Source organism: Engystomops pustulosus, chromosome 1 (genome assembly GCF_040894005.1).
Source record: "Engystomops pustulosus chromosome 1, aEngPut4.maternal, whole genome shotgun sequence".
NCBI lineage: Eukaryota > Metazoa > Chordata > Amphibia > Anura > Leptodactylidae > Engystomops > Engystomops pustulosus.
Genome location: NC_092411.1, coordinates 233,563,618 through 233,670,006, shown reverse-complemented (window position 1 = coordinate 233,670,006; position 106,389 = coordinate 233,563,618). Strand labels below are relative to the sequence as shown.

Here is a 106,389-nt window from a genome sequence, read left to right as displayed (position 1 = left end):
CATCAATACATAGTTATTAGGCCTCCATAGCCATCTTTTTTTGAAGTAACCCTCATTTTTGTAGTCATTCTATGCCTTGTTGTCCATCCTTTCGTAGCTTGTCTCTGAACCCATTAACAACCAAACTATGCAACAATCACAGCAAAGCTTTTGATCAAAACCTCTTTTATTGTGCATTAATGTACACTCTGCATCTCAGCTTCACAGAAAAAAACCCAGAAATGTAGATTTAAAAAAAATTAATAATTAAAACCAGAAAAACTGAAATATCACATGGTCATAAGTATTCAGCCCCTTTGCTCAGTATTTAGTACAAGCTCCTTTTGAGCTAGTACAACCATGAGTCTTCTGGGGAATGATGTGCAACACCCCTGCCGACGTATAGGCAAGGGAGTGCTTGCGAATAAGGCCCTCTACCTGTAGGATCCCTGTAAAGGCGTCTGATCAACTCACTTTTAGGGTAATACAGTCATTGTAAGGTAATTAGCAGTGGTAGACCCTGTCTGTACAAGGGTTAACAGGGTATGTCTTTTGATTTACTGTCATCCAATTGCATACCAATCTGTAAACTGGAGTGTGATTGGAGAGTGAGCCACCACCTGACCAGGATTTGACAAAACCCCTGGACAGGAAGGGGCAAGGTTTCTTGAGTTCCAGAAACCTCTTAGAGCACAGGCTCTTGGAACCTAGGTCTCTTACTAGAGACACCTCTTGAGGCCCAGCTCTCACCACATAAGGAGCTCCTAGGCCTCAGCTAGAACCCAGACTGCCAGTGACCAGAGAGATAGTGTGACACACCTCCAGTGCCACACACAGAACACCTAGGACAAAGCTAAAGCTTCCATACCTGGATACAGCTACCTCCCAGCCTGCACCTACTACTAGGCTGGTGAATCTACTCCTGAGGATCACTCTCCATGACCACTCCAGTAATCCGGAATCTCCAACAATCCGGCATCTGTAACGAGATCGTTTGGCTCGTTGCCTGCAGCTGTTCGAATAAAGAACCGTGAGTTATTTTTGCACGTTGCCTCCGTCTGCTCCCTAAATATGGCTGTAACACCAAGGGTGCCCCATTACCCAAGGACTCATACTATAGACATTAAAGGGAGATTCAAGTATATCAGCCGCTCCCTCTACATTTTCTTGCACACACCACCTGCTGGAGACCTGCAAGGCTGTAGTACAGACCTCCGGTCCCCATACCAAGCATTGTGACATCAGCGTGCCTAGGCCGCAACCGCCAGCCACTCCAGTATTCTGGACCCTGGCTGCCTCCAGGCCCGAAGAAAAGGCTAGGCCCCGATGGGGGATGTTGCAAGTGGCATCACGAACAGGATATAGACTTCTGTGCCTTATACTGGCACTATAGACTGCCCTTTATTAAAAAAAACTGTGCTGGCTAACCCTGCTGCCATCCGCATTTAGGCCCAAGTGATTTGGGGCTATTTAACATTGACTGTGTTTCTGCATTGCCCTGTGCAGTCGAGCCCTGCTCCAGCACTCAGGTTAATCCCTGAAAACGAACTTTGTCAGCTCTGCCACATCAGGTGCTACAGTGCCCAAAGAGTTAACTTCAGTAAGCTTGTGGTGCAGCTCACTGGAGGGAAATCCAGGTGACTCACCAAGTCCGCCCCCTGCGCGTGTGGCGCGAAGTACCGTGGAGGTGGAGCCGGCGCAATCGCAGCCCGACAATGAAGAGGGTTAATCTGCCATCTTGGATTTTGGAACACCCCGCGCTTGAACCTGCCGACCGTGTGCGCATCATTCGGAGTGCTGACCCACGTGTCCTGCCACCGGGAGAGAGCACCGCTGGTTATCGCCGAGCCCCTGCTGCCTGCTGGACATCGGCAAGGGAGTTCATCGTGCACCGGAGCTGTCCTGTCACCGCAGCTCATCCTGAGTGAGTACCGCTGGGGAAGTTAAAGGGGGGTAGAGATTGTTTCTGAAGCTAGGTTAATTGGCTCACCTCCCAGGGAATAGTGACTGTGCCTTAAATTGCCCACGTCCCCATTACAAGCCATCGCCCATAGCAATGGACATTGTTAACCCCCTCAACTCCGCAAAACCATCCCAATCATGTCAGCCCAAGATGAAGACACTGAACTGGAGCAACTCCTGTCTCCCGGGCCCTCCTCAGGGTATCGGGGCATGCTAAACCCTCCAGAGAGCCCGTCCAGCCCTATTGCTGCCAGTGCCACCACCATTATGCTCCTGACTATGCACTACTATCTTGGGGGTTCCCTGGTTACCCCACTATAAAGGACTATTTCTCCAGTGGGCGAGTGCCTGAAAGAATTTGTCGGAGAAGAGCTGACAGGGAATTGTCCCAATTGTGGCGCCAGAGGAAGACTCTGAGAATGCATCAGGGCCTGCTGAAAAGGAGAACTGTGGATCGATCCTATTACCTATGACCGGCTGTACCAAATTGTGATCCCCCGGAGGGACGCCAAGATAGTGCTGGATATGTAGGCCGCAACCGCCAGCGACTCCGGTATTCTGAGCCCCGGCTGCCTCTAGGCCCCAAGAAAAGGCTAGACCCCGATGGGGGATGTTGCAGATGCAAGTTTGCCATTCTTCCTTGCATATCCTCTCCATTTCCCTCAGGTTGAATGATGAACATTGGTATTTTCAAGTCTCTCCAGAGATGCTCTAATGAGCTTAGGTCAGGGTTCAGAGACGGAATGGTCAGGAATGTTCAGAGACATACTTTGTTATTTTAGCTGTGTACTTAGAGACATTTGGGGAGATTTGTGGGAGAATGGGGGTGGCCTGAGAACAGACCTCATCTGGTTGCCCATGGCAACCAATCAGAGCTCAGCTTTTATCTCCCCACAGATGTTTATAAAATTAAAGCTGAGCTTTGATTGGTTTCCATGGGCAACTAGAACAGTTTTACCTCATACACTTCTAATATACCTCGCCCTGTCTTGATGGAAAGTGAACCTTGGGCTCAGTTTGTGTCCAGAGCGCTCTGGAAGAGGTTTTCATCCAGGATATCTCTGGTCTTGGCAGCATTCATCTTTCCTTGCGTTCAATTGTCATCCTGTCCCTGCCACCACGTTTCACTCTTGTGATTGTATATGGCAGGTGATGGGCAGTATTAAAGTTCAGAAAACCAGCCCACCTACACTCTGCAATTCTGGGTCTTCTTTGTGGCACGGATTGCCCCACTTTTGTGGACGAACATAATCCCAAAAGAATAAATTCTTCAGCTGCCTGTTTACAAGGGAATATACTAGCACTATCAGTTATTGGGGGGTATTTTGTGGTTACCATTTTTAAAGGAATACACTAGTACTATTAATTATTGGGGGTATACTAGTACCATTAGTTTTTAAGGATACACTTTCACTATTAGTTATTGGGGGTAATCGCCTAGCTCTGTGTATGAGGGGATATACTATCACAATTAGTTATTGGGGTACTATCCTGACCCTGTGTATATTAGCACTATTAATTATTAGGGATACATAAGCACCATTAGTTATTGGGAGTACTCTTCTCACCCTGTGTATAAGAGGAGACACTAGCACTATTAGATATTGGGGGTAATTGTCTGGCTCTGTGTATACGGGATTACAGTAGCAATATTAGTTATTAGGGATATACAAATACGTATTAGGGGTACAGTACACCTATTAGTTATTGGGCTTAATCGTCTGGCTCTGTGTATAAGGGGATTGACCCTGTGTATAAGGGGGATACACTAGCACTATTAGTTATTAGGAATACACTACCACTATTAGGTATTGGGGTACTCTGTTGACCCTGTGTATAAGGGGATACACTATCATTATTGGGGCACTCTGTTGACCCTGTGTATAAGGGGGATACACTAGCACTGTTGGTTATTAGGAATACACTACCACTATTAGGTATTGGGGATACACTAGCACTATTTGGTATTGGGGTACTCTGTTGACCCTGTGTATAATTTGGATACACTAGCACTATTAGTTATTGGGGATACACTAGCACTATTATGTATTGGGGTACTCTGTTGACCCTGTGTATAAGGAGATACACCACACCTATTAGTTATTGGGCTTAATCGTCTGGCTCTGTGTATAAGGGATTACACCAGCAATCTTAGTTAATGGGGATACACTATCACTTTTGGGGTACTCTCTTGAGCCTATGTATAAGGGGGTACACTATCACTATTAGTAATTGGGGATACACTATCACCATTGGGTATTGGGGTACTCTGTTGACCCTGTGTATAAGGGGGGTACACTAGCACTATTAAGTATTGGGGGGTAATGGCCCGGCTGTGTGTGTGAGGGGGTACTCCCTGGGTATGAGAGGCCATCATTAGCAGGCACTGAGTGGCCTGTAGTCGGTGACATGTGTATAAGGGGGATACACTAGCACTATCAGGTATTGGGGGTAATGGCCCGGCTGTGTGTGTGAGGGAGTACTCCCTGGATATGAGAGGCCATTATTAGCAGGCACTCTGAGGCCTGTAGTCAGTGACATGTGTATAAGGGGGATACACTAGCACTATTAGGTATTGGGGGTAATGGCCCGGCTGTGTGTGTGAGGGGGTACTCCCCGGGTATGAGAGGCCATTATTAGAAGGCACTCTGAGGCCTGTAGTCGGTGACATGTGTATAAGAGGGGTACACCAGCACTATTAGGTATTGGGGATACACTAGCACTATTAGGTATTGGGGGTAATGGCCCGGCTGTGTGTATGAGGGGGTACTCCCCGGGTATGAGAGGCCATCATTAGCAGGCACTGTGTGGCCTGTAGTCGGTGACATGTGTATAAGGGGGGTACACTATTACTATTAGGTATTGGGGGTAATGGCCTGGCTGTGTGTGTGAGGGGGTACTCCCTGGCTATGAGAGGCCATTATTAGCAGGCACTCTGAGGCCTGTAGTCGGTGACATGTGTAAAAGGGGGGTACACTATTACTATTAGGTATTGGGGGTAATGGCCTGGCTGTGTGTGTGAGGGGGTACTCCCCGGGTATGAGAGGCCATCATTAGCAGGCACTGTGTGGCCTGTAGTCGGTGACATGTGTACACAGCTAGCGGGCGGTGCTCGGTGTGTAACACGCGGCGGGCGGAGGTGCGGGCTGTCATTGTTGTGGCCGGGTACAGCTGCCTCTTTGTCTGGGAGGGCCGGGCCCGCCTCCCCGCGGTGCACGCAAGCAGTGACAGCAGCGCCGGAGCTGTGTGTCCCCTCCCCGGGCCGCGCTCACACCTCGCCCCACGTGTGCACGGCGGGCCCGCCCGCTCCGCGGCTGCTGACACCCGAGCGAGCACTGAAGCCCAAGCAAGAGCAGCAGCATGGCGGGGCTGCTGGTCCCTATCCGGGGCGGCCGCTGCTGCAGCAGCGCCACAGCCGTCAATGTGATCCTGGGGCTGCTGCACGTCCTGCTGCCCTGCTTTCGGCAAGGAGGGGGACAAGGTGAGGGGCGGCTGCATATTGGGGAATGTGGGTGCCCGCTCCCGGCAGGGCCTGGGGTGCAGGAGGAGGATGGCGGGGGAGCAGAGGATAAGGGCCTGTCCCTGGCCGCACACTCCCCCTGCCCAGGAGTTTGGCTTTGTTCAGGGGCAATGTGCATGATGCCAGGGGCTGCTGCAGTGTCACCCTGGATATTCATGGTCTGCTCACAGGTCTCCTGGCATCACCACTTGTATTGTAGTCCTGGTGCCAGGTGTAGGCAGCCTCCTTGGCACATGCCCGTCATGTTATAGACAATGACTCTTCTTATGAGATGGTACCTGCTTTTTGTTTACCTTCTGCGGAGGATGGAAACGACTTGGAAATAAGGAAAACATAAATAATCGTATACATTCTACAACTTCTCATGTGGCACATCCCTCTAAGAGCTGGTGTGCTGCCCGGGATTGCCCTCGCCATCCACGGATAAGTGGCTGCATGTAGACCCCGCTGTGTACGGTGGTCTCCTTAGAGAAGTCTTTGTCTCCTCGATGTATGGCCAGCTTGGAGCTGTCACTGTGTGCACCGGATCAGGCCTTTTATCATTCCCATTTCCCCCTGATATTGCCAGTAATGTGGGCTCTTTTGTCTTTTCTGCCACTTTTAGTAATCGAACCTGTCCCCAGCATGGTGGAGCTGTGGCAAGCGGAAGACGCTGAACTTGTGCTACCTGCTCAGGTGAGATAAAGGACAATGTACTCCACAAACTTGTCATAGCCATCAATTGTGTGTCCATCAGTGGAGACTAGTGATGTCTTTGACAGATGCAGTTTTATGGCTATTATTGTGTTTCCTTTGTGTATTGGATGAGATAATGAACTTCCAGGATGCTGCCGCTGTAAACAAATGAGGTGCGGACCTTGGACAACAATGAGGTCTACGTGTGTGGAGCCTCCTGTATGGGAATGTGTGGCGCTGGTTCTGCACCTAGGATCACCATGCCAGCCTGCGGTTGTTACATTGTGTTTGCTGTTTTCTTATACATGTGTTTACTGAGTTGCTATGTTTAGTTCATATTTGTAGATTGCATTGTGTACTTAGGTTGTAATGCATTGGCAAGCGGTTTGTTAAAATGAGTGCGTTTGGTTGGCACATTTACTTAAAACTGATTCTCCTGCCACCTCATGGGCTGAAGAATAACAAAATCACTTATACTGTGTTGTTATAATATCCTGTGTAATATACAGAGTGCAGTGTTGTCAAATATCCGGTCCAGGTGAAACACACCATCTCTATATTTTTATTGTTTTCATTGTTTACATTATTTACTATGTTTCCTAGTGACTTTAAGCTTAGTGATAATATTTGTTCAGACCTATTATAAGAGTGATGGTAGTGGTTCTCCACTTATCCTTTATATAGGCTGGATCTGGTATCATCCCATGAACGCTGGTGAATATGTAATAAATCAAATGGGAATAGGAACCTGCTCAGACTTTTATGACCAGATTGATTTGTGGACCAGAAGTGTTGAGAATAACACAAAATATGCTCCAAAGGTTGTTATTTTATGGGCTGGGGCTGAAGGGGATGAAATGAACTTTTAAATCTATATTTGGGAGAGGAAAAACCAAAACACTGCATTGTCTTCTTTTTTTTTGTGTGTGTAACAATATTGTATGCCTGTGTATATGTTGTGGTTCTGTTGTGGTCCCTAACCCCCGCTCACTTTGGGGTTTAGTTGCAGTTAGAGTTCGTAAATTGTATGAAATTCATCCACAATGCTGCTACTGTACATTGTAGCAGGTAAGGCATAGGTAAGTTGGTGTTGGCCAACCCATTGCAATCCCACAATTTGTCCATAACTAAGAATATAGGAAAAAAACCTGATTTAACGAGTAAAACCACACATGCAAATCCCAAGGAAATCTTATGTTAGTTTAAGACCAATGCAAAGACCCCAACCTCTGTGCCTTGTGAAATCGGCAGGGACTGGGGGAAGGACTTCCTGTGAAGACTTGGATGCGGCTCTGGAAGTTAGTATGGTCCGTGTCTGGTTTGAGAGAAGCCCTGGATCTGTTGTTTGTCTATCATCAGTCACATGACATGTAGCGTTGCTTACGCTTTCAGTTCTGAAAGTTTTCTCCCTGTGACTGTTTGTTATATTGTTATAAGCAATAATGTTTAATGATTTAGACAAATATATCGATATTTGTATACTCGCAAATGAGTTACCAACACACACAGTATATTCACAGCATATACACACATACAGTACCATATACACTCATACACCATATACACAGACATAAGCAAATACACATATCATATGCACATAAACTTGCACCAAATAAACATCAGATACATACTCAGATGCATACTCAGCACATATACATACCATACCATATACACACCTAATACTTCTGATGTTGGGGGCCCCCACTCACTGTGGGCCCCATAATAGTTGCTATGGCTGCTACCCCTGTAGTTACGCCTCTGCCTTTGATAATGGATAATATGATGACGAGGTCACGTATAGAAGTGTGTGTAGACTTGTTAGTAGTCAGCATCTCTGGACTTGTATACTAGTGTAATACTTAGTATATACTATACTTTTACTAACAGATAAATTTCTACTTTCATGCTGCTGAGTGCATTTCATATATATTAATTTATTCTTACGTTGGAGTCCTATATGTAATCATAACTAACATGGGATAATAGAACATGGCCACTAAAGTCACTAGCCTCCCAGCGCTATCAGTGTAATACAGTCACATAGAGTCACAACCTGTAGTGTGTGAATACTGTCTATTGTCTCCATTCCCATAAAGTGCCTGTTTTCTAATGGGGCCACAAGCAGAAATGTATATTTCCCAGGAATTCTCCCGGTAGTATGTGCTAGGATGGCTTTCTGGATGACCTCCGAGATATTCAGCTTTTGGGACACTCGTGAATATTCTGCTGAGTTCTCATTTTAATAGAATTTCTTGTGAGTAAGACTAAAACCCTGTAGGCAGGAAATGCAGCCCAACAGGTTGGAACTACTCACAAGATTTGGTATGTGTGGATGCATTACACCTTTGTAGGCAGACGCCATAGCGTATGATGGCTGCTCTCGGTTGTTACCTGTGCTGGGAGGGGAGTGATGTGACGGCAGCCCAGCCCTGGCTTCAGCAGCCACACTGTCAGATAAGATTATAGCAGGGTGTGGAAGTGACTAGCTATCTGTTTGCCAAGTACACACATGTGAGGCATCGGGATATGTACTATTGGCTTTATGCTGACTCGTGGTTTCTGAGCAATGTTTCAGGTAGCAGAATCCTGGCCCGTAGTTTTTTTAGCAGAGCAGATGTCCTTTTGTGCAATTACTTTTATTGTGTATAGCACCATTCAGCGCGTGCGTGGGGAAAGAAAGAACTCGCTCCCTTGTAGTGCCAATGAAAGAACTCTGATTCTTCACTGCGTTTTTTAATGCCTTGGCGACTTTTGTCTAATGCGAGATAGGAGGAGCCCTGGAACCTAATGGACACTTTCTAAGCTAAAGGTTCTGTCAACGCTTTGTAAAAGGTGTCTGACGTAATATCGGATCACAGACTCGCCATAGCCCAAAGTACACGAGCAGGAGAAGCTTAGCCTTGGCAGTTCTTATGCTTTATGGCTGCTAATCCTGGATTTATGTTTTAGGTTCGTTAGCTAATTGCTAATACACTTTTAATTGCTGTAAGCTGTAATAATACCGTTTTTTTTTCCAACTACTATACAGTCTCCCTGAGAGTGCAGGAGAAAGTAATACATAGACCTTCATGCCTCGCTATAGAGTGAGTGAAGATGCTTTCTTTGTCAAGTCCCTGACCATGTTTTTATCATTATTTGCAAAATTGCATTTAGTCATGTAGGTGTTTGTGTCTTTTCCACATTTTTGTGCATTCTGGTTACGGGAGAGACAATAGCGCGGTCACGGTGCCTGGAGTAACGCCATCATCATTAGTGTGTGTGTGTAATTGTACACGAGCTGTCACACAAAGGGAGAAGCACGCTGACTATTCCCCTTCCCATCGCAAGTAGAGGGAGGAGCAGATGTGAAGTCCTTGATGTACTCCCTAAATACCAGCACAAGGAGTTAAGCCTGCGTTCATTGTCATTCTGCATGGCTGCAAGGGAGGGGGGGGGGGACAAAAGGCTCGCAGCTCAACATGAATATGTTAGATATGGCGTTTACTAATCTTTTGTAAAATTTCCTCAGCACAACAAGCCAGACTCCTATAGTCATATTATAGTCATATTAATTACATTAAGATTATCCTGCTGCCGATGTAATCATTAAGAATGGGGAACGATTTGACAAGTTCCCTTTGTTTCGAGGTGAATGATGCTCCATTGTTACTTGCGAGTGAAATATTTCATGTTATGTTATATAATTTAACAGTTCTGAAATGATTAGGTTATTTTATTTAGTACCTTTTATTATGCTATTGTTTTCTTATTGCAGACACTGGGGAAATGTAGTTAAAAGCCATATAACACCTCCCCCCCCCCCCCCCCCCCAAACCCAGAAACGGGGAAATCTATATATTGAAGGAGAGTGTATTCGAGGGACACAACATTCGATGGTGAATTCAACCTTATGGACATGGGTGTATTAGATTATCTCAATAAAACAATCTAACTCCATCCATAATTCTTTCTCTTTGTTCTTCTAGCTCTACCACACACTGAAGCATGGTACTTGTATAGTAACCACACTTACCAGTTTTTTGCCACCTAAATTGGACTCCCAATCCTAAAGGGCTTGTCCACTTTAAAATAATGGATTATGTTTGTGTCATGAAAAGTTATAACATTTTCCAATACACATTTTTTATAAATTTCCAAGGATCTCTGCTTGCCGTCATGCAACAGGAAGTTGCATTCTTTTCTTCCTGTTGATAAACATCAGTCCATGGTCATGTGATGTCACATAGGTGCACGGCTCGTTATAACACACACAGTAATCAGAGCTGTGTGATGCTTACAAGTAATCAGAGCTGTGTGACATCACATGACCATGGACAAGTGATTATCTACAGGAAGTAAAGAATGCAACTTCCTATTGCATGACGGCAAGCAGAGATCTAGAAAATCGTGAGGAATTGATATAGAAAGTATATAAATTTTTCACTACACAAATATTAATTTCCGTATTTGCCTTGAATTTCTTTACTTTGTGCTCTGATGGCCAGAGTCGGTGCTTATAGGGAATTTTTTCATCACCTTTGTGAGGGTAGTTTTTGAGAGCTTTCATCGTCCTGGGCATCCTTTGTTTTTATGTTATACAGACTTTTTCCCATTGCACTCCACACATGATATACTGTTTTCTCCCTATAGCTGTGCATGAGGAATAATCGGTCAATCAGTGACTGCAGGGTTGAGGAGGAGCAGTCTGTTTATCATGAATATTGATGGCTATGATCTGTAAGAATTTATATATGCTTTCTGAAAAGGTATATCAACTCCCACTGTATGCTGCGTCTCTCTCTTAAAGGGAATCTACCATCAGAATCAAGCATAGTATAGATACACATGGAACCATGCACTGCAATAATCTTGTATTGGTTATCCATGGCTTCCTTATAAAATAAACGCTTAAAATTATGGGTGTTAACAGAACCCCTCTGTGCTGCTGCTTCACAGGCTGTTATGCTGTGCAGGAGCACCCCCCTCTGCCCTCCTCTCTATGTGCTGATGCTTCCTCTACTGCCAAGAGACTACATCAGGCCAAAAGAAGGGGGAAGTGCTAAGGGACCAAGGGGGAGGCTCTTTTACCGCCCCTCCCCCAGATCCCTTCTGGCTCACTAGCATAATTTTAAAAGTTGATTTTGAAAGAAAGGTGGCAGTGGTTAACATAATAAGAGTACCACAGTCACAGTGACTGGATCTATAAGTAAATGCCCCTGGTTTATTGATCTTGATGGTAGATTTCCTTTATAGCACAAGCAAGTTCAGTCTGTGAAACTCGCTGCATGTGCTTTTTGGATTTCCTGGACTGCACCTAGAACCAATGAACTAAACTTGCAATGTTCAGTTCAGTGGTTTTAACTGGCATGTTCTTCTTGGCTATGCCCTTCCACCTACTCCTCCCCATGCCTTATACCTACTCGCTATTCAGCACTTCATGGCATGTGACCAAGGGGATATCATCCAAGGTCTATTACGCATTTACATTTGCAACGTCTACCCCATGAATTTATCTGATCACTTGAAATCACAGCATGCCTCCATAGACTTCTACACCTGATTTTATGGAATACATACATAGGATAGACCTTAGACAAAATGCTAAATATGGGTGCATAGGAGTGGAGACCCATGGGTGTGCACCAGTTTTGCCACAGGAAGGAAGGGAGACAAAAAGCGCAAGAGATTCAAGCGTATTTCTTTTGAAAGAAGAGCTGTATCAAGAAGAATGATTCTCACCTTGTCTAGATGAAAATCAAGCATATAGCAGGTAGGTGTAGAAGAAAGAACCTGCTGCCGGTGGGATTCCTAGTCCTAACATCTAGCAAATGACGGTCTTGGCAAACAATGCGGGGATCCACGGGGTACTTGAGGTGCTGTCCCGCTCCTGGAGGCGCTGCTGCTTGTGGTAAATGAGTGTGTATACTCTAGTAAATGTAAAACTATTTTATTTGAGATAGTTCATGTAACTATCTCACCTGACGAAGGCTCCAGCCTGGAGCCGAAACGCGCAGTGTTTCCAAATAAAATAGTTTTACATCTACTAGAGTGTACACACTCATTTACCACAAGCAGCAGCGCCTCCAGGAGCGGGACAGCACCTCAAGTACCTCGTGGATCCCCGCATAGGATAGACCTTGCAAATGTAACCGGGTGAAGGACCTTAGATGACATCCCCTTGGTCAAGTGAACTGAAGTGCTCACTGATGTAACCTAGTGGTATTTAAACAGAGCTGTATCTTTCTGTAGTTGAATATAGGCAGATGGTCCCTAAGTACTAGTCCCATACAGCAGCATTTTCTAGCAGTGAGACCTGTCAATCAGGAACAAGGAGGCAGAGCAGTGCAAGTTAAATATGTACAGGACTCCAATTATACCATTGGACTCACCTCAGCCGAGTTGCATATAATTTTAGAAACTGATTTTGTAACATTACAGCCATGGAAAGGAACCATTTGGGGGTAAGGGCAATGTGTTTTAATCAAAGTTTTTAATTAAGTTTTTATATTGGGTGGGCTAATTTGAATGGCAAGTTCCCATGTTTTGTCTGGAAGTTAACCTTTTAAATAACACACACCAAACTTTAAATTTGCCATAAAATGCTATGCTCAATTTTCTCTCAATACTCGTTTAAAATGTGTTGCCACTTCCTGTGAATGTAGGAACTCTCATCATTCTTGGTTTCCTATTAACATTTTGTTGGTAACCTACTTCACCTTTCTTCCCACAATGTGTATTCTGTAATAGAACTATTATCTTTAGTTGATGTAATAGAATATAACTAGATGCTTATACTGTGCTTTTCTATACAGCTTCAATGGCCAGGGGACTGAAAACCTTCATATAACTGAATTGCTGTTGCTAAGTATTCAGTCACCAACTAAGAATACAACCAGTTCCACCAGAGTTTTATGCTACATGTATGTGTAAGCTGCATCTACATAGAAGTATTGTTTCGCCTTCATGGCTGTAAGAACCACTTCACATCTCAGTTATTTCAGCAGTTTTCCCCCAGTTTGTGTGAACCAGGAGTCGGATACATACAGAATAGTATAGTTAAAGCGGTTGTCTGACCATTATATATCAGCCAGTCTGGGGAGAGCTTTAATAAAAAAAAGTAAGCTGTACTCATCTGCTCTGGTGCAGATACAGGGGCTTGGAAGCTCCGACAATTACCAGATGTCCTGATGCGCCCACCATGGCACAGGACATCGGGAGCGATGGAGCAGGTGAGTACAGCTTTAAAATCCTCCCCAGCCCAGCTAATAAATTTTTATAACAGTCAGACAACTCCCTTAAGTATTTGCATTATACTGTTTTCTTTGTGGTCTCTAATTCTGATTTGGACTAACTATAACGGATCATTGGTTTCCACCATATTTCAGCATTGTAGGCTCGTCAGTGCAAAGACTCTACAGCTAACAAGTTTATGTGAAATGCCTTTACTTCTGTCAGTAGGAATAAAATGTCACACCTGTATCGGGACTATCCTTTAGGATGCATTCACAGGTTCACTTTTTTCATATGCAGTTTTTGATGTTCAAATCAGGAGTGGAGTGAAAATAGAGAAGGAGAAACTCTTCTCAATGATGATCCTCACTCATTGTTACCCACACCGGTTTTTGGCTTCAAAATCTGCATCTGAAAAACTGAACGTGTGGATGCACCCTCACACTCTAAATTTAGGAGAAATGGTGAAAAATGTTCACCTCCCACTACCCTGACACTACTGAGATTCCTGCGCATATTGCAAGCATTTCTGAGAGGTGATTTGAAGGTGAAGACTGCTTCGGGGGAATGTTATCGATGATTCAACCGCCCCCTTCCACCCACGGTTGTGCCAGATATAATAAGAGGCTCCGTGCAGCCATGTTCCCTAGCGTAAAATTTGTGCTCTGTTAGGAACTGGTGCACCCAATAGCTAACGCAATTGCTGACTCTGGGGCCGGGAACAGCCACCACCACTTTTGTGCCCTCCTGTCCATATGGTGTATGTCAGGAATCCAGACCTCTACAAGGCTTGTACACCGGTATCCGCTCCAGTATCCCTCTTGTGTCTAAACCAGCAACATATTGAAATGGTATTGAAAAAGGTATGATAATATGTGGAGGTGAAGGACTTTGTATCCTGTTGCAATGTGCAATACCGAAGGCTATCATCTCTTGGATCCTCTTATTCATTATTATTCTTATTATTTAAACTTTTTCAGGAATCCAAATCTTTTCTGGAGCCCTGACTTTAGGCTGGCCACACGGGCATGCTTGAATTGACCAAGTGTGCATGTATTTTCCGGGAGAGGGGTTAAGCCTGTTAGTCTAAGTTTACTTCATATGTTTACAAAAAGGGGAGCTTGTTGAAATCTTTGGCCGATTTCTAGGGAAAGTCGGGAAGCCCCCAATTACCGAACATATAAGAGGGTGATCTCATCCCACAACACTTGGCAGCCTCGGCTGCTATCAGTATACAGTATATTGCTAACTTTACATGATTGGTGTTTTCTGAGAACTTGAGCAGTTTTATAAGAAACCTGTACAAAAGAGAAGTAGGACTTGTAGACTTCAGATTGTGGTTAACTCTAACTATGACTCATGCAGCTTTATTATCCTTTTTGTCACAACTTGATCCTTTAAAGAAAATGTAAGAATGTGGAGACAGAGACGTTGTGTAGAGATGAAAAAACTCTTCTACGTTTTAATGCTGTTGGATCTACACCTTCTGTTTTCTTGTTTACCAGATTCACTATTGTTTTGTCTTACAATTACTGATGCAGAATACTGCTTTTTTAACATACCCTGAGTATCTACCTTCACAAGTTGTCCACATTACCTGTGGATTTTCTGCAATTCATTTCCACATGGTAAATCCGTAGTACAATAAATTTATGACCTTCCCATACACACACGGCTGAAATAATCTGCAGTGGAAACGGATTTACAATCGGCCAGAATTATGACATCCCAGCTGCGGATTGTGGTGCAGAAATCAACTTGTGCAATGCAATTGTTTTGTTTATGTAGAATATTGGCTAACTTTTTAAAATTTTCTTTTTTACTAGACTGATTCAGATCAGCATACGGGGGAAAATTTGCAAGAACAGAAGTAAGTACATTTTTGTTCTGTTTTCTTTTATAATTGTTTTGCAGTCCTTTGGTGGTCTCATAAGTGGAAAGCAATAAAAATTGTAATCTAGTGATCCTTGTCTCCTGTAACAATCCTTTCTTGTTATGATCATAATCTGTAATCTCATCCTAGAAGTTAAGCTCTGCAGAATATGAAAGGACTACATAAAAAATGTATTATTGGATTTAGTGAATTATAGGTGTACAATATATACAGGTCCATCATTTTCTCAAATGTTCCACCAGATCTTGTATTTCATCTTGTAAGTTAAAGTGTAATTAATTTAAAGCCTTTTTATTTCAGAAATCTGTAGTGCAGGTGATAATAGTAAATGCTATAGTTATTGTTGCGTCACTGACCAATAATGGTGGCAGTATTGCATTGCATCTTAAGCATGTTTGTAGAAGCCATGAGGTTTGGTGGCCTAACGCGTTGGGCAGCCAGGCCCCTCCTCTGTCCTCTGGGTGATACCTTTTTATACCTATTGAAATGCATTGATATTTGACCTATGGTATTGCTGTGACATTTTGTGCACTCTAGGTATTGGGATAACTAAGACCCATGATATCCTTTTATATTAACACATAGTCAATAATGCATTCTATTTGATCTGTGTACTGCGGCTAGACCAGCAAGAGTGGAGTGGGATAGTTCAGAGTCAGAACTACACTGCTCTCTGACTGAACTCACATTGTGTGTTTTTATCTAGTCTGTGTTGAATGATAAAGCTTGTAGGACATGGCTGTTAACAACTGTAAAATGAAACGTATAAGATACTGACGACACTGGCAAGGCAATATTTGGTAATGGGCTGATTTTACAAATTTTTCCAAAATGATATGCTTTAATGAGGTCTATTATTGTTAGTGACTCAACTGCTTTAATGATTTTAACTAAAAGTTTCCATTTCCACTACAGACCTTGTTTGCCACATTTGTTAAGGTGTATTAGCCACTATAAAAAATCTGACGTGCAAAAGACGTCTAAATAGGATGCCAAAGCTTTATCCTTTTCATAAATATGTAAATAGCTTTCTATTAACTGCATTAATTTCTAAGAAAACAATCGGACAAAACATCTAGTTACTTAGAATATCACACATAAGTTTGCATTGGAGCCTGCCAACCTGGCTGTCATTAACTGTGCTGTTTCGTCAGACTTTCATCAATGTGAAGCAATCCACATTACCCAACATCAGAGGCACAACATTTAAAAATAATAATTAGTGTGGAATCTTGTTATTGTCCTCTATAGATATGTTTCATAACATCACTTTAATATTGGCAGGAGTTTGGCTTTTGGTCGCCCCAATGTTTATGGGAGACCTACATAAATGAAGGAAATCAATCACACGGATGCACTGCTTCTAAACCAAGTACACTTGCATGCCTCCTGAAATGGGATCAGTTCTTGTTTTTGCTTCTAGTTTAGTTTTTGAGAAACCTGTCTTTTGAAAATATGCAAATGAGCCTCAGGGGCTCCTGAATGTGTTAAAGAAGCCCAATTGTCCATATAGGAGTTTCTAATTGCCTCCTCCCTCCCTGAATGGAGGCGCGAATAATTGGCAGATGATGGAGCCACAGTGGGCTTCTCTGATGTAGCCAGCAGCTCCTAAGGCCTATTTTTGTATTATTTTAAAAGACATTAAAAACAAAAAAACAAAGCTATTAGAAGCAAAAGGAAGAACACATCCTGTTTCAAGAGACTCACACCAATGTGTAAGTGTTCTTGGTTTAGAAGCACTGTATCCATGTGGTAGGTTTTTGACTAGATAGACAATGATTGTCCAAGTGGGTGCCTGAATTTCCACGAATCCCAAGATTAGGGGTGCCTGGTCCTTCACTATTCATTGGCTTTTTTGGTTAGTCTATGAATGTGTTAAGTGCTATTGTTTCAGTTCAATACCCACGAAGCTGCTTCTCGTACATTGGCACAGCACAATAATGTTCAGTACAAATTAAGTGAATTTTTGGTAAAGTATGTCTTTCTACAACAAATATAAACATGGCTTACCTCTTTATATTAGGGGAAAGTCCTAGTTTGAGCTTGGTGGGTACATGTCATTGTGGATTTGTTTCTCTTGTTATTGTTTTGAAAGTCTGTCTCATTCTATGAATCTGGCACACTGTTTATTACATAATAGGACTGCTATTTATATCATATACTTTTGATTAGTGTTAAACAGAGCTGGGTGCAGCTGCTTGTCCTAGATAGAAATGATATTTGGGTCTGTGCCTTGGCACCAGGGTTGTTACTTTCCGAGTGTTGCAATACGATTACCTGGTAAATGTACATAGATTATTGTAAAGTGCTTTTTATTAAATTCTTATTTAATTGTTCTTCATAATTGGTGATTTTGAAGACTAAGAAATGATATACAAGTGTTACTGAACGACTTTCCCACCCGAAGACCAGAAAATCATCCAGTAAAACAATACTTTCAGCATGAAACATTTATTAAAAAAATATCCAGGCTTACGGAGTTAACTTTTTTTTAATTGACTGTTGGCTCCCTCTGCTGGTAGGTCTGCTCGTCCTGTGATCCTTCTGCCCTGGTCAAGTTTGTGCAGAAGGATTCAGTTTCTGCTTGTCAGTTTACTTCTCTGAGCAGGTGAGAGAGGAGGAGGGGCAAAGGGGTTAGCTTCGTAGCCGAAGTTGTGATCTGAACTGCAAGTGACTGTGCTAATACCAGGCTTCACCACTGCTAACAAGGGTACATTAAAGGTAAACACACCCAAAAATTAAGATGGTCCATGCAGTCTTCCCCCTAACAAGGTGGTAGCTCAATGATATTCCAGTATAGCAGTCCTTTCCCCTCCCATCATGTATCCAAGGTTAGTCAGGTCAGCAAAAAAAAAAAGCAAAGGAGACTTGCTCTGACGTCTCTTCATCTCACACATGTCCTGCAGTCCTCCTCTGAACAGGCCTATCCAATCTGATACCCAAATTCTTATTGCGGACTATTACTTGGGCAAATGGATTCTAACAAAGTGGAATTTGTTTAGAATTTCAGGAAAACTTTGGTTTGGCACGAAGTCCAGGGTGTCAGTTGCTGAGGGATCGTTATACCCCAAATTTCAATTCTTTTTTTGTTGCTGTAGTAGATATCAAGACATCCGTGTCAAATCCACATAGTTTATTAACCAATATGTCAGACAGAGAGGTGGCAGGTGGATCAGGCACAGGTCGCAGCACAGTAAGGGGACGTCGCAGTAGGGGTGACTCTAAGGATAGAACTGACTGTGTCATCTAGCGGCAGTGTGTTGATGAACAACTTAAAGGTTCTCGATTGGTTGACTAGGTCATCCACTTCCTCCCAAGTGACATCTGACAACCCCAGTCAAGAGTCCGTGTGTTCGTCAGATACAACCCTTATTAGGCATGGCCCAGGAGCAGGTCAGCGGCCCTTGCCTGTCCTCAACCAGCCTCTGTCCTGTTCATTTTCCTCAGCCAGAGATCTACTAGGTGGTCTGGGCTCAGCGCCACTATACAGCGAGGACAAACTCTTTGAGGAAAGTCAGCAGCTGCTTGGCAGTAAAGAGGTGGGGCAGACATCCGCTGCTTCGTGCAGTAGGAGGGAAAGTACAGATGTGGAGAGTGGCATAGGCTGTGCATACTGGAACCGTTGAGGAGAATAGCACTGTCAAGGAAACACAAATCGATGATGATGTAGCCGATCACACTTGCAGGGGCTTCATCATCGTCGGGAGAAGAGGGTGTCAGCTTGCGGATCAGGCAACGAAGCAGACAGCAAGTCGCTACTATGGCAGTGAGTCAGCAGGGTGGCAGCAGTGCGAGGACTGGAGCCAAACGGCGACGGGGTACAAAACCCGCTTTGCAGGTGCAAGTAACAAGTGGCACAGGGGCTCAGCGAGGCAGCGGCATTAGTAGTTGCATCAGTAGCAGTGCAGAGTGTAGGCGGTAAAATCTCCAATTCAGCAGTGTGGCATTTTTTTTGTTAAGACACCAGTGGAGCCGGAGTGTGTATATGTAGAATATTCAGGCAGAAAGTGAAGCGTGGACAGGGAGCGAACGTTGGCACCACGGCCCTGCATCAACACATGCAGCGTCACCATCCAGTGGCCTGGGAGAAACGTGTCTTATATGTGGTGGTCCCATCCTGCCGCCACAGAACAGCATCAGCACCTAGTGGCACACATGCCACTTCAGCTAGTCAAGGCTCCAGCACCTCTGCTGAAGGGAGCTGTTTGTCTTTGACATCATCTCCCGGTCCAGATGCTCCTGCTCCTCACTATGCATGGCGCCAGCAGTCGTTGAATGAGGCGATTACAAAGAGATAACTGTATGCGTCCATCCATCCTAAGGTGCAGAAGCTGACCGTTCTCCTGTCCAAGTTGTTGGTACTGCAGTCCCTCCCTTTCCAAGTTGTGGACTCTGCACCCTTCAGAGAACAAATGGCTTGTGCCATTGATGATTTTTTGATGCAATTGGACAGGAGTACTCCCCTGTGTAACTTTGATGTCAGCCCCTGGCAGCTCATGCGTGCCACCTGCCATTTGCTCAGGTGTCAACATCTGGCATAGGGATGCCTTTTGCCTCTCCACCCTCTTGGACCCTTGCTACCGGTCCAAAATGTGTGACACTTTTCCAGCTGCCAAGAGGGAGGAACAACTGGCGTACTATACAGAAATACTGTGCATACAGTTGGCCACTGCCTATGTGCGCCATTGTCCATCCTCTGTGAGGTCTGACCAGGGGATTCCTGGCAGTCATCGCTCACGTACTACTGCCACGGCTGCTGTGGGGAGATGGGGGCGTGGGGGGTGGGAGCAGTAGCAGCTCCATCAGCAGCAGCTTAAGTCTGGAGTCCTTAATGAGCAGCTTCCTTCACCCACCTAGTGAAGAGGGTAACTGCCACCAGCAGCAGGATATGGAGCATACTTGGACAGTACTCTACCACCCCAGGTAGTGGATCCCCTGGACTACTGGACAGCCAAACTTGAGGAGTTTGCAGTAGAAGCTGTCCTGCCCAGCCAGTAGTGTGGCATCAGAGCGGGTGTTCAGTGCGACGGGGGCCATTTTTACCCCAAAGAGAACCCGCTTGTCCACCCCGTAATGTGGAGAGAATGACCTTTGTCAAGATGAATCAGGCGTGATTCAGCCAGGATTTGAACACACCAATGTCTTATGCATCAGATTTGATCAGCCATGACGCCTCCCCCAAATGTAGAGAAATGAGCCTGGATTCTAACTACCTGCCTCAGCCACTATTCTGATGCTGCCACCCGCCTGATGCCACACATCTGCTGCCAGTTGCTGCATCTGCCTCCCACCATTTTTACAGGGACTGGAATTGTCACCCACCTCCTCATGTGTAATTGTGCCACTTTCTGACCTCCTGCTGCTGCACCTCCACACTCTCATTGTGCCACACTGTGGCTTGCCATGTTGCTGCTACCACCAGAATTTGTCTTTGTGCCACTTGCTGGCCTCATGCTGCTGCTGCCACCCACCTACACACGCTGTGATTGTTCCACTCTCTGACCTCCTCTTGCTACCGCCTCCTCCACACTGTCATTGTGCCACACTATGGCCTTCCATGTTGCTGCCAGCTTCATAAATTGTCATTGTGCAGCTTTGCGGCCTACTCGTACTGCTGCCAACTGACCGTTGTCTCCCTGGAACACCCTGTGATTTCCACAATGCCGTTTTCACCCTCCACCACTCTATGATGTTTCCAATATGTTTGGTTTTCATCTTCATTTAATCTGTCAGAAGGAATGAAAAGCTTAAAGATTGATATAGAATAGGAGTGGATACAGAACACAGAGGACATGCAAATATCCCATCTACTGGTCATCTCTGTTTTGGATCCACTCCTGTTTGATTTTGGCTTTAGCAAGACTGATGATGGATTATTGAACAATTGAAAGCGGAAACTGACGGATGAAAAGAAGGGCAAAATGATCAGTGACGTCAATGCAAAATTACTGCCGATGCCCATTCCACTCTTTTTGGGGGGTTTCTACATGTATGGGCGTTTAACAGAACAGGTTCTGTTATAATCTATGGAATCATCTGATGCCAAGCGGGATCTTGGCCCTCAGTCCTTTCGAGCTGGCACAGGCGTTACCTTGTCAGGCTATGTTCCCACTTCACTTATTTGGTCAAGTTGGCCTCTATAAGTGCACATGGAAGTGAAGTGAAGCGATTCTAAGAGCAGTGGCTGTCATGTGCGTGTCATACTAAAACACAGCATTGTTTGAAGACCAAACCACGCTCCCTGTGCATATTTGAGCATGGCACAACATTCTACAACATGATTCTACAACAATGTGATTCGAATCGAAATTTTTGAAAAATTTGCCCATCTCTAATTATTACCCAAGAGTCTATTACCCAACCCGTGCTCTTCGATCTGCCTATGATCTTGTAATATCTACCTTAATTTGGACCTCTCCCTCACATGTCCAGAGCTGCACTCATTCTGTAGAATGCCCTTCCCTGGAAAACCCATCTGTTTCGGCAGGCCCATCACACTCGCTAACTGCGTTAAATTTCAACCCTCTTTACTTGCCCATCCTGTCTCCTCCTCCTGTCTGTTATCCAGCAAACACCAGATACCAAGCTCCAGGGTTCTCTGCAGTCACATTCTCCATGGACCTTGTATGTAAGATGGCGGCTGATGACTGGTTCAAGCAGCAGAATTTTTATTTATTAAATTAGTTTATTCTGTTCCTTTATAAATAATGACTGGAACATTTTATACAAGCTTTTATATCTCTTGTGACCCCCCCCCTTCAGATTATTATTAGTATTAGTATTATTAGTATTAGTATTATTATTAGTATTATACATGTGAACCCAGCTTTATTAATATCAAACAGTAGGAAATGCAGTGATTTCTGTAACGGCATCCAGCAGAAACTTGCAAAGGTTTATATACCTATTCTCTGCAGCTAACAAATACTGCCCCCCCCCCCCCTCTGTCCCCCCTCGGGGTGGATCTTAAGATTGTTGGAGATGTTCACAAAGGGCTGATTATATGCAATGTCAAAATAATTGATTCCTTCACTTTATACTAGAAGATTAACTGCCCAACTGTACAATGCAGCAAGAGTAAAATGCAAGTGAAGCACCGAGCTGTAACCCCATCACATCCATCAGTTTTTCTTGGAGAAAACATTAAGAAACCTCTCAAACCTGAACACATAAGTAAGGAGGATGGTTGTAAAAGCCTGTAAACCACTGAAGTGTGTCTACATGTCAGAGCAAGCCTGTCCCACCCCTGTGCAGTGTATTTTTTATTTTTTTTTTAAACCTTGCCATGAATCCAAAATTTGTAATGAGCTGGGAGTAAAGCATAAAATGTCTTGACTACAGAGCGTAAACCCAATACAAAGCCCTCATACAGTAATAAGTACATATAGCTCAGTCACAGTTGTTTTCATAGCTGTTTGTTGAAGCGTGGGGTGTACATATAAAGTAAAACACTTAGAATACATAGGCCGTCAGACAAATATTGATGGATAGATGAGTTAATTTTGCAACACTAAAGTTACAACAGCACAATTTAAAGGGAACCTACCACCCCGATTCTACCTATAAAGGTAGAAGGGGTGGTAGGTGGATGGATGGGACGTGAGGATAGCCCTTTTTGGGCTAATCCTCATGTCCCGGGTGTCTTTTAGAAAACTTTATTGCATGTATATGCAAATTTTTTTTATGCGGCTACTGGGGCGTGGAGTAGCCGGACATGAGGCTACTAGTCGCGGCTACTCCACGCCCCAGTAGCCACGTAACTCCGCCTACCAGGTAATCTTCAGCCCTTGTCCGGGTCCCCTGCATTCTGCGCATGCGCAGAACGCAGGCCTTCGGCTGCGAGGCCGCGGCACCGGGGCCGGAGCTACTGCGCATGCGCAGAAGGCCAAAGATGCCGAGGGCATCGGACAAGGGCGCACAGCTACCAGGAGCTGCGCGCTGAAGATTACCTGGTAGGCGGAGTAGCGTGGCTACTGGGGCGTGGAGTAGCCGCGACTAGTAGCCTCATGTCTGGCTACTCCACACCCCAGTAGCCGCATAAAAACATTTGCATATACATGCAATAAAGTATTCTAAAAGACACCCGGGATGTGAGGATTTGCCCAAAAAAGGGCTATCCTCACGTCCCATTCATCCACCTACCACCCCTTCTACCTATATAGGTAGAATCGGGGTGGTAGGTGCCCTTTAAGTCTTAGCACGGGTATAGTGTATTTTGTAACACTGAAATTTGTTAGTATTGGAAAGAAAATATTACATTTACGTAAATATTTCCTATGTGTGTGTACATTATTTGAATAGATATGAATAGAGATTTGTATGCATTTGGTGATGTTGTGTGCTTTTTAGTTATACTTGGATAAAATTCTTTTTAATAAATAAAATAAAAATGCCCTCTCAACAGTGTATGTCCTACTACATCTACTGGTTCTCTTTCTCATGGACAAGAAGTCATAGGGGGACATACACTCTAGAGGGGAGTGTTTTCCTTACAACATACGGCAAATAATGTGATGTGAACCCAGCCTTATTACAACTAGTACAGTGTAGTACAATAAACAATCCTGTTTTTGGTTATCTACTGGTTCTCTTTCTGTTGCCCATGATGTCATCCAAAACAAATTGTTTATTGTATAAATTGTACTTGTCGTAATAAGGCTGGGTTCACATCACATTATTTGCCATGCGTTGGGGGGAGGAGATTTTGATATGTCCTTACAGCTTATGGCACAGATGTATTGTAAAACAGTGGGATACATCTCTTGTCCGGAGGAGGGGCGCACCGCGGCAGTAGCCGGAGATTGGCTGCTGCCGATATACGGGATGGTTTCTCCAGTGATGTCAATGTCCTTAAATGAACAGTGGCATCCCTGTGTCCCGCCACTCCTGCTATGCGACCTATGCGCTCTTTGCGGGATAGGATAGGCTTCTATTGCTTCGTATACTGCTCAGACAAAGGCAAAAAACTATGCCTCTGCTGCCAGATTTTGTCAATGTATATACTTGGCGTATATGCCGGGATTACACAAAAACGTCAGCACCCTATTTACTAATTGGGCCTTCTATTGTAGGGTGCACAGACTCTGGCTGCTTCAGCCCGGGAGTATCCTTGTGGCAGTGAAGAACCCAGTAATCATATTGGTGCAGTAACTAAAGTATCATATTGCTTGAGAATGGTGGGAGCTAGGAAAAAAATGTTTACTGGAGTGGAGCCTATTAAAGGATTTAAAGGAAACCTACCATTTCAAAATGGTCATTTTGACCAAAACATACCTTTACCTCGGGGTATGTAAGCTGATGCTGGAGGTGGTCTTGTTAGGGCAGATAATTCCCAGTTTCGCCAAAAAATCTATTTTTACACTATTCAAATGACCCCACTCGGCGCACCAGGACGTCACCATTCCATACCCCACTTAACTACCAGTACCATTAAGAAGGGTATTAAATATAATTTAGAATAGTCCCTCTTTTATGTTAAAACTCTCCAGTTTGAGATGAGTCACTTTTAGAGCCTGAGGAGGAGTGCCAAATAAGATCCTAATCTTGTGCTCTACAACAGCCTTGTGTATCTTTGAGCTTTGACCAGAGTTTCAAACCATTAAAGACCTTCTGTGTTTGCTCCTAAAGAAACTCTAGATATTTTTGTCAGGGAATCTTTCCATGAACAAAAAAATATTAATCTATTAATAAAGTTTAGTCATACCATCGCATATATCAGCATAACCATCTAAATTCCATTAAGAAAGCCGTGTGGCTCTATTTCCTGGTACAATGATCTATGGTACATTTACTGATGTAGGCCTGGATACTTCACGCCCCAGTAGCCTCTGCAGTTAGTTTTCTTATTACGGAAATAAAGTTTTAAACTAGTTAGGTTAGGTTCCATGATTATTAAAGGGGTATTCCCACGAAGACAAGTTTCTTATATGTACTCGGGATAACAAAATGAGACATTCTCTAATTCACTGTTATCAACAAAAATACAGCATTTCACATATATAAGTCCAACCTGTTTCTATCTGTCCTGGTGTACATAATTTGTTTCCCCTAGACACGACCCTGTAACTTATCTTAGGGTTGGGCAACCATCTTGGATGAGATTGTGGAGCAGAGATTACGGTCTATCTATGCTGTGTGGCAGTAGCCACGCCCCCTGCATGGAGCTCAGAGACTCTCAATGATCACATCCTATCAGCACATGAAGAGCAGAGAGAGGCTGCAAACTACAAGCTACATGGAGATAAGGGATCCGGGGGTAGAGGAATGCAGGCACATATCTGTGAGATGCAGCAGAGCCCAGAGTGTAACAGTGTAATGGTCTATCAGGCTCTGTGTAATCATCTCATATATCGCTGATCTATCTCATCACTCTGTCTATGCGTTAGTGTGTTCGTACAATCTCGGAAGCCAAATGAGTCCATATACACCTTGTATCCTGATAATCTAACCATATTGTTGCCCCACAGAACTAGATGCATAATAATGTGTGTACTCAGAAAGGCCACGCCCACACCCTGGGATTTTGCACTGGGCAGCCAGAAGAGTAAAACAGCAATAAAATTGTAAAGTAAAGGGTTAAAATGATCTTTATGGTATTAACATCACTAGGGGATTGAAATGTGGGAAAACCCCTTTAAGTTACTGTTTAGGAGGCAGCTAGGACGAATCTACCATCCTGTCTACTTCTGATGGTAGACTCCTCATGGTAGGTTTCCTTTAAAGACCATCAGGTCAACAATTTCTATAACCTCCTTATAACCCTACAAACCCTGAATTTCATCAAAAATGTATGAACAAAACCATTTATTCCGTTATAGCCTCATATACAGTGATCTGTAACTACTAATGTATGGCTTGGGGGGGGGGGGGCTTGTTTTCAGGGAAAAAGGGTGGATGTTGATGTGAGCTGCAGATAAAGATCCAATTTCTGACTTTGTATTGATCTGCTTGTGTTTATGGGGTTCTCTTGGGCCTGTTCCCCTTGCAACCTTTAAAAGTAATGCTATAAAGCAGTGATGGCAAACCTTTGGGCACACGGTGTGTAAAACTACAGCCAAAACCCACATATTTTTCGCAAAGTGCCGATGTGACAATTTAAGCAGTAACTAATTACTCCCTGCGCTGTCACATGTTTAAATTGTATAGGCACCTGAGGACACCAATACAGTAGAAGGAAGGAGAAGAAGTTTGGATTATCATTGTAGCTTCCGTCTAGTGTCCTGGGCTGCCTGGGACTGCAAGAGGCCTTGAGTCCTGTCTGGCGAACTCTGCATTGGAGTGATGGTGCCGGTGCCCATAGAGAGGGCTCTGAGTGCCATAGGTTTGCCACCACTGCTATAAAGGATATTACATTCCTAATATGAGGGGGCTGCTAGTTCAGTGGTGTAAAAGCTGCTGATAGTGTCCCTTATAAGCAGCCTGGCATATGAGTTGGACAGCCATGTTTACTGTATATCTTAGTATTATGGAAAGAAACTACCCTGGTACATCATTTTGTAAGCAAAAGAAACAAACCAAGAGTAATGCATCTATATCAAAGGTTAAATGAATTCCTTTCTGTCACCAGAGTCCTTGTTTTTAGATTTTGGACTCACGTGGACTCCAGAGAGGCCTGCTGTATGGGTGCAGATGATAAACACAGAGGAGGGGTGGAAATAATTTTGTTACAATAGTATTTTCAGCCTGTGTCTTATGAAATGTTTATGTCATCTTGTTTGTGCTGGATATGTTTCAGGAGACTTTTGGCTTTATTGAAGTCAAGTGTTTAGGAAAGTTTTTGACTTTCCCTGTCTCTTCAACTCCAATGTTTTTTCCTTGCAGTTTGGGATGGGGGGGGGCGCTAAAGTGACAAGAGTTTTGGAGCCTCTCCTGTGGGTTTTTTCATTTATTTCCCCTTTTTCTGTAACCGCAGCTGAAGGAGAAAATATTCACCTTTGTAACCTTATAGTATATTACTCTGAAACTTCCTGTTTGGAGTTAATAAGACAGAAAAGTTTAGTCTTACATTTTCTTAAATGGCACGAAAAGTGTCCTAGAGTTCAGGGTTCCTTTCCTATTTTGAATATTGCTGCATTCTCTATCTAGCTTGAAGGAAATCTACCATTAAAATAAAGCATAATAATCCAGGGACACTTACTCATAGATCCAGGCTCTGTGACTGTGGTAACCTACTTATAGTTGTTATTCATGGCCTCCTTTCTTCTAAAAGTAGAAGTTCTAAATGCAGTTGATTTTAGAAGGAACAAAGTCATGGATAACAAAAAAAAGAAGATGGTCACAGTCACTGAGTCTGGATCTGAGTAAGGCTGCATTCACACACATGCATGGGGGACGTATATACGGCGATATCTGTCCCCCATACACTTCTATGGGCTCACAGCCCTGTACGGGAGCGGTACGGTGCAGCACACGTGCAGCACCGTACCAATCCGTAGCCCGGGAAAAGATAGGACATGTCCTATCTTTTCCCGTCATACGGCGCCGTGCGCTGTATCTTCCTATGGAGAGGGGCGGGGGTGAGCAGCGCTCTTCCCCTGCTCCTCTCCGCAGCGCCGATGTGAATGTAGCCTAAGTGTCCCTGGTTTATAATGCTTTATTTTGATGGTAGATTTCCTAAAGTACTGTATAGCTTACTTACCTATTTTTGTCTTTCAAGAGGCAATCTGCATGTATAGCTTTTGTACAGTTAAGGGTGCAGTCACATGTGCCATTACCACCTTGGCCTTGGCCTGATCATGTGTGTTTCAAGTGAAACGCATATGATTGTTTGCAGATCACATGCGTTTCATTGGAAACACACATGTGATCGGGCCAAGGTCTGCCCCTGTGCGCTAGCATTGCTGTTGTACATGCAACGTTAGTGGCACATGTGACTGCACCTTCGGGGATGAGCTATGCTACAGGGGAATCACTTGGAGTCTAAGGGGGATGCCACACATGGTGTTTTTGATCCGTTTTTAGCATGCGTTTTCAGTCTGTTTAAAAACGCATTTGTTTTTTACCGTTTACCATACGTTTTGCTGCTTTGTACCTGTTTATCTATTAAGATGCACTGGTTCAAAGCAGACAAACGCATGATAAACTGTAAAAAAATAATGCCCTTCTAAAACGCATGATTAGAAACGGACCAAAAACGCCATGTATGGCATCACCCTAATGGACCACATTGATCACTGTGCGTCCTGTTACACAATCCCCTTATAGATTCGCTTTTTAAGGAAAGAACATGATAGTTAGTAGCAAGTGTGTAAAGGGGCAATTATTGCCCCTCTCTGAGGCTTTATCAAATGTTTAACAGGGATTGAGAGCGGTTGTGTACCCCTAGTAAATATAGCAGACTCGTATGGCTCGCAGCAGCCTGCATTGTTTGACTGCTCCTATTAACCAGACTACTAATAGCTACGGGAGCCTGTCGTTGTATTATTCAGGGGACAGATATATTGCATCTATATTCCTGAGTGATCTGATCATCCATAAACTTGCTGCTTTTTTAACTTTGTAGACAAATTATCTCTCAAAATGCACATGTCGCCAAGTTCATTTGGGAATTGACTTGTAGAAGACAAGGGGTGGGAACTTTTTATTTTCTTTGGGCGGTGTGCCTCAGAAAATGAAAGGCTAGGTACCCCCTTGGCTAGTGTGAGCTCACTTACGAATAAAACTCCTGAGGACTTTGCAATACGAGGCATGGAAATCGATCACGGGCACGGTGGTCAAATATGGTGTGTCGTTCAGCATTTTGGTGATTGGTCTTCAAATTCTAATAAATATACATGTAGGAAAGCCTTGTGGCCCTTGGCACTGGGTCTATGTGTTAATGATTGAATATAGTGTATCGAGGACAACTGTTCATGATCTACATGATTTTGTATCTGTATAGCGCTACATTCACCTGCTGTCTGTTCCTTTTATAACATTTGTTCTTGTCTAGCTCCTCGGTGGGAGTGTGCAATCTCAGAAAAGAAAAGCACTGGAAAGTGATAAGTGTATGGTATTAGTCTTTTATTAACCTGGTGACAGACTTTATTTGTCAGGAATGTTGGTTGAGGTTAATAATGGTGCCGATCTAAGATCCCCCATTGACTAGAGAGATAATGTAACTTTTATATTCAAAAGAACGAAGAAAAGAAAAACAGGCGCTCCCTGGTGATAAACGTGGGTTTCTTGAATTGTAGGAATATTCTGCTCACCTTTGTTGGTTTTGCATCCAGGCACAATGGTGTCAATTCGTGTTTCGGGTTCTGCCTCGTTCCTGCCGGTGGAAGGTCCCCCACGGTGTAAAATTGCCAGAGAAATCCGGGCTATTCAGAGAAAGGCTTCTCAGTAGATCCCAGGAGGAAAAAAAACTTACAAGGCGCAAAACCGAGTGGTCAAAAAAAGCTATAATAGCTATGAAGGTTAATCCATTTTAATGTCAAACTTCAAAGGTACATGTAGAATAATTAAAATCTGGACAACGTGTTTCGCGCCCATAACTGGGCGCTTCGCCCCTTGAATACCATGATTGATACAAGCCCTATCTGGTGCTATCCTTTTCCTTCTTGTCATCCCTTTGTGATGTATCTCTGGCTGCTGTTGGTGTTTCTTAAGGGGGAATAAGTGGCCGGGGTGCAGAATGTGCTGCTCCCAGTTGGCAGGACCAGGCTGTTAGTTTTGCCATGGTGCCATGCTATTGATGGACTGGCATTGAGGACATCTCCTTCTGACATGTAGGGCAAAGGGAAATCAGTTGTTACAAAGCTCATGAGAGAGTATTGAGTGTATTATTGCAGTAGGGACATGTAGAAGGTCTACAGCACTGAGGCTACATACACATGAATGTGGTTTTCATCTGTGTGGTATCAGTGGATGGCACCCTGACATATGGATGGCATGCTGCACCGTGCATTGGTACATGGTGGCGTGTAGGCCAGCCAGCCAGAAGTAGTCGAAGCGGAGCTTCCGAGCCCCAGTAATTGCATTTATTGTAATTGTAATTATTTTTTAATAAGCCTTCCCGGGTCCGGATCCTAGATTTTTTATTTTTTTTTTTTCTTGACAAACACTTTCATTTTCTATGGACACGTTCTACAGATCCATCAGGAGGATATAGAAAACTTGAGTCAGGTTGTGCTTAGCGCCGCTTCCCCACAAGAGAGTGCAGCCCGGGAAAGGTCTGTGTTCTAAAGGGATTTAGACTGAATCTTGCATCACTGGACATGTAAGTTCATGATACAGGGTGATACAAGGTTCGGTCCTGGAAATCCCTCTAGCGCACGGAGAGTGTCTTAGTCTGCACTCCAACTTGGGCATGGTTATTTATACAGACTGTCAGTGAGTCACTGGACTACCCCCTTTATGATGCAGAAGACCCTTCCTGGATACTTCCAGAACTTCTAGCCTTATAAAATGCCATTGTGCTATGATTTGAGGTCAGACAAGCCTTGGTTGGGTCAGAGAATGTGGCCAATACATGGACCAGGTTTCCTTGTATGAAGATGGCTGGCTTAATTGTTCCCTAATATTTTTACATCCATAAAGGGATTTCTTTTTCTATTCCTGCAAATATTGACATTCCCACTTATTTTTAGGTTGTCTAGGGAAATGTGTTTTAATGTATTTTGGCAGAGTCTCCGAAGATGAATCTCTCTTAGACTCTGTCTTTGCAGCTTTGCTACATGATACTTCTGAATAGTATTGCTTCAATGGACTCCTTTGGGCATTATACTGGTGGTCTCAAAGGGGAAACGCGATTTCATCTAATAAAGCTCATTCATTAACCAAAAACTTATAATACTTCTTTAAAAAAAATGACTGCTGCCGTTTGAGGAGCCTTTATTGTGTTAGGGATTTTTATGCAGGGCCCCAACAGCCCTCTTGACTTTTGTAAGGTGAGTCCTAATTAACCCTTTCATGATTGAACATAGAGACCAAGACATGTCAATCTCTTAGTCAAGATCTTCTCCCCCTTTAATAATGAAAATGCATAATATATAACAAACAGAAGAATCATCAAAGGGGCGTGAATAGTATACTGCAAAGCTATTGGTCATCAGCAAATTCTGGGAAAAGAAAGTGAATTAATTGTGCTCAGTTCTCAGAGACCTTGTACACAGATATTGTTTATACTAATGCTGAGTAGGAAATGATAAGTGGCTCCAGAATCACAATATAATGCAGCTTCGAGGACAGACTGGCTTCTCATTACATGTCACAGGGTATTAGCTGACAGGCGAGCAAACATGTTACATAAAATGAAGTTTGAATCATGACATTAACTTGACAATGGTCAGGGAACATGGCCGCTGTATCTAAGATGGCGGACAGTAGTCAAGATGGCGTCCGAAACCAGTGCGACCTCCTTAACAATTCCCCCCTTTGAGCTTTGCTGGCCTGTAACTCCATCCTGAGCGACCTCCTCAAGCTCCAGGTACCCACAGGTAGGCTAAGCCCGTACCTGCTGGACTTGTTAACTCTTCACCAGATCCCCTGGAGGCTGGTCACTCAGGGGTTACAGGCCCGCACACTCAAATCACATCACTGAGTCCCCATAGTCCATAGGTTTGTAAACAGGCAGCATCATCCTCCGCTCCGGGCACTTCTCCTGTCGTGGTTCTTACCGCTTGGACGGCCATCTGGGACATGGTGGACTTGATGAGGGGGACCACACAGCACGCAATAAGTGACAAGAGCAAAATCACAATCCCCAATATCACCCCCACTTAAAGGAAACCCTTCCAATCCCCCAACCACAAAGTGAAGGGCAAAGTGTCCACCCCAGAGTTTCTCTTGAGTTCCCTGGACAGTCCTTCAATCTTTTCACGAGCATGGGTAATGGATCCATAGGGGGCGATGTCATCTGGGATGTATATGCGACAAGCCACTCCCACCATCTTACAGACTCCTCCCTTCTCAGCAAGGATCATGTCCAAAGCCATGCGGTTCTGGGAAGCATCTCGGATATAATTCACAAATCTCTGTTGATTACAATAAAAAAAACAGTTACCCAACCAACATCTTTGCTCATAGCTCTCTGGGGAATAATGGACTCTAGACCTGCCCATATCTGATTGTGGGCCTTGTACTCATCTGGAACCCCCCCTTGGTGCTCCCACTGTATCTATATAAACGTTGTCATCTAGGTGCTTCTCTCTCAGACCTCCAGAATCCTTTGGGATTCTCTACCTTTTCTTATGTGTCTGATCAACCTTATCCCTGGGGATCACGAGGAAGGAATACACAAGTGTTATCACAGTGCACTCACCTTCCCAGCCTCTAGGCCTGACCTGACTCTCTTATCCCCACAAATCCAGTACACATCAGACACTGCTAATACAGGGTTACCCGTGCAGCAAACATGTTACATAAAATGAAGTTTGAATCATGACATTAACTTGACAATGGTCAGGGAACATGGCCGCTGTATCTAAGATGGCGGACAGTAGTCAAGATGGCGTCCGAAACCAGTGCGACCTCCTTAACAATTGTTTACTTCAATGAATAAACATTTGACTTTGCCATGTGACTGATATACAGCGTCTTATATGATATTGTATCTGGCTTGGGGACCTGCAGTATCTCTGTATATAACGTGTATAATGTTATTGGGATTATGGATCAGGTCTGGCATAGTAAAAACCCACTTTTGTTGGCAGCCTATAAAGTTTCCTGTAGTGCTAAGCGGCTCTGATGACTTCTCACAGAGTGGGTGCTACTGTGCTGTATATCCTTTGTTTTCTTGCGCTTGTTGACAAGCCTGTCATCTCTTGTACACACCTTTAAAATATTGGCAGATGATAGTGATCAAATAACACCAAAAACTTTTATAGAATATATATTTTAGATATTGTCTTAAGATGAAACGTTGCTTCAAGTTCTTTAGTGATTGTACTGCTTGGTTATACAAAGTTTTTGCCTTGTGTGGTACTGCTCCCTGCCTTTATGTAAATGCAATTCAAAAGCTGTGTGTGAATGCAGCCTTTGGTTGCAGTCGCACGTACCACTTTCACTCAGTTTTTAAACTGTTTCTTGTATTGTTTAAATGCAAGACACTGGGTGCTGGTTGCCGGTTGCATGTGTTTCCATAGAATTGCATATGCGATCGGGACGTGGCGACCAGCCGTGCAATTTGATTCCATTTCAGAAACCGAGTCAAAGAAGTACGTGTGATTGCGCCCCCTTAGACCTGTTACCTATGAGTGAATTTGATCCAAGAAACTTGATCCATGCAGTGAAGGAATGATCCAGAACTGAACAGAAGCTGTGTTCTGTTCAGTGAATCCAAGTTTGATCCGTTTCTCTGATTGAACTCCTTTGTTGGCAACCAGCCTTGGGGTTCCGTTTAGAAACGATATCAAAGCGCATAGGGGCGAGCCACAACCTGATCGCATATGTATTTCTATGGAAACTCGTACACTTGGTAACCAGCACCCAGTGTCTTGTATTGTTTAAATGCAAGACACCGATCACATGCGTTTACATCCCTGTGCGCTTTGATTCCGTTTCTAAACGGAGTTAAGGTGTCACGTGTGACAGCACCCACATGGGCACCTATTCCCAAAAAAATGATGATGATCTGCACCTAGTCCAGGCTGCCTGTGCCGCCAGAGCCCAGCTCATTAGAATATTCTTAAAACCTGATTTTTAGGAATCATAAACCATTAAAAACTATTACAAGAGCCAGATCCCATGGGAGCATTCACACGTGGTGTTTAATGCATGTGTTTCAGAACGCAATAGATCAGATTTGCCTAGTTAAATGGCTATTAACTTTTTCCTTTACAAAACAAAACTGTTAACATTGTGTTAACACAATGTGAATGTGTGTTAATACCATGTTAGCATTGGCGTTTTGTAAACTCAGATGTTGGCATCAATTTAATTAGGCAAATCTCTCTTCAGCTCACACATTGCGTTTTTGAAACCTATGAATAAAACGCCACGTGTCAAGGTGCAAAAAGGATTGTCGTGATTCCGCTTAAGAAGCTATGATTCGGGCCTTTGCACACAGAAGAGGGAAAACTGAGTTTCACTAATACGATTTTTAGTCAGTCTAGCGCTGCCTGACTGTTTTTGGCACCCATGTGTCACCTGAGTTATGTTACATTTTCACTGCTCCGCACTACCTCCTGGAAAATAAATGGACCACCCTTGGATGGCATCAGGGAGAAATTTGACTATTGCACACGCTCATTGACATTTGTGGGGATAGTGTTGTAAAAACATTGGTCATTTACATTCTGTGCTTTATATCAACATGAACAGCAGATCTGTGCAGAAAGTCGGACATGATCAGTTAATGTTTCGCTGTGTGGAGATTATTGTGATCCTGAGTCGGTGGTTGTCTCATAGAACTAATATTCAGTTTCTTATGAGATTGTATAATCAAAGACTTCTCAGTCTCTTGATCAAGTAAATATTGTAAGTATAGGTAATTGGAATAATATTTCCACTCATGTTCAAAGAGATGGTGGTTTTATGCAAATGTTCATTGATTTTTATAATTTGTAAAGCGCTGTGGAGTTTTGGTGGCGCTATATAAAAAAGATTATGATTATCATTATTATTTATTATTACTATTATTTTATTTTACCACTATTGAAAACTGGGTTTAAGAAATATTAAGAAATAGGATAAAAATAAACAATGAACTGTCAAACTGTATCTAAACAGATGATATTTCACACAGATCATTCTTTCCACTTTATATGCATGAACTTAGTTACACATCAAAAGCAAAGTAATATCTTTTATTTTTCTTTCAGTATGGGAAGGCCTAGTGGGAGGGTCTTACATCTCCAGCCATCTGTTCTGGATTTTGGAGCCCAGTGAGTATGCCTTTAGCACGCTAGTACTCTTATAGTCTGTAATGCAACTTAATAAATAGCTTGCCACTAACAAATGCTAAAATCTTAGGAAATATTTTTCTAATATTTTTACAAACTCCTTTCTATATTATGAACAATATTAAAGGGAACGTGTCGCCAGGGACCTCATTTTCAAAAGACAGGTTACAGAAGTCCATTACAGCTGCATTGCAAATATGCCTTTCTGGTTTCTCTGAGCTATTGCATTACAATACAATTGTGTGTTTCGACTTGCCTTGCACCCTGACAGAATCTTCTGTGTAGTCCCAGGGGTTGGGAGTTGATTTGGATGCATTTAAAAAAAAAAAACATGTGACTTGTGTGTGCTGCAGACTGCTCAGCTCCTCCTCCTGCTTCTTTACAGAGCTCACAGCCTGGTGAGCTGATGTCAGTGGGAGAGGGAGGGGCTCTACAGGAGCACAAAGGTGGGGGGCCAAGAACTGAGCAGTCTGCAGCACAGACAAGTCCCATGTTTTTTGAAATGCATCCAAACCAAAGCCCAACCCCTGGGACTACACAGAGAATTTGGTCAGGGTGCAAGCTAAGTTAGGACACACAATTATATAGTAATGCAGATGTTTAGAGAAAGCAGGAAGGCAAATTTGCAATGCAGTTGTAATGGGCCTTTGCAATCTGTCTTTAATGAAAATGAGGTCCATGATGATAGGTTCCCTTTAAGTAGCCTGGTGCAGAAAGGGTCAATGACCTATATGTATATCTTTTGGTTGCAGTCAGTAACTGTCTTAATATTTTCATTTTTTGACTCAACCATCATGTAACACAGATTGCAGAAATATATAGATCCTTTTAGGATGCTTTCTTAGCATTAGTTTGACTATAGTGTAAATATAGTAGTATCAAATGCTTGAGTTTTTGTAGATCTTGTAGACTATGTCATATTAGACTCTGCCCCCCTGTGGGGAGTCTATCACAGTTCTTGATAATGATCATACAGTCCCCTGTCATATAGTTATAAATAAGGAGCTCACAGCTAAGGTTCAATTCACATCTGTCATTAGGTCTTCAGTTATTTATTGCCTTCATTTATTGTGATGAAAAACCAGGAGTTGTTGAACACACAAAACAGGCATGAGTCTTTCCGGTGACTGTACAGAGGTAAGGAATAATAGAAAGACTTACACCGGTTCTGTGTGTTCTACCACTTCTGGTTTTGGCTTATAATAATAAAAGACCTAATGGAGATGTGAAAATGAATACAATATAATTAATTACAAATTTCTTTTAATATAACCAAGGAAAAGCTGCACTGAAAATGATTAAGCAGTATCTGAAGTCAAGTGTAAGGGTTGAAGTGTTCTATACCATAAGGTGAAGAGCGGCAGGGAGGAAGAATTGCGTTCCCAAAGGAAGTTTTCCTAAATAGTTACAATCTGTTGTAATTGTTTATGGGACATTGCTCCATGTCACGAGAACGGGGGGTCTGAAGGGGTCCCAGGTACCTCCGTCGCACCCCTTGTTACTCCTGGAGATCAAAGGAGCAGACGGCGTGGCGCTCGGCAATCTCTGTCAGCTCCATAGGAGCAGAACGGTCACGTGCGGCCATCTGGTCCACTCATTTCCGGGAGCGACAAGGGCTCCGACGGAGGTACCCGGGACCCCGTCTGGGCCCCCCTTTCTCTTGATCTGTGGGGTGTCTCACTGAGACCCCCACTGAATAGCAAGTTAGGCCCTATCCACAGGATTTGGTAGGAAGACACCTTTAATAACTACTACACAACTCATTTGCAACAATGTACCAGGGTCACAATTTAGGCTGAATACAGTAGTATCCACTTCATAGCAGGATGTAAACAAGATTTTCTTTTATTATTACTCAGATTGAACATGCGGAAAGGGACTCCAGTAATAGAAGTCTATATACTAATCCAGGGCACTAGACTGTTCCCTTTCTTGATGGCTTCTGGCAGTGTTTTTATTGTATCCAGGTCTGGAAAGTTTGACAAATACACCAGCTATGCGGAACATTGAAATATTAATTGTACTAAAATGGTTCTTCTACTTTGTTTTTCAGATCAGTGGGTCTCCCTAAAGTGCAGACATTCTGTGCTTTCAACCCTAGCAGGGACACAGATATTGAAGTGAACTCTGTGTTTACAAGTGGTAGATATTTCCATGTGTCTCCGGTACATAGCATGGTGAGTGTCGATGTGCTTTTGGAAACTATGTCCTGGATGAGAGTCAAAACATTTAGCTTTTCTTGGCATGTCTCTCCTATGTGGTAGCTCATAGGACGACCCCTTTCCCAACATACACTTGCACATTTCTCTGCTAGAAAATGATTTTTTTTTTTTTTTAAAGAGTACATCCAAGTAGGTCAGACTTTCTGAATAGCTGATATTTTTAATGTCGCTGCCCCTTGATAAAGCACAGCACTACTATCCAAGTAGATGTTATCCCTGTGAAGAAGCACAGAAAATAAGCATCATCTTCATGGCAGGGACTGGCACAGTCACCTTTTTATGTTATGGCATCCCTTTTCCAACAAGGGGCTTCCTTGTAGAACATTTAATGCTTTCAGGAAATCGTGCTCCTAAAGCTTTCTGATCACAGCTCTCTGGAAAACATACGTCGGACTTCACAGCCCGGCACACTTGATTCATTCATCTTTGTTTAAGGGCTCTTCTAGGATAACAGTGTGGCGGTGCTGGTCCACAGGGATCGGCACCCTGCAGGATCTATGGTTCATAGGCCAAGCACGATATCTGCATATTATTTTCTGTAATGGAAATTTTTTTTTTTTTTTGCTCGTTTATGCATAGTACAAGGTATAACAGCAGAAAGTCTAACATTGTGCCTTAGCTGTAAATTGTCTTTGAATGCTAATGGGGTTTTTACGCTGAACAATGTTATTGTGCTGTTCTCAGTATAGTTATTAGAGAAATACACGTCACTCCACTAGGAATTATCTGGGTGCTCACATAAGGATACCAGTAAATAAATAACCTGGCCCTCATTGGTGTTGCAAAATAAAAGCTCGTTTTATTGGATATAGTATATGACAATACAAATGGTGTAATATTTCAGTCCATATAAGTCCTTAAACAGACATTGCTGATGTTGGGTAGGAAAAGAGAATAACAGTGACACATTGCTAGCAGGCACATAGGATTGCATTGCCAGGGAAAAATATTCATCATCAAGGAGTGCTGATGTGGTATATTATGAATGTACAGTAGGTATATGACACATTTTTTTTTTTTTTTAAATCTAGAGATACCATTCCCTTAGAACAGTGGTGGTGAACCTATGGCACGCGTGCCAGACAGGGCACGCAGAGCCCTCTCTGCTGGCACGCACGCCATTGTCCTCCACTGTCTGTGTTTTATTAATGGAGCTCCTGCCAGGCCACAAGCTGCTGCTACATGCTGGAGCTCCAGTGATTCTCTAGGCATCGGAGTGGCAGTGCAGAGAGCACTCTCTGCTCTGCTACTCACAGCAGCCCTCCGAAGACCAGCTTCCCTGTGCAGGCTGCAGCTGACCTGTTCTGATGGGTCACAGAGTCCCTCTTTGCTCCCTTCTCCTGAATTACCTTTAGCCCAGGACGAAGAGACTGAGCAGACAAGCCAGGAGTGCACAGCACGCAGCTGCCTGCCTAATGAAGATAAGAGGATGCAGTCCCTCATTACGGGGAGGGGAAGTCCGGTTCTCTATTATAGGCAGCAACTAAAGTATTAAACAGTTGCCTTTAGTGTTTTAGTGTGCCCTCTAGCCCACAACACCCACTTTGCCCCAGAGAGATCTTGCCAAACAGGATTCCCCAATTCCCTCAGTGCCCTGCTAGTTTGTTTTATTTTACCAGATTTGACTTAGACCTCATTAAGTCACCTTTCTGGTCGCATTTAGTCCCTGCCCCTGTTTCACTCTCCCACTGCTCCCCTGCAGTGCTGCTTTAACCTTCTATATCTCCCAAATTAAACCTAAATTCTTGTTATGGAGAATAATCACCACGTGTTTGACATATAAACAATGGAAAACATGTGGTGTTCATTCATAGATGGTAGTGTTGAGGGTGTGTTCACACGAAGCAGTAACGCATGTGTTTGTTAATGCTGCGTTAACACATGCATTACTGCATGCGTTTTGTAAATGCATTGTTAACAGCTATGCTAATCTCCACTTCTCAACTTTTCTAATGCGTTTGAAAACGCATGTGTTATTGCCACAATTGAACACACTCTGAGATCTAATGGTGCAGTCTCTTGTACAGCTTTGATTTAGTTTAGAAACAGAATTAAAGTGCCTGGGGAGTGCCACGGCTCTATTGTATATGAGCAGCAGCAGAATTAGTATCTCTTACATAATGCCATATCTTCACTGTATGGCACAAATATTTATACCTATATGGCGATAATGTTCAATATTAGCAATAAAATCAATTACTGTATGGTGGTAATATTAAGCATGATGCTATTTATGTTGTTGTAATAGTGGTGGTAAACATGTGGCAGTATTATTTGGCCCTTATGTAGGTGATATTGGTCTAAATTACCATGTTGGCACTTTGCGGTAGGTTTTGGCTTGCAGTTTGGGCACTCGATCTCTAAAAGGTTCTCCATCACTGCCATAGAAGTTTGTGAAATGCCAAATTGGGTCAGGCCCATCAATTATAGAAGTTCTAGAAAAGCTGGGTGATTGGAGTGGTGCTGTTGTGGTATTAAAAGTTTGTTCTTTTAATATCATCTACTGAGAGCCTTCACAACCTTCTACAAGTCCTACTCTAGAATAACCTGCGACATTTTCTTATTTGCGGACTGCACACTCCATGCTTTTCAGTCCAGCTTGTTTCACATGGCAGTCCTATATTAAAGGAGTTGTCCAGTTATAAAAATAAGTGCATTTTTATTTGTGTGTGTAAAGGAAGTTATACCAATTTCCAATATACTTCCTTTATCATTTCCGCACAGTTTTCTAGATCTCTGCTTGCTGTCATTGAACAGGATGCTTCATTGTTTGCTTCCTGTGGGTAGAAATCTGTCCCTGGTCATGTGATGTCACACAGGTGCACTGCTAATTGAGAGTAAGCAGAGCCGAGTGCTATAAGGAGCCGTGCACCTGTGTAAATCACATGACCAAGGACAGTTGCCTACCCACATGAAGTAATGAAACTTTGAAGCTTCCTATTGAATGACCGTAAGCAGAGATCTACAAAACTGTGAGGAATTGATACAGCAAGTATAGTGGAAAGTGATCTAACTTTTCATTTTACAAATCATAACCTTTTACTTACTGAAAATGGACAACCCCTTTAACTCTTGCTGTGGGTCTTGTCTAAATTTGGCATTCAACTGAAATAAGGTACTTGAAAGAATTATAATTACTAAAGAAAACTGTCTAATATATAATAGTTGAGTTGGCATGATGTAATTGTATTTATTTGTTTTATAATGCCACTAGGCAGACAAAAAACAAATAAGGTCCCAGCAGTGAATGTCCTGAATTTCTGGGAAACGACTGTATTTTCTCTTTCATCACAGGACTCTGTTGTTATCAGCTCTTGTGTTCAGCATCTTCCATGGCATGTGAGGTCACTTAGCAGCACACATACGCCATATGGCTGCAATCCGCAGCTAGGACATTGCTCTCCTTGTTTTGCAGTCCATAATGCACTGCAGATGTGGTTATATAGCCATATGACGAATGAGAGGGTTAAACCCAAGACCTGTGCATATTTCCTTAATAAGTCATTCCATAGCTGTCAGAATGCTGAACCCAGCATGGAAACGGAGCAGGGAAATGTGTGTCATGGTAAATGCCCGCTGAGAGCTAATATATAGCAGGACAGAGCTGCCAGTGTTTGCTGATCCGGGGTGTAGTGTGCCCACCCTTACTGTAACTGTGCGCTGTACTTAGAGGGTGCTTTGTTTTTCCTCGTATGTACTATTAGATTTCTATAGCTATCTTATGAACCCCTACGAATGAAAAGACTTGTTTTTCTATTCTAGTCTGATCTGTGTTCTCTAAAACAACCTCCCCTTCTCTTTTTCTCTGTGTTGCGGTGAATAGAAAGCTAACGTGGTAATTTCATAAAGTTATGGAACGTTGTGTACAGGAATCTTGGAACGATTAGCTATTGCTGAGTTACATAATAGGGAGCCCCTGACTTGGAACAATGGTGCTCCATTCCCCGGCTTCATCTAATGCAAATGTATGAATTTACTTGCAGCGTTTATCTGACTCACAAACCTCTTTTGTTCTCATTTTGTTCTGTAATAATAATAATAATAATACAAATGAGACTTAAAAATTATGTCAATTTAAAGCGTACCCATTTGCACAGGAGTTTGTGCATGGATACTTCTTACGTATATTGTATAGAGAAGCCAAACATTTAGACCTTTGATTTACACTGGGGTAAAACCTCATAAGAATCCATGTCAGAAATCTGAACGTCCACTTTTGATTCCTGTTTTGGATCATCTTGAAGGTTGGGTTTGCCATAGACAAATCTTTCATCTTGAGTCTTATACCTTACACAAGGTTAGCATGTTATGGACAATGCACAGGATGCAATGGAGCCTTGGTCAGGAGAGGCAGGGCCCCATAGCAGACTACTGAATGGGGGCCCCTACCCCCTCAGATAATATGCATATTTGTTTACAGTTACTTATTTATACACATGCGGACATTTTTATAGATATGACGTCGTACAATGTACAGCATAATATGTATATAAGTTGGATGCCCGGGACCACTAACACTGTGGGCCCCATATCAGCTGCTATGGCTGCTACCCCTCTAGTTACACCCCTAGACTTTGTTATATGCAATTTTGTTGTTTGTAGAACTGATGCGGTGGTTGTGATATTACAGGCTTGTAAGTAAAATCCCTTCTGCTTGAGTAAGTCCTGTAATAACATCATAGTAGCAGCTGATTCTTGTTATATTCACTCAGCCACGTCAGAGTAAGTTGACAAAACTCTCTGTATATGAATATTCCCTGAGGGTTTAGCACAGGTTAGACTAAATGTAGTGAGAGGAACTTTATACCTCAGTCAGATGGATAAAAATGATATTCTCACGTCTGCTGTGAAGCCAACCTATTCCTCTGCTTAAAGTCTCCCAGCTGATGGATCTGATCAGTTTAATACAGTATAACGGTTTTTTCTAGTGAAAAATATTTGTTTTGTTGTTAGAACAGATCCTCACTATCCTACTGGTAGATGTCCAACACCCAGTAAGCCCAAAGATCGGCTGTTCTCACTAGCTGATTAGCAGAGAATGGAATAGGAAGCAGATAGCTCTGATTTCTATGTTGTGGTCAGACCAGGTAACTGCAGGTCAGCTCCCATTAATACCCAGTTCTGCCACTACATAGAGAATGGAGCTGTTGTATCTCCACTTATCTGGTATCAGTGACCTATTCTTAGGAATTAATTGATATTTTAAGACCAGAGCCATTTACAAAGTGTGTGATTGATTTGAATAATAAAACATTACATAATTATAATAACCAAAACGCTTAATATAACACAATCATATTCCAGAGCGCTTTACAGATCGTAGGGGGTTGGCTACAAATAAAATAAGACATTACAGTGCAGAAATATTGTCTGGCCAAACAATAAGAATGAATACCCTGCTCTTAAGAGCTTACAATCTATGATCTTTTATTATTGCACAAATAAATTATTGTTGCCACCCCAGCCTTCAGTAACATGGCAGGCTAGGCATTATTCCTGTGTCATGAATCTATAACACAATACTGGACAACAACATAATCCAGAGGTGAACTATGTTGTATGAGTCACGACAAAAGAATATTGATCCAGCACGTCATGATCCACAGTATAAAACTTCTTTTTTATTAATCCATATAAAAGGAGGACAATACACCAAAAATAAACAGCCAAGCGTCTCCGACCAATGTGTTTCAACAATCAAGACCTTGATTAAGACACGGAGTGTCAAAAAGTGTCGGTCTGTGACGCTTTGGTGTTTTATTTTTCGTGTATTGTCCTCCTTTTATAGGGATTAATAAAGAATTTTTATATGGATCATGACGTGCTGGATCAATGTTCTTTTTTCGTGACCCAAAGTACAGTCAGGCTGCAAAGCAGTTCCCGTGCCCCGTGAAAAGCGGTAAAAGTGAGTTTTATACAGTTGAGAGCTGGGGGATTGCTTGTACCCTGGTGTTTTTCTTTTTTGTGACTATGTTGTATGCGCCCAACCCTTTGAGCTTTACCTAAATCTTCAAAGGCTAAACCATATTGCTTTCTCAATAGAGATGAGTAGACCCGAACTTCCCACGACCCGGACGCATTGCCGGACTGGCTGCCGAATTGCCAATACAGCATATTAACACCACTCAAATTTAGCGATGGCAGCCAGTCCGGCAATATGTCCACGTCACGTGATGTGCACCCGAATGGTAAGTTTGGATCAGCTCCTCTTTACTCAGTACGTCTGAGCGTAAGTGCAACAATTATTGGAAAACTGAGGTTCTATCCAGCTGCACACTAGTGTATATGGTTCTGTGTTACAGCTTTATATAGAATGCCTGGTTTGTCATTCATGATTTTGATGGTGTATTCTCTTAAAGGATCTGTTTTTATAGACAAATGGTTGTGGAGACTCTCCCCCCTCCCATAGGTCTGGAGATGCTATTTGTGATGACAATACTTGTAGTTGTGTTGAAAACCTGCAGCGCTAGTAATGACACACCCTGCTATCACATTTCATTCCAACTATCTGCAGGACATTTTACATGGCTACACTTGTATGCAATTCTTTCCCTTCAAACTGACTTTTACTATAATTTGTACAATATGTAAACTGAGACCAACTGAGGTCTTATATGGTGCAGTAACGTTAAAATAGAAAAAAGGAACCTTAATCTTAAGAAAAAGGTCTGAGTAGTATGAGAAGCCAGGTTGTAACCACAAGAGAGAAGTTTTGTGTTTACCTGAGTATTTGGGGAATGGATGTGGGGACATATTATAAGTCTCTAGTGTTGTTAGGCAGCGATACAGTTTGCCTACATACAATTTCTCTTGTACCTGACTACTTGTGTTAGTTGAGTTTAATACGCCTTTTTACTTGTGTTTACATACTGTACTTGTGCAGACGTGTCCTGTAATGCACAATATCTGAACATGGTGTTGCCTATATGTCCTGGTATTCATACTGTATACAGAATCCGTGGTTGCTTGCAGTCAGATATAATCCCACCTCTGTACACAAAGGTATGAATGATCTTTTTTTAATTTTCTCTCTACTAGGTTATTCCAGCTAGAGGAAAATCTTCATTTACAGTTGTTTTTCTGCCAGATGAAGAAGGAAGCTTTGAGAGCTCTTTATTTATCAACACATCAGCACATGGGGTTGTGTCCTATCAGGTAAGTGGCAATTAGAAAGTTATAGGCAGATACTTTGATTAGAGAAACTAGTGCTGAAAGTAATCTGCAGGGACACAATTTTCCCATCTGGTTTTACTTCATATTGTGAAAGAAATGCCATAATTAATAATGAAATTGTAAATAACACTATTGTGTCATCAGAGTATGGAATGAACCCCTTTATGATGAGGGCTGAAAATGCTGTAAAGGGATGTCCACGATTTTTTTAAAAAGATTACTGTATATACTTGAGTATAAGTCGACCCAAGTAAAAGCAATGACATGCCCTGCGGCAGAGCCCCTAGTAACGAAATGCCCTGCGGCAGAGCCCCTAGTAACGAAATGCCCTGCGGCAGAGCCCCTAGTAACGAAATGCCCTGCGGCAGAGCCCCTAGTAACGAAATGCCCTGCGGCAGAGCCCCTAGTAACGAAATGCCCTGCGGCAGAGCCCCTAGTAACGAAATGCCCTGCGGCAGAGCCCCTAGTAACGAAATGCCCTGCGGCAGAGCCCCTAGTAACGAAATGCCCTGCGGCAGAGCCCCTAGTAACGAAATGCCCTGCGGCAGAGCCCCTAGTAACGAAATGCCCTGCGGCAGAGCCCCTAGTAACGAAATGCCCTGCGGCAGAGCCCCTAGTAACGAAATGCCCTGCGGCAGAGCCCCTAGTAACGAAATGCCCTGCGGCAGAGCCCCTAGTAACGAAATGCCCTGCGGCAGAGCCCCTAGTAACGAAATGCCCTGCGGCAGAGCCCCTAGTAACGAAATGCCCTGCGGCAGAGCCCCTAGTAACGAAATGCCCTGCGGCAGAGCCCCTAGTAACGAAATGCCCTGCGGCAGAGCCCCTAGTAACGAAATGCCCTGCGGCAGAGCCCCTAGTAACGAAATGCCCTGCGGCAGAGCCCCTAGTAACGAAATGCCCTGCCTATACGGTATATGGGGCTGCGGATGGCTAAATAAATAAATAATAATGAACACCCTTATACTCTTCTGTTGCTTCTATTCACCCATGGCGATTATTGCAATGTTTTTCATAGTGTGGACGCAGTATTTTTTTTCGAACTATTTTGGTGTTTTTTAAATATGTATTAATACTTTGTGTGTGTTTTATACATTATTCCGCCTGGGGGACATTATCATTTTTTTTAAAATTATTATTATTGTAATGTTTTCCACAGTGACTGGGGCATCTACAGGATCCTCAGTTACAGAGGGAATGGGGTCGGATAAGGGGTTGTCCTGAGGTGGAAAAATATGGCTGCTTTCATCCAAAAATTGTGCCTGTCTGGCGCTGTTTTTGGAAGAAACCAATTTCTAAACAGCAAACAACCACTTTTAGATTTGACAGTACTGCTGTGGTTTCTATTTAGTACCGGTACATAGAGCTACTTCTGGAAAAGTCAGAAGAGGTAATAAACGACTTCAACCACCTCCCTCCTTGCTGATACATAGTCCATTTCTTAAAAGGGTTTTCTGATTTACTTGGGATTATGCATACCACTATGAGTGGTAACAGATAATATTTCTTATAGAGAGTTAGGACGCTTCTTGTTGATAATGTGTAGGTAGCATCTCTGTACAGTAAAGACTTTTTGTGTTTTAGGTTTTTGGTCTGGGGACTCTTTCTGCTGCTTCTAAGAATTCCAAATACCCCTTTCAGAAAACAGATGTGTTATTTCCTCGGATTGCAAATATCCATCTCTCACAAGCACAGGTAAGTCATATTGTTTGTGAGGAGTGAATTAGGTAAAGCCTCAGCTTTAACATAGACCCTTCATTTTATTTCCATCATTTGTGAGGGCTGCAGTAACGGCATTTAGTGTCATACTTTACAGTAACCTCATGGCCATAGAAAGCAGTGGTATGGAGCCAACTCATTGAGGTGTGATGAAGAGTAATAAAGTTACTGATGTTGAAAACTCTGAAAAGGTTAGCAACTGCTAGCCCTATTGTGAAGCCTAGTGGCCAGAATGAACATTGCAGGATATATAGATAGGTACATGGAAACTCTTCAAAAAATATTAATCCTAGTGGCCAGTGTGAAAATTCCAGGAATTAGTACCTTTAGTATAGCATTTACTATATTATTTTATTAAATACACAATAACAAAATATGGTTAATATAAAAACTTTGCTTAAAAAGTGATTTCCCATTGACTAGTGTGACTTTAAAATAAAACGGCACTTTTATTTGTTGTCCTATTTAGCTACAAGTATTAAATAACCATGCATTTGCTTATTTCATCTGAAGCGTAAAGATCAAGCTTACACTTTATTAAAAAGTTCTGCTTAGTTCCTAAAGAAACAGACCACAGTGATCCCTAGTGTATCACATATATCACATATCCCTATTGTATCACATATCACATATATGTGAGATATAGAGATCCATATGGATCTCTATATCTCCTCTCCCTGTGAGTACACAACTCTGGGCAAAGAGGATTAACCCCTCCATTTACACTTTGGTGTTTGAAAGGAATGCTCATAGCATAATACAGCCAGGGAGAGCAGAAAGGGTTAAAGAATATCTAACCTCAAAATCTATCATGATAAACCTGGGATACTTACTCATAGATCCAGGTGCCATGACTGTGGTAATCTTCTTATATTTATTATCCATGGCTCCTTCCTTCTAATATCAACTTTAAATTATACTAATTAGCCTGAAAGGCTATGAGTGTGTTACCAGAGCCCCTGTGTGCTACAGATTAACAGGCTTGGGGCAATTTTTTAAGCATCAATATTTTGAGTATTTGACTTAAAGCTCCCAATCACGGTGTAAATTGTGATGTAGACTACCATCTAATCTTTTTTTTGTCTTCTGTGTATATCATGTAATCTAGACAGCTTTATAGTACTATATGTGGGATATGAAACTGCATTCCCGGGGTGGGAGCCTATGCATCACTCTTCCCTGTATTTCACTCTTTTTCCCTTCCTATGTAGCATAATTGCGTGTGATGAGTCAGCGGATTTACTATTTTATTAGCATAGCAGTACATTATTCATGATGTTGTGCGATGTTTCTGCAGGCAGAAGCTATAAACTCCAGTGTGTGGCAGGTTCGTCTGAAGTGCAGCATTCCTTTTAAACAGCGGCAGCCATGTCGGGTAGGTGACGTCTGTCTTGTGTGTACTATACAGACAATTGCTAGTCTTCTGAACATGTTGTCTTCTCTCCTTTGGGTTTGCAGAGCTGCTTCCTGTCGGGACACTCGTTACTGCTGCAGGTCTACTTTGCTGTAAGGCTGGATGGCAGCCAACATGACCTGGAGACCCTCAGGAAATACGTACTGGAGAATATTTATATGGTCTTTGTAACAACTCAGCAAAATGAAGATATTGGTAAGGAAAAGTGAATCCACATCGTATATACGCAGACAATTCTATCACAAATACTTATAATGTTTTGTTTGTTTTTTGTGCAGATAATTCAATGATTATGTACGTATTGAATTCTGGCAATGGACTGGTCCATATGCAGGTAATTGGGTGTTGTATTTGACTAGTGATCAGATGTTTTGTGGCAGAATTGCTGATCTGGATAGAAGAAAATATATTGCACATTAATAAAGTCTATATTAAAGCATTTTGGCAAACCCACCTAAAATTATGAGGAACTTTAAGGGAACTTTAAGGGAACTTGTAAGCAGAAATTGACCTAATAAACCACTACCAGTATGTTATGAAGAGCGATACAACTTCCAGATCATGTTTCTTTCATATCCCAGTGTACAGAAAATCAAAGTGAGATGCAAACTGGTTGTATAAAGTTATGGAGGCAGAGGGTTAAGCTCCCCCTGCTTCCGATTTGCCTCCTATTCTGTATTTGATGCCCTGATTTCAGGGATCACTTATTGGCTCTCCTGAAGCCTGGTGCATTATGTCAATCCTGACAGAGGGGGCTTTCTGAGGCAGGGAGAACTTGACAGTGTTGAGCTTTCCACCTCCATGACTTTACTAATTTACATCTCCATATAAAGTTGATTTATTTAGGATGATGCCACCATGCTTGGCCACAAAAGAGACTTGACAGCAAACGGTTAGTGGTGTATAACGTTAATGTCTGCTGACAGGTTCCCTTTAAATTCCCTGTGATCTGACAAATGAGATTCTTATATTTAATAAGACACCAAAAGGATGTTTTCTAGCTCCTCAATAACCAAATATATGGTCGTTTGAAGTGACACCCCTGTACCCTCTAAACTTGACTCGTCTCAGGAAAATAATGACTCTTCCCTTCTAATTTTACACGTGACTTTGAAGGAGAAGTGGGTAGAACTGCAGCAGGTGTGGTATTTGCTGTCTTAATATTTCTTTTAAGAGCTTTATGTTGACATCAGGAACTGGGCAAACTGGGGTTTGGCTATGAGCTGTAGTCCTGTTTTCCTGATTTTTGGTTTATTCTCTTTCCCATCCCTAGTTGATATGTATTTTCACTGTATAAAATAAAGGATTGCCCTACAGTAACCAATCCATAGGTGCCTGATCGCTTTGTGTCACACATGAAGGACTGGATGGGCCATATGCCCCTTGCTGTAGAACTTAATTTTTTGGGGCAGAATAATTTGGCTATTTTGGTCAGTCTTGTAGACTTTACGATTATACATGGATATGTTCTGAGAAATCCTATGGTACCCCTCAGAATGAGGGGAGAAAATATGAGGCAAAGAAGATTGCTGACATAATAAAAAAATTCATGTTTTATTAAATATATGGTTAAAAAACATAGCCAAGTTAGAACATGTTGTACAAAAAGATTACAAGATGACAGGGTCATGGAGTGAAAATGCAGCAGAAAAGAACAGTCATACCCGGACACAGCACTTTAAGCCAATAGTAAGCCAAATTGGATGCAATGTGGTATATAGGTTTGAGGGTAAGAAAAGGACAAAAATGCAAATTTAAACGTAATGGTATAGCAGTGCTCGTGCCTTGTGTCAGCCACAGTAATGGAGCAAACAAGTCCGTTCTTACCAAAAGAATAGTTGGAAGTGCAGAGTGTCCGGGGATGACTGCCGCCCCGACGCGCGTTTCGGCTCCTACTGAGCCTTCGTCTGGGGGTTATTTTAAGCCTTGACAAGTTACATTTATGTTGAAGTAACTTTTATGGGGTTGTCCATAGGTTGAAAAACATGGCTGCTTTCTTCCAACCTTCTTCAACCTCTGGCCAACCCCTTTAAATTTTGACTTTTTCTTATTTTCAGGATATTCACCATTTTCTTGGTGACAATTTATCTGTTCGTTTTGATCCTGTAATGCTTTTGAGTTCTTCCATCAATTTCACAAAGGCAGCAACTATTGTTTGCTCAGGTAAGTTATTTGCTCACCCACATTTTATTTTCTTTTTATTCTGTCATGTACGGATGATGTTGTTTTTATTTTTTTCACCATTGCATTTTTAAAGGTAACCTGTCACTATGACATTCAGGTTTTCTTTAGACCGCATGTTCTAGAATATTGAGCATAGTCTCATTCTGCAGCAGCATGTTATACAGTAGGAAGAGCAGAGCAAAAAATAAATGGTTTACTATCTGCAGGCAGCTTGTTATAGAGCAAGAGGAGCGGAGCAGATAAGTAGTATGCTATCTGCAGACAGTATGTTACAGAGCAGGGGGAGCTTGGCTGATTTATAGGAGGTGTATCTTTTGCAGGCAGATCATTATAGAGCAGAAGGAGCAGATTTTAGTTATGGTTTCTTAGAAAAAAAAATGCATTTCTGTTCATTCTGGATTTAGGATTAAAGTGGGTGGTCCAGTTTGTATACAGTGAGTAGAAGTAGTAACAGGGCTGTATTTGCAGGATATATCAGTTCTATTATACAGCTGCGGTTTGGTTTACATGCTGTGCTTATAACTGTAATACACAGTTATGTTTTTCTTAAGACAGTGTTGTTTATAGTGGTAAATGTCTACTACCTTATAGTAGAAACATTGGGTGACGAGAAGTTCGCTTATAGAATGATTTTATAGGTAATTTCAATATTAAATTGGTTGCCACCCATCCAACCACAAACATGAAAACTGTTACTTTGTCATTGATGACAAATTAGAAGTTCTTAAAGGACACCTGTCAGGTGAAAACACAGCCCACCACAAATCGGCCTTCTGAAACCTTCTCCTCAGCCCCCTTCTAAGCATATGCATTATGTTTATATATGTGTTCTCTAACTTCAGGACCAACCTGTGACCTGTAGTATACTATCTAGCTCAGTGGTTCTCAACCTGTGGGTCGGGACCCCAGTGGGGGTCGAACAACCAAAACCGGGGGTCGCCTAAAGCCATCGGAGCCGCAATTTTACTGTGTTTTTACTGCGAGTTGCATGGTTTGGGGTCACCACAGCATGAGGACCTGTATTGCGGGGTCACAGCATTAGAAAGGTTGAGAACCACTGTCTAGCTACTATGGGTCCGACCGACGGAACTCTTGCTGCAGTGGTCCGGTGTAGTCATGAGGAGGCGCTCTGGGCATGCACCTCTCCTCCTGTGTGTCTTCTCCTTTGCCCCTCCCCTTTGATCCCAGTTCCAGGATCAATGGGCAGAGACACAGGACATCTACGAGCAGGATCAAGGTTTGTAAACCAAGTACACTGACATACTGGTGTGTGCCCCTTCTGGCAGGATCTGCACTTCTTTTAGCTTCTTAAGCCCTTGTTTTAAAATTATGCAAATGAACCCAAGGGGCTCCAGGCTCCATTCACACCTATGGAGGTTAGAGTCCCTCATGCTCATTTGCATATTTTTAAAAGCCTTTTTATGTAAAAACTAGGGCTTAAGAAGCTAAAAGAAGAGTGGATCCTGGCAGAGGGAGCACACTCCAGTATGTCGGTGTGCTTGGTTTACAAACTTTGATTCTGCTCGTAGATGTCCTTTAAAGGGATATTCCAGGACTTTTGGCTCGGGGAAACCGTGAAGCAGACATCACTTGTCTAACGCTGTGGTCTCTTTTACCACTGCTCATACCCCTGCACATCTAATATTTGTCACCTATCCTAAGCCTAGGTGATGAATGAATAAAGTCCTGGAAAGTCCCTTTTATAGTTTTGATTGATTTTCAGTTCCATTGTATCCATATAATCCTCAATGAACAAAAAAGAGAAATTATTGGTTTTATGGTGGCCATGGATTAGCCAACTATCTAACATTCGTTGATTTCCTAGTATTTTCTTTTATTTAACATAGCATTTCATGACATGATGTTTTGCCACAGCCTTACGAGAGTCTGAATGTGATTCCTCTGATGGAAAGCGACTGCACGTCTTAGAAGCTGCTCCTTCCCCATCCCTGTGTGTTTCCTACAACATGACAGAAGGGTACATGTACACCACACAATCTATTTCTGTATGACTTATATGAATAAGATGCCATGGGCTGATTCCTTTATTGCTGTATACTGACATATAAGGCCAATCAGTCTGTGCAGCATCAGTTGTGATGATAATAATGGGGGAACTTGTTTATTATGATATTGGCTTTCATTTCTGGGAGTATATATATATTTTACTACAAATCTGTCATGTAGACCAGTGCTCCTCAACTTTTTGTTGGTAGATGGCCAAATTCTGATATGATAGTGTTGTAACACAAATAGTAGTAAAAGTGTGTTTCCTTTAACCCCTTTGTCTATGTTCAATGACATTCAGTCATTAGGCAACAACGTAAATATGAACTAGTCCTCCCCAACTATAATGTACTGTATATAGAACTGGTCTCTTTGTATAGAGAACATCGTCACTATGGATCCCAAAGGCTCCTTAGTGCAACAGCACCCCCTTTACTTATGCCCCTGTGTCCCAATAAAACAATGTATGGGAAAAGCCACTATTTTGTATATCACCTGTATAGACCAGCCACATCTCATATTTTATCCCTTGTGTGTTTTATTGCTGCAGCAGTCTACAATGCATACTCATATTTTCTTATGCTTTCTTTAGGTATTTGAATTTTGACACTTCAAAAATATCATTTTACATTCAGCAACTTCAGGATTCGTCTGAGATTTGGTTATTATGGCTTGAAAACAACTTGAACTTTCCTATAGTTCTCACTGATGTGTTGGTACCTGAAGAAATCCGAGGCATCTTAAAGGTGTAGTGGTTATACTATTGCTTTATCAGATGTGTTGTTGCAACAAACCACAGTGATATGTTGTCTATCTTGTATGTGGACCTTCAGTGGTTGTATTGTGAATTTCAGCCTGTCTAGAATTTTGCAAGGTTGTAGCAATAAGCTACAAGCATGAATAAACCAGGAACACATATTCATACTGTTACTGTGACTGGTAATCTACTTATATTCGTTGTCTATTTCCTCCTTCTACAATCAACTTTTTAAATTATGCTAATGAGCCTCAACGGCTCTGGAGGTTGTTACCAGAGCCCCCTCCATGCTGTAGTTTCCGAGGATGTTACGGTGTGCAGGAGCACCTCCCCCTCCCACTGTGTGAGGTTACAGCAGGCAGTGGGAAGTGCTGAGGACACAGGGAGGATGGGGGAGACAGTGTAGCCGCTTGTGAAGCTGCAGCATGGAGGGACTCTGGTAACTCCTCAGGGGTTGGCTGCAGGATTTACAGAGACTCACTCACTCACTGATAAAACTAAATCCAGAATGTGTACAGGCGACCCCTGACTTGCATACGACCCCTAGTTACAAACGGACCTCTGGATTTTGTTAATTTACTGTACTTTAGTCCTAGGCTACAATAAACATCTTTAACAGTTATCAATGGTGTCTGTAATTAAGCTTTATAGTTAATCCTGGTTCTTTTGACAATCCAACATTTTTAAAATCCAATTGTCACAGAGACCAAAAAATTTTGACCGGGGTAACCATAATAAAGTATTTTGTTCCGACTTACATACAAACTGTAGAACAAACCTACAGAACCTATTTTGTATATAACCTGGGGACTGCCTGTATATACATATACAGTCCACTTGTGACTTTTGCTTAAGTTGTTCTATTCAGTCTTTAGGGGTTTTTATAGAGAAAGTTCATAAAACTTTAAGTTGACTTTCTGTTCTCTAAATCCCAAAGTATACATAGCTATATGGTCAGGAAGTAAGGATTCTCCTAAAGGAGAGTTAAGGCCGCCTTATAGGTGTGTGGAGAATTCAAGCCATTGATTCTGGGAAATATGCAAATATGTTTTCCAAGTTGGTAGATGAAAAACTATGCCTCCTTTTACTACCTTGAACACCAAGCACGACCTACAAGAAGTCTTATAACATCCCACCTTGGAAAACGTATTTGCATATTTCCCATAGCTATACATGTGCTTAGCAATCAGGAATTGTTACTCTGCTTGCCAGGATTGAGTCATATGGTAGAGAATTCTCCTAGTGGTTACTTCTTGGTAACAGTAATTCTAGTACTGATAATGCCTCTTCTTCATGATTGATAACATGTAACTCCTTGTTTATATTCTTTCTTTCTGCACAGATACTAAACTTCACTCACTTGCTGCCCATTCCTCCAGGCTGCTGGGATATCTTTACATTGAAAATTGATGCCAAAGAAACTCCCACAAATTTTATGACAAACATAATGATAAGCACGTCTTTAGGTGTTTCGTTTGAGATTCCTGTACTTGTACATAAGGTTTTATCTAAGGTGAGATTTTATTCCACCAATACAGATTATGCGTGTTAAATATAAGCCATTTTGTATTCTCCCCTTATCGGGACTTGGAGAGGGGGGGGGGGGAGAATGTGGGGAGTGTTTGAATTGTGTGGGAAAGCGCAATGTAAATGCAATGAGGAGGGACTCTACCCTATGGCATATGTGTTTCCATTGAAACATCTAATAGTGAGGACTTTGAGTTTCCTAATTGCATGCAATCAGACCAAGCCCCTCCCTCTTGCATTTCTAAGCCCAATTTGCGGTCTGAGGGTGCGGTCACACGTCGCGTTTACCGCATGCGTTTAAAACCGCATTGCAATAGCTGTAGAGTGATTTGCCCAATTATACAGCTGTTAACATCTGTGTTTACAAAACACAACTATAAACACATTGTTGACGCATGTGTTAACGTCGCGATTAACACATGCATTTGTTAACACAATGTTAACACATGCGTTAACGTAAGCGTTAAAATGTGCGTTTTGTAAACGCAAGTGTTAACAGCTGTTTAATTAGGCAAATCTCCCTTCAGCTATTCCAATGCTTTTTTAAGTGCATGCGGTAAACGGGACGTGTGCAGTTAAAACTGCATCGCAATCAGCTTTGAGGTGGTTTTAGGTGCAGTTTTGTCAATTAAACAGGTGAAAGACATGAACTGAACGAGTGAATGACATTTATGGAGCAGGTTTCCCCTTCAAAAACAAATTCAATCGTTCAGTTCATGCCTTTCACCCGTTCAGTTGACAAAACTGCACCTAAAACCACCTCAGAGCTGATTGCGATGCAGTTTTAACTGCAACGTGTGAACGCACCCTCAAATGTGTGTTTAAGCAGGACAGGCCCTAAGCATGTATAGGCTTACATAGAGGTCTGTAGGGAAGGGTAAGGGTGATGTCAGACGTGGCGCTTGCAAACGCAGACAAAGCCGCGCCCACCGGGGCGGGCCGCGACCCGATCGCATAAAGCAAAACACTGGCGGCTCATTCCCGATTGCAGGCGTTTCCATAGAAATGCCAATGTGATCGGGCAGCGGCCCGCCCCGGTGGGCGCGGATTTGTCTGCGTTTGCAAGACACGGGGGGGGGGGGGGGGGCGACGCTAGGTTTTAGCACAGAGACAGAGAGGAGCCTAATGGAATAGAGAGTCAGGTCAGTCTCTAACACGGGAGATAAATATCGAAGAGAGGTAGCATAGAGAGACGAGGGGAAAACCAGCAGGTGTAGGATACCGCAGATGGATGCAGCGGATTGTATGCATGGTGTGAACTACCCTACCCCAATCCTAAATTCTCCCCTACCCTACTAACTACCCTCTGTGTGCAAGCTGACCAGAATGAAAGATTAATCAATATTAACTAGAACATCCCGAAAGGAATGTGATAGATTAATGAGCCAAAACAGGCTAACCACTCCTCTGATAATTTTAGACATAACACAGTTTATTTCAAACAATTTTTTATTTGTTTCCTCACTCTATATTTTAAGTGGATAAGAATTAAGTTAAATTTTAAAGAGCATCAAAGGGTTAAAACGGCCGATTGGCCCTATTCTGTCCAAGCGCAGACAAAGCGCCACGTCTGACATCACCCTAAGGGGAAGCAGGAGCTGAATAACGGAGCAGAGGCAGTTATTAGTAAGTGCTTTATTTGCCTCAGTACTTGGTAGTATGTCTGAATAATGCACTGAATGATCCTGCCTTGGTGTAAGGTGTTTTTGTGTTTGCAGCATAGTCCTCCAACTTTCCATCTCCTCCAGAAAAATATTGACTCAAGGGACCATATTTTATGTCCACCAGTTACAACTGCTGGTGTTTTATAAACCAAGTAGCACCACACGTGTTAACCAGAGGATTGGGTGAATGTTACTCACTGGGAAACAATACCCTTTGTTCACCTGATTGGTTGGGGTCCCATAACACCCTAATTGCCTATCCCTAGTAAAAGTCGTCATTATCCCATTTTGGTCTAAGAATTTTTAAAAAGATTTTGATTGGATCTAGTTCTGTTGTTTATTTCATGTACAGTGGTCAACACAGCATTACAAATTGGTTGAGTATCTATGGGACAGTCATCCATTGAGAGTACAAGCTGCTTTTCTTCCCTTTTTGTATTTCTTTTATTTTGTTTTTTGTTTAGGATCTGATAAGAATGCAATACATTTTAAATATTTATACTTAACCTGCATTTGTTCTTCTGTTTCATTCCAGTCTGAAAGCCAGCACATAAGTACTGTGCAATGTGGGATTCATCCCATCATCAGACACCTGACCTCTGGTAAATGTCATTTCAAGTGTATGTGTTGTGTTTTTTGGTTTTGAGTGCTGGGTTCTATTATTAGTTAAATAGTTAGTATTGATCATGGGTTCCACTACATTCAGTAATGCCGCACATAATGGCCAATGTCCGAGAAAGCTACTTAGATTAATGCTGGAATGTGGGAGTAATTCCACACCGTTAATTTGAGTCAATGCAAACCCCTGTAAATGTTTAAAAAAAAAAAATTTGATCCAAACCCAAAACCTTAGTGGTGCAATGTACTGATCCACCCTGCTTCTATAACCATAATAGCAGATAAGTGTAACATTTTGTGTGGTTTTTTTTGTGTTCATCTTGATGTTCCTCTACTTATAAGTGAGCTCTAAGACAATTTTTGTTAAAATATATTTTAATCTTAATAAAATGCTATCTATGGCTTTGTTGTTTTAATAGTGGAGAGTTTGCGCTGGCAGCATAGTCTCTCATTAGGGGTGTCTACTTGGAAAATAGACTATGAATTAGGAACGGAACTCTATGAGAAGTACCAGAAGATACAGGATAAGGAAGAATCCTGCAGGTATGTGCTTCCTCAGTACTATATAGTATGATGATGGCTTCTGGTTATCTAGAAATATTATTATCTGTTATTAATACTAAATATGAACATGCGTTCCCTCTGCAGGAGGAAAGGTCCTGAGAGTTCTGGTGTTACACAAGCCAAGAAGGATGCGGAGCCACCTCTCGTCTTCCTGCCACAGTTAACTGCTGAGCCGGGTCTTGTGGTGAATTTTACAGCAACTGCTTTAAGTAACAGCTCGGTAAATATTCATTACATTTTAATGGATTTCTTCATTTGCTTCTGAGTTGTAGACTAGACAGATCAAATATAGTGAAAATAGTAGTTTTAAAACAAATGTACCAACTATCTAAGGAATGCCCTATCCAATGAATAGGGGTTGACAAGTTTATGTGTGGGGGTCTAACTGCTGGGGCCACCAACAATTACAAGTTTGAGACGCTCAGTAATCTGCCACGGCAATTGCTGTGCACAATGCTCGGTTATCTCTAGCACACTCATTCACTTTCTGTGGGAGTGGCAGAGATATCGGAGTGCTGTACTTGCCGATTTCTGACACTCACATACAATAACATGAAGCGACAGGACACATTCTCCACCCATTGGTGAGAATAACACCCCATGTTCCCTTTAAAAAAAAATCCGGTCAGATCAAAGCGCAAGTGGTTTACAAATGTCACTGAATGGTGATGTGTTTTGGACCCATTATATTTCAAGGCATAAAATGCAGATATACTTACAGTCCATTTAAACTGCTTGGTTTGTGAAAAGGTATGCATTCAAAGGGTTCAGATTCTCAGAACAATCTTCACCCCAAAAAAACGGGAAAAGTGATTATTACTATAAATATCTTGATCAGTCAACAGTCTACCTTATGGATATTTTACTAAATTACTCTTCTTTTGTTGTAGGTGAAAAATATAATACTGAAAAACCCGTCTCCCTTTCCAGTTTGGGTGCAACTACTACCTCTGTCACATTATCCCAATCCTCAAGCTGCTTTGAGCCTTCTCAGCAAATGGTATAAAAGTGGACTATAGTCAAGGCGTGATAAATCTTCTGCCTATAGATGTATCAGGCAATTTATTGGTATTTTCCATGTTTATCTAGGTATGGTGTAAATGAGCAGATGATTGACTTCACGACAGCCGAATTCAAACTCCAAAAAGAATGTGACCAAGAGGTAATGTCACTGTCTTGGTTTTTTGCAGTGCCTTTTTTTTTTTTTTTTTTTTTAATTTTTAAAGAGATCAACTTTTTTCCTTCAATTTAAACCAGACCCATCACAAGGAATGTTATTTTTTGCTGGAGACAGGTTCCTATGCTATGCTGGTTTTAAAAATGTTTTTGTCGCCATTCTAAATCATTTCAGTGCTTTATAATAGTTTATTTTACATTACCTGGCTCCATGTGATGGTGTGGAGGAGAGAAAAATGCATGAGAAGATATAGGCACACCCTGCCCTCCACTGCTGCTGGCGGAGAGCTAGGAAATGTAAATTAAACTTGTAAGTATTGAAATGATTCAGAATGCTGACATAGGCATTTTTAAAATCTGCACATCTTAGGCTATTTGAATATGTCACCAGCTAATAATTACATTCCTGGTGACAGGTTCACTTTAATAAAATTATTTTTGTCCAATGCATTGAAGATCAGCTGCTGCTCCAATTCCTGTTACTTGGTAGCTCCTCCTGTTCTTTTATTTCCTTTTCAAAATGTATTGGATTGCAATGAATGCCCATATAATACATATAGGCTGGCTCCCCCACAGTATATGTTAACCATTTTATGACTGCCCGTCGTAAATATACATTGGGCGTTTGTAAAGGGGTGTATGGAGAGAACACACGGGTAGAGCCCTCTCCATATTCAGCGTGTGTCATCGGTATTACACCTCTGACACCTGATGGTAACTGCCGGGGTCGGTGCTGGCATGCTGCAGGGTACCGCCATCCAGAAATGACGTGACGTCTTCGAAAGGCGCAGTGACAGCTGGGAGCATATTATAAAGGATTGCACATGAAAGAAACTGCAAGAAACAATCCCTTATCATGTTACTGCAATAGAAAAATCAAGAGGTTGTGGGCTCAGGTTATTAGTGGGAAAGTGGAATCCAACTTACATGGTACCTGATCTAGGTTTGAACCAAACTGACCTAGAAATATGTAGTGGAAAAGGTTTTTTTTGGGCTTATAAAAAGTTCTTGAGCACCCCCACCCTCATTGCCATCTTTTATTCTCATTAATGAAAATTTTTTTTGTGAATACTACACCTGTTATATTGTGTAATAATAGAGATTTTTTTTCAAAGGGTGAACAGTTTACAGTGTGGCCCTTAGCAATCAAAGCAGAATGTTTTAGAAAGGTAATAGTTGTATTCCTTGTAACCTATTAACATAAACTTACAGCTTGAAGATGGTGTGGACTGCAGCCAAGAAGTGGTTGAATTACAGCTACAGCCCTGGGAATATCAACAAGTTGGTGTAATCTTCACACCAGTAGACTACAGAAAAGTGACCTCCCTTATAGTTATCAGGTATGGAATGCCTTAAAATATTAACCTGAATTTCTATAGACAACGGATCTGCCAGTGATGTGTGTAATAATTGGTACTTTTGTATATGCTGACAGCTGAAGTAAATATATAATGAAACAATACAAATTTGCTGTAATTTATGCTGTTGTAGCTGATTAAGATTTGCTAATTAACAGAAATAACCTGACTGTTCTGGACATGGTCACTGTAGAGGGTTTTGGAGCCAGGGAAATTCTGCGGGTTGGAGGTCGACTGCCTGGAATAGGAGGTTCCCTCAGATTCAAAGTCCCAGAGTCTACCCTGATGGACTGCAGACAACGTGAGTCTCACTGTTAAGATGTTTATTTTCCCTCTATACTGCTACAGTGTCTTCAGACCTTACCAATCACAGCGCTTTACTTTGTCCAGTGCAGCTTAGCCCCATTTATATGAAAGTGACCGAGCTGCCCATAACATGAATGGATGTGAAGTTACAAGCCATTACAGTGGAAGGTGCACTCTCTCAAGAGTTGCTACCACTTTAAGCAGCTGATTGATGGTAGCACAAGGTGTTTGACTACTTTTAGTGTCATGATTTTTTAAACCTATGTTTAAAGGAAATCAACCACTTGAAAAAACTAAAGAAAAAAACCTTTAATACTCTCCTCTGCATCTTGATCCCGGCGCTGTCTGTTGCTAGTCTTGACACGTTGGGATCACCTAGAAAAGAAAGTTATTAATAGCAGCCTGTTGTTCCGGGCTGCTAATTATGCATGCCCATGAGAGCCGAGGTGAAATCACCTCGCCCTCCCATGCTCCCATGCTATTATAGAGGGAGGTGGCGGCGGCGGTGTGCATAAGTAGCAGCCTGGAGAGCCGGACATCTCGTTCCTGCTAATTATAACTTTTCTAGGGGATCCCGGAAAGTGCCAAGATGAAGAGGAGTATTTGTAGGTATTTTTTTTTGTTATTTGAGTGGTTGATTTCCTTTAAAGCTGCTTTCCAGGAGTTCGGAAATGGCAGCCACACATGGCACAGAAAAAAAATGCACTGAATAAATCTCCTTTCTGCTGTGCCCATTCTATAGTGTCAGGCTGCAGTGGCAAAGAGCAGCTAAATGGGGTCAGGGCTGAATGGAAGATATTGATTGATATTGAGGATAGGTAGTCACATAAATTTGTAAATGCTAGTAAAATGCCTGTAAATCGTAAATGCAAGACCCAAATTAATTCAGATAGAGAGTACTAAGTGGTTAAAAAAAAGTACAGATAGTGAGATGAATTGGGGTTTAAACATCTTAAAGGAAACCTACCACTTGAAGTGGCAGGTATAAGAAGGACATACCGAGCACCAGCTCAGGGTGAGCTGGTGCCGGAGCTTATTTTTGTTAGTGTTTTAAACCGCTGTATCGCGGTTTAAAACACTTTTTAAACTTTATAGCCGAAGCTGCTTCGGCGCAGGGAGGTACGCGCTCGGCGCTTACCATGCGTGCGGCTACATAGGAAGTGAAGGAGAGCCGGGCGCATGGTAAGCGCCGAGCGCGTACCTCCCTGCGCCGAAGCAGCTTCGGCTATAAAGTTTAAAAAGTGTTTTAAACCGCGATACAGCGGTTTAAAACACTAACAAAAATAAGCTCCGGCACCAGCTCCCCCTGAGCTGGTGCTCGGTATGTCCTTCTTATACCTGCCACTTCACTGAAAGGAAACCTACCACTTGAAAATGCTTTAAATACAAATGTAGATACATAGGAGGTATTAGTAACATAAAAAAAAACATTGCACAGCACGTCTAAGTTTGAACCAAACCAATTCGCTAGATTTCCATTATTATTGTTTTAGTCTTTGGTGTGAACTGATCCTTACACTGGTAAAATGTTTTGTTCATTATGTACCGACATGTATTCTATGGTCTGTGTGTGTTTTATAAATTATCTGTAGTTCACTTTTTTCTGTTTTTAACAGAGCTTAAGGGAAGCAAGCAAGTTCTGTCCATCACAAAAATCTTTAAAGTAGAGAATATTGGTTCTTTACCCATAACAATTGTGTCCATGAAAATAAATGGATACAACTGCCAAGGATTTGGTTTTGAAGTCCTAGACTGTTATACTTTTTCTTTGAGCCAGAATACTTCGAAGGAAATCAGTATTGTGTAAGTAATTGTCTCTTTCCATATGCTACTTATTTGCAATTATTATCGATCAGCATATACATAAAACGTGGTGTGATTTCAGCCTTATGGAAACCACAATAGATTGGAATTGGAGTTACAGAAACATCATAACACAATGAGCTACACTGCTTCTGATACTCCTGAAGTTTTGGAAACATTGTAACTTGCCCTACTGTGCTATATACGGAACTCCTCTTGCCTCTATATGAGTTATTAAAACTGCATAGACAGGCTGTATTCAGTGGTTTCTATAACTCTGAACACCTCAGTGTGGAAGAGTCAGGGCTATTCTCGTAGATGGGAATACCCCTATACAGTTTTCATCACAGGAGATCTTTTGTTGTATCATATCTGACTGATTAGTTTCCTGCTGTGCATCAATTAACCTTGTACACTTGTATGACCCTACACACTTCATATTCTTTCTTTTACATATTTCTTTTAATGATGCCATTCTGGTTTCTCTATATATCGACAGCTTCATTCCCGACTTCACATCCTCCTGGGTTATACGTGAGCTGACGCTCGTAAGTGCTTCCAAGTTGGAGTTTCGCTTTACCCTTAACGTCACTATGCCCCATCACTTGTTACCTCTATGCGCCGATGGATTGCCAGGACCCAGCTGGGAGGATTCTTTTTGGAAACTGACAGTACTGTTTGTCAGGTACACGCCATCTTTTTGTTTTATGGTGCTGATACATTATTGGAAATTTTCTCTTTGGCTGACTAAGAATCACCCATCCTCATTTCATTAATGTAGCTCAAATGTTTCATAGTAATTCTTTTCATACTTAACTCCACAATCTGATTATAAGATTATAAATTTAGTTCATATTCTAGATACATTTCTCTGCTACTAGTGCTTTAACTGGCACAAAAGCCTTGCCACGCTGAAAGAATATTACTAAGATTACTTACCCGGCCTCCTTTCCCATCTCTGTACTTACTGACAGGTTTTGTATATATTTACTTACATAGTATCCTGTTACACTCTATCCTGGGAGGAGACTTAACTTGTAAATACTATGAGACCAGTATGATAAACCACTTCAACATTATATGCCATTTTGGCTACTAGTTACTGTTACTCACTTCGACTAACAGATCCCTATTTAAATGTCCTCTTTGTTCTGTGAATTTATAATAAGTGACCTTCTTGCTTCCTTTTTTAGTCTGTCGTTATTCGGTGTAGTTTTGATAGCCATCCAGCAAGCCCAGTATATTCTCACCGATTTTTTAAAGCTAAGACATAGAAACTGCTCAAACTCATCTCCACAGCACAGCTCTAACCCTGTAGACACGCTCACCTCTGAATCCTACAGGTACGTCTGCAACAAAAAGTTTTCTTGATTTGTGATCCATATTTTACAAGCTTTTATGCATGTAGCACATATTAATCTGGTCGCTTGTCCAAAAACTATTATGTGCTTTTTGGTCTACATCAGACAGTGCTAGGATAGAAATTAACTCATTGGTGGCCTATTATCCATGCACACCTCAGATGTTTTCCACAGTCTTTTGATCTGATCTTAGAAGAGAAAAACACGGCATGTAGTACTCCGATCAGAGTTGTGTGGGAAACGCCCCATTAAAGTCAATGAGTGGTTAAAAGATAGACATTGCTAGAATACTATACTAGTTTTGCCAATTTTTCATATAGCTTAGAGCAGTGAAAATCTGGGGTGAAAGTCACAACAAAGATGACACTAGGTCTACAAAAAGGGATGGTCGCATAGCGTAGAAATGGGACCAAACTCTGATCAAACTTCACTTTCATTGACCAAAATCTTACGTGGGCAACTGATCCAGTGTTGCATTTTCCTAAATTGTGTGCTATTTTTTGAAGCATGAGCCAAGATATAAAGGCTGTCCAAGTGCTGCTTCAAATGAGGTAGTTGATATATTTGGCATAGTTTATCTTGTATTAAGTGTTAATAAATGTTGTTTAGTATAATCTGCAATTGTTTTCCTATTAAATGTTGAAAACCTTATTTTTAATACATTTGTCTTAAATGATCACTTCATAGGAGCAGCTGTAAAAGTTTTACAGACTCTTCCAGCCCACCAGATAAAGGCAAGGGAAAGGGCTACTTAGCGGTTGCAGCTCTGCCTGTCCGAAGCCAGAATGCATCCAAGAGAGGACCGGCCACATACAGCCATTCTCAGAAGAAACACAAGTGTTCGGTGTACTACAGCACGAAACAGAAGCCAAGCAGTGCGTCTAGTAGTATACCCACTTGTGACTCAAACCAACAGCTCATCGCCGACATGCAGCCTCCCTCTCCAAAGGACTCTACGTGTAGTGAGACTCTAGCAGAAAGGTGGACAGACTTTAATTCTGTAGACCACATAGATACGGGTAACCAAAAGCACTTAACCAACCCAGATATTGTTCTGGAAGCCAAGGAAACTGCACTTCAACCAACACTTCCCTCGCAGAGGACTATAAATAAAAGCACTTTGAAGGAGCCTATCATTTGTATGTTTCCTATGGAAACGGACTTCAAAACTTCCTCAGATAAGATGTCTGAGTCCAAGCAGCAGAACCGTTGTGGTTTACCTGCACCCAGTAAAATACCTGAAGATGGCACGTCTAGTAATCTGCTGCAGCAGCAGGCCCAATCACAAACAGGTTTCAGAAAGGTGGAGGGTAAATATTTTTTTTTCCTTCTTTCTGCTTTAGTTTTGTTCTTATATTTTCATTTACATCTTCAACATTTATTGCAGTTTCTTGAAAGTTGACAGTGATTCTAAAGCAGACAATATATTGTGTAAGGGCACGGAGATCCAAAGGTGTTCATAGATATTAGATGTATTTCAAAGAAATCCATAAATGTATTTGAATCTGCTAAAATGATCTATCTATGTAGCCATTGTGCCCATCTTTGAATTGTATGGCATAGTCAAGCAAGACCGTGGAATGTAAGGGGCTTCCTCTCTGGATCAGAACCACCCATGCAACTTGGATCCACTACAGTCTATGGCAGCCCTGAGGTCCAACAAGCATTGCTTGTTCAAGTCCATGGTTTAAAATAAATGTGTCAGGGGGCCCAGTCATCTGACCTGACACTAAAAAATGGAGGATGTTCACCATGATGTACATATTATGCTGCACATTGTACAGTATAATATGTATGTAACATGTGTGTGGTGTGTATGCTGTAGTGGCCTTCTTGCTTCCTTTTTTAGTCTGTTGTTCGAGGTAGTTTACACCGCCCACTATATTCTCACCGATTTTTTTAATTTTTTTTCTTTTTTAAAGTTAAGACATAGAAACTGTGTGTGTATGCATACATATATTGTGTGTGCATATATGGGAAGGGGGCCCCAGAAGTTTGCTATGGGGCCCTGCTTCTTCCAGTTACTTCCCTTACTTCTTACAAATTCTCGTGAACACCTGAACACTTTTTTTTTTTTTTTTTTTTTTTTGCATAGTTACATAGCTTTTATAATTGCAGGAAACAAGCAGAATCTGGATTCCCCAACAACGCCAAAGGCGAACATTGACACCTCTAAAAAGACTGTGGACAGAGACCTATTGGCAGAAAAAAATACCCAGTACATGCCCAGAGAGGAGAAGACCTATGCCAGAGTGGACGTGGTCTTGGCAAAGGTACGGTACTTATCGTGTTTTTAGACTTGTGACTTATTGAGTATTGAATTAGTGTTCCTAAAACATATAGGAACCTTAAGCTGAGAAATTCTAAAAGTGAGAAACAAATTGTTGTCACTGTTTGTCATCTGCATCATTTTCTGTATGACAATGAAACGGACGTTATTGTAGAAATTCTGCAGAGAACACAGGAGGTTATCTACTGATGGTGCTTATGTAGAGCAATGGAGGGGGCATACTAGAAGTCTTTTGTGTTTTACAGAAAACCTAGTAAAGGTTGGAGTTGTCTTATAGCCAGGTCCAAGATAGTTGCATGGCTCGGCTCCTAGAAGGTTTCTGTTTTTCTTATGTAGATATTATATGAACTAGCCCCACTCCAATCTGTCCTGAGAGGGAATCTGTCAGCAGAAATATACCTAATAAACCAATGCCAGTATGTTGTCAAGCAGCTAAACGGCTTTCAGATCATGTTTCTTTCATGGCCTAGGGTGCTGGCATCATTCAGAAAATCAAATTTGAAGTGAGTTTAAAGTGTTTAAATAATTGTATTTAAGAGGCGGAGAGTTTAACACTGAGGTCAAGCTTTCGTGGTCTCAGAATGCCCCCTTTACTGTAATTGATGCTCTTGCACCCAGATAAATCACTAACCAGATCACCTGAAGTCTGGTGCATTATGCAAGTAACAGGAGGAGGGGTTCAGAGGCAGGGAGAACTTGACTTCAATGTTAAGTTCCCCTTGACTTTATACAACCAGTTTACGTTTCACTTCAAAGTGGATTTTCTGGGTGATGGAGCCATGCTGGGCTATGAAAGAAGCATGATTTCTAAGGGGTAAAGCTGCTTGACAACATCCTGGTAGTAGTTTATTAGGCCAGTTTCTGATGACTGGATCTCTTTAAGTCTGCTGCCCACCTATTCCATCAGTCTCCTCGCTTCTCCTCTACCTCTTTACCCTGCCAGTCTCTTAACTGGTTACCCATTGCAGAACAAATTCAGTATAAAGTGTTAATCAAGACTTAAAAAGCTGTTCACAACCTTTCCACTTCATATCTCTGAAATAATCAACCAGTAGCGTCCCATCATCACTACCGTCCTCACAGGACCTTCTGCTTCACTCGTTTACCATCCGCTCTTCTCACAGCCGTATCCAAGACTTCTCCTGTGCATCCCCCCCCATACTCTGGATCTCTCTACCGAAATATGTCAGACTGTCCCCCAGCTTCTGAACCTTTAAATGTTACATTAAAACCCACCTGTTCAGGATCACCTACAACACATAACTGCTCTGCTCCCTCTTGTCTCCAGATTCCTGTAGCTTTTGTATATTATACTTGCATTTTGTTACTGTCTTGATGTAAAGTATGTGAACTCCTTACTGATTGTACTGCACCTTAGAATTAATGGTACTCTATAAATAAGTCATAATAATTTAAAATAGGATCAAAGTAGATATTTTTTTCATATTATTTTTAATTAAATTTTATAATGTAAAACCTTTAAAAAGGCATAACCCTTATGACCCTCATATCACAAAATTGTAAAAGTTGTTGCAATATGGAAAATGCAGAACAGATAACATTAAACCTACTCGGTACTAATTGGTAGCGAATGGTAAAGTCCTCCAGCTACACTGAATGTTTATGGAGCATATGAGACACCATCCTTCTCTGCTAAACCGCCATGTCAGTAATGTCTCTCATTCCATCACCTGGGTGACAGGACAGAATGATCATCACATTTATACCGAGAGGAGAGCTAGGGAGGTGGAACTCACTTTACTACTTTCTCTCTATTGGTCTTACATTGGCATTACATTCACAGTGAATAGAAGTGGTCAGAGATGTCTGAGCAATTGATTCATGCATCCTGATAATGAGATGTAAGATATGGAATGGAGGGCAGTGATTTCAGGGCAGTTTGTTATTTTGATACTATTTTGTCTTGGGATGTATTTTGTCTAGGTGTTGCAGTGCCACATACAGCCTGCAGATGGCAGAATACTAATTCTTAGAGTGTTTTAACGAAATGACTAGAAAAAGTTTACACTATTGCAGATAAATATCCTTTTACAGGCAGTCCCCGGGTTACATACAAGATCGGGTCTGTAGGTTTGTTCTTAAGTTGAATTTGTATGTAAGTCGGAACTGTATATTTTATCATTGTAATCCCAGCCAGAACTTTTTTGGTCTCTGTGACAATTGGATTTTAGTAATGTTGGGTTGTCATAAGAATGAATATTAACACTAAAGCTTCATTACAGACACATTTGATAACTGTTATAGCTGTTTATTGTAGCCTAGGACTAAAGCACAATAAATTACCAATATCCAGTGGTCCGTTTGTAACTAGGGGTCGTATGTAAGTCGATTGTTCTTAAGTAGGGGACCGCCTGTATATGCTCTAAAGTGCATTTTTGTGTTTTTTTTAAATTATATTTCTTCAGAATTGGGTTGGGTAACTGCCGATTCCAAAAAAGGTTATATCTGCCAGAACAATGAGTCCCCAAATTTAGCAGATTCATCAATGTTTAGTTGTGGTATATGACCAGCTTTAGAAATGTTAAGCTAGGAAATGAATCCAGGCGAATAATTAATATATTGTAATGGCAGAACTGTCATATTTCAGAATTCCCTGATCTTTTATTGTGTATATCTGATATCTGATACCTGAGGATATGAGGGTTATGTATTTGGGTGTAAACATCCCCATTGACTGGAGGTGTTTATAGCAATGGTAATCTGTTCATGACGGTTACAGCCAAGATATAGAGTTGTACTTGTTTAAAATTTAGTTTGAGTATAAGCCGAGGCCCTTAATTTTAAGACTGGGAGAACGTATTTTCTCGAGTATTGACTTTCACCTAGAGTGGGAAATGCAACCACTACTCTTTAATAAAATTTCCAGTAGTCTCACCTCATTAATGTCCACTTCAGCCCCTCCAATTATTAAAATGTCCAGAGCAGAGCCCCCCGGTGTCCTCTTCTCTCCGCAGCAAGTCATCGGGTTCCCGGCAGTGAGGGCAGATGCAAGTCTGTGATCTGCCCTCGCACAAACTATAACATCACCAAGCGTCTATGCGATCTGCTCTTGTCAATCTATAGCGTCATTGTGTGTGTGCAGGCAAATCGCATAGACTTGCATCTGCCTGCGCTGCTGGGAACCCAAAGACTTGCCACAGGGAGAAGAGAACACCAGATTGATATATATGTTTATGTGTATATTTTTTGTTTATAAACTCGAACTGTAAATAGAAATGAGTACCCTGTATTAATCACTAAATTGGGGTGATACGTATATTACAGGTACCTGACCATAGGCATATAATCGTAATAAATTCTAGCAGTATGCCAACATTAATAAAATATAACTTTTAATATAAATGAATAAAAAGGACCACCTGTTACACTGCGGTCCAGATAATCACACGGTTACAATTACAGACAAGACCTAGTGAGACATAAACACCAGACGAGACGGGTACTGACCCCGTACTACACAAAATAAAGTATTTACAATTGCAGCATTAGATAGGGCTATTTGGAAAGTGCAGAGGTACCAGTGCTAGGGTAGAAAAAAGGTTGGATCTCACCCATCTTCATCCGGGTTCTGCCGTGGTAGGGACCGTTTTGTGCAGTGATAACCTATTGCGCCCTATTCACACTATTGTCCTGATCCCCTTTTTGTTTGCTCCCAGCCCTTACAAGGGCGGTCCCACACTTTCCCTGAACAAGCTGTTATGCCCTTACTCTATGCTGTTCTTCTGTATTGGTTCCCTACGCGTTTCGTGCAACGATCCATGTGCACTCCTCAGGGGAAACTGGAAATCGTAATATTGGTGCTCGTATACTTGCTGCGCCGCGGTGGGCAAATCGACTTCGCTAACGCTAAATAGTCTGCAAAAGCGGGCAGTGGCCCGTCCTGTGCTTTTAAGAGAGCTGCAGGTATACACCTAGACACTAGGTAAAGAAGCACGGCGTCGGCGCGAATCTGCTGCGCCTGCGTCCATTTTAAAGCCGGTTCCGGATCCGCCCATGCCACGCCCCCTATGACGTGTATCGGGGTTAGTGTCATGGCATGGGAGGGGTCTATGTACGGTGGTACGCAGGGCGATCCGCCTGCCTCTCGTACATGATTGTAGACAACCTCCTTGACTTGCAACTCTGGTGATAACTAGATGCAAGTACACATGGAGGAAGATGAGAGTCTCCTAACATTTGGGAGTTCCGGCCATTGTACTTTGACCGGAGTGTAGAGGTAATTTTATAAGTTTACATGAAAGTTTATCTGATTTACCTATACAAAGTCCTTTAAGCTGGAGACAATTGGGTCTAAAAGGAAATTTGGTTTTTACGGCAGGAAAAAATGTATAGAATGGCAACAGTCAAAACTCTAGGAGTATTCGGTTGGACCTCTTGTCTGAGGCAGTATGGGCCAGGAGGTAATTAACATACAAAGGAATCATCTAGGAATTATAGTATGTAGGTATCAAGGACGGTAGGGGAGGGATGGAAGAGTTAGAGGAAGCAGGCATAGTATGGAGGTAATCCGCATCAAGGACGGTAGGAGAGGGATGGAAAGGTTAGAGGAAGCAGGCATAACTAAGGGTTTCATTAAGACCCCTAGGGGCCACTGTGTCCAGGAGAAATATCCATCTTGCTTCGCATCGCAAGACGGATCTGTCCCAGTTTCCTCCCCTAATTGGTCTCGGGATAGCCTCTATCCCATGGAACCTAAGTTTAGTTGCGTCACCATTATGAACCAAATTGATGTGACGGGCTAAGGGTGTATCCCTTTTGTGTAGGATATCACCCAAGTGCGCTCCTATCCTCCTTCTCAATTGGCATATGGTCTTGCCAATGTATTCAAGTTTACATTCGCATACCGCCCTGTAAACTACTCCTTCTGTCCTGCAGTTGATGAATTGTTTAATTGTGAAGGTTCTACCCGTTACTGTAGATGTGAAGGTTTTGACTCTTGCCATGTAGGGACAGGCGATGCATCCACTACAGCCAAAGTTACCAGTGACAGGAGTTTTATCAAGCCAGGTGGTTTGCTGCTCTTGTGTGAAGTGACTATGAACTAGTCTATCTTTTAGTGAGCGGCCTTTCCTATATGTCACAGTTGGGTGGGTGCTGATTACATCCCTCACATCAGGGTCCATCAGTAGGATGTCCCAGTGCTTTTCTAGAATTTCGCGAGCACTCGGTGCCCCATTATCGTATGTGGTGATTAGCCTGATCATTTTGTCCTCATTAGTTTTCTCTTGTTTTCGGAGAAGGTCGTTCCTATTTCTACTTAGAGCATCCCTAAAGGCTGTCCTCAGCAGTCCATCCGGATATCCCTTGTCCTGGAATCTCCGGCGAAGGTCCTTAGCTTGTTTAATGAATTTTTTTGTCCCTGAGCAGTTCCTCCTTAGGCGGAGGTATTGCCCTTTAGGGATACCCCGTTTAAGGGGGATGGGGTGGCAGCTTTCCCATCTGAGAAGTGAATTGGTTGAGGTTGCTTTTCGATACACCTCAGTAGCAAGGCCACCCTGTTCATCCTTTGTAATTAGGACATCCAAGAAAGGTAGTTTAGTTCCTGAGCTCTCATAAGTAAAACGTAGCCCTATTGGGTTACTGTTAAGTTTTTGGACGAAGATGGCAAACTCCGAGGCCGGGCCTCTCCAGATGACTAGCACGTCATCTATGTATCTGTGCCATGCCTCTATTTTGTCTGTATCCAGTGTGCTGTCATCATTAAACACCAGGGATTCCTCCCACCAGCCCAGGAGCAAATTGGCATAGGTTGGCGCACAGGGCCAACCCATTGCCGTGCCCCTGAGCTGGTGGTAGAATTTGCCATCAAAGAGGAAAAAGTTTTTGGTTAGACAGAATTCCAAGGCTTTCAGAAGGAACCTGTTGTGTGTCTCATGCTGCCTCCCCCTGGACCTCAGGAAATGTGCCACTGCCTTCAGGCCCATATTGTGAGGTATAGATGAATATAACGCCTCTACATCCACACTTCCTATGATATGGTCGTTGTCGAGAGTTATACCTTCTAGTTTCGACAGGAGGTCTAGAGTATCTCTTGTATAGGAGGGGAGTGCTATAACAAACTCTCTTAGCACCTTGTCAAGGTATATCCCCAGGTTTTGTGTAATATTGTCAACCCCAGATACAATAGGGCGCCCTTTCAAGGGGGAGAGCCCCTTGTGCACCTTGGGGAGGCTGTAAAAGGTTGCTGTTACCGGGTTTCTGGGTTTAAGAAAGTTAAATTCGGCGTCGTCAATAATGCCATCAGTTTTTGCCTGCTGAAGTAATAAGTCAAGCTCTTGGAGATATTTCTTGGTGGGATTTTGAGGTAGTACTTCGTATGTCTCTTTGTCATCAAGTAGGTTAAGGCACATCTCTTTATATTGCCTGGTTTCAAGGAGGACTACGTTGCCTCCTTTGTCTGACTGCTTGATGGTTATTGTTTTATCCTTTTGGAGGATATTTAGAGCCTCTATTTCCTCTTTTGTACAATTGAAGCGGGAGGATGTTTTTTCCATCCGTTTAAGATCCCCGGTTACTCTATTTAGGAAAACATCGATCGGGGAGGCATCCATGGGAGGTGGAAGTCGAGTGCTTTTCAATTTACAGTCGGTAAAGGGACCTTTTCCAGTTTGACAGGGGTTATTCTCGTTGGCTAAGCTATTGAGAAGTCTTATGTCTGAGAGGATGTCTTCAGGTACTCCCAGTTCCGAGCTATGCCAATTTGCTCCTGGGCTGGTGGGAGGAATCCCTGGTGTTTAATGATGACAGCACACTGGATACAGACAAAATAGAGGCATGGCACAGATACATAGATGACGTGCTAGTCATCTGGAGAGGCCCGGCCTCGGAGTTTGCCATCTTCGTCCAAAAACTTAACAGTAACCCAATAGGGCTACGTTTTACTTATGAGAGCTCAGGAACTAAACTACCTTTCTTGGATGTCCTAATTACAAAGGATGAACAGGGTGGCCTTGCTACTGAGGTGTATCGAAAAGCAACCTCAACCAATTCACTTCTCAGATGGGAAAGCTGCCACCCCATCCCCCTTAAACGGGGTATCCCTAAAGGGCAATACCTCCGCCTAAGGAGGAACTGCTCAGGGACAAAAAAATTCATTAAACAAGCTAAGGACCTTCGCCGGAGATTCCAGGACAAGGGATATCCGGATGGACTGCTGAGGACAGCCTTTAGGGATGCTCTAAGTAGAAATAGGAACGACCTTCTCCGAAAACAAGAGAAAACTAATGAGGACAAAATGATCAGGCTGATCACCACATACGATAATGGGGCACCGAGTGCTCGCGAAATTCTAGAAAAGCACTGGGACATCCTACTGATGGACCCTGATGTGAGGGATGTAATCAGCACCCACCCAACTGTGACATATAGGAAAGGCCGCTCACTAAAAGATAGACTAGTTCATAGTCACTTCACACAAGAGCAGCAAACCACCTGGCTTGATAAAACTCCTGTCACTGGTAACTTTGGCTGTAGTGGATGCATCGCCTGTCCCTACATGGCAAGAGTCAAAACCTTCACATCTACAGTAACGGGTAGAACCTTCACAATTAAACAATTCATCAACTGCAGGACAGAAGGAGTAGTTTACAGGGCGGTATGCGAATGTAAACTTGAATACATTGGCAAGACCATATGCCAATTGAGAAGGAGGATAGGAGCGCACTTGGGTGATATCCTACACAAAAGGGATACACCCTTAGCCCGTCACATCAATTTGGTTCATAATGGTGACGCAACTAAACTTAGGTTCCATGGGATAGAGGCTATCCCGAGACCAATTAGGGGAGGAAACTGGGACAGATCCGTCTTGCGATGCGAAGCAAGATGGATATTTCTCCTGGACACAGTGGCCCCTAGGGGTCTTAATGAAACCCTTAGTTATGCCTGCTTCCTCTAACCTTTCCATCCCTCTCCTACCGTCCTTGATGCGGATTACCTCCATACTATGCCTGCTTCCTCTAACTCTTCCATCCCTCCCCTACCGTCCTTGATACCTACATACTATAATTCCTAGATGATTCCTTTGTATGTTAATTACCTCCTGGCCCATACTGCCTCAGACAAGAGGTCCAACCGAATACTCCTAGAGTTTTGACTGTTGCCATTCTATACATTTTTTCCTGCCGTAAAAACCAAATTTCCTTTTAGACCCAATTGTCTCCAGCTTAAAGGACTTTGTATAGGTAAATCAGATAAACTTTCATGTAAACTTATAAAATTACCTCTACACTCCGGTCAAAGTACAATGGCCGGAACTCCCAAATGTTAGGAGACTCTCATCTTCCTCCATGTGTACTTGCATCTAGTTATCACCAGAGTTGCAAGTCAAGGAGGTTGTCTACAATCATGTACGAGAGGCAGGCGGATCGCCCTGCGTACCACCGTACATAGACCCCTCCCATGCCATGACACTAACCCCGATACACGTCATAGGGGGCGTGGCATGGGCGGATCCGGAACCGGCTTTAAAATGGACGCAGGCGCAGCAGATTCGCGCCGACGCCGTGCTTCTTTACCTAGTGTCTAGGTGTATACCTGCAGCTCTCTTAAAAGCACAGGACGGGCCACTGCCCGCTTTTGCAGACTATTTAGCGTTAGCGAAGTCGATTTGCCCACCGCGGCGCAGCAAGTATACGAGCACCAATATTACGATTTCCAGTTTCCCCTGAGGAGTGCACATGGATCGTTGCACGAAACGCGTAGGGAACCAATACAGAAGAACAGCATAGAGTAAGGGCATAACAGCTTGTTCAGGGAAAGTGTGGGACCGCCCTTGTAAGGGCTGGGAGCAAACAAAAAGGGGATCAGGACAATAGTGTGAATAGGGCGCAATAGGTTATCACTGCACAAAACGGTCCCTACCACGGCAGAACCCGGATGAAGATGGGTGAGATCCAACCTTTTTTCTACCCTAGCACTGGTACCTCTGCACTTTCCAAATAGCCCTATCTAATGCTGCAATTGTAAATACTTTATTTTGTGTAGTACGGGGTCAGTACCCGTCTCGTCTGGTGTTTATGTCTCACTAGGTCTTGTCTGTAATTGTAACCGTGTGATTATCTGGACCGCAGTGTAACAGGTGGTCCTTTTTATTCATTTATATTAAAAGTTATATTTTATTAATGTTGGCATACTGCTAGAATTTATAAACTCGAGCACAAAAATTGTGCTGAAAAACTCTGCGCTATTTGTCTACCACAGCAGCATAGCACAATAGTCTGTGTAGTCTCCATTATATCTCTGCATTGAACAGAAGTGGTTTACATTGGATAATGCCAGGGAGCTCATACATATATTATTGTTACTTATACAGTCTGTTTTTCTCATTTTAGCATGAGGAACCCTTCCGAAAAAAGTCCAGTCCAGTGGAAAAAAGAGACAGTATTTTTCCAAATCTGAATTGGAATAAGAACAGAACCTGTGCCAGGAAAAACAAGAAGAAGAACAGCGTCTTCCCTGCAAGGTGCCTGCGGCGACACTTCTGGCCATGCCAGTCTCGGGGGCTTTCACTTCCTTGTTTTTTGTTGGGTTGTGTTTTCATAAATCCTCTTTCTCTCTTTGTTTTTTTTTCTTTTTTACCACTTTATCAAAAGGTATTCACACGGTAACTTTTTGTCTGCAGTAGTAGTGTTAGAGAACTTCTTGTTTCCACTGTTGTGTCAACCCCAGCAGGTTACACTCCAGCGCCCATAACCATGTAAGCTACGGCATAAAATTGTGAACTCAGGAAAACGTCAACCATAAAATGAACTGTGGTCAATTTAGTGTAAAACTCCTCCGTTTAGAAAAAGGAAGTCCTGTGACATGCAGTATAACACCAGCACGCGAGGATTAAAAGTGTTCCTGAGAGCACACACAATATATAAAATGTAATTTACTATGTGTTTTGAGACTTTCCATAGAACCAAATGAACATAGGACAGTGCAAAGTCACTTTGACAAAGACCCTGCTCGCCCCAAATTCAATAACCGTTACAGGACTCTTTTTTTAGTTTTTTACTCCCCTCATTTCTAAAGCCATAACTTTTAATTTTTGTTTTGTTTTCAGAGATTTGTGAGGGTTTGTTACTTTGCTATCTTTAATGTTACAGGCAGTGCACTCAAACTGTAAAGCAAAATTCCAAATGTAGGTTTTACTATGTTTTAGTAGAATTTTTAAAAAAAAGAAGCTCTTTTGTACAAGAAAAAAAAAATTGCCATTTTCTCAAATTCTTAGGCCAATACCATTTTCATACATCCGTTTACGGACGTGTTTGCGGTATGTGCTGATGTTTACATTTCTCTCAATTTGGAACCTATATGGCAGTATATTTGTGGATGGAAAATGGCAAAAAAAGTGATGATTCCTTTATTTTTACATGAGTTCTAAGGAAAGGAGGGAGATTTAAACTTTTGTTTTTTGTTTTTATATAAAAAAAAAAGTTTAAAAAAGAAACTTTTAAATTTTTTTTTCTTTTATTTCAGTCTTTCCGATCGGCGCCCACCGATGTCATGAGGGGGGGGGGGGCTGATCAGCCATTTAAGTTAGAGGCAGGTGTTAGCTGTGTTATATAGCTGTCACCTGCCATGTATGAAGAGAGCTCAACCCATGAGTGCTCTCCACATACCCCATGCAGCACCACAACATGGTGCGCAAAAGGATTAAACTTGCGTTGCCAAGTTATCACAAAAGGACTAAGTATTGCAACTTTCTGTTTAAGCACAATTTTTAGTCACAATCCTGGTCTATGTGGTGAAACTTTTGATAGTATTTTGCAACTTTTGTATTTGACGGTAGCAAACAACCCCTATAGCATAAGAACACTGCAGAGCTATAAAGGAGGGTTTTTTTTTTTACCATTGCTCAGTATCTGTTGCTTTTCTTAACCAGGGTTACAGAGCAAACTGCTGTGAAACATGGCTATCAAGAGGCAGACAGAGCAGAAATAAGACTTTGTAACAGAGGGAAAATGTGGAATTCTTTCACCAATGCAGATGTGTGCAGAGGAGAACAGAAATCTAGTAGAATGCCTCCACGTGGTGATTCAGGTAAGGAGGATGTCTATTGTCTGCTTTTAGTTATTTATTACTTATGTCAAGTTTTTTGTAAATACAGGTAGTCCCGGGTTACATACAAGATTCTGTAGATTTGTATGTAAGTTGGAACTGTATATTTTATAATTGTAACCCCAGCGGTCTCTGACAATTTGATTTTAAAAATGTTGGGTTGTCATAAGAACCAGGATTAGCTTAATTGCAGACACCTGTGATAACTGTTATAACAGATTATTGTAGGCTAGGGCAAAAGTACAGTGAATTGCCATTGCCATAACATCCACAGGGCCGTTTGTAACTAGGGGACGGATGTAAGTCGGGGACCACTTGGACATACCTTAAACTATTTCCGAATCCTATTACTACTCATCACCACCATAGTCTCAAGAAAAGGAATATATGGTAGATGCAGGTCCCACTTCTGGAACATGCACTGGTAACATGGTGCATCCATTTCTCCTGACACTCACTGCCCACTTAACCAGTCACTGGTTATATTGTGGACCAATGTATCTTTAAGCATTTCATGTGGGTCAGCCGTGGGGAACTGTCCGTCCCACTGAAACCATGGAGGCTTCCGTATATTATATGTTTAACACATCCAGATGCAAATTTTGCACTAAGCATTTTTCCAGTTTTGAAGGAAAATCTGTTTTGTTTGTTTTGTTTCTTCATTTTTAGAGTGTTACCAGATTTTGAAAAAGAAATCCGTGGACAAGTTTTCTTCAGACTCTAGCTCAGAATGTGGAAGTTCTCGTGGTAGTGTGCGAGCCAGCCGAGGAAGCTGGGGAAGCTGGAGCAGCACTAGCAGTTCTGATGGAGATAAGAAAAATACCCTCCCTAATCGCCTATATTTCCCTACAAGTAAGTAGTTAAAGGGGGTTTATTACTAATAAGACTTAAAGCTGTGTCCACTTTCAGCAAATAATTGATATTGTTTGTGTAATGAAAATCTGTAAAATGTTTCAATATACTTTCTGTATCCATACTTCAAGGTTTTCTAGATCTCCGCTTGCTGTCCTTCTATTGAAAGCTTCATTGCTTATTTCTAGGGCTGGTGCCACACGTAGCGCTTTGTCTGTGCTTGCAAGCGCAGACAAAGCGCTACGTGTGGCTCCAGCCTAGGGCATAGAAATTTGTCCATGGTCATGTGATGGACAAGCAGGTGCAAGAGTCGTTAGCATCACACGGCTCTAATTACTCTGTGATGACATCACATCACTATGGACAGATTTCTATGCAGTTGGAGTAAACAATGAAGCATCCTGTACAATGGCAGCAAGCAGAGCGCTAGGAAACCGTTAGGAATTGATACAGACAGTATATTGGAAAATTGTATAACTTTTCACAAACCATATTAATTTATTTGCTGGAAGTGGACAATCCCTTTAACCGTTATCCATTGGTTGGGAGATCAGTGTCCCATGGCAGGGAGGTTGCGGGGGAGGGGGGGGGGTTGAATTCACAACCACTGCTACATTCACTTCTATGAGAGTGGCCGAGATATCCAAGCGTTGTGCGTGGTATTCCCAAAGTATGCTATGGAGTGGTGGGATGGAAGAATAGGACCTCCGTTCTCCTGATCCAGTGAAACAGTCAAACTTGGCACAACTTTGCAAGCTCGTACTGTACAGGTACGATCGAGCGGCGTTTGCGCCAGGTACGAGTGCGCGGCGTTTGCGCCAGGTACGATTACGATCAAAAATTGAGGCAGTACACAAGAAGTTATTCACCTCTGGCTTTACATAATAATTATGGCTACAGAAATATTAAATTCTGCTACCTTCTTTTGGAGCCAACAGTTTTATGTGGTTTAGTGAGCAATAATAGCCATTAGGATACATTTTTGAAGTCCGATTTCCCTTCTATATGTGGTTTTTTTTATGCAGGTGTAAATGCAATTGCAACAAATTTCATAAAACACAAACCACAGCTTTGATGGATTTAAAACTGCATTGTGTGAACAGGGCCCTGTGGATTCAAGTCAAGATAGGCTGTCACTACCGGTAGCTATGAATACCTGGTCGTCTAAGGATTGTTAACTGTAAGTTTTTTGGTTTTTTTTCCCCTAGGAGAAGCCCCAACACAACATAATTTTCCTTCAGAAAACCCAATATCATTAAATCTGTCGCACAGTATTTGTAATACCAGGTAAGTCTTTAGAATACAATGTTTGTTGTCTTACAGTATCTTGTGAAGCTACAGAATGCCTGAGACTTTGGGGGATTTATATAGACGTGTTATATACATTGCTGCCTTCTGGGTAACGTGTTGCAGCTAATATATGCCCGGCCTGCTCACATGGCTAGCTTCCTTGCTGTATCTAACAATAGTGTAGGTTTTCAGCTATGAAAGCCGCCCTTTTAGTAATGTGTTTGTACAGACCGGTAATGTGAGTCTGGTGGACTTGTTTGTATTGGCACAGAGCCTGCATACCTCCGAAGAGTGAAGAGCACGCATCTCCCAGGCAACTTTTCTAACCAGGGCCAGATCCATCATTTATTAACCTTTTGGGTTTGAGAAAGTTCTCTGTTAACATCCGAGTTTATAGTGTTAAAGCTGCTTTTAGTTGTGCATTTGAACAGTCATGCAGCAATAATTTTTTCATGCGAAAGTACAAAAGAAAAGTGGATGTTATGTTAATGTATATGCAGGTTGCTATAGCTATATCTTTCGGTAAACTCTGCATTATGCAATATCTAAATTACTGACAATTCCTTCCACTTGATTCCTCATTTCTATCCTTTTTTGTGTAGACATATATTTTATTGGTTAATTTATTAATCAGTATTTGGACACACTCTTAAAAGTTAAAGTAATTCCCTGTTACTCAAGGGGCACCTGAGGAAAGTAATATCATTGATGGGGGCAGGTTTTTTGAGTTATTTATATAGATGCTTTCTGTATTTTAACTTAATTTGAACAAATCACATAAATGACACAGAACAATCTTTAATAGAATTTGGGATATCTTAAAATAATGCAAAATGTGGTTAACTTAATGGGAAAGGATGGTGTGCCGATAGACCAAAGACATTAAAGCATCCGGACAGCCAACTCAAAACAGTATGCCCTGAGCAGAAATGGGACACTCTGTAAGAAATTTTCTATGTAACAAAACTAATGAGAATCCACAGTTCACTTTGATATGTGGTTTTTAATTCTAGTTTTTAACACTATATTATCTTTTTATTTTTAGTTCCGATATAAACCCATTGTCTCATTATTCAGACATCTTACCACCTTTTTCAGAGGGGCCAGAAGTTGATAAAAATAAAGGTAAATCATTTTACTTTATTAGTTACTTAAAGGATAGCCGCTGATTGCATATCCCCCCGGCAAAGCTCTCAATATCAGATAGTTGAGTGTCCGGAGCCCAGCATACAGTATGCAAGACACGGGTCCAGCCTGCACCCTTGGGTTAGCGGGGTCATCTCTTTGCCTCTATGCTGCCCCAGTCAGGAGCGCTGCATAGGCTCTAGGGCAGTGATGGCGAACCTTTTAGAGGCCGAGTGACCAAACTACCACCCAAAACCCTGCTTATTTATTGCGAGGTGCCAACCAAAAATTAAAGCAGTAACTGGGGTGATGGCCTGGGTGCCCACAAAAAGGGCTTTGAGTGCCACCTTTGGCACCCGTGCCATAGGTTCGCCACCACTGCTCTAGGGTGCTCTGATGCTCAAAATGTTAAAAATCTTGTGTATTGTAACTGTCAAATAGAAACTCCAAAACTTCATCATTGTAAAACTAGAAGTGCATGAAATTTAATCTCTCTTTTTTTTTTTTTTTTAGGTCTGTACCCACAGGAAGACGTATGGTCTCCACAGCCAGTGTGTCTGACGAACGATCTCAACTACAACCTAGAGAACCCCGTGCCATGTGTAACACAGGATCCCCCACCAGTCCAAAATAGGTGTGCATTGTGCTATGTATCTATTAGCACTACAGCCTTGCAGTGCTGGAGTCCCATCCAAGTCAACATCTGCAAAGAGTTTGTATGTTCTCTGTGTTTTGCATGGGTTTCCTCCCACACTCCAAAATATACTGGTAGGTTGATTAGATTGTGAGCCCCATGGGGACAGGGACTAATTTGGAAAGCTCTGTGCAGCGCTGCAGAATCTACAGTGGTGGCCAAAAGTATTGGCACCCCTGCAATTCTGTCAGATAATACTCGTTTTCTTCCAGAAAATAATTGCAATCACAAATTCTTTGGTGTTAATATCTTCATTTATTTTGCTTGCAAGGAAAAAACACAAAAGAGAATGAAAAAAATATCGAATCATTGATCATTTTACACACAACTACAAAAATGGGCCGGACAAAAAGTATTGGCACCCTCAGCCTAATGGTTGGTAGCACAACCTTTAGAGAAAATAACTGCAAACAACTGCTTCTGGTAACCATCAATGAGTTTCTTACAAGGCTCTGCGGGAATTTTACACCATTCTTCTTTGGCAAACTGCTCCAGGTCCCTGAGATTTGAAAGCACCTTCTCCAAACTGCTGAGAGCTCTCCACAGGTGTTCTATGGGATTCAGGTCTGGACTCATTGCTGCCACTTTACAAGTCTACAGTGCTATCTCTGACTATTAGTCTCCACAATTAATCTCCACAAGACTATCAGTCTCCAGTGCTGTCTCTCAAACCATTTTCTAGTGCTTTTTGAAGTGTGTTTTGGGTCATTGTTCTGCTGGATGACCCATGACCTCTGATGGAGACCCACCTTTCTCACACTGGCCCCTACATTATGCTGCTAAATTTGTTGGTAGTCTTCAGACTTCATAATACCGTGCACACGGTCAAGCAGTCCCGTGCCCGAGGCAGCAAAGCAACCCCAAAACATCAGGGACCCCCCATGTTTGACTCTAGGGACCGTGTTCTTTACTTTGAAGGCCTCTTTTTATTTCCTGTAAACTATGTTGATGCCTTTTCCCAACAAGCTCTACTTTTGTCTCCTCTGACCAGAGAACATTCTCCCAAAACGTTTTAGGCTTTCTCAGGTAAGTTTTGGCAGACTCCAGTCTGGCTTTTTTATGTTTCTGTGTAAGAAGTGGGTTTTTCTTGGGTATCCCACCATACAGTCCCGTTGTACCCTCGGACTGCAGGACAGCTTGAACTTGTTTGGATATTAGTCGAGGTTCTTTATCCACCATCCGCACAATCTTGCGTTAAAACCTCTTGTCAATTTTTCTTTTCTGTCCACATCTAGGGAGGTTAGCCACAGTGCCATGGGCTTTACACTTCTTGATGACACTTGGCACGGTAGACACAGGAACATTCAAGTCTTCGGAGATGGACTTGTAGCCCTGAGACTGCTCAGGCTTCCTCATGCTCAATGTGGTACACACAAAGACACAGGACAAAGGTTGAGTCAACTTTAACCCCTTCACGCTCTGTGACGGATATATCTGCCACAGAGCCATGAAGGGTGTATGAAGAGGGCTCAAGGGCTGCTTGTTAACCTATTCTTTGCCACCGATCGGCGATCGGTTGCCATGACAGCCTCGGGTCTTCGTTTGACCCAAGGCTGAATGGCTTCTGCCTATTCATTACAATGTAAGCCCTCACACAGCTCTGTACACGGAAAAATGAAAAAGTTATGGATTTTTGAAGGTGGAGAGCGAGAAATGAGCGAAAATACCCTGCGTCCTTAAGGGGTTAATCCATTTCAACTGGCTGCCAGTGTGATTTAGCGTACGTTCACATGTTGCAGTTAAAACAGCATCGCAATCAGCTTTGAGGTGGTTTTAGGTGCAGTTTTGTCAATTGAACAGGTGAAAGACATGAACTGAAAGTGAATGACATTTGTGGAGCAGGTTTCCCCTTCAAAATCAAATTCACTCGTTCAGTTCATGTCTTTCACCTGTTCAATTGACAAACTGCACCTAAAACCACCTCAAAGCTGATTGCGATGCAGTTTTAACTGCTACGTGTGAATGTACCCTTAGTTATTGCCACCACCTGTTAGGTGCCACAGGTAAGTTACAGGGGCTGTTAATTACACAAATTAGAGAAGCATCACATTAAAGTTTCAAACAGTGCCAATACTTTTGTCCACCACTTTTTTATGTTTGGTGTGGAATTATATCCAATTTGTCCTTTTAACAATTCTTTTTGTGGTTTTCCATTGAAGACAAATTAAAATAAGATAATAATACCAAAGAATTTCTGATTGCAATCATTTTTTGAAAAAGACTGTGTCATATATAACAGAATTTCAGGGGTGCCAGTACTTTCAGCCACCGATGTATGAACGCTATATAAATAAAAGGAATTATTATATATTAGATAATTCGGCAGAAAAAAAAAGTATAGGTTTGAGCTCTGAAGGCCCTTCAATAGTCCTCAGGGTGGGGGAAAAACTGTGTATTGTATCATTTGTATTAATGTTTTATTCTTTTTTTTTTTTTTCTGTATTTTTCTAGCTACATGAATTGGAATTCAACGTGTGATAGGCAGTTTTCTGGCATCTATGGTTCATTGGAGTTAAATGACTTTAACTCTTACCCTGAAGGTAAAGACTACATTATATTAGGTGAAATCATGACCTTACCATACATCTTTCTGTAAGAAGATGCATAGATTGAAATTTTGCACGCCCCCTTTTATAAGGCCAATTGTAAGAATGAAAGATTTCTAGTTACGAAGGATCGCTAGCAAATGTTTGTATGAACAGTGATTTAAAAAAAGAATCAAAGGAAACCCTCAAATAACAACCTAGATCTTCTTTACAAAGTTGAATGAGCTGACAACAAAATCACATAAAATCTTCAATGGAAATTTATTAACCAATTGGGGCCTGGATTTAGAGTCACTCTCAAAATGAAAGTAGAAAAACACAAGACAGGCTGATCCAACGTTGATATAATATCCATAAAACAAAACAAAATGAGGCTCAGTATGATGTTTGGACTCCACGTGCCTGTGTGACCTCTCTATAATGCCTCGGCATGCTCCGGATGATATTGCGGATGGTCTCCTGAGGGATCTCATCGCAGACCTGGACTAAAGACATGAATTCAGGTCTGGGGAACAAGTGGACCAGGCCATAGCTTCAATGCCTTCATCTTGCGCAAACTGCTGACACACTCCAGCCACATGAGGTCTAGCATTGTTCTGCATTAGGAGGAACAAACTTCATATTTCAATTTGTATAAGTTACAAAATGGTAAAAATGGAGCACCTCAGATATCACTATTTTCTGTCATGGATAACCCCGCTAGGAATAACCATTTTTGTAGTTTGAATGATCTGGACTTTTGGGATGCAGTAATACTCAACATTTTATTACATTTTTTTCCAATACCAATTCTATGTAAAGGGGGAGGGGGGGTCAGATATAAACCTGAATACTTTTTTTTTTTTTTTTTAAATACAGTATTTGCAGATCCCCTAGGGCAGTGGTGGCAAACCTATGGCACGGGTGCCAGAGGTGGCACTCTGAGCACTCTCTGTGGGCACCCTGGCCATCATCCCAGCACAGAGTTTCCAGACAGGACTCAAAACCTCCTCCTGCAGTCCCTGGCCACCCAGGATGTGCTGTTATCAGTGATATTTTAAAGCTACACATCCTTAGCTGCTTTGGGCCCCATGATTCTTCCTGTTCAGGGGCCCCTGTTAGGCAGCTACAATGATAATCTGAATTTCTCCTCTTTCTTTAAACTGTATGTGTGTCCTCAGGACACCAATGCAATTAAAAGCTGTGACAAAACAGGTAGCAACATGTTACTGCTTAAATTGCCATGTTGGCAAGTGGATTTGGTCATAATTTGGGCACAAGGTCTCTAAAAGGTTCGCCATCACTGCCCTAGGGTGCTTTAACCCTAGGGGGTGTGATCATTTTATGATATACTGCAAGACAGCAGTATAGCAGTTTATGGTGGATTTGGTGAAGATCTGTCACAGTGTGCCACTGGAACACTGTAATGAATCGTCAGCAATTAAAAGCCCTGGAGTCTCGTACAGACCCCAGGCTGTCATGCCGATGGATCGTCACTCCTTGATGACATCATGGTGGAGCCACACTCCCACCAAGAAGGTGGTGTAAACTTGTCGACAGGATTTAAATGCTGCTAGCGCCTTTGCCAGTGCTGCACCGATCGATGTTGTTACTGGTGCATAAATGCACAAAATGCAGCAAACACCAAGTATGTTTGAAAATGGTTTAGCCCGTGACCCCTATTCATACTTGTAAATAACATGTTGATATGGTGTTAATTTCTTTGACCTTTAAAACCTAAACTGTACATGCAGCATGAAAATAAGCAGCTCCAGCTGTTGCCTTATTATTTCATAAACTCTTGAACTGGAATAGAGAAATGAAACTAGTCTTCTTCCGCTATGGGGAAATTATAGTAAGCTTGCAGCTAGATTTAGGAACTGAAGGCAGGGCTTTTTTTTTTTTTTGTTATTTCAAGACCATCTATTAAATTGAGCTAAAACAGTTTTCACTTTAGACTGGTAGCAAAACGGGTTATATTGTTCATAATGAATACAGAGAAAATCTTTGCTTAAGAGACCCCAACACTCTGTGTCGATAGATTAGTCTATTGTTAGGGTTTCCAATGACCCGGAGCATAGATTGGCTGTAAAAAATAAAATCTTTATCTCTGGTGTATCCGACATGGTCTTCTCATATGTTGACACGTTTATGCCAATGAGATTCATTTTCCCTTCTGTGGCACTGCAAAACTATGGAATTGCTGCAGTGTTTCTCTGCAACACACACTTGTGAAAGTTGATCCATTAAAGTAATGGCTACATGACCCCCTGTTCTTATGATGAAAGCACTAACCCCCTTTATATACACTACTGGACATCTATTGTTTGCTAACAATCTTGATCATGCAACATTGATACATGTAATGTTTTTTCCTTCTGCAGAAAACATGAACTTTCACAATGGCTTTTCATGTCCTGATGTGCAAAACCCAGCTTTTATTGACCAATGTCAATCTACTTGGAACTTGAACCCTCCAGCTCCACCACCAGCGCCCCCTCCACCCGGCCCTACTATGCCAAACTCCTGGGAACCAACAAGCTACGTCAGCAATTCTGTAAGTAAATGTGATCAATTCAAAATGATTGAATAGATGAATATGTTACATAGTTAAAACGGGACTAAGATTCCAGGGGTAAAACCTAGCAGTATGAATTATTCATCAGCTGCATATTTTCATGGTTCTTCTTAAACTTAAATCATTACATGTTGTACTGTAGAAGTTGAGACGCCAGCAGTGCAGATGCTTTATCGCAGTACCACCTTCTATGTTGTATTGACTCTGCTTTTATATTGCAGCCTTACCTCTCCAGCACCAGAAGCTTATCCCCCATGTCCGGACTGTTTGGATCTATCTGGGCCCCACAGAATGATGTGTTTGATGGGTACTGCCCTGTGAGCAGCTCTCCCCCCCACTCTGAGCACATTGGGACTCACTCAATGATGTGCAAGCAAGAATACTCCTCAAGATTCAACCCCTTTCATGCGTACATGAATCTGGACATTTGGACAACTGCTAACAGAAATCAATCTTTTCCAGTCTCCAGAGATTCTGGTTACTGCGGGAACATGTGAACTGGGTACCAGTGGAAGAAATGTGATTAGTGTTACTTGCTGTTTTTGGTCACTAGAATGAGCAAGGTGTTGGAATAGAATATGATGTTGGTGAATATTTTGGCACTTTTTATATGGATAATAAATCCTTTTTTTCCTTTTTTTACTGACTTTAATAAGATTTGTGTTTTTATTTATTTGAACATCGTCATAAAAAATTAAGTTATGTGGCAGAGGGGTGGGCTGTATGCTTAACTGAACCTTAAAGGGAATCTTGGGCGTCTATGGGAATATATATCCGCCACACACTTGCGGCCGGATATATGTCCCCACAAATGCGAACTTAATCTTGCACTCGGTAAGAAGCCAAATTCAGGAGTTGTCTGATTCTACTTCTATCAACATGACTTTTCAAAACTGAATTACATAATACTGGCTTTTAGGTAAAACATTTATATATTTCTTATTGGTTACATCTGATTATGGGCATGCATCTGGCTTGCCAACACCTGCCTTGTGATGTGTATCTTCTCAGTGCCATTACCTCTCCATAACCCTGAAAGAAACCTCATAGGAAGAGCATTTCTGAGTAGATAAAGCTGATCATAACATAACACACTGCCACCTCCCACATATTACGTAAACGGAGAAAAACGTGGGCAACTCGCGCACACTGGTAATTCACTTACAATATGCTATGCTATAAGAACCTGGTAATGTAAATCTTTTTGGCCACATAGATTCCTTGAAGGCTACAAGCAGAGTCTTATTAAGGCTCATCTGTAACATACATGGAGCGACAATGGTCCATGGCTTTATGGCTGGCTATGATTGAATGTGATCAAAATTAAAGAACTGGGGACAACTACTTTTGGCTAGTTGTTTCCACAGTCTCTGTCCTCCCATAGAAGTCTATAGGAACGTGAGAAATACAAATACAATTCGGAGTGTTTTCCATGTGTTGAGTCCATATTTATGGATCAGTTACTAGGTAACAGAATTGTTATCTCCAAGAGGTTGGGACAAGCTACTGATCATTTGGCAGCCGTCCTTTTTTTGCTTTAGCGCATAAATTGATGACCTATGGCTCAGAAACTATAAAAGTACGTACTGAAGACACACTGACTGCAAGTGTAGAGAAAAAAATGTTTGTGTGCAGGCAAATAAATAAATAAAATTTATTTTTATATTTTATTTAAAAACCTATCTGCATGGGGTGTTATCTGCATGATCGTACCAACCCAATGAATAAATGAGAGAAGTTATTTGGACCACACAGAAAAAGATGAAAAAACAAAGCGCATAGGAATACTGCACAAGTGTTTTTCTTTTGGCAATTCTATCACATTTGGAATTTTTTTTACAGCTTTCATGTTCAATGAACAGAATATATAATGGTGCCACTAGAAAGTATTTGTCTGATTATTGGACATTTTTAAGTCAAATACAGAAGGTCCCTGGGTTATGTACAGAATAGGTTCTTTAGGTTTGAACAGATCCAAACTTTGGGTTCGGGTGTGTTCCATGCGCCTCGGAAATATTGCCGGATTGGCAGCCGTGCAGCCAATCCGGAAAATTGATGCCCCTAACTACTTATGGCAACTCTTGAATATAACCTTTTTATGTCAATCAATCTGATGTGTAACAGAGCCGGAACGTTATGTTAAACAAGTTGTGCAACTGCATTCATTCATTTAGGGTGTGACCTAATATGAGATTATACCTTACCTCAGTATATAATTTATATATCTTTAGCTAATACTAAACTGCTGTCTGCACCAAACTACAGCTTATCTAATGAATATGCTAATTTCTGGAGAGGCTACTGGGGCATGGAGTAGCACCTCTGTGTAGAGCTAAAGATAGATCATCGTTTAGAATGTAGGTGGCAACCTAGCATCAGATCTACCCTAATAGGTAGATATCTAATGGTAGGTTTCCTTTAAAGGACATCTACCACCAGGATGCAGAACTATATGCAAACTCCACAGCCTTTCGTCCTAGTGGTAGATGTTTTTTTTTTTTTTGTAGAGAGAAAATAGAGGGAAATTTTCTTGTAAATTTGTTAGATCTCACCAGGTTCTTAAATTTTCAACAATAGGTGATACCAACCCCAAAATAGCAACACTGGAAAAAGAATCTCATCCTGCGAAAAAAAATGCCGTCAGATGGCCCCAATAACGAAAAAGCGAAAATTTTATAGCCTACAAAATGAGGCAATGATAAAACTAAAATCCTGGCAGCTAAAGGGCGCTCCTTCCCTTCTGCGTCTCGCTGTGCACCCATAAAACAAGTCACGGCCACATGTGGGGGGTCTCTGTATTCGGGAGAAATTGCAGAACAAATTGTTTTCTCTTTTTATCTTTTGGAAATGTGTAAATTTTAGGACTAAATGAACGTATAACCGGCACAATTTGACCATTCTAAATTTCAATTACTATGAAGATCTCAAGGGGTTAACGATCTTCCTAAAAGCTGTTTCTGATAGTTTGAGGGGTGCACATTTGAAAATGGGTTGATTATATAGGGGGTTTTGATGCTAAAGATGTAAAATTTCATTCAAAACAGTATGTATCCCCAAAATAGTAAATTCTGAAAATACGGAAAATCGCTATTCAATTTGTAAGCCGTGTAACATCAAAATAAATTATCCAGACATTTCAAAAATTATGAAAATGTAAAGTAGACATATGGGAAATGTTATTCAGTAACTTATTCAGGTGGTAAATCTATCCAGCCATGACTAAGAACGGGTCCATAGTTTGAAACGCGTTGGCCTTTAAACACTTTAAATACTTTGGGATTTTAAATGCTATGCCTTAAAGTTTGAAGTATCTTGGACGAAGCTGGCCATGGAATCCTTTTTCCACCTTTGTTAATCTGATGCAGCCTGTGCAGTAGGGCAGTCCATGCCTTGTCGGATCTTACTTCATGGTTTGAGGTGAGCTGGACTCTCCATTGCTTTGCCGGTAAATCTATCTACCTGAAAATGTAATGATTTTGAATTTTAAAAAAGTGAAATTTTTCAAAAAATTCATAAATTTTTCCTTTTTTGGAAAATAAACGCAAAACTTATCAGCCAACATTTACCACTAAAATGAAGTACAACATGTAGGGAAAAAACAATCTCAGAACCGCTTTGATAAGTAACAGTGTTCAAAAGTTATAACCATATAAAGCGACGCAAGTCAGAATCCAAAAAATGGGACTGAGCCTTAAGCTGTAAAATGGCTGCGTCCTTAAGGGGTTAAGGTGGATACCATACTATGTTTAGAGTGGGATGTTGGGCGAGGTTTAGGAAAAAAAGGGAGGGGTTTTTTATCGCTCTTTCTCTAGCCAAAAAGTTGGGAGGTATGCTATAGAATACTATGTAGTTTTCTTATGCAATAACAAGTACTACAAGTAAGTAATATCTCATTACACACTTACACTACTGAGTCTGTAGCACCTGATCACTGATGTAACCCGCATGAAGACAAGGATTACTGGTGTGTTTTGTTGGAAATAAAAACAGGATTGAGTGCAAAGGCCCTGGCTGGTTGCCTGGTATTCAGAGCTGGCAGACTTCCCGATACTTGTTTTGGGACTCCACTGTTTGCATTGCTTATTAACCCCTTATTGACCCCGCCGCCATTTTACAGCTTAAGGCTCAGCCCCATTTTTTGTATTCTGACATGTGTCACTTTATATGGTTATAACTTTTGAACACTGTTACTTATCAAAGCAATTATGAGATTGTTTTTTTTTCCTCACATGTTGAACTTCATTTTAGTGGCAAATTTTGGCTGATAAGTTTTGCATTTATTTACAAAAAAAAAAGAAAAAATGATGAATTTTTTAAAAAATATGCCATTTTCGAATTTTGAAATCATCGCGTTTTTAGGCAGATCGATTTACCATTTAAATAAGTTTCTAAATAACATTTCCCATGTGTCTACTTTACATTTTCATCATTTTTGAAATGTCTGGGAAATGTATTTTGATGTCACGCGGCTTACAAATCGAATATAGATTTTCCGTATTTTCAGAATTGACTTTTTTGGGGATAAGTATGGTTTTGAATGAAATTTTAAATATTTAGCATTAAAACCACCCTACATAATCAACCCATTTTCAAATCTGCACCCCTCAAACTATCAGAAACAGCTTGAAGAAAGATTGTTAACCGCTTGAGATATTCATAGTGATTTAATCAAAATGGAGATGAAATTTAGAATGGTCAAATTTTGTCAGTTATACCTTCATCTAGCCCTAAAATTTACACATTACCAAAAGATAAAAAGAGAAAACACATCTTAAAATTTGTTCTGCAATTTCTCCCGAGTGCAGAGACCCCCCACATGTGGCCGTTACTTGTTTTATGGGCGCACGGCGGGGTGCAGAAGGGAAGAAGCGCCCTGCAACTGCCAGGATTTTAGTTATCTCATTGGCCCATTTTGCAGGCTATAAAATTTTAGCTTTTTCGTTATTGGGGTCATGTGATGGCATGTGTTTTACAGGACAAGATGCTTTTTCCAGTGTTTCCATTTTGGGGTTGGTATCCCCTATTGTTGAAAACTGTGAGGGCAGGACTTTTTTTGAGGGCAGGAGTAGAAAAGCATCAATTCTGTACTGGATTTTTTCCTTTTTTTTTTTTGTTGTTCACCGTATAGCCTAATAATCCTGTTATCTTTATTCTATGGGTCAATACGATTACGGGGATACGAGACTTAAATATTTTTTCTTATGTTTTACTAAATTTCCCTAATAAAACCCTAATGTGTGGAAAAATCTATCATTTTTGCATCGCCGTCTTTCAAGTGTCAGAATATTTTTACATTTTTGGCTACAGAGCTGGTTGATGGCTTTTTTTTGCAGGGCATGCTGTACTTTGCAACAGTATCATTCTACAGTACATATGTTTTGTTGATCACTTTTTATTGCATTTTTTGTGGGATTAAATAGGTAAAAATCATAATTTTTGGTTGGGTTTTTTAATGTTTTTTTTTACTGCGTTTATTTTACGGGTTCAATAATTATTTAATTTTATTCTATGGGTTGTTACGGATGCGGTGGTACTGTATATGTGGGGTTTGTATTATGATTTAGATGTTATGGGGCTTATGGACATTTTTATTGATTTATTTATTTTTTATTGGATTTTTTTTTTTTTTACTATTTCCACCATGGGACATGAACAAGCAATCATCTGATTGCTTGTTCATGATAATACTCTGCAATACTGATGTATTGCAGGGTATTAGCAGTGTCGGCCTATGCTAATAGATCCCAACTGATCGTACTCCAGAGCTGTCATAGCAACGATCCGCGCCCCCCCCCCCCCACCGAAAACGGCTTGGGGGTCCCGATCGTGGGGGAAAGACCCCCCAAAGGCATGTTAAATGCCGCGGTCGTGACACCAGAAGCTGCAGGTGTCAGCTGTATGTTACTGCTTACAACCGCCTCTTACATCTATGATTGGAAATTCTTCCGACCACAGGTGTTAACCCCTTACATGCTGCAGTCACGCATGTAAGAAAAAAACCTGTAAGAACCTGTAGGAAAAAAAAAAATTTAAAAAATGGACTTAAAAGTAAAAGTCCCCTAAACACCAACATTCTCTATACACATCTAATAAAATACAAAAAAGAAAACTTCACAACATTTTAAAAAATCCACATATTTGCTATTGCTGTATCCGTGCAATCTGTGCAATAAATCAGAGAAATTATTGGACCCAGTCGTTGAACGCCATAAAAAAAAATACACAAAAATTTTTTTTTAGAAAATCTCTTCACAAAAATGTTCCAAAAAAATTATCAAAAATATAAACAGAAGGAAACCAGAATTAATGATTTTCTTTTCCACCATAAATAAAGTTAATAAAATATCAACAATAAGCTACAGGTCAACTAAAATGAAGATTTTTTAAAGTGCATCTAATGTCGCAGAAAATAAGTCCTTATTTGTCCAAATTGCCAAAAAACTAAAGATTGTATGGCCAATAAAAAGTGACAATGCATTATCTGCTCTGAATGGCGCAGCTTCCCTTCAATGCAATGGCGGGTGCCCATACAGCAGGTTACCACCACATATGGGGTATTGTTACACTCAGGAGAGATTGGTTGTCATACTTTGTGGAGCTTTTTGGTATTTTATCAATTAAGAATGTGTAAATTTTTTGAAAAATACATTCTTTTAGCCAAAAAAATAAAAATTTCAAAATTTCATCCGATTTTGTTTTAACCCCTGTAAAACAATTAAAGTTAACAAACTTCATAAAAGTTGTTTTACTAGCGTTGAGGGGTGTAGTTTCTATACTAGGGTAATTTATGTGGTTTTACTATTATTTAGGCATTGAATGTGACCTGAAAGCTGAGCAGGTCCCTCAAAAGTCTGATTTTGAGTTTTTTTTTATAAAAAATATGAAAAATTGCACCTAAAGTTCTAAGCCTCATAACATCCTAAAAAAACAAGAGGATGCATAAAAAACATTGTCAACATAAAGCAGACATTCGGTAAATGTTAGTTAGCAAGTAATTTTGCTGTTATGACTATGTGTTAAAAAAATTTCTCCACATTTTTTACCAAATATCCTTTTTTTTTTCATAAACACAAAACATGTCACCAAAATCTTTCAACTAACATGAAGTACAACGCATCATTAGAAAACTATCTCAAAATGACCTGGATATGTTAAAGCTTTTAAAAGTTATGACCACTTATAGTGACACAGGGCAGATTTGAAAAAGTTTGCTGTGTCAGGAAGGTGAAAAGTGGCTTCAGTGGTAAGGGGTTATGGGTTATGGAAGGAGAGTGGGTGTTTTACATGGGACTCTATGTTGGAGGGGAGTAATGGGTAAAGCAAGTAATACATCCAGTGATCATCTCAGTGGAGTGGTCCTTCATTTCTGTTCCCTTCTTGTAGTTGGCTGAATTGTTATATGACTTTATTTCAGTTTTAAACAGGGCTATGTCTTTTAGGGAAAAAAAATTGAAAAAATTACCATTAAAAAAAAAAAAAGGAAATGAAACCTCCTTAGATTTCGATGAAATGTTAGTTACAAAGGACAGTATGACACTAACTTTCTCTTTAAACATCACAGTACTTTTCCACGTGATACAGGAAGTTCAGTTCACTCCATGCATTGAACTTCTAAAATCCTGACAATTAACAATTTTTTGATGCAAGAAATAAATACACATTAGTGATTTTCACTTAATTCCCTTTTAATTTCCTTTCCCATTACTGTAGGGAAATGAGGTCTCACATATTTTTTCTTAAATGGAAGGGGATTTTTGCCCTTATATCTGGTTCTCTTTATGGTGTAAAAAGACAGAGGATCATGGATCTGCTTTTCTCATTCCTGCCTCTATTTGCAAAAGTATTCATAGCCCTTAAACTTCCTCAATTTTAAATGTTACATTTACAAACTTTATGTGAACGCAAAGCATAAAGTATTTGTGAAATGTCTGCCTGTATTCTGGGGGCATATGCTGGGATGCCTATATACAGTGGGCTTTGCTGGGCTACTCACATACTGGGAGCATACCCTCGGCTACATATACACCAGGGACATATTCTGAGCTACTTATATACTTGGGCATGTTCTGGCCTGTCTATATAATAAGGGGAAGTTCTAGGATACTTATATATCATGGGGACATGTGCTGTGCTATATACATAATGGGGATGTGTCCCGGGCTATATATATACTGGAAGCATGTGATGGGCTACTTATATACTGGGAGCATGTGCTGGGCTACCTATGTGCTGGGGGAATGTTCTGGACTCTACATAATGAGGGCATGTTCTGCGATACTTTTATATACTGGGGGCATGTGCTGTGCTGTAACTATAATGGGGGCATGTGCTGGGCTACATATATACTTGGAACATGTGTTGGGCTACCTATATACTGGGTGCATGTGCTGTGCTGCCCATATTCTGGGGGCATGTGCTGGGCTAGATATATACTGGGGGCATGTGTTGGGATACTTATATACTGGGGGCTTAGCTGGGCTACTCATATACTGGGAGTATGTTCTGGGCTACATATATATCAGAGATATATTCTGAGCTACTTACATGCTGGGGGCATGTTCTGGGCTGTCTATATAATAAGGGGAAGTTCTAATACATATACATATATATATACTGGGAACGTGTCCTGGGCTACAGAAATACTGGGAGCATGTACTGGGCTACATATATACTAGGGGCATGTGCTGTGCTGCCTATACCTATACCAGGGACATGTTCTGGGATACTTATATACTAAGAGCCTGTTCTGGGCTTGGGGTATTTAACCACAGACCAGTCTCTAATCCCCTTTTCATCTCCAAAATTCTGGGCTACATGTATACTGGGGACATATTCTGATCTATCTATATACTGGGGACATGTTCTAGGCCACTTATACACTGGGGGTCACTTTCTGGGCTATTTATATTCTGGGGTCATGTTTTGCACTACCTACATACTGGGGCATATGCTGACCTGGTCTACCTATATACAGGGGGCATGTTCTGGCCTGGGCTACCTATATAATGGGGCTACCTATATAATGGGAGTGTGGAGATGTTCTCCAGAAGCATATTCTGCAATGATAAGTGATGGCCGGGAGAAGTTGCCATGACAGAAGGATTGCCAACTATAAGAAGTGCAGGACCGGGGCCTTATATTTTGGTGCACTAAGCCACTGTTTTTCTACATATTCACACCAAGCACATTTTGGAATCCCCTATTGCAATCTATCAGACGTAACAAGATGAATAGAATGGCGTGTGGCATTATTTGTCCATTTGGCATTATTTGTCTATTACATGATTGAACCGATTTGCATTATGAAGAGTGAAATTAAGAAAATGTATATACCAAGCAAAGCCCTTGTTTTGTTACCTGTGGCTGGCACATGATGCTAAAGGGGCACCTGTCACTAGTACACAGTGGTTTTGGGGCCACATACTGGCACTTGTGACTGGCATTCACAATGATGGAATCTTATATGGAAGGCACATGCTGATAGGAGTGCAAGTATAGCATGTATCTTTTCTTTAGAGACCCTAGTGACCTGGAAATGCTCATATTTGAGTAGCTGTGACTGGCACATACTGTTATAGTAGGACTTGCATGGTTAATATGGAAACTAAGTATCAGTTTGGCATCTGTGGGCAACATGGCAATACATGGTTTATCAAAACTGGTACACTAATCTCTTATCTGAGAGAAAAGGGCCTTATTCAATAAGAGGGGAACACCTCAAGATATATACAAATCTACATCTGCTACCAACTGACATAGACCTGAACTATGATTAACAGCATTTTCTACTGCAAATTATATTAAAACTCTTAGACGACTGGAGTCCACAGGGAAAAATTGCCACCGCCCCCACTAGCTATACTAACAATTTCTAATGAGAGGGAACCTATCAGCAGACTCATGGTACTCTGAACACTGGCAGAATGAAATAAGGATAGGTTCCTCATTATTGTGTCTCGCTATATTTCAAAGAAAAACTGGATTTATAACAGCTGGGTATGTACAGAAGCTGTCCAGCAGCTTACAGTGTGCACGGGCAGAGTGTCTCTATCTGTGCCATTGCATGGTGCGCTGAGAGGAGAAGTGGAAGCCTGAGATTGGGAGGGAAGTGCTTAGTTTTTTTTTTTTTTCTAACAACGAGGGACCCTGTGACTGCTAATGGACAAGTTTTTATTGAGTGGAGGCTGCTGCTGGTCATTTTATTGAGTGGAGGCTGCTGCTTGCCATTTTAATGAGTGGAGGCTGCTGCTGCAGATTTTATTGAGGGGAAGCTGCTGCTTGACATTTTATTGAGTGGAGGCTGCTGCTGGTCATTTTATCAAGGAAGGCTGCTGCTGGATATTTTAGGATCGGGAAGTAAGAGTTCTCCTTACAGAGACTGCCAATTAAGGCCACGGTGTAGGCGTGTGGATTCTTATAGCCATGGATGCTCCACTAGAGGATTCTGGGAAAATATGCAAAGTTTTCCAGTATGGGATAAGGAAAACCATGCCTCTTTTTGCTACCTGTTAAGGCAGCTCCATTGACATCAAGCATGATCTACAATTATGACATAATGCGGATTAAAACCAAACCAGTATATCTATTTCGGAAGGAACAGACTCCCAACTGTAGACCTGGTTGGGTCTCCTCAGTACAGTGTAAGGAACTGGTTTGGCTGAGTGAGAGGTCGGGAAGTAAGAGTTCTAATCAGGGGGTGCCAATTAAGGCCACTGTGTAGGCGTGTTAAAGTGCTTATAGCCATGGAGGCGCCACTAGGGGATTGTGGGAAAATATGCAAAGTTTTCCAGGATGGAGGGGAGGTTGCTGCTTATCATTTTATTGAGGGAAGGCTGCTGGTCATTTTATCAAGGGGAATCTGCTGGTGGCTATTTTATTGAGTTGAGCCTGTTGTTGGCCATTTTATCGAGGGGAGTCTGCTGGACATTTTATCGAGGGGAGTCTGCTGGACATTTTATTGAGGGGAGCCTGCTGCTGGACATCTTATTAATGTGGGGGCTGCAAGACAGTTTCTTAATATAGGAAGGATGCTGCTGGACATATAAGGTATATGTGAGTATATCTGTATTTTCAAGCGGAATGTGCAGGACCGGGCGGCAATGTGATTTCAGGTATACGTGGTCCTAATCCAAAGTTGATATCGGGGCCCACTGTTACGCCACTGACTAGTAGTCACTGATTTCCGTAATGGGTCAACAGGAATATTTCTTAATCTGGTGTCTGGTGGTAACTCACTTCCTCTATCTCTCTCTGTATCACAACCGCAGATCTACAAGTAGGATTCAGGAGCCAAGTGCACAGATTCTCTATTCAGGAACTCAATGCCACGATCCTCTATAAGAACAGCAGGAGCTGAGCACTGGATTCCTCTCCTTCTCACACAGCCTGCACCTCCATACCCCCCCCCCCCTCCATTCTTTCTCATACAGCAGGCATCATCCTGTGTCCCCTTTTCACACCAATTGTTAATCACTTTTTTCTGACTGCACCCCCGTGTCTTCCTCTTTCTTCTGTAAGTAACGCACAACCATCTCAGAGTGGTGTAAAAAGGTCCTGAAAGCAATTGTTGGGGGCTTGAGTCAAACTTCTTTTTCCGCTGCACGGAAAGTTATTGATTCAGCTGACAGCATTGAATATAGCTTTGCATGGATATGAAGTTTCTGAAGTTATTGCGATGTGAATGTAGACATTTTATTTCATTTTATATATATAGTGCATAAATACCTACATAAATTATTTATCTACATATCTACATATGTTATTTTTCTATGTTTCTAGCTATGTAACTGCGACTCCTATCAAACTGGTTGTTTTTTTTAAATCACAAAAGCACACACATAAAAAGTAATGTAATACTTCAGGTCTGAACACACCCTTATAGTGGTTTACTATACCGATAAGTTTGCATACTACCTTATTAGACCTATTTATCATAATCTGTGAAGTATGTTAAGCATATTGTAAGGCTCAGACGTGGTAAGGCATCATCAGCCTGGTGTTACACCCCTCTTCCTCCTTGTATAATAGAGCAGGGATTTTCCCATGTAGAAATCAGAGCTGCGCCCGCCCCTGTGTAGTATGAGCTGTGCTGTTCTACAGGCTCCACACATCTTCAGACCTGTCTGACACAACATGTAACCACAAAAACACAGCCGAGCAACACACCGCACCTGACCCCCATCTACAGGTGAGTGAAAAGTTACTATGACCTGACTCTGCCCCAGTGTAGGGGAGGCTCATGGAGAATGGCATAACTTTACTCTGCCCTCTCCAGCTCACAGCTTTCATTCTTCATATTATTGCCTTGTGTAGAAGCTGACTCTACTGAGCACGAGACATCTCAATGTTTGTAAAAAGTGTATGATAGGAATTATAGCCCTAAAGGAAGATGTAAAAGACAGCCACTACCGGCACAGCATTGTCTGATGATATAATGCATGTGACTGCTAAAAAATGTTATGGATGTCAGTCCCCTTGGTTTACTTTCTGTTAGTGTAACATATTTCTCTGCCTTGACCAAATCCTATGTCACTACCCAATTATATGCACCTTTTGGACCAAATTGAGAAACCTCTAAATCTTTGTAAAACATGTATGATAGGAATTGTAGCCCTAAAGGAAAATATAAAAGATAAACACTACCGGCACAGCATTGTCTGGTGGTATAATATGCACATGTCTGCTAAAAAATGTCACTAATGTCAATCCCCTTAGTTTACTTTCTGTTAGTGTAACATAGTGCTCCTCCCTGACCAAATCCTAAAATATCTGATTTGGTGAACAAAATCAGATCATAAATGATGATTTGTATGGCAGTAAACCATCAGAGGAAAACAAAAATTAATAGACGTTATTTTATTTCTAAAATTGCAATATGTATCTTGGCTAATTAAATATTTTTGTAACCTTCACAATAATATGCTAAAATGCTGAGAATACTACTACTAATAATCTTTATTTATATAGCGCTTGTTGTCCATCACAACCAATCACAGCAGAGGTTGTGAGGCTCTTTAAAAAGTACAAACTGTGAAAATGTGCCCTCCTGCTGTTAAACGATCCTTAACGACACAATAGAAATGTGATCTGGGGATTAAATTCAACTTGGAGACAAATACATATACATACAGACGATTGGTGACTAATGAAAATTTTCTTGAAAATGTATATATGTTGCCAGATGGGTTACAATGTTAGAAACTAGTTACTAGAGAGTCCTATTTGCACATCTGATGGACGAGTCGTAGACTATTCCAGTTCTTAAAGTAATTAATCTTGCCAATTCTGTTTTGATTGGTAGACAACAACAATTTGTCTACTGGGAGACAAACCTGATGGGCTCACAATACTACCTGTAGACAATTCTGATTTCTATTGCTGTTTGCTTGATATCAGATATTCCAATGATGGAGGAAAGTGCATCTCTCGATTGCATTCCTAAAAAATCATAGCCACCTGATAATTGTTGCTGAACATTTGAATACTTTCCAAAAAGATAGCAATGATATGATAAAATATGTTATCTATGGATTGTTAACCTGATGGCAGAACTTTTAGAGACGACTGTCCAAATTACAACCACAACCCACTCATTTATCGTCAGTTGCCAACACAGCAATTTATGTTTAATTAGACGTCTATTAGGAGCCCAACAAATGACAGCAATTTAAGCAATAGCTTATTTCTCTCTGTTCTTTCACAACTTTTTAAGAGAAGGAGGACCTCCATAGATAATCCGGCCCTGTCCACAATTTACCACTCTTCCTGCAGTATCTATTAAGTTGCCTGGAATTGCTGGAGCATTATTTGAGTCCTGTCTGGTGAACTCTGTGCCGGTGCGATGGCTCCGGTGCCCACAGAAAGAGCTTGTGCCATAGGTTTGCCACCCCTGACCTAGACCTAGAGCATGCTTTACTTAAGGCACAGGTGACACAATCAGGGGGTTGCTGTTTATAAATAAATTTATCGGGGGCACTGTATGGATTAATCTTAGATGTATTGTGCAGAATTTATTAAAGGTGGAAATTTTATTTAAATTCAATTATCAAGGTGCAGGCTGTAAGTAGGAGGTTATTGTGTATAAATAATCGGTGTAAATAAACATTGGGGGTGGGAGTTGTATGTAAGAGAATTAATTTTGGGAATATTGGGGCATATTTATCATGCCTTGTATGTCTGTTTTCTGGAATAGAAAACATGGAAAAAGTTGCAATTCCTGGCCATGCTTTTTAAGAGTTTTCCGACCTTAAGCCACTTTTGTGAAATCGGCTTAAGTTATAATATTAATACATTTCTCTAATTGTGCATAAATTAAAAAGGGAGGGAAATGCTGTATGCAAATATAATTCCGTGTCTCTGATGTAAATGAGTTGAATGCTACATGGAAAACCCCTACAGAATTACCAGGTGTCAGTCAACTACCAGTGCTGGAGGCCTAAGTGAAAACTGCGGAATATAGTTATTTTTAGTGCCGTGGTTTGGTGCGTGCCGGCTATGCGGCTTGTCCGTGTAGTTGGGTGCACATTATTTAATTTTTCTGGTGTACATTATCTAATATTGTTGGTGCACATTATCTTATTTTTCTGTGTGCAATGTCTCAGAAGACATACACCGTGTTGGAGGCACACAACATGCTTACCTCGCTTCCAACAATGCCTCGCTTCCAGAAATACTGAGGCATGCGACACTGTACGCAGAAATCTGAGAGGTCTCCCTAAGGCGCTGCTTGGACAAAAAATTAGAAGGCACCAGAGCAGGGCACTATGCAGCGACTCTGTGTTGTGTGTTAAGTACAAAGACAGAGAGAGAGAGAGGTCCTGGTATTAACTACAATACATGGGCACAGCAGCACCCCTGTCCCAGTACGAGGTACCTGTACAGAAACCCCCAAGCCTGACTGCGGAACCAAGTGCTTCAGCCATACAACGCCATGCGGAAATCGGGGGTCTGGTACAAGAAGCTGGCCGTCCACATCACGATATAATTCTTACATGTTATATAGATGTGCAGGCCAGAGGGGAACTTTCTTGGAATTTGCAGAGGTGGTTATTCAGTATTTTCTTTTTGGAGGGGAAGTGCCAGCCCTTTTGGAAGGAGAGGCCACAACATATATTGTACCAAGGCAGCGCTTTCCAGGAGTAGTTCTCCACACTGCCAAGAAGGAAAGGAAACAAAAAAGGTGCTGGATGTGTTCCAAAAAAGGCATTCAGAAGGACACCATTTACCATTGTTAAACATGCCCAGAAAAACCAGGACTATGTATGAAACAGTGCTTCCGTATTCACACATCCCTGGATTTTAGATGTCAATTTTACCCTCATGTACTATGCACAGCTTATAAATCATACCGCAACCCACACCTTCCCTGCTAAGCCCTGCCGTGTGCCCTGCCCTTAGGTTATTGCCCCACGTGGGGTATTGCCGTACCCAGGAGAACATGCATCATGATTTTTGGTGTGCTTCTCTCCCCAGTGGCAGGAGCTGGGCACAATATGACATAATTGATATTTTTTTACTATGCACTATCCATTATTTTGGGTCCACCTGTGGGGTTAAAATACTGGATTAATTCATGGGGGGTGTAGTTTCCAAAATAGGGGTTTCTACCCTATCCAAAAAAATTAGGACTTTTTGTCTTTTTGTTTAAAAAGTAAAACATTTGAAACTTTGAAAATTGTCATTTTTTTAAAAATTTTTACCCCCCCCCCCCTACCAAAGTAACTGATCAGTGAAATTATACCACTAACATAAACTACAATGTCTCACGAGAAAACAAACTCAAAATCACAGGGATATGTTAAAATGTTGAAAAGTTATTACCACAGGAAGAGACACTGGTCAAATTTTTACAAAAAGGACTTAACCTACAAACTGGCTACAGGTTAAGGTGGTATTGACTCCACTTTAATTGAAGTTTACGTATTTATACCTGAATGAAAATTAACAATGTGTGACAAAATATTATAGATTATGGTACATTCCATTATTTGAACATCTGGGGTGAATGTAACTGGATTATCTGAAGAACCATATACTTTCTGAAGGTAACTGGATGAAGATTGGACTTTTACCTGCCACAGTCATTGTAGAGTTATACTGCATGTGTATGGGTTAGAATAATTACTTTGGCTGGTTTTTGATCTAGAAACATCATTGACAGCATTCAGTTGTTTCCCAGTCTTATCTTAACGAATAGTTACACAGAAACACAAATTACAACAGTTTCTGTTGTACAATAGTGTGTTTTGAGTACTTACCTAATTAGTGATGGATCACCATTGAACTAATCAATGGTCAGATCTTTAAGGGGGTATTCCCACAAAGACAAGTTTCTTAACCCCTACGGGCATCTTTTGGCCTAGAGGACGCGGCCCCATTTTTCAAATCTGGCCTGTGTCACTATAAGTGGTCATAGCGTGGGAACGCTATGAGATATCCAGGGGATTTTGAGATTGTTTTCTCGTGACACATTGTACTTCAAATTAGTTTAAAAATTTGGATGAAATCTTTTGCGTTTAGTTGTGAAAAAAAACAAAATTTGGCAAAAATTTTAAAAAATTCTTTATTTTCAACGTTCTAAATTCTCTACTTTTGATGCAGATAGTCAAAGCACCCAAATAAATTCATAACTTACATTTCCCAAATGTCTGCTTTATGTTGGCATGGTTTTTTAAGATTCCACATATTTTACTAGAATGTTATGAGGCTCAGAATTTGGGTGCCATTTTTCACATTTTTTGTAAAATCACCAGAACCCGTATTTAGATGGACCTGCTCAATTTCTAATTGACACTGAGAGGCCTAAATAATAATGAGACTCGTAAATTACCCCATTGTGGAAACTACACACCTCAACGTATGAAAAACCACTTTTAAGAAGTTTGTTAACCCTTTAAGTGTTTTATAGGGGTTAAAACAAAATGGAGGTGCAGTCTGCAAATTGTAATATTTTTTCACAATACACTCATTTTAGGTGGAAAATTAAACATTTACAATGGATTAGATGAAAAAAGGCTCCACAAAGTTTGATACCCTATTTCTCCCGAGTACACGGATACTCTATATGTGGTGGTAACCTGCTGTATGGGCGCACGGCCGGGCATAGAAGGGAAGGAGGCGCCATCCAAATCAGATTTGCTATGTCACATTGTACAGGCTATAATTTTTTTCTTTTTTTTATTGAGGACCTATAGGGGCTTATTTCTTTTGCCACATGAGATGCACTTTTCTGGTACATAATTTTGGGGCATCTATAGCTAATTGGTGAGATTTAATTAACTCTTAGTTGGTGGAGGAAATGAAAATCATACATTTTTAGGAAAATTTTTAAGTGTTTTTATTTTGGGCCGTTAACCATACCATGAAAATAGTATATTATTTTTATTCTATGGGTCGCCACGATTACGAAAATACTACATTTATATATATTTTTTATTTTTTCCCATTTTTACTGAATAAAAAGTTATTTGGCAAAATTGTTGTTAATTTTAGCATCACAGTCTTTCATATGCATAACTTTTTTATTTTTCACCTCACAAATCTGTTTAAGGGCTTATTTTTTACAAGAATGATAACTCTTTTAGTGGTATTATTTTAGATTGCGTAACTTTTTAAAATCACTTTTTAGAGCATTTTTAAAGGGCATTAATAAAAAATCAAAAAGAGTTTTTTTAGGTTGTTTTTTACGGGGTCACTTTGCGGATCTAATAACGATTCTGTTTTATTATCCAGATTGTTACGGACGCAGGGATACCAAATATGTGGGGGTTTTGTGTATTTTATTCAGTTGTACTTATTTTTTGGCTGAAAAATCTTGTTAGGGGCTTATTTTTTGCGAGAACAGTTGTTCTTTTTAGTGGGCTTATTTTAGAGTGCATAAAATTTTTAAATCACTTTTTAGAGCATTTTTTATAGGGTATTAATTAAAAATCATCTTTTTTTGGAACTTTTTTTGTGTTTTTTTCCTCTGGCGTTTACTGTGCGGGTCCAGTAACAATTCTGTTTTATTATGCAGATTGTTGCGGACGCGGCAATACCAAATATGCGGGGTTTTTTTGTGTTTTTATGTTTTTTATACTTTATTAAGTTTTTTTTATGGGAAAGTGACATTTTAGGGGCTTATATTTTTATGTATTTATTTTTTATTTATTATAATGTTTTTGCATATTTTTACTTATACATACTTGAACTTAAACCAGTGATGCGCTGATCGCTGGTTTAAGTTCAATACACTGCTCTACAATATTATTTTATTGTAGAGCAGTGTAAACTGTCTGTGCAAGCTTGCGCATGCTCAGACAGTTTACAGTCAGACCCGGAAGGAGACCGGGCAGCTCCGGGGACTGGCATGTGCCCCGGAGCTGCCCGGTCTCCATGGCAGTCAGACCCCTTCCGGGTCTGACTGTAAACTGTCTGAGCATGCGCAAGCTTGAGGAAGAGGATCGGATCCCCCGGTAAGTGGCACGGGGGATCCGATCCACAGCAGGAACACCCTTACACGCCGTGGTCATGCTTGACCGTGGCATGTAAGGGGTTAACACCCGCGATCGGAGTCGGCTCCGACAGCTGACAGCCGCTGCTTCTGGTACCGGCTCCGTTCGTGAGCCGGTCCCAGAAACTGGACGTTATACTACGTCCCAGTGCGCTAAGCATCTAGCCCCGGGGACGTAGTATAACGTCGTGGTGCGCCTAGGGGTTAAATATACTCAGGATAACAAAATAACACATTCTCTTAATCACTAATCTCTAATCACAAACAATCCAGCATTTCACAGATTTAATTCCTCCCTGTCTCTATCAGTCCAGGTGTACACAATTTCAGTTGCCCCTGGTTTCCGACCCTGCATCTTCTGACTTTAGGGTCTGCGACCCCTCCGCTCTGCATTCCAGGAAGAGCTCACACTGGCTCCCTGCCGGCAAACAACTGCAGCAGCGAGAGGAAAGCTAAAAGTTACAGGCAGATACGTTTTTTTATCCGGGGAGGGAGGCATATCAGTTCTGACAACGTGTTGTGGCAGAGCAGAGATTTATCAGAGCTAAGAATGTTATTGTGTGTTATATGGATCTCATCATTTCATCTCTGATCTGTCTCATCTCTCGTTCTATGTGTCAGATGCTAGTAGAATGCTCAGAAGGTAAATGAAATTGTATATAAAGCTTGTACCCCCCTGGTAATTTAACCACATTGGGGCACATTTACTAAGGGTCCGCACGGCGCATTTTCGTCGGGTTTCCCAACTATTTCGGATTTGAGCCGCATTTAAGTGGGGTTTATGGCACACGCTAACTTGCATGCAACACAAATCGGGGGCCGTGGCCGATGGACAACCCGACTGATTCGGACTAAGCGCAGGATTTACAATTCAAATTGTGTCGCAAGACAATGCACTCACATACACCGGGAAGAAGAAGGGAACTCCGGCAGACTTCAGCGGGGAAACGACACATGCAGGAAAATGGACGCACGATCTTGAAGAATCGCGCCGGACTTCATCCTCGTCGGAGAACGCACCTCGGGGATCGCGACAGGACTAGGTAAGTAAATCTGCCCCATTGTCTGCACACAGGGATTATAATGTGTTTGCTTGGAGAGTCCCCGGCCACACTCTGGATTCTTACACTGACCATCACTGAGTGATAGGAGCTAAAACAGCAATAAAACTGTAAAAAATGCAAGGGGTTAAAAATGATCTTTATTATGTAAACATCATTAGGGGATTGAAGTTTGAGAATTTTCTTTCATGGGCAAACCCCTTTAAGCCTTATATATGTGATTCATTATGTTTCCTATTTCAATGACTAAAAGGAACCTAATGATTTTTTTTTTAATCTACCATCTTTAGAAACAAGAATGGCGCCTTACCCACTGAATTTCTTCCTAATCTTCTTATTGATGGAGACAACATATTCAGAAGATGGAGCGGACTGCCCTTGTAACCATATGGATTTTTGTGACTGCTCCTCCCATCATTTGACATCTATACCTTCCACACTGCCAAGACAAATGAAGGGTTTGGACTTGTCTAACAATTTAATTCAAACTATATCAGATGATGAGTTGAAGCCATATGAAAACCTCAGAGTACTTTGGCTTACTAGAAATGAAATCCATACTATCAGTAGGAACTGTTTTCAGTCTCTAAATAATCTTGAGGAATTGGATCTGTCATATAACAAGTTACCCAGCTTGTCACCCACTTGGTTTGCTGGTCTCGAAAAGCTAAGACATTTGAACTTGTTGGGTAATCACTACACTGCACTTGGTGAAACGCCCATGTTCTCCACTCTGCCAGCAATGAGGAATTTAAAAGTGGGAAATACACACTTTGTTGCCCTCCATAAACAAGACTTTGTGGGTGTCCAGAGTCTGGACAAACTCTACCTAAATATTTCACAGCTCAAACAATATACCAATGGCACTATACGATCCATAGGACATACAGGGCATGTTACCATTGCTACAAATTTAACTTTACTGCCAGAAATAATACATGATCTTAAACATTCCGCTAACTATTTAGAAATTAAGGATACCTCTATCACAACAAGTCAGGATGCATATGCACTTACACTGCTCAATGATACAACGGTGAAGACTTTAATGTTTAAAAACTGTTTTCTGACTGACATTAGTTTAGGAAGTTTGCTACAAGTTATACACACCTATAAAAATGTTACCACTCTAGCTTTGGAAGACAGTACGCTAATGGGAACAGGACAGAAAATTCCTCCACTGGAAGATGAGAACTCATCAATATCAACAATTATTATTAAGAACCTGGAAATACCAAAATATTTTCTTTTTACAGATTTCCATGACATCTATCAGATGGTACGTGCAATTAAAAGTGTCACCTGCACAGGCAGCAAAGTTTTTCTCATGCCTTGTAAATTTTCCCGCTCCTTTATGATGATGGAGTACCTCGATCTGAGTGGGAACGTGCTCACAGATTTGTTTTTGCAAGGTTCAACTTGTTACACAGAAGGTTTTGGAGCTTGGCCTGCTTTAAGAACCTTAAATGTCAGCAGAAATCTCTTATCTTCATTACCTGCGGTTT

At 41.5% G+C, this 106,389-nt stretch overlaps 2 protein-coding genes across 2 annotated transcripts in view; both read left to right on the top strand.

Moving 5' to 3' along the window:
- Positions 1-5,060: 5,060 nt before the first annotated feature.
- Positions 5,061-85,988, top strand: TMEM131L (transmembrane 131 like). Its single transcript, XM_072121078.1, has 35 exons — positions 5,061-5,422; positions 6,066-6,136; positions 15,172-15,215; positions 34,982-35,044; positions 37,116-37,239; positions 44,323-44,439; positions 46,039-46,149; positions 47,471-47,548; positions 47,632-47,782; positions 47,866-47,921; positions 49,645-49,750; positions 51,647-51,749; positions 52,371-52,524; positions 53,878-54,048; positions 56,262-56,328; positions 56,764-56,887; positions 56,993-57,128; positions 57,799-57,908; positions 57,998-58,070; positions 59,297-59,424; positions 59,601-59,743; positions 61,365-61,551; positions 62,051-62,236; positions 62,745-62,894; positions 63,600-64,222; positions 65,031-65,185; positions 74,556-74,686; positions 76,094-76,251; positions 76,939-77,121; positions 78,330-78,408; positions 79,457-79,536; positions 80,050-80,170; positions 82,682-82,770; positions 85,140-85,312; positions 85,555-85,988. The coding sequence occupies exons 1-35, from the start codon at positions 5,302-5,304 to the stop codon at positions 85,828-85,830; spliced, it is 4,842 nt and encodes a 1,613-aa protein (XP_071977179.1). The 5' UTR covers positions 5,061-5,301; the 3' UTR covers positions 85,831-85,988.
- Positions 85,989-97,381: 11,393 nt separating this feature from the next.
- TLR2 (toll like receptor 2) overlaps positions 97,382-106,389 on the top strand; it is a 10,696-nt gene continuing 1,688 nt past the window's right edge. The window contains exons 1-2 of the mRNA XM_072121065.1: positions 97,382-97,520; positions 105,175-106,389. The exon at positions 105,175-106,389 is cut by the window's right edge and continues 1,688 nt beyond it. Coding sequence (XP_071977166.1) covers positions 105,183-106,389 — 1,207 coding nt within the window. The 5' untranslated portion in view covers positions 97,382-97,520; positions 105,175-105,182. The remainder of the gene's footprint in view (positions 97,521-105,174) is intronic.

Bases quoted from the DNA above. Each gene is read 5' to 3' on its own strand.
- TMEM131L (XM_072121078.1), top strand. From the start codon at position 5,302: ATGGCGGGGCTGCTGGTCCCTATCCGGGGCGGCCGCTGCTGCAGCAGC. The intron at 61,552-62,050 runs GTAAGTAATTGT...ATATATCGACAG, and splicing joins TCGAAGGAAATCAGTATTGT to CTTCATTCCCGACTTCACAT. The intron at 82,771-85,139 runs GTAAAGACTACA...TTCCTTCTGCAG, and splicing joins CTTTAACTCTTACCCTGAAG to AAAACATGAACTTTCACAAT.